Consider the following 144,179-nt stretch of genomic DNA (forward strand, 5'->3'; position numbering starts at 1 on the left):
CTAAGAACCTTGGCGTGACCCTGGACAACACCCTGTCATTCTCCACTAACATCAAGGTGGTGACCTGATCCTGTAGGTTCATGCTCTACAACATTCGCAGAGTATGACCCTGCCTCACACAGGAAGCAGCGCAGGTCCTAATCCAGGCACTTGTCATCTCCCGTCTGGATTACTGCAACTCGCTGTTGACTGGGCTCCCTGCCTGTGCCATTAAACCCCTACAACTCATCCAGAACGCCGCAGCCCGTCTGGTGTTCAACCTTCCCAAGTTCTCTCACGTCACCCCGCTCCTCCGCTCTCTCCACTGGCTCCCAGTTGAAGCTCGAAACCGCTACAAGACCATGGTGCTTGCCTACGGAGCCGTGAGGGGAACGGCACCTCCGTACCTTCAGGCTCTGATCAGTCCCTACACCCAAACAAGGGCACTGCGCTCATCCACCTCTGGCCTGCTGGCCCCCCTACCTCTGAGGAAGCACAGTTCCCGATCAGCCCAGTCAAAACTGTTCGCTGCTCTGGCACCCCTATGGTGGAACAAGCTCCCTCACGACGCCAGGACAGCGGAGTCAATCACCACCTTCCGGAGACACCTGAAACCCCACCTCTTTAAGGAATACCTAGGATAGGATAAAGTAATCCTTCTAACCCCCCCCCCAAAAGATTTAGATGCACTATTGTAAAATGGTTGTTCCACTGGATATCATAAGGTGAATGCACCAATTTGTAAGTCGCTCTGGATAAGAGCGTCTGCTAAATGACTTAAATGTAAATGTATATACTACACACACAACCCGAACCATATGAAACAAATACCTCTCTGCCACGTCCTGACCAAATATATAATACAAATACTCCCTCTACTGGTCAGGACGTGACATTAACTCTTTAGTCATATCACAGTTTACCTATTTGCTTATGGTTTTGCCTAGTGACCTGCTTTTTAAATTATATGAACAAAAAATATTTAATTTTATTTGGAACGGCAAGCCAGATAAAATTAAAAGGGCCTATTTATATAACGAATATGAATTCGGAGGGCAGAAATGATTAAATATTAAAGCATTAAACCTCACTAAAGGCATCAATCATACCAAAGTTATACTTCAATCCAAACTGGTTTTCTAGCAAATTGGTACGAATGTCTCATCCTATGTTGAAGAAGGGCCTTTTTCCCTTTATTCAGATTACACCTGCCCACTTTCGGTTGTCTGAAAAGGAAATAAACTCCAAAATATAGGACTGGTGGAGTGATGTCACACACGCAGCTAACACAGACATATGGAAATGTCTGCTCTACCCAAAATTACAATCAATTAATTGCAGCATTACCACAAAAATGGAAGAGGCAAGTAGAAGGGGAAAAAAGTAAGGAACTTGTATGTCGGCCCTGTATTAAAGAACATAAATGGTTAAAGAAAAGTGTGATAAATAAAAACATATACCAATTTCATTTAAGGACCAAAAAACTGACAGCTGTGCCATATAAATTGCAAAATAGTTGGGAAGAGATTTTCGATGTACCCATTCCATGGCACATGGTTTATGAATTGATAAGCAAAACAACGCCGGATTCAAAACATCACATTTTTCTATTTAAATTACTATACAAAATTCTTGCAACTAATAGAATGTTATATATATGGGGGATACAATTTTCCCAGCTCTGCAGATTCTGCTGTGAAGAGACAGAATCATTAGATCATTTATTTTGGTATTGTCCATATGTAGCTCGTTTTTGGTCACAGATCCAGGAATGGCTGAAGAATTACAACATTTGCCTAGAACTAACGCTGCAGATAACAATACTGGGTGATTTGAAAAGCCATAGTCAATCAATCAATAATATAATAATTATTTTAGCAAAAATGTTTGTAAATTAAAAATCATCTGTAGAAGCTATGAGAATAGAAAGGTTCAATTGTTTTGTGAAGCATCACAGCACAGTTGAAAAATATATGGCAAATAGAAACCTGAAATGGATGATGTTGAGAGATAGATGGGAGGGGTTGAATGGAGCTGAAGGGTGGGACTAATAACAAGATAAACAATGTAAAACATACGGGGTCTGTAAAATGTATATAGGTTCAGAACTTTTGTGATATAGCACAGTTACATATAGAAATCAAACTGGATGGAGATCAGAAATAGAGGAAGGACAAAAAAAAAATATAACTATTGTAAAATAGATTTTGTCTGTAAAATGTGTATAAGATGTATAAACTGAAGGTAAACGCCAAAGTGTTTATTAGTTTACTGGGGGATCGGTGGTGGGGTTTGCGGGGAAAAATAATAAAGGTATATTCTTTAAAAAAGTATGTCTATATAGGTATGTGTATGTATATATGTGTATGGATATATATATTTACCCCCAAAAATAAATGGGGGATTGGAAATGATGCAGACAATTACATTGATGGAAGCAATATTCTTTCCGCAATATTAAGCTGATCCACCCCTAAAAAATAAAAAAATGTAAATAAAAAAATAAATTGTGGGGTATGAAATAATTTTTACATAACAAATTTTTGCTATCGTTCTTTTTTTTACATCCGTTATTAGACAGTGGCAACGACGATGATTATGAACATGGTCTTTTGCCTGCTAATGCAGTGAAGAAAACGATATGACAACAATAACGTCTAATGTAACTGGCCCCTCTAACAGTACAACTGGCCCAGCTTGCCCCCCCCCCCCCCCAGGTGAAATGGTCTAGAACCGCCACTGGATGGTAGACAGTGTGTAGGGCATCATGTGGGTGAGCGGTTTGCTGATGTCAACATTGTGAACAGCCTGCCCCATGGTGGCGGTGGGGTTATGGTATGGGCAGGCATCAACTACAGACAACAAACACATTTTATAGATGGTAATTTGAATACACAGAGATGCCATGATGAGATCCTGAGGCCCATTGTCGTGCCATTCATCCGCCGCCATCACCTCATGTTTCAGCATGATAATGCGTGGCTCAATGTCGCAAGGATCTGAACACAATTCCTGGAAGCTGAAAATGTCCCAGTTCTACCATGGCCTGCATACTCACCAGACATGTCCCCCATTGAGCATGTTTGGGATGCTCTGGAATGATGTGTACGACAGCGTGTTCCAGTTCCCACCAATATCCAGCAACTTCACACAGCCATTGAAGAGGAGTGGGACAACATTCCACAGGCCACAATCAACAGCCTGATCAACTCTATGTGAAGGAGATGTGTCGAATGGTGGTCACACCAGATACTGACTGGTTTTCCACGTCCCTTTTTTACGGTATCTGTGACCAATCAGATGCATATCTATATTCCCAGTTATGTGAAATCCATAGATTAGGGCCTAATGAATTTATTTCAATTGACTGATTTCCTTATATGAACTGTAACTCTTTAAAATCTTTGAATTTGTTGCATGTTGCGTTTATATTTTTGTTCAGTGTATATCTTGTGTAAATTCATCTGGTGTAGATTTGGATTACTTGTTGCTATTTGGGTTGTTAATTAGATTTGCTTTGATATTTCTTGATTTATTTTTGTATTATTTGTTTGACATTTTACTGCACTGTTATGACCTAGTAACATAATACATTTCACTGCACCCGCTATAAGATCTGCTAAACTGTATACGTAACCAACAATCTAAACCATAGATATCTGGCTGGAATCCAATAGGAATTACACATCAGTTTGCCAGCCAGCGTAAAGTTTCTTGGGGGCCTGATGTGGCCTGTACACTATGAGTTTCAGGCCACTGTTTTTATTGTCAGGCAAAGGCGCTAATTAAACCCTGCAAGGCAAAGTCCATTTTACAACGCTCCCAATGAATCTCAGGGAATCGATTTTATATTTTAATAGTTTGGAAAAGTTACAATTTGACAGAGTCCACAAAAGTTGAAAGCTTACATGGTCCTTTCTGAAAGTGTAGTGTTTCCTTTCTCTCTCTGGGAAGTTACCTGCAGTGCCTTCAGAAAGTATTCACACACCTTAACATTTTCCAAATATTTTGTGTAACAGCCTGAATTCGAAATGGATTAAATAGAGATTTTTTTTGTCACAGAAAATACAAAAAATAAAATAAAAACAGGATTCCCCTGAGCTCAATTTCAAGTCTCATAGCAAAGGGTCAAAGGGTCTGAATACTTGTGTAAATAAGGTATTGTAATGTTTTTTAAATTGTTTTACTGCCTTCATTTTGCTGGACCCCAGGAAGAGTAGCTGCTGCCTTGACAGGAACTAATGGGGATCCATAATAAACCCCAGGAAGAGTAGCTGCTGCCTTGGCAGGAACTAATGGGGATCCATAATAAACCCCAGGAAGAGTAGCTGCTGCCTTGGCAGGAACTAATGGGGATCCATAATAAACCCAAGGAAGAGTAGCTGATCCATAATAAACCCCAGGAAGAGTAGCTGCTGCCTTGACAGGAACTAATGGGGATCCATAATAAATCCCAGGAAGAGTAGCTGCTGCCTTGACAGGAACTAATGGGGATCCATAATAAACCCCAGGAAGAGTAGCTGCTGCCTTGGCAGGAACTAATGGGGATCCATAATAAACCCCAGGAAGAGTAGCTGCTGCCTTGGCAGGAACTAATGGGGATCCATAATAAACCCCAGGAAGAGTAGCTGCTGCCTTGGCAGGAACTAATGGGGATCCATAATAAACCCCAGGAAGAGTAGCTGCTGCCTTGGCAGGAACTAATGGGGATCCATAATAAACCCCAGGAAGAGTAGCTGCTGCCTTGGCAGGAACTAATGGGGATCCATAATAAACCCAAGGAAGAGTAGCTGATCCATAATAAACCCCAGGAAGAGTAGCTGCTGCCTTGACAGGAACTAATGGGGATCCATAATAAATCCCAGGAAGAGTAGCTGCTGCCTTGACAGGAACTAATGGGGATCCATAATAAACCCCAGGAAGAGTAGCTGCTGCCTTGGCAGGAACTAACGGGGATCCATAATAAACCCCAGGAAGAGTAGCTGCTGCCTTGGCAGGAACTAATGGGGATCCATAATAAATCCCAGGAAGAGTAGCTGCTGCCTTGACAGGAACTAATGGGGATCCATAATAAACCCCAGGAAGAGTAGCTGCTGCCTTGGCAGGAACTAACGGGGATCCATAATAAACCCCAGGAAGAGTAGCTGCTGCCTTGGCAGGAACTAATGGGGATCCATAATAAACCCAAGGAAGAGTAGCTGATCCATAATAAACCCCAGGAAGAGTAGCTGCTGCCTTGACAGGAACTAATGGGGATCCATAATAAATCCCAGGAAGAGTAGCTGCTGCCTTGACAGGAACTAATGGGGATCCATAATAAACCCCAGGAAGAGTAGCTGCTGCCTTGGCAGGAACTAACGGGGATCCATAATAAACCCCAGGAAGAGTAGCTGCTGCCTTGGCAGGAACTAATGGGGATCCATAATAAACCCCAGGAAGAGTAGCTGCTGCCTTGGCAGGAACTAATGGGGATCCATAATAAACCCCAGGAAGAGTAGCTGCTGCCTTGGCAGGAACTAATGGGGATCCATAATAAACCCAAGGAAGAGTAGCTGCTGCCTTGGCAGGAACTAACGGGGATCTATAATAAACCCCAGGAAGAGTAGCTGCTGCCTTGGCAGGAACTAATGGGGATCCATAATAAACCCAAGGAAGAGTAGCTGCTGCCTTGGCAGGAACTAATGGGGATCCATAATAAACCCAAGGAAGAGTAGCTGCTGCCTTGGCAGGAACTAATGGGGATCCATAATAAATACAAATACTAATGTAGTGAATCTGTTATTCGAAGCGTTTGTATAGGCTAATAGCAGTAAGGCCATATACAACTTTTCATCAAATAATTGTACATACATTTGAAGAAAGACTGCCACTTACAGTGCCTTGCGAAAGTATTCGGCCCCCTTGAACTTTTCGACCTTTTGCCACATTTCAGGCTTCAAACATAAAGATATAAAACTGTAATTTGTTGTGAAGAATCAACAACAAGTGGGACACAATCATGAAGTGGAACGAAATTTATTGGATATTTCAAACTTTTTTAACAAATAAAAAACTGAAAAATTGGGCGTGCAAAATTAGGTCGATTTAATACACCTGTCAGCAACTGGTGGTCATTCACTGTTCACATAATGCTGCAGCAAAAGTGTGTTTTCCGGACCAATATGGGGGGAGGGAAATAAGTTAATCACTGTCACACTCTTAAAAACTAACTATGATGTTAAAGGCTTCACCAAGAAGAGATTAAAAAAAAAATCTATGTTTATTTGTCACACGCCGAATACTAGTGTAGTAGACCTCACAGTGAAATGCTGAATACAACAGGTGTAGTAGACCTCACAGTGAAATGCTGAATACAACAGGTGTAGTAGACCTCACAGTGACATGCTGAATACAACAGGTGTAGTAGACCTCACAGTGAAATGCTGAATACAACAGGTGTAGTAGACCTTACAGTGAAATGCTGAATACAACAGGCGTAGTAGACCTCACAGTGAAATGCTGAATACAACAGGTGTAGTAGACCTCACAGTGAAATGCTGAATACAACAGGTGTAGTAGACCTCACAGTGAAATGCTGAATACAACAGGCGTAGTAGACCTCACAGTGAAATGCTGAATACAACAGGTGTAGTAGACCTAACAGTGAAATGCTGAATACAACAGGTGTAGTAGACCTCACAGTGAAATGCTGAATACAACAGGTGTAGTAGACCTTACAGTGAAATGCTAAATACAACAGGTGTAGACCTCACAGTGAAATGCTTAATACAACATGTGTAGACCTTACAGTGAAATGCTGAATACAACAACCTAGGATCAAGGGAGATACTAAAGTGTTTTAGTACTATATCTCTTGACATAATGATGAAAATAATCATGGCCTCCAAACCCTCAAGCTGCATACTGGACCCTATTCCAACTAAACTACTGAAAGAGCTGCTTCCTGTGCTTGGCCCTCCTATGTTGAACATAATAAACGGCTCTCTATCCACCGGATGTGTACCAAGCTCACTAAAAGTGGCAGTAATAAAGCCTCTCTTGAAAAAGCCGAATCTTGACCCAGAAATTATAAAAAACTATCGGCCTATATCGAATCTTCCATTCCTCTCAAAAATTTTAGAAAAAGTTGTTGCGCAGCAACTCACTGCCTTCCTGAAGACAAACAATGTATACGAAACGCTTCAGTCTGGTTTTAGACCCCATCATAGCACTGAGACTGCACTTGTGAAGGTGGTAAATGACCTTTTAATGACGTCAGACCGAGGCTCTGCATCTGTCCTCATGCTCCTAGATCTTAGTGCCGCTTTTGATACCATCGATCACCACATTCTTTTGGAGAGATTGGAAACCCAAATTGGTCTACATGGACAAGTTCTGGCCTGGTTTAGATCTTATCTGTCGGAAAGATATCAGTTTGTCTCTGTGAATGGTTCGTCCTCTGACAAATCAATTGTAAATTTCGGTGTTCCTCAAGGTTCCGTTCTAGGACCACTATTGTTTTCACTATATATTTTACCTCTTGGGGATGTCATTCGAAAACATAATGTTAAATTTCACTGCTATGCGGACGACACACAGCTGTACATTTCAATGAAACATGGTGAAGCCCCAAAATTGCCCTCGCTAGAAGCCTGTGTTTCAGACATAAGGAAGTGGATGGCTGCAAATTTTCTACTTTTAAACTCGGACAAAACAGAGATGCTTGTCCTAGGTCCCAAGAAACAAAGAGATCTTCTGTTGAATCTGACAATTAATCTGGATGGTTGTACAGTCGTCTCAAATAAAACTGTGAAGGACCTCGGCGTTACTCTGGACCCTGATCTCTCTTTTGAAGAACATATCAAGACTGCTTCAAGGACAGCTTTTTTTCCATCTACGTAACATTGCAAAAATCAGAAACTTTCTGTCCAAAAATGACGCAGAAAAATTAATCCATGCTTTTGTTACTTCTAGGCTCGACTACTGCAATGCTCTACTTTCCGGCTACCCGGATAAAGCACTAAACAAACTTCAGTTAGTGCTAAATACGGCTGCTAGAATCCTGACTAGAACCAAAAAATTTGATCATATTACTCCAGTGCTAGCCTCCCTACACTGGCTTCCTGTTAAGGCAAGGGCTGATTTCAAGGTTTTACTGCTAACCTACAAAGCATTACATGGGCTTGCTCCTACCTATCTTTCCGATTTGGTCCTGCCGTACATACCTACACGTACGCTACGGTCACAAGACGCAGGCCTCCTAATTGTCCCTAGAATTTCTAAGCAAACGGCTGGAGGTAGGGCTTTCTCCTATAGAGCTCCATTTTTATGGAATGGTCTGCCTACCCATGTGAGAGACGCAGACTCAGTCTCAACCTTTAAGTCTTTACTGAAGACTTATCTCTTCAGTAGGTCCTATGATTAAGTATAGTCTGGCCCAGGAGTGTGAAGGTGAACGGAAAGGCTGGAGCAACGAACCGCCCTTGCTGTCTCTGCCTTGTCGGTTCCCCTCTTCCCACTGGGATTCTCTGCCTCTAACCCTTTTACAGGGGCTGAGTCACTGACTTACTGGTGTTCTTCCATGCCGTCCATGGGAGGGGTGCGTCACTTGAGTAGGTTGAGCCACTGACGTGGTCTTCCTGTCTGGGTTGGCGCCCCCCCCTTGGGTTGTGCCGTGGCGGACATCTTTGTGGGCTATACTCGGCCTTGTCTTCGGACGGTAAGTTGGTGGTTGTAGATATCCCTCTAGTGGTGTGGGGGCTGTGCTTTGGCAAAGTGGGTGGGGTTATATCCTGCCTGTTTGGCCCTGTCCGGGGGTATCATCGGATGGGGCCACAGTGTCTTCTGATCCCTCCTGTCTCAGCCTCCAGTATTTATGCTGCAGTAGTTTATGTGTCGGGGGGCTAGGGTCAGTCTGTTACATCTGGAGTATTCTCTTGTCTTATCCGGTGTCCTGTGTGAATGTAAATATGCTCTCTCTAATTCTCTCTTTCTCTCTTTCTTTCTTTCTCTCGGAGGACCTGAGCCCTAGGACCATGCCTCAGGACTACCTGGCATGATGACTCCTTGCTGTCCCCAGTCCACCTGGCCATGCTGCTGCTCCAGTTTCAACTGTTCTGCCTGCGGCTACGGAACCCTGACCTGTTCACCGGACGTGCTTGTTGCACCCTCGACAATTACTATGATTATTATTATTTGACCATGCTGGTCATTTACGAACATTTTAACATCTTGACCATGTTCTGTTATAATATCCACCCGGCACAGCCAGAAGAGGACTGGCCACCCCTCATAGCCTGGTTCCTCTCTAGGTTTCTTCCTAGGTTTTTGGCCTTTCTCAGGAGTTTTTCCTAGGGAGTTTTTCCCAGCCACCGTGCTTCTTTCACATGCATTGCTTGCTGTTTGGGGTTTTAGGCTGGGTTTCTGTACAGCACTTTGAGATTTCAGCTGATGTACGAAGGGCTATATAAATACATTTGATTTGATTTGATTTGAACAGGTGTAGTAGACCTCACAGTGAAATGCTGAATACAACAGGTGTAGTAGACCTCACAGTGAAATGCTGAATACAACAGGTGTAGTAGACCTTACAGTGAAATGCTGAATACAACAGGTGTAGTAGACCTTACAGTGAAATGCTGAATACAACAGGTGTAGTAGACCTTACAGTGAAATGCTGAATACAACAGGTGTAGTAGATCTCAGTGAAATGCTGAATACAACAGGTGTAGTAGACCTCACAGTGAAATGCTGAATACAACAGGTGTAGTAGACCTTACAGTGAAATGCTGAATACAACAGGCGTAGTAGACCTCACAGTGAAATGCTGAATACAACAGGTGTAGTAGACCTCACAGTGAAATGCTGAATACAACAGGTGTAGTAGACCTCACAGTGAAATGCTGAATACAACAGGCGTAGTAGACCTCACAGTGAAATGCTGAATACAACAGGTGTAGTAGACCTCACAGTGAAATGCTGAATACAACAGGTGTAGTAGACCTCACAGTGAAATGCTGAATACAACAGGTGTAGTAGACCTTACAGTGAAATGCTAAATACAACAGGTGTAGACCTCACAGTGAAATGCTTAATACAACATGTGTAGACCTTACAGTGAAATGCTGAATACAACAGGTGTAGTAGACCTTACAGTGAAATGCTGAATACAACAGGTGTAGTAGACCTCACAGTGAAATGCCGAATACAACAGGTGTAGTAGACCTTACAGTGAAATGCTGAATACAACAGGTGTAGTAGACCTTACAGTGAAATGCTGAATACAACAGGTGTAGTAGACCTCACAGTGAAATGCTGAATACAACAGGTGTAGTAGACCTCACAGTGAAATGCTGAATACAACAGGTGTAGTAGACCTCACAGTGAAATGCTGAATACAACAGGTGTAGTAGATCTCAGTAAAATGCTGAATACAACAGGTGTAGTAGACCTCACAGTGAAATGCTGAATACAACAGGTGTAGTAGACCTCACAGTGAAATGCTGAATACAACAGGTGTAGTAGACCTCACAGTGAAATGCTGAATACAACAGGTGTAGTAGACCTTACAGTGAAATGCTGAATACAACAGGCGTAGTAGACCTCACAGTGAAATGCTGAATACAACAGGTGTAGTAGACCTCACAGTGAAATGCTGAATACAACAGGTGTAGTAGACCTCACAGTGAAATGCTGAATACAACAGGCGTAGTAGACCTCACAGTGAAATGCTGAATACAACAGGTGTAGTAGACCTCACAGTGAAATGCTGAATACAACAGGTGTAGTAGACCTCACAGTGAAATGCTGAATACAACAGGTGTAGTAGACCTTACAGTGAAATGCTAAATACAACAGGTGTAGACCTCACAGTGAAATGCTTAATACAACATGTGTAGACCTTACAGTGAAATGCTGAATACAACAGGTGTAGTAGACCTTACAGTGAAATGCTGAATACAACAGGTGTAGTAGACCTTACAGTGAAATGCCGAATACAACAGGTGTAGTAGACCTTACAGTGAAATGCTGAATACAACAGGTGTAGTAGACCTTACAGTGAAATGCTGAATACAACAGGTGTAGTAGACCTCACAGTGAAATGCTGAATACAACAGGTGTAGTAGACCTCACAGTGAAATGCTGAATACAACAGGTGTAGTAGACCTCACAGTGAAATGCTGAATACAACAGGTGTAGTAGACCTCACAGTGAAATGCTGAACACAACAGGTGTAGTAGACCTCACAGTGAAATGCTGAATACAACAGGTGTAGTAGACCTCACAGTGAAATGCTGAATACAACAGGTGTAGTAGACCTCACAGTGAAATGCTGAATACAACAGGTGTAGTAGATCTCAGTGAAATGCTGAATACAACAGGTGTAGTAGACCTCACAGTGAAATGCTGAATACAACAGGTGTAGTAGACCTCACAGTGAAATGCTGAATACAACAGGTGTAGTAGACCTCACAGTGAAATGCTGAATACAACAGGTGTAGTAGACCTCACAGTGAAATGCTGAATACAACAGGTGTAGTAGACCTCACAGTGAAATGCTGAATACAACAGGTGTAGTAGACCTTACAGTGAAATGCTGAATACAACAGGCGTAGTAGACCTCACAGTGAAATGCTGAATACAACAGGTGTAGTAGACCTCACAGTGAAATGCTGAATACAACAGGTGTAGTAGACCTCACAGTGAAATGCTGAATACAACAGGCGTAGTAGACCTCAGAGTGAAATGCTGAATACAACAGGTGTAGTAGACCTCACAGTGAAATGCTGAATACAACAGGTGTAGTAGACCTCACAGTGAAATGCTGAATACAACAGGTGTAGTAGACCTTACAGTGAAATGCTAAATACAACAGGTGTAGACCTCACAGTGAAATGCTTAATACAACATGTGTAGACCTTACAGTGAAATGCTGAATACAACAGGTGTAGTAGACCTTACAGTGAAATGCTGAATACAACAGGTGTAGTAGACCTTACAGTGAAATGCCGAATACAACAGGTGTAGTAGACCTTACAGTGAAATGCTGAATACAACAGGTGTAGTAGACCTTACAGTGAAATGCTGAATACAACAGGTGTAGTAGACCTCACAGTGAAATGCTGAATACAACAGGTGTAGTAGACCTCACAGTGAAATGCTGAATACAACAGGTGTAGTAGACCTCACAGTGAAATGCTGAATACAACAGGTGTAGTAGACCTCACAGTGAAATGCTGAACACAACAGGTGTAGTAGACCTCACAGTGAAATGCTGAATACAACAGGTGTAGTAGACCTCACAGTGAAATGCTGAATACAACAGGTGTAGTAGATCTCAGTGAAATGCTGAATACAACAGGTGTAGTAGACCTCACAGTGAAATGCTGAATACAACAGGTGTAGTAGACCTCACAGTGAAATGCTGAATACAACAGGTGTAGTAGACCTCACAGTGAAATGCTGAATACAACAGGTGTAGTAGACCTCACAGTGAAATGCTGAATACAACAGGTGTAGTAGACCTCACAGTGAAATGCTGAATACAACAGGTGTAGTAGACCTCACAGTGAAATGCTTACTTACAAGCCCTTAACCAACAATGCAGTTTAAAAAATATATATACTGTAAGTGTTAAGAAAGTACTTACTAAATAAAAAATAAATAATAATAAATAACAAAATTGAAAAATAACTAATAATTAAGAAGCAACAATAAAATAACAGTAACGAGGCTCTACACAGGTAATATAATGTATATATATACAGACTATATATAGGGGGTACCGGTACAGAGTCAACGTGGAGGCTATATACAGGGGTACTGGTACAGAGTCAATGTGGAGGCTATATACAGGGGGGGTACCGGTACAGAGTCAATGTGGAGGCTATATACAGGGGGGTACCGGTACAGAGTCAATGTGGAGGCTATATACAGGGGGTACCGGTACAGAGTCAATGTGGAGGCTATATACAGGGGGTACCGGTACAGAGTCAATGTGGAGGCTATATACAGGGGGGTACCGGTACAGAGTCAATGTGGAGGCTATATACAGGGGGGTACCGGTACAGAGTCAATGTGGAGGCTATATACAGGGGGGTACCGGTACAGAGTCAATGTGGAGGCTATATACAGGGGGGTACCGGTACAGAGTCAATGTGGAGGCTATATACAGGGGGTACCGGTACAGAGTCAATGTGGAGGCTATATACAGCGGGGTACCGGTACAGAGTCAATGTGGAGGCTATATACAGGGGGTACCGGTACAGAGTCAATGTGGAGGCTATATACAGGGGGGTGCCGGTACAGAGTCAATGTGGAGGCTATATACAGGGGGTACCGGTACAGAGTCAATGTGGAGGCTATATACAGGGGGTACCAGTACAGAGTCAATGTGGAGGCTATATACAGGGGGTACCGGTACAGAGTCAATGTGGAGGCTATATACAGGGTGTTACGGTACAGAGTCAATGTGGAGGCTATATACAGGGGGTACCAGTACAGAGTCAATGTGGAGGCTATATACAGGGGGTACCGGTACAGAGTCAATGTGGAGACTATATACAGGGGGTACTGGTACAGAGTCAATGTGGAGGCTATATACAGGGGGTACCGGTACAGAGTCAATGTGGAGGCTATATACAGGGGGTACCGGTACAGAGTCAATGTGGAGACTATATACAGGGGGTACCGGTACAGAGTCAATGTGGAGACTATATACAGGGTATTACGGTACAGAGTCAATGTGGAGGCTATATACAGGGGGTACCAGTACAGAGTCAATGTGGAGGCTATATACAGGGTATTACGGTACAGAGTCAATGTGGAGGCTATATACAGGGGGTACCGGTACAGAGTCAATGTGGAGGCTATATACAGGGGGTACCGGTACAGAGTCAATGTGGAGGCTATATACAGGGGGTACCGGTACAGAGTCAATGTGGAGGCTATATACAGGGTGTTACTGTACAGAGTCAATGTGGAGACTATATACAGGGGGTACCGGTCAGTCGAGGTAATTTAGCTAATATGTACAGTCGTAGCCAAAAGTTTTGAAAATGACACAAATATTAATTTTCACAAAGTTTGCTGCTTCAGTGTCTTTAGATATTTTTGTCAGATGTAACTATGGAATACTGAAGTATAATTACAAGCATTTCATAAGTGTCAAAGGCTTTTATTGACAATTACATGAAGTTGATGCAGAGTCAATATTTGCAGTGTTGACCCTTCTTTTTCAAGACCTCTGCAATCCGCCCTGGCATGCTGTCAATTAACTTCTGGGCCACATCCTGACTGATGGCAGCCCATTCTTGCATAATCAATGCTTGGAGTTTGTCAGAATTTGTGGGTTTTTGTTTGTCCACCCGCCTCTTGAGGATTGACCACAAGTTCTCAATGGGATTTAGGTCTGGGGAGTTTCCTGGCCATGGACCCAAAATATCAATGTTTTGTTCCCCGAGCCACTTAGTTATCACTATTGCCTTATGGCAAGGTGCTCCATCATGCTGGAAAAGGCATTGTTCTTCACCAAACTGTTCCTGGATGGTTGGGAGAAGTTGCTCTCGGAGGATGTGTTGATACCATTCTTTATTCATGGCTGTGTTCTTAGGCAAAATTGTGAGTGAGCCCACTCCCTTGGCTGAGAAGCAACCCCACACATGAATGGTCTCAGGATGCTTTACTGTTGGCATGACACAGGACTGATGGTAGCGCTCACCTTGTCTTCTTCGGACAAGCTTTTTTCCGGATGCCCCAAACAATCGGAAAGGGGATTCATCAGATAAAATGACTTTACCCCAGTCCTCAGCAGTCCAATCCCTGTACCTTTTTCAGAATATCAGTCTGTCCCTGATGTTTTTCCTGGAGAGAAGTGGTTTCTTTGCTGCCCTTCTTGACACCAGGCCATCCTCCAAAAGTCTTCGCCTCACTGTGCGTGCAGATGCACTCACACCTGCCTGCTGCCATTCCTGAGCAAGCTTTGTACTGGTGGTGCCCCCCGATCCCGCAGCTGAATCAACTTTAGGAGATGGTCCTGGCGCTTGCTGGACTTTCTTGGGCGCCCCCTGAAGCCTTCTTCACAACAATTGAACCGCTGTCCTTGAAGTTCTTGATGATCCGATAAATGGTTGATTTAGGTGCAATCTTACTGGCAGCAATATCCTTGCCCGTGAAGCCCTTTTTGTGCAAAGCAATGATGACGGCACGTGTTTCCTTGCAGGTAACAATGGATGACAGAGGAAGAACAATGATTCCAAGCACCACCCTCCTTTTGAAGCTTCCAGTCTGTTATTTGAACTCAATCAGCATGACAGAGTGATCTCCAGCCTTGTCCTCGTCAACACTCACACCTGTGTTAACGAGAGAATCACTGACATGATGTCAGCTGGTCCTTTTGTGGCAGGGCTGAAATGCAGTGGAAATGTTTTTTGGGGATTCAGTTCATTTGCATGGCAAAGAGGGACTTTGCAATTAATTGCAATTCATCTGATCACTCTTCATAACATTCTGGAGTATATGCAAATTGCCATCATACAAACTGAGGCAGCAGACTTTGTGAAAATGTATATATGTGTCATTCTCAATGCTTTTGGCCACAACTGTACATGTAGGTAGCGGTAAAGTGACTATTTACAGATCATAAAGAGAGGGTTCACATAACTTTTCCAACCTGCACTGTGAATGTTTACACGGTGTGTTCAATAAAGGCATGAAAAATTATAATTGTTTGTGTGTTAAGAGTTTAAGGAGACTGTTTGTCTGTTGTGACTTAGATGAAGATCAGATCACATTTTATGAACAATTTATGCAGAAATCCAGGTAATTCTAAAGGGTTTGCATACTTTTTCTTCCCACTGTATATAAAATCTATGACAAAAATGTAGGCTATTAATGAGCATATTTAATACATTACTTAAAATCGACCTAAACTACATTATCAAATGTATCTCTATTTTATGTCATCTTTGATTATTTTAAAATCCATTGTGTCCTCTGTCGTTGTTTCGTTTTTAAATTGGCAAATAAATGAAATTAAAATTAAAATCACAACACATTTAGGCTAAGGTTTATAGAAACAACAAAAACAGCATGCAGCCTCTGCCTTCCTGCGGTTAGCAGGAAGTTGGCAGGCCTAATTTGAGAGAAATTCCTTGCTGTTGTCTTTCAAATTAAGTCATGGCTAGATGGCTTGCCTAGGGGCATAGAGCTGCCCTTTGAGTGGAGGCTTCACGCCAAAGATACACAACCAGTCTGCTGAGGGCGTATAGTGGTCAGAGACACACCAGAGAAGCAAATCACGTCTTGAATGGCTAACTCCACTCGCCAGCTGGCCATAGAAATTAGCCGTGGGTCTGTCTCTGTGACTACCGAAAACTTCAGAACAAAGTTGACAACAAATACAAAGTTGCCAATGTCTTTGCATTTGATACAAACAAACAATGTATACAAATATGCTTCAAATGAAAACAGAGATGACTGCATTAAAATATAAACAGTAGGCTGTAGGCCTATTTCAATCTTATTGACATACATTTCATGTAAAATACATTGAGTTCTATTTTGTCACTTCTATAGGCTACTATCTGTAATTTGTCTCAATTACAGACAGCTCAGCAGGTCACTGACCAAAGGAAGCAAGGCCTTGGGCCCTCCTCCACAGAACAGCCGGTCTTGGGCCCTCCTCCACAGAACAGCCGGTCTTGGGCCCTCCTCCACAGAACAGCCGGTCTTGGGCCCTCCTCCACAGCTCAGCCGGTCTTGGGCCCTCCTCCACAGCTCAGCCGGTCTTGGGCCCTCCTCCACAGAACAGCCGGTCTTGGGCCCTCCTCCACATAACAGCCGGTCTTGGGCCCTCCTCCACAGAACAGCCGGTCGCTGACCAAAGGAAGCAAGGTCTTGGGCCCTCCTCCACAGCTCAGCCGGTCGCTGACCAAAGGAAGCAAGGTCTTGGGCCCTCCTCCACAGAACAGCCGGTCTTGGGCCCTCCTCCATCTCTGTGAGGATTCCGACGCCGTCCACTGCTACTGGTCCATGTGCACCATGAGGACGGGCTCATAATAATGGCTTTAACGGAGTGAATGGAACGGCATCAAACATGGAAACCACGGAAACCAATGTGTTTGATGTATTTGATACCTTTCCACTCATTCCACTCCAGCCATAACCACGAGCCCGTCTTCCCCAATTAAGGTGCCACCAACCTCCTGTAATGTGCGATGTCCTCCCAACATAGGTAGGCCCATTCTGTTCCCCCCTCTTCCTTCCCCATCAGATTCCATCACGACCACCATCGTCGTGGGCAGCTCAATGGTGAGAGATTTTGGTCTGCCTGCGACCTGGGTCCCACCAAAGTCCACTGTCACCCAGGTGCCCGTGTCCAACACATCAACCCATTCCTGCCCACAGTTCTAGCAAATTACTCTAATATTGGCACCATTGTCACTTACGTTGGATTTAAAACCTCTCTAGGGTAGGGGGCAGTATTTTCACATCCGGATAAAAAATGTACCCGATTTAATCTGGTTATTACTACTGCCCAGAAACTAGAATATGCATATAATTGTTTGATTTGGATAGAAAACACCCTAAAGTTTCTAAAACTGTTTGAATGGTGTCTGTGAGTATAACAGAACTCATATGGCAGGCAAAAACCTGAGAAGATTCTGTACAGGAAGTGCCCTCTCTGACCATTTCTTGGCCTTCTACACTCTCTTTATTGAAAACAGAGGATCTCTGCTGTAACGTGACACTTTGTAAGGCTCCCATAGGCTCTCAGAAGGCGCCAGAACGTTGAATGATGACTCTGCTGTCCCAGGCTGAAAAACAGTAGCGCATTTGGTAAGTGATCGATCTGAGAACAATGAGACGGGCGCGCGCATGCACGAGACGACTCCATTTTCAACTTTGAGTCTTTGAACGAAAACAGGGTTTCCCGGTCGGAATATTATCACTATTTTACGAGAAAAATCGCATAAAAATTGATTTTAAACAGCGTTTGACATGCTTCGAAGTACGGTAATGGAATATTTAGAATTTTTTGTCACGATACGCGTCCGCGCGTCACCGTTCGGATAGTGTCTTGAACGCAAGAACAAAACAGAGGATATTTGAACATAACTATGGATTATTTTGAACCAAAACAACATTTGTGGATGAAGTAGAAGTCCTGGGAGTGCATTCTGACGAAGAACAGCAAAGGTAATCCAATTTTTCTTATAGTAAATCTGAGTTTGGTGAGTACCAAACTTGGTGGGTGTCAAAATATCTACTCAGAATATTGCAAAATGTGCTTTCACCGAAAAGCTATTTTAAAATCGGACACCGCGATTGCATAAAGGAGTTCTGTATCTATAATTCTTAAAATAATTGTTATGTTTTTTGTGAACGTTTATCGTGAGTAATTTAGTAAATTCACCGGAAGTTTGCGGGGGGTATGCTAGTTCTGAACGTCACATGCTAATGTAAAAAGCTGGTTTTTGATATAAATATGAACTTGATTGAACAAAACATGCATGTATTGTATAACATAATGTCCTAGGAGTGTCATCTGATGAAGATCATCAAAGGTTAGTGCTGCATTTAGCTGTGGTTTTGGTTTTTGTGACATTATATACTAGCTTGATAAATGGGTGTCTGATTATTTCTGGCCGGGTACTCTGCTGACATAATCTAATGTTTTGCTTTCGTTGTAAAGCCTTTTTGAAATCGGACAGTGTGGTTAGATTAACGAGAGTCTTGTCTTTAAAATGGTGTAAAATAGTCATATGTTTGAGAAATTGAAGTAATAGCATTTCTAAGGTATTTGAATATCGCGCCACTCGATTCCACTGGCTGTTGAGTAGGTGGGACGATTTCGTCCCACATACCCTAGAGAGGTTTTAACGACGTTTGCTTTTGGCAATCTGAGGAAACGAAGAAGGACTACAACAGCCTTGTTTGCACAGGGAAGAGAACAGTCACTAGACCCCTGCCGTAGTATAGAAGGGGTTCGCAACATTACAGCCGCTGCCCTAAACAAATTCCTGAAGAAACTCTGCAAAGACAAGAATGTCTCCTTTTGTAACACTTTTGACTTGCTGTGGGAGCAACCAACATTCTTCCAATATATGGTATTCACTCTAACCACAGAGGATTATCTCCATCAACATAGAGAATTGTTTTAGAGACTGACAGTCTGGGTTTGGTAGTGCTCCAGTCCTCCCTGTCATAATAACCACAGAAGACATGGAAATGGTATTATATCCCAGATAAATAGAAGAGTATTGAACGCAAGTAAGCTGATCTATGTTCCTTTAACTGTGAGCTCTGAGGGTCTTGTCTGCAATAAGTAACCGAATCTATGCTCCTATAGATCTATGCTCCTATAGATCACCACCACCTCGGCTACCACCCACCATCACCACCTCGGCTACCAATCCCACCACCACCACCTCGGCTACCAATCCCACCACCACCTCGGCTACCAATCCCACCACCACCTCAGCTACCAATCCCACCATCACCTCAGCTACCAATCCCACCACCACCTCGGCTACCAATCCCACCACCACCTCAGCTACCAATCCCACCACCACCTCGGTTACCAATCCCACCACCACCTCAGCTACCAATCCCACCATCACCTCGGCTACCAATCCCACCATCACCTCAACTACCAATCCCACCATCACCTCGGCTACCAATCCCACCACCACCTCAGCTACCAATCCCACCACCACCTCGGTTACCAATCCCACCACCACCTCAGCTACCAATCCCACCATCACCTCAACTACCAATCCCACCATCACCTCGGCTACCAATCCCACCACCACCTCAGCTACCAATCCCACCACCACCTCGGTTACCAATCCCACCATCACCTCAGCTACCAATCCTACCACCACCTCAGCTACCAATCCCACCACCACCTCAGCTACCAATCCCACCACCACCTCGGTTACCAATCCCACCATCACCTCAGCTACCAATCCCACCACCACCTCGGCTACCAATCCCACCACCACCTCGGCTACCAATCCCACCATCACCTCGGCTACCAATCCCACCATCACCACCTCGGCTACCAATCCCACCATCACCACCTCAGCTACCAATCCCACCATCACCTCAGCTACCAATCCCACCACCACCACCTCAGCTACCAATCCCACCACCACCTCGGCTACCAATCCCACCACCACCTCGGCTACCAATCCCACCATCACCTCGGCTACCAATCCCACCATCACCACCTCGGCTACCACCCACCATCACCACCTCGGCTACCAATCCCACCACCACCACCTCGGCTACCAATCCCACCACCACCTCGGCTACCAATCCCACCACCACCTCAGCTACCAATCCCACCATCACCTCAGCTACCAATCCCACCACCACCTCGGCTACCAATCCCACCACCACCTCAGCTACCAATCCCACCACCACCTCGGTTACCAATCCCACCACCACCTCAGCTACCAATCCCACCATCACCTCGGCTACCAATCCCACCATCACCTCAACTACCAATCCCACCATCACCTCGGCTACCAATCCCACCACCACCTCAGCTACCAATCCCACCACCACCTCGGTTACCAATCCCACCACCACCTCAGCTACCAATCCCACCATCACCTCAACTACCAATCCCACCATCACCTCGGCTACCACCCACCATCACCACCTCAGCTACCAATCCCACCATCACCTCAGCTACCAATCCCACCACCACCTCGGCTACCAATCCCACCACCACCTCAGCTACCAATCCCACCACCACCTCGGTTACCAATCCCACCACCACCTCAGCTACCAATCCCACCATCACCTCGGCTACCAATCCCACCATCACCTCAACTACCAATCCCACCATCACCTCGGCTACCAATCCCACCACCACCTCAGCTACCAATCCCACCACCACCTCGGTTACCAATCCCACCACCACCTCAGCTACCAATCCCACCATCACCTCAACTACCAATCCCACCATCACCTCGGCTACCAATCCCACCACCACCTCAGCTACCAATCCCACCACCACCTCGGCTACCAATCCCACCACCACCTCGGCTACCAATCCCACCATCACCTCGGCTACCAATCCCACCATCACCACCTCGGCTACCAATCCCACCATCACCACCTCAGCTACCAATCCCACCATCACCTCAGCTATCAATCCCACCACCACCACCTCAGCTACCAATCCCACCACCACCTCGGCTACCAATCCCACCACCACCTCGGCTACCAATCCCACCATCACCTCGGCTACCAATCCCACCATCACCACCTCGGCTACCACCCACCATCACCACCTCGGCTACCAATCCCACCACCACCACCTCGGCTACCAATCCCACCACCACCTCGGCTACCAATCCCACCACCACCTCAGCTACCAATCCCACCATCACCTCAGCTACCAATCCCACCACCACCTCGGCTACCAATCCCACCACCACCTCAGCTACCAATCCCACCACCACCTCGGTTACCAATCCCACCACCACCTCAGCTACCAATCCCACCATCACCTCGGCTACCAATCCCACCATCACCTCAACTACCAATCCCACCATCACCTCGGCTACCAATCCCACCACCACCTCAGCTACCAATCCCACCACCACCTCGGTTACCAATCCCACCACCACCTCAGCTACCAATCCCACCATCACCTCAACTACCAATCCCACCATCACCTCGGCTACCAATCCCACCACCACCTCAGCTACCAATCCCACCACCACCTCGGTTACCAATCCCACCATCACCTCAGCTACCAATCCCACCACCACCTCAGCTACCAATCCCACCACCACCTCAGCTACCAATCCCACCACCACCTCGGTTACCAATCCCACCATCACCTCAGCTACCAATCCCACCACCACCTCGGCTACCAATCCCACCACCACCTCGGCTACCAATCCCACCATCACCTCGGCTACCAATCCCACCATCACCACCTCGGCTACCAATCCCACCATCACCACCTCAGCTACCAATCCCACCATCACCTCAGCTACCAATCCCACCACCACCACCTCAGCTACCAATCCCACCATCACCTCGGCTACCAATCCCACCATCAACACCTCAGCTACCAATCCCACCACTACCTCGGCTACCAATCCCACCACCACCTCGGCTACCAATCCCATCACCACCTCGGCTACCAATCCCACCATCACCTCGGCTACCAATCCCACCATCACCACCTCGGCTACCAATCCCACCATCACCACCTCGGCTACCAATCCCACCACCACCTCAGCTACCAATCCCACCATCACCTCGGCTACCAATCCCACCATCACCTCGGCTACCAATCCCACCATCACCTCGGCTACCAATCCCACCACCACCTCGGCTACCAATCCCACCACCACCTCGGCTACCAATCCCACCACCACCTCAGCTACCAATCCCACCATCACCACCTCGGCTACCAATCCCATCATCACCTCAGCTACCAATCCCACCACCACCTCGGCTACCAATCCCACCACCACCTCGGCTACCAATCCCACCACCACCACCTCGGCTACCAATCCCACCACCACCTCGGCTACCAATCCCACCATCACCGCGGCTACCAATCCCACCACCACCTCAGCTACCAATCCCACCATCACCTCCACTACCAATCCCACCACTACCTCGGCTACCAATCCCACCACCACCACCTCGGCTACCAATCCCACCACCACCTCGGCTACCAATCCCACCACCACCTCGGCTACCAATCCCACCACCACCTCAGCTACCAATCCCATCACCACCTCAGCTACCAATCCCATCACCACCTCGGCTACCAATCCCACCACCACCTCAGCTACCAATCCCACCACCACCACCTCAGCTACCAATCCCACCACCACCTCAGCTACCAACCCCACCACCACCACCTCAGCTACCAATCCCACCACCACCTCGGCTTCCCTGTAGCTCAGTTGGTAGAGCATGGTGTTTGCAACACCAGGGTTGTGGGTTTGATTCCCACGGGGGGCCAGCACAGAAAAAAATGTATGAAATTGTATGAAATGTATGCATTCACTACTGTAAGTCGCTCTGGATAAGAGCGTCTGCTAAATTACTAAAATGTAAATGTAAAAAATGGCTACCAATCCCACCACCACCTCAGCTACCAATCCCACCACCACCTTAGCTACCAATCCCACCACCACCTCAGCTACCAATCCCACCATCACCACCTCAGCTACCAATCTCACCACCACCTCAGCTATCAATCCCACCACCACCTCAGCTACCAATCCCACCATCACCACCTCAGCTACCAATCTCACCACCACCTCAGCTACCAATCCCACCACCACCTCGGCTACCAATCCCACCACCACCTCGGCTACCAATCCCACCACCACCACCTCAGCTACCAATCCCACCACCTCAGCTACCAATCCCACCACCACCTCAGCTACCAATCACACCACCACCACCTCAGCTACCAATCCCACCACCACCTCAGCTACCAATCCCACCACCACCGCGGCTACCAATCCCACCACCACCACATCAGCTCCCACCACCACCACATCGGCTACCAATCCCGCTACCAATCCCACCATCACCTTGGCTACCAATCCCACCACTACCTCGGCTACCAATCCCACCACCACCACCTCAGCTACCAATCCCACCACCTCGGCTACCAATCTCACCACCACCTCGGCTACCAATCCCACCATCACCTCGGCTACCAATCCCACCATCACCGCGGCTACCAATCCCACCACCTCGGCTACCAATCCCACCACCACCTCGGCTACCAATCCCACCACCACCTCAGCTAGCAATCCCACCATCACCTCAGCTACCAATCCCACCATCACCTCGGCTACCTGGGTTCCCTCAGATGACAGGACAGCTCTTCTCCCTACAGCTGGTACCACCACAGCACCAATAAGTCTGCTACCATGCACTGATCAGTAGAGGCTCCTCAGAGGAAGAAGGGGAGGACCATCCTTTTTAGATGAAACTAAACTATATATATTCACCGAATAATTGATTAATATCACATTGTTTTATAATGAAGGTCTACAGTAGCCTCAACAGCACTCTGTAGGGTAGAACCATGGTGTAGCCAGAGGACAGCTAGCTTCTGTCCTCCTCTGGGTACATTGACTTCAATACAAAACCTAGGAGGCTCTTGGTTCTCACCCCCTTCCATAGAATTACACAGTAATTATGACAACTTCCGGAGGATGTCCCCCAACCTATCAGAGCTCTTGCAGCATGAATTGACATGTTGTCAACCCAATCAAAGGATCAGTGTATGAATCTAGAACTGAAAGCATAAGCTACAGCTAGCTAGCACTGCAGTGCATAAAATGTGATGAATAGTTGACTCAAAGAGAGAGAAAGACAGTAGTTGAACAGTTAACAAATGAATTTCTTAAAAAATTAAGTAGAAGCCAGAGAGCAAGCAAATGCAGCTAGCTGCAGATGATATTTGAGCTAGCTGGCAATGGCTATCCAACACTGGAACTCTTCCAAGCCAAGGCGAGCTTTTGGTTTTACTAATTTATTGCCACCGGGGCCCGCCGGTGTAACTGCTAAACTGCTTGCTGACTGTACACTGTACTGCATGATTGTACCAGGTAATAACTAACTAACTAACTAACTAATGCGTTAGTTCTAGTATTTTTTTTATTACATGATTCTTATTTACAATGACGGCCTACACCGGCCAAACCCACACGACGTTGGGCCAATTGTGCGCCGCCCTATGGGACTGGTTGTGATACAAGCTGGATTTGAACCAGGGTGTCTGTAGTGATGCCTCTAGCACTGAGATGCAGTGCCTAGACTACTGCGCCACTCGGGAGCCAACGTAGTAGCTATGTTGACTGTGACGTTAGCTATTATGGTGATAATTGTATACTCAGATATGTCACCTTCATGTGATGAAGCGCAATGATTTTTGGCGCCTGAACAGGTAAAATATTTTAAGACATTTAATGACTCGGATTTTGCCCATTGTCACGTCTTGACCATAGTAAGAGGTTGTTTTCTATGGTAGAGTAGGTCAGGGCGTGACAGGGGGTGTTTGGTTATGTTTTGTATTTCTATGTTCAGTTTCTAGTTTTGTATTTCTATGTTGGTTTTGTTTGGTATGATCTCCAATTAGAGGCAGCCGGTCATCGTTGTCTCTAATTGGAGGTCATATTTAAGCTGATGTTTGTCCCAACTACATTTACATTTTAGTCATTTTAGCAGACGCTCTTATCCAGAGCGACTTACAGTAGTCAATGCATACATTTCATTTCATATCATGCATTTTTTTTTTTGTGGGTGATTATTTGTGAGTAGTGTTTGTTTCTCCGCTGCGTCACGGTTTGTTGTTTTCAGTTAATTGATGTATTGCATAGTTTCACGGATTAAATAAATATGTGGAACGAAACACACGCTGCACTTTGGTCCGATCCTTTCGACAGCTGTGACACCCATTTTTTTGGTCAGACATAAGAGGATGAATATTACATATCATGTAAATATCAATGTAAATATCATGTAAGGATATCTATTGAAATTATCATTTTAAAAAATATATATGGATAAATAGATGATCAGGTAATCCCTACGGAAGGATAGGATACATTTCTGCCTGTGTATAAAGGCTTAGCTATGTCAGAATGTTGACACACACCTGTTTCCAGAGTTAGAATAGGCTACAAATACGTCAGCGTATCAGGTGCATGTCTTGAACGTAACTCACCCCCCAGATATCTCCCTGGACTCGTACCTTAGCCGGGAGATTTCTGAGGTCTTGATTGGTATACATGTAGAAACTGTCCCATTACGGAGAATATCCTAGCTCCTTGTAGGAAATGAATGACATGCGTATCTGGAGCATTTCTACTCCTTACATCTAATAAAATGTCAGATATCAGGAAAATATCTAGATAAAGATATGTCCTGTTATTGACCCTTTTCGCTCCAATGGTGTTCCAGTCCCTTTGGCTGTTCAGGGTGATCCAACCAATCCGCTGCTTCCATGGCTGATGAAGGCCTATCCTGAAAACGGTCACCTGACACCTGAACACAAGTACTTACATTTTTTGTTTTGTTTTACTCAGTAGTGCCAGGATGACTGTGGAGTCCTTCAGCAGGCCTAACAGGAAGGTTGTGGTGTCTACTGAAACGGACGGACGTGCACATAAGCAGGTTGTCACCCATCATGACTGTCTGTTGTGTCTTTCACAATCTCTGTGAAATGAGAGGCCTATGAAGGGGGACTGGCTTTCGATGCTCGGCAACCCATGCAACGTCCAGAAGCTGGGTCTGACGCGAGACCTAAAGCTGAAAGGGATGCCATTAAGAGACTGCTTGCTGAAGGCATCCAGGATGATGAGAGAGCAAACCTGGATTTAGGGCCCAGGGTCAGGGGGTTGCTGTGTGGCTCAGGGTCGGGGGTTGCTGTGTGGCCCAGGGTGGGGGTTGCTGTGTGGCTCAGGGTCGGGGGTTGCTGTGTGGCCCAGGGTGGGGGTTGCTGTGTGGCCCAGGGTCGGGGGTTGCTGTGTGGCCCAGGGTCGGGGGTTGCTGTGTGGCCCAGGGTGGGGGTTGCTGTGTGGCTCAGGGTCGGGGGTTGCTGTGTGGCTCAGGGTCGGGGGTTGCTGTGTGGCCCAGGGTGGGGGGTTGCTGTGTGGCCCAGGGTCGGGGGTTGCTGTGTGGCCCAGGGTGGGGGTTGCTGTGTGGCCCAGGGTGGGGGTTGCTGTGTGGCCCAGGGTCGGGGGTTGCTGTGTGGCTCAGGGTCGGGGGTTGCTGTGGAGGCCAGCTGTAAAACTACTTTACAAACAGTGTAATGTCTTTCCACCCCAAATGAGATGGGGGGGCATCAGGAGGCCAGCTATAAAACTTGTTTCAGAGCATTAGACCAGGTTTAGATATAAGAGTTATCCTTGTTTCAGAGCTTTAGACCAGGTTTAGATATTAGAGTTATCCTTGTTTCAGAGCATTAAACCATTATCCTCTATACATTTGTTTTAAGGCGTTCAATATTTATTTTATATATTCCTAAAATGAGTTGTCAATCCGTCTTGTCCTAGTGCTTTCTCTAATGATATTTTACTAATGTCAAGTTCTTTCACGCTGATTTCAGAGTCACAGGTCTCTTTAAATGCTAACTTTATATTGGGGATATGTGGTTTTATACTTTCAAGAAAGTGAAACGATTCCTCAAAAGAGCAAATAATATAAATGTAATATATAAACTGATGAATACAGTTTGGTGTAAAATAATTTCTACTTCTTCAGAGATGAATCTAGGATCTGTATATTCAACATCATGTGAATTCTCGCCTGTCTCTTCTAAACTACTGAAGTAACACGAGTTTCTCTATCCATCTAGCTCCAAATCTTACATAGGCACCTTGTTCTTTTTTAAGCTATAAATCATCTGACTTGGACGGTAAACTGTTAAATTACATATTACTGTCCTATTTTTAGTATTCACTAATGTCCTGCACCAACTTCACTAACGTCCTGCACCAACTTCACTAATGTCCTTCACTAATGTCCTTCACTAATGTCCAAACTTCACCTCTTTTGCCTATTCTTGGTTTTATGCTGAACAAAAAATATAAATGCTAACATGCAACAATTTCAAAGATGTACAGTTCATATAAGGAAATCAGTCTATTTAAATAAATAAATGTATTATAAATCTATGTATTTCACATGACTGGGAATACAGATATGCATCTGTTCGTCACAGATAGCTTAAAAACAAACTTAGGTGTGTGGATCAGAAAACCAGTCAGTATCTGGTGTGATTCACATAGAGTTGATCAGGCTGTTAATTGTGGCCTGTGGAATATTGTCCCACTCCCCTCCAATGGCTGTGTGAAGTTGCTGGATATTGGCGGGAACTGGAACACACTGTTGTACATGTTGATCCAGAGCATCCCAAACATGCTCAATGGATGACATGTCTGGTGAGTATGCAGGCCATGGAAGAACTGGGACATTTTCAGCTTCCAGCAATTGTGTACAGATCCTTGCGACATGGGGCTGTGCATTATCATGCTGAAACATGAGGTGATGGCGGTGGATGAATGGCACGACAATGGGCCTCAGGATCTCGTCACGGTATCTCTGTGCATTCAAATTGACATCGATAAAATGCAATTGTCTTCATTGTCCGTAGCTTATGCCATACCATAACCACACCACCACCATGGGCACTCTGTTCACAACACTGACATCAGCAAACCGCTCACCCACACGACACCATACACGCTGTCTGCCATCTGTCCGGTACAGTTGAAACCAGGATTCATCCGTGAAGAGCACACTTCTCCAGCGTGCCAGTGACCATCGAAGGTGAGCATTTACCCACTGAAGTCGGTTACGACGTCAAACTGCAGTCAGATCAAGACCCTGGTGAGGACAACGAGCACGCAGATGAGCTTCTCTGAGACGGTTTCTGACAGTTTGTGCAGAAATTCTTTGGTTGTGCAAACCCACAGTTTCATCAGCTGTCCAGGTGGCTGGTCTCAGACGATCCTGCAGGTGAAGAAGCCGGATGTGGAGGTCCTGGGCTTGCGTGGTTACACGTGGTCTGCAGTTATGAGGCCGGTTGGACGTACTGCCAAATTCTCTAAAACGAAGTTGGAGGTGGCTTATGGTAGAGAAATGAACATTCAATTATCTGGCAATAGCTCTGATGGACATTCCTGCAGTCAGCATGTCAATTGCACGCTCCTTCAAAACTTGAAACATTTGTGTCATTGTGTTGTGTGACAAAACTGCACATTTTAGAGTGGCCTTTAATTGTCCCCAGCTCAAGGTACACCTGTGTAATGACCATGCTGTTTAATCAGCTTCTTGATATGCCACACCTGTCAGGTGGATGGATTATCTCGGCAAATGAAAAATGCTCAACTCCAAATGTGGAAACAAAATTTGAGAGAAATATGCTTTTTGTGTGTATGGAACATTTCTGGGACCTTTTATTTCAGCCCCATGAAATATAGGACCAACACTTTACATGTTGTGTTTACATTTTTGTTCAGTATACCAACCTGTGTTGAAAATTCCCTAACTTTAAATGTAAAGTATTCCCATCTACTACTATAGCTATATTTGTATCTTTCTTAATGTTCAGCATTAAATCTTTAATAGCGTTTCCATAATCCTCATAATTCAAAAGGTCTGCATTGAAGTCTCTTATTTTTAGTCCTAACTTCTGGTTTCAAGACAAGCTGTATCAGACAATGATCTGTCAAAGGAACACTATTGATACATCAGACACATAAACTCAGCAACAAAAAAAAAGAAACGTCCCGTTTTCAGGACCCTGTCTTTCAAGTACAGGGTTTTCAGGTACAGGATGGCAACAACAACTGCCCGAGTTACACCAGGAACGCACAATCCCTCCATCAGTGCTCAGACTGTCTGCAATAGGCTGAGAGAGGCTGGACTGAGGGCTTGTAGGCCTGTTGTAAGGCAGGTCCTCACCAGACATCAGCGGCAACAACGTCGCCTGTGGGCACAAACCCACCGTCGCTGGACCAGACAGGACTGGCAAAAAGTGCTCTTCACTGACGAATCGCGGTTTTGTCTCACCAGGGGTGATGGTCGGATTTGCGTTTATCGTTGAAGGAATGTGCGTTACACCGAGCCCTGTACTCTGAAGTGGGATTGATTTGGAGGTGGAGGGTCCATCGTGGTTTGGGGCGATGTGTCACAGCATCATCGGACTGAGCTTGTTGTCATTGCAGGCAATCTCAATGCTGTGCGTTACAGGGAAGACATCCTCCTCCCTCATGTGGTACCCTTCCTGCAGGCTAATCCTGACATGACCCTTCAGCATGGCAATGCCACCAGCCATACTGCTCGTTCTGTGCGTGATTTCCTGCAAGACAGGAATGTCAGTGTTCTGCCATGGCTAGCGAAGAGCCCGGATCTCAAAGTTAGGGCCATTCCCCCCAGAAATGTCCGGGAACTTGCAGGTGCCTTGGTGGAAGAGTGGGGTAACATCTCACAGCAAGAACTGTCAAATCTGGCCACACCAGAAACTGACTGTTACTTTTGATTTTGACCCCCCTGTCACGCCCTGGCCAGTATAAGGGGTTATTTGTTATTGTAGTTTGGTCAGGACGTGGCAGGGGTGTGTTTGTTTTGTGTTGTCAGGGGTTTTGGGTAGTGTTCTATGTTTTGTATTTCTATGTTCTATTTTCTAGTTATTCTATTTCTATGTTTAGTTTCTTGTTTTGACCTTCAATTGGAGGCAGCTGTTCCTCGTTGCCTCTAATTGAAGGTCCTATTTAGTAGGTGTGTTTCCCTATGGGTTTTGTGGGTAGTTGTTCCTTGTTTAGCTGTGTGCCTGACAGGACTGTTTTCGTCGGTCTTTTTGTTCAGTGTTCATTTATTTAAATAAAGAAGAAAATGAGCATTCACATCCCCGCTGCATTTTGGTCCAATCCTTACGATGCCCCTTTGTTCAGGGACACATTATTCCATTTCTGTTAGTCACATGTCTGTGGAACTTGTTCAGTTTATGTCTCAGTTGTTGAATCTTGTTATTTTTCATACAAATATTTACATGTTAAGTTTGCTGAAAATTAACGCAATTGACAGTGAGAGGACGTTTCTTTTTTTGCTGAGTTTATCTTATAATTTTAGGTGTTGCTAACCAGAAATCTGTTCTGGAGTTGCAGACCATTAGGTGCAAATTGTCTAATAACTGGATTCCTGTCCCTTCAAACATCTATAAGAGCATTTGAATTAGTCAAATCAAGTATTAAATGCTTATTACTATATTTTAAAGGACTCCTATCAAGCCATTCGTCAGGTGCCAAATTAAAAATCCCCACCAATCAAAATAAACTCTGTATGATAAAGATCTGTCACGGCTGTCTGAAGAATGGGACCAAAAGCGCAGCGTGTGTATCATTCCACATTTTATTTAAACTGTGAAATTATGCAATACATACTAATAAACAAAACAACAAACTGTGACGAAGCGTTACAACATACACTAACTCAAAATACAATCTCCCACAAACCCAGGTGGGAAAAACAACTACTTAAATATGATCCCCAATTAGAGACAACGATGACCAGCTGCCTCTAATTGGAGATCATCCCAAAAAACAACAACATAGAAATACAGAAACTAAAACCAACATAGAAAACTTAAACTAGTCAAAACCCTCTGTCACGCCCTGACCTACTCTACCATAGAAAATAAAAGCTTTCTATGGTCAGGACGTGACAAGATCCTTATTTTCAGAAATAACATCAGTCACTTTCAATAACAACAGTTTGTTTGGGTTTACTATTTATTGTTTCCATAAATATTCAACAAAATTAAAAAGAATCCTTCAACAGTTAATACAACAGCCAACCAATCAGCTTTGAATGTAACTATCTTCCCAGTGATTCGGTTGAAACCTATGGCCACATCTCCAGACCGGTTAGAGGCTGTCACGTCCTGACCAGTAATAGGGGTTATTTGTTATTGTAGTTTGGGCAGGACGTGGCAGGGGGTATTTGTTTTATATGGTTCGGGCTGGTTGTGTTAGTTGTAGGGTGTTTGATTTATTATTCCGGGTTTTGGGCACTGTTCTATGTTTATGTATTTCTATGTTCAGTCTAGTTATTTGTATTTCTATGTTTAGTTAATTGGGGGTTGAACCCTAAATTGGATGCAGGTGTTTTCTCGTTGCCTCTGATTGAGGGTTCTATAAATAGGTATGTGTTTGTTTTAGTATTTGTGGGAGATTGTGCTAGGTATAGCTTTGTTGCCTTACCGGCCTGTTATTAGTCATTGTGTTTTGTTTCACCTTCTTGTCCGTTTAAATAAAAGAAGATGAGTGCACATTTCCCCGCTGCGTCTTGGTTCACTTTAACCTACGACAGCCGTGACAGAGTCATGACTGAACAGGGCTTTGTCTCCCCACTGGTTTGGCCAGAAGGTGGGATCAGCGTCACACGAATGAGTTTCCTGTATATGAAGTGCAATGGGCTTTTTTTTGCTCTTTTCAAAATAGAAAAATAGCTTTCAGCTTCACATTGTCTTTTAAACCCCTTTGCGTTCAATAAAATAAAATATATAGACTTGTTTTTAACGAGACCATCAAGTAAAATCTGCTGTTGAAGTTCTCAGCGGTATATAAACTACAAAACCCAGTTCTCAGCGGTATATAAACTACAAAACCCAGTAGTAGTCTTTAGGAGTAGGGTCGTCCCTCAATTATCAAATATCACCCCACACTCTTATCCATTACTGTCACGTCCTGACCAGTAAAGAGGTTATTTGTTATTGTAGTTTGGTCAGGACGTGGTTTGTTTAATGTGTTTCGGGTTTTGTTGGGCAATGTTCTATGTTAGTCTATTTCTATGTCTGTGTCTAGTTATTCTATTTCTATGCTTAGTTTATTGGGTTGACCTTCAATTGGAGGCAGCTGTTCCTCGTTGCCTATAATTGAAGTTCCTATTTAGTAGGGGTGTTTTTTCATGGGTTTTTGTGGGTAGTTGTTCCTGGTATAGTGTTGTGCCTTACAGGACTGTTAGCGACATTGTTTGTTATTTTGTTTTTCTGTGTTCACGTTTTCGTCTCAATAAATAAGAAGCTGAGTTTACACATTCCCGCTGCGCCTTGGTCCCATCTTTACGACGAGCTTGACAGTTACAAATTCAGATGAGAAATCAGGCCTGGGCCAAAGCAAAGAAAACTAACTCTGTAGCGGACTCGCAATCTTCCAGACTATTAAGAAACAGATGTACAATAAGAAAGATAAATCAAGCTAGTTTTTTAAGCTCTATCTGGCTCTGCTGGTGGTCCTTCTAAATGTTGGAAAACATTAAATGCACTGAAGAGGACAAATTCCTCTTTTCCCCTGCCTAAGCAAGTTCTGTCTAACTCTGGCATCATAACTGAGAACAATGGGACAAGTGATGCTTTTAAAAATCGTTCATTTTATTTGAGATAAACTGTGGTTTAATTGACCACGGGTCAGGCAATCTGGTTAACTATGATTCTTAACTTAATTAATGAAGTTACACGTGAAGGGAGTTTCTGTCAGATTGTAAATGAACTAAAAGGGAATCTTACAGACAGAGAGGTCCATCCCACAATGACGAGTCATAAAATCTGTCCCCTGTGATAAAAACGTATTGCTGAATGGTAGACTGTGTCCAAGGGTTTCAAAACAGAGGTTGCCCCATGCAAGTAAACAATTTAACCAAAATTCAATAAAGGGAGAAGCGTTGTTTGAACAATCTTACTCCTATTCTCAATACAGAGGTATGATTTATTTCACATATTGGATGACTTTCCTCCATATTCACCCAGTTCAATGTAACAGTGATGGTTTAGGATACTGTCATTCATATTCACCCAGTTCAATGTAACAGTGATGGGTTTAGGATACTGTCCTTCACCCAGTTCAATGTAACAGTGATGGGTTTAGGATACTGTCATTCATATTCACCCAGTTCAATGTAACAGTGATGGGTTTAGGATACTGTCATTCACCCAGTTCAATGTAACAGTGATGGGTTTAGGATACTGTCATTCATATTCACCCAGTTCAATGTAACAGTGATGGGTTTAGGATACTGTCCTTCACCCAGTTCAATGTAACAGTGATGGGTTTAGGATACTGTCCTTCACCCAGTTCAATGTAACAGTGATGGGTTTAGGATACTGTCATTCACCCAGTTCAATGTAACAGTGGTGGGTTTAGGTTACTGTCCTTCACCCAGTTCAATGTAACAGTGATGGGTTTAGGATACTGTCCTTCACCCAGTTCAATGTAACAGTGATGGGTTTAGGATACTGTCCTTCATATTCACCCAGTTCAATGTAACAGTGATGGGTTTAGGATACTGTCATTCATATTCACCCAGTTCAATGTAACAGTGATGGGTTTAGGATACTGTCCTCCACCCAGTTCAATGTAACAGTGATGGGTTTAGGTTACTGTCCTTCACCCAGTTCAATGTAACAGTGATGGGTTTAGGTTACTGTCCTCCATATTCACCCAGTTCAATGTAACAGTGATGGGTTTAGGATACTGCGATTCATATTCACCCAGTTCAATGTAACAGTGATGGTTTAGGTTACTGTCCTCCATATTCACCCAGTTCAACGTAACAGTGATGGGTTTAGGATACTGTCATTCATATTCACCCAGTTCAATGTAACAGTAATAGGTTTAGGCTTCTACGTGATACTCTAATGATCCCTATACCCATCATGAGGTTGCTACAACCCAGCCTATGAATGGAAGTTTACAACGTAGTTGCACACAGGTCGAGAGAAACATTTTTATTTTTTTAAATCAAGGTGACAGACAGTGACATATTCAATACTGCCTTGCACACTCTGGCCTGCATCTAGCTGATCTAGGGTGTAATCTTTAGACAGTTGCAATTGAGAGTTTCTATTGGACAAAATTCAGGTATGTTTATCCCCGTTTTGTTCCGTTTGCTTACGTTTAAGGAACGTTTTTTTTCAACAGAATCAGCGGAATGAATACACCCCTGATCAAACGCAAACACAGTTCACTTTCATAGCAGCCACATATAAACATCATGATCCCTTTCATAGCAGCCTCATACAAACAGCATGATCCCTTTCATAGCAGCCACATATAAACATCATGATCACTTTCATAGCAGCCACATACAAACAGCATGATCACTTTCATAGCAGCCTCATACAAACAGCATGATCACTTTTATAGCAGCCACATGCAAACAGCATGATCCCTTTCATAGCAGCCACGTACAAACAGCATGATCCCTTTCATAGCAGCCACATACAAACAGCATGATCCCTTTCATAGCAGCCACATACAAACAGCATGATCCCTTTCATAGCAGCCACATACAAACAGCATGATCACTGTCATAGCAGCCACGTACAAACAGCATGATCCCTTTCATAGCAGCCACATACAAACAGCATGATCCCTTTCATAGCAGCCACATACAAACAGCATGATCCCTTTCATAGCAGCCACGTACAAACAGCACGATCCCTTTCATAGCAGCCACATACAAACAGCATGATCACTGTCATAGCAGCCACGTACAAACAGCACGATCCCTTTCATAGCAGCCACATACAAACAGCATGATCACTGTCATAGCAGCCATGTACAAACAGCACGATCCCTTTCATAGCAGCCACATACAAACAGCATGATCACTGTCATAGCAGCCATGTACAAACAGCATGATCCCTTTCATAGCAGCCACATACAAACAGCATGATCCCTTTCATAGCAGCCACATACAAACAGCATGATCCCTTTCATAGCAGCCACATACAAACAGCATGATCACTGTCATAGCAGCCACGTACAAACAGCATGATCCCTTTCATAGCAGCCATGTACAAACAGCATGATCCCTTTCATAGCAGCCACATACAAACAGCATGATCCCTTTCATAGCAGCCACGTACAAACAGCACGATCCCTTTCATAGCAGCCACATACAAACAGCATGATCCCTTTCATAGCAGCCTCATACAAACAGCATGATCCCTTTCATAGCAGCCACATACAAACAGCATGATCCCTTTCATAGCAGCCACATACAAACAGCATGATCCCTTTCATAGCAGCCACATACAAACAGCATGATCCCTTTCATAGCAGCCACATACAAACAGCATGATCCCTTTCATAGCAGCCACATACAAACAGCATGATCACTGTCATAGCAGCCACATACAAACAGCATGATCACTGTCATAGCAGCCACATACAAACAGCATGATCACTGTCATAGCAGCCACATACAAACAGCATGATCCCTTTCATAGCAGCCACATACAAACAGCACGATCCCTTTCATAGCAGCCACATACAAACAGCATGATCCCTTTCATAGCAGCCACATACAAACAGCATGATCCCTTTCATAGCAGCCACATACAAACAGCATGATCACTGTCATAGCAGCCACATACAAACAGCATGATCACTGTCATAGCAGCCACATACAAACAGCATGATCACTGTCATAGCAGCCACATACAAACAGCATGATCCCTTTCATAGCAGCCACATACAAACAGCACGATCCCTTTCATAGCAGCCTCATACAAACAGCATGATCACTGTCATAGCAGCCACATACAAACAGCATGATCACTGTCATAGCAGCCACATACAAACAGCATGATCACTGTCATAGCAGCCACATACAAACAGCATGATCCCTTTCATAGCAGCCACATACAAACAGCACGATCCCTTTCATAGCAGCCACATACAAACAGCATGATCCCTTTCATAGCAGCCTCATACAAACAGCACGATCCCTTTCATAGCAGCCTCATACAAACAGCATGATCACTGTCATAGCAGCCTCATACAAACAGCACGATCCCTTTCATAGCAGCCACGTACAAACAGCACGATCCCTTTCATAGCAGCCACATACAAACAGCATGATCACTTTCATAGCAGCCACGTACAAACAGCATGATCCCTTTCATAGCAGCCTCATACAAACAGCATGATCCCTTTCATAGCAGCCACATACAAACAGCATGATCCCTTTCATAGCAGCCTCATACAAACAGCATGATCCCTTTCATAGCAGCCACGTACAAACAGCACGATCCCTTTCATAGCAGCCACGTACAAACAGCATGATCCCTTTCATAGCAGCCACATACAAACAGCATGATCCCTTTCATAGCAGCCACATACAAACAGCATGATCACTGTCATAGCAGCCACATACAAACAGCATGATCCCTTTCATAGCAGCCTCATACAAACAGCATGATCCCTTTTCTCGTTGGATAATTCATTCTTGCATCTACGCGATCTCCTATTCTCACATTTTCCTTTTCTCTTCACTTTGTTTGACCAGGCAAAAAAATAATAATCCAAGCCAAGCCTTCATATCATAACTGTTAACTGCTACACACAGCCTACATCGTTGTCCCCATATTAGCTAAAGTAACTTCATAGTCAACATAGCTAATAGAACTAATGCGTTAGTAAACCCGCTACAATCATGCAGTACAGTGTACAGTCAGCAAACAGTTTAGCAGTTACACCGGCGGGCCCCCGGTGGCAATAAATTAATAAAACCAGAAGCTCACCTTGACTTGGAAGAGTTCCAGTGTTGGATAGCTATAGCCAGCTAGCTAACATAGCATCCCTTTCTGTTTGAGACGGGTGTTTGAGTAGGCTAAATTAGCCAGCTGCCTTTGCTCGCTAAGTAAGAGAGAGAAAAATGAAATATAGCTAGCTCTCTCTCTCTCTCTTGCTTCTCCTTCATTTTGGAAGAAATTAATTTGTTCAAAACTGTTCAACTATTGTCTCTCTGTCTCTTTGAGCCAACTACTCACCACATTCTAGCTGTAGCTTATGTTTCATTACTAGATAGAGAAAGGGGAGCCCACCAAGGAAGAGACAGCAATGGGGGTTCATCGTTCCAGTGCCTTGCCGTTCACCTTCGCACCCCTGGGACAGACTACTCTCAATCATAGGACCTACTGAAGAGATGAGTCTTCAATAAAGACTTAAAGGTCGAGACCTGTGGCTCAGTTGGTAGAGCATGGTGTGTGCAACGCCAGGATTGTGGGTTTGATTCCCACAGGGGGGCCAGTACAAAAACAAATGCATGAAATGAAATGTATGCATTCACTACTGTAGGTCGCTCTTATCCAGAGCGTCTGCTAAATGACGTAAATGTAAAAAATGAGTCTGCGTCTCTCACATGGGTAGGCAGACCATTCCATAAAAATGGAGCTCTATAGGAGAAAGCCCTGCCTTAAGCTGTTAGCTTAGAAATTCTAGGGACAATTAGGAGGCCTGCGTCTGGTGACCGTAGCATACGTATGTACAGCAGGACCAAATCGGAGAGATAGATAGGAGCAATGCTTTGTAGGTTAGCAGTAAAACCTTGAAATCAGTCCTAGCCTTAACAGGAAGCCAGTGTAGGGAGGCTAGCACTGGAGTAATATGATAAATTGTTTTGGTTCTAGTCAGGATTCTAGCAGCTGTGTTTAGCACTAACTGAAGTGTATTTATTGCTTTATCCAGGTAGCCGAAGAGTAGAGCATTGCAGTAGTCTAATCTAGAAGTGACAAAAGCATGGATGAATTTTTCTGCATGTTTTTTTGGACAAGTTTATGATTTTTGTTCAACGTTACGAAGATGGAAAAAAGCGCTGTCCTTGAAACAGCCTTGATATGTTCGTCAAAAGAGAGATCAGGGTCCAGAGTTTTATTTATTTAACTAGGCAAGTCAGTTAAGAACAAATTCTTATTTTCAATGACGGCCTAGGAACAGTGGGTTAACTGCCTTGTTCAGGGGCAGAACAGCAGATTTGTACCTTGTCGGCTCGGGGATTTGAACTTGCAAACCTATCGGTTACTAGTCCAACGCTCTAACCACTAGGCTACGCTGCCAAGTAATGCTGAGGTCCATCACAGTTTTATTTGAGACGACTGTACAACCATCAAGGTTAATTGTCAGATCAAACAGCACATCTCTTTGTTTCTTGGGTCCTAGAACTAGCATCTCTTTTTTGTCCGAGTTTTAAAAGTAAAACATTTACCGTGATCAACTTCCTCATGTTTGACATGGTTAGATTATCGATTTCAACTAGTTTCGTGGTGGTAAAAATAAATAATACATTACTTGCCTTACTTAAACTTCTGTTTTATGTAACCACAACAAAATCTAAATTCAGTGTCCCGGATTTAATTAATATGTTACGTCTAGTCTATGAGACCAGACTGGCCACTAAGGTCCTGTAGCCTATCAACAATCAGCAGACAGAGGTCTCCGGCGCCAGAGTCTCGTCTCTCACACACACACACTCAGCTGAATAGCGGGACTGTTCTCTTTCTCAAGCGGAGTCTCATAAGCTCTGTGTTTCCCGATTCTCCGCGCATGTGGACGTTTTCTCTCTGTCTCGAACACTTGATCCAGAAATCCCCAACCACGCGCACACCAAAAAAGCCCCGCTCAACCGACGGGACAGAAGCAGTAGCAATGTTCGGCTTTAGGACACAGTTCCCGGGACTGCTGCTGCTGCTCGCTGGGCTGCCGGTGGGAGAAGGACGGGGACGGGAGAGGGTGTATTACGTGGGAATCCAAGAGATAAACTGGGACTACGCTCCGACTGGCAGGAACCTCATCAACGGGAAACAAATAGCGGACGATGAGTGAGTTCAGTTTCACATGCTGTTGTTTTGTTTACATTTTTGTTGTTGTTGTTGTGTTATTTGTTTACTTTTGGCTTATGATGTGAAGATATCCTACATTTATGAACACGAATACAGTGTGAAGAAAGTTCATTGCTATTTTTCATGTCACCATAACACATGGAGAGTTTGACCAATGTTTTTTTGCAGCGTTCATCCGGATAGCGAGCATCTGGTTTTGGGTCCAGGGGTGTTGGCAGATTGATAAGGGCCTCTCTTTCTTTCTGCTAATGATGGCAACTATTTAAAAAAAAAATACAGATTGTAACTGAAATGGCGCCTCTTGTCTCAGAAAAATGTCTGTAATGTTTATCTAATATATATATATATATATATATGTCGGTTTCCCCCGAAACCCCATTTAACATGTTATTGTATTATAATGTTGAAATGAAGTGCTTGGTAACAACCAAAACACTAATGTCAACTGAGCTGAAGGAGAGAAAACATGAACTTTGCAGGAGTATTGAAACTCATCATCCTGGGACGTTTTGAAACATTACATTTGTGTTGTAACACCACTTACTCACCTTGCCAGGAAATGGGAGCACAACAGGAAATGGTTGTTTTGTCTCTCTCTAGCCTCTAAACACTATGATGGTGTTTGCTCTCTCTAGCCTCTAAACACTATGATGGTGTTTCCTCTCTCTAGCCTCTAAACACTATGATGGTGTTTCCTCTCTAGCCTCTAAACACTATGATGGTGTTTCCTCTATAGCCTCTAAACACTATGATGGTGTTTCCTCTCTCTAGCCTCTAAACACTATGATGGTGTTTCCTCTATAGCCTCTAAACACTATGATGGTGTTTACTCTATAGCCTCTAAACACTATGATGGTGTTTCCTCTATAGCCTCTAAACACTATGATGGTGTTTCCTCTATAGCCTCTAAACACTATGATGGTGTTTCCTCTCTCTCTATAGCCTCTAAACACTATGATGGTGTTTCCTCTCTCTAGCCTCTAAACACTATGATGGTGTTTCCTCTCTCTCTATAGCCTCTAAACACTATGATGGTGTTTGCTCTCTCAAGCCTCTAAACACTATGATGGTGTTTCCTCTCTCTGTAGCCTCTAAACACTATGATGGTGTTTCCTCTCTATAGCCTCTAAACACTATGATGGTGTTTCCTCTCTCTCTCTAGCCTCTAAACACTATGATGGTGTTTCCTCTCTCTCTCTAGCCTCTAAACACTATGATGGTGTTTCCTCTCTAGCCTCTAAACACTATGATGGTGTTTCCTCTCTCTCTATAGCCTCTAAACACTATGATGGTGTTTCCTCTATAGCCTCTAAACACTATGATGGTGTTTCCTCCCTCTATAGCCTCTAAACACTATGATGGTGTTTCCTCTCTATAGCCTCTAAACACTATGATGGTGTTTCCTCTCTAGCCTCTAAACACTATGATGGTGTTTCCTCTCTAGACTCTAAACACTATGATGGTGTTTCCTCTCTAGCCTGTAAACACTATGATGGTGTTTCCTCTCTCTCTCTAGCCTCTAAACACTATGATGGTGTTTCCTCTATAGCCTCTAAACACTATGATGGTGTTTCCTCTCTCTAGCCTCTAAACACTATGATGGTGTTTCCTCTCTCTAGCCTCTAAACACTATGATGGTGTTTCCTCTCTCTCTAGCCTCTAAACACTATGATGGTGTTTCCTCTCTCTAGCCTCTAAACACTATGATGGTGTTTCCTCTCTCTAGCCTCTAAACACTATGATGGTGTTTCCTCTCTCTCTAGCCTCTAAACACTATGATGGTGTTTCCTCTCTAGCCTCTAAACACTATGATGGTGTTTCCTCTCTCTCTCTAGCCTCTAAACACTATGATGGTGTTTCCTCTCTCTAGCCTCTAAACACTATGATGGTGTTTCCTCTATAGCCTCTAAACACTATGATGGTGTTTCCTCTATAGCCTCTAAACACTATGATGGTGTTTCCTCTATAGCCTCTAAACACTATGATGGTGTTCCCTCTCTATAGCCTCTAAACACTATGATGGTGTTTAGAGTCCAACACTCCAATATCATTTACAAATGAAGCATTTCTGTTTAGTGAGTACTCCAGATCAGAGGCAGTAGGGATGACCAGGGATGTTCTCTGTTTAGTGAGTCCTCCAGATCAGAGGCAGTAGTGATGACCAGGGATGTTCTCTGTTTAGTGAGTCCTCCAGATCAGAGGCAGTAGTGATGACCAGGGATGTTCTCTGTTTAGTGAGTCCTCCAGATCAGAGGCAGTAGGGATGACCAGGGATGTTCTCTGTTTAGTGAGTCCTCCAGATCAGAGGCAGTAGGGATGACCAGGGATGTTCTCTGTTTAGTGAGTCCTCCAGATCAGAGGCAGTAGTGATGACCAGGGATGTTCTCTGTTTAGTGAGTCCTCCAGATCAGAGGCAGTAGGAATGACCAGGGATTTTCTCTTTAAATGCATAAATTGGACCATTTTCCTGTCCTGCTAAGCATTCAAAATGTAACGAGTACTTTTGGGTGTCAGGGAAAATTTAAGGAGTAAAAAGTACATTATTTTATTGAGGAATGTTGTGAAGTAAAAGTTGTCAAAAATATAAATAGTAAAGTACAGATTCTCCCAAAAACTACTTAAGTAGTTCTTTAAAGTATTTTTTACTTAAGTACTTTACACCACTGCCTCTATATAATGTGTTATATTGTGTAGCCTACTGGTCATAGTTAAGACCTCATCATAACCTGCTAATGACCACCTGACTACAGATTGTTACCTACACTCTCAGAAAAAAGGGTTCTTCAGGTGTCCCCATAGAATTGTATTTTATGTATTTCACCTTTATTTAACCAGGTAGGCTAGTTGAGAACAAGTCCTTTATTTAACCAGGTAGGCTAGTTGAGAACAAGTCCTTTATTTAACCAGGTAGGCCAGTTGAGAACAAGTTCTCCTTTACAACTGCGACCTGGCCAAGATAAAGCAAAGCAGTTATACAACATACAACAACAACAGAGTTACACATGGAATAAACAAAACATACAGTCAATAACACAATAGAACATCTGTATACAGTGTGCGCAGATGAAGTAAGGAGGTAAGGCAATAAATAGGCCAATGGTGGCAAAGTAATTACAATTTTAGCAAATTTACACTGGAGTGATAGATGTGCAGATGAGGACGTGCAGGTAAGAGCATAGAAGAGCCCTTTTTTGGATCCAGAGAGAAGAGTTTTTGGTTCCACGTAGAATCCTTTTCGTTCCACGTAGAATCCTTTTGGTTTCCACGTAGAATCCTTTTAGTTCCACGTAGAATCCTTTTCGTTCCACGTAGAATCCTTTTGGTTTCCACGTAGAATCCTTTTGGTTTCCACGTAGAATCCTTTTGGTTTCCACGTAGAATCCTTTTGGTTTCCACGTAGAATCCTTTTGGTTTCCACGTAGAATCCTTTTGGTTTCCACGTAGAATCCTTTTGGTTTCCACGTAGAATCCTTTTGGTTTCCACGTAGAATCCTTTTGGTTTCCACGTAGAATCCTTTTAGTTCCACGTAGAATCCGTTTGGTTCCACGTAGAATCCTTTTGGTTTCCACGTAGAATCCTTTTAGTTCCACGTAGAATCCTTTTAGTTCCACGAAGAATCCTTTTAGTTCCACGTAGAATCCTTTTAGTTCCACGAAGAATCCTTTTAGTTCCACGTAGAATCCGTTTGGTTCCACGTAGAATCCTTTTAGTTCCACGTAGAATCCTTTTAGTTCCACGTAGAATCCTTTTAGTTCCACGTAGAATCCTTTTAGTTCCACGTAGAATCCTCTGTGGAAGGTGCGCTACACAGAACCCAAAAGGTTTCTACTTGGAACCAAACAGGGTTCTTCAAAGGGTTCTCCTATGGGGATAGTTGAAATAACCATTTTAGGTTCTAGATAGCAACTTTTTTGTCTAAGAGTGTACTGTAAAAAGTATTGCAGAGGATAAAGTTGGATATTGAAAACTTTGTTCATTACATCTATGTGTTTCCATAGTCACCGATTTTAAAGTTAATCTGCAACATATTCTTACGTTTAAAATAGATCAAGCAAAAACAAATCTACAGCACCATTTTTCACGCATCCTCATACAGTAATTGTTTCATAATTCACCCACTGATATTACATGCATAGAAGTACTGGGAGTATATGAAAGGCCCCTTGTTTTATTTGATTAATGATTAATAAAAGTGGTGTGATGGGGTAGATCCTCATCAAGGACCTCCGAGCACAGAAGGTGATCTGGAGAGTAGTGGTCCTCTTGAAGAGTGGTCTGATGGGTGGGTCTGTCAGGGCCTGTCTCCCCAGTGGGTGGTCCTGTCAGGGCCTGGCTCCCCAGTGGGTGGTCCTGTCAGGGCCTGTCTCCCCAGTGGGTGGTCCTGTCAGGGCCTGGCTCCCCAGTGGGTGGTCCTGTCAGGGCCTGGCTCCCCAGTGGGTGGGCCTGTCAGGGCCTGGCTCCCCAGTGGGTGGGCCTGTCAGGGCCTTGCTCCCCAGTGGGTGGGCCTGTCAGGGCCTTGCTCCCCAGTGGGTGGGCCTGTCAGGGCCTTGCTCCCCAGTGGGTGGGCCTGTCAGGGCCTGGCTCCCCAGTGGGTGGGCCTGTCAGGGCCTTACTCCCCAGTGGGTGGGCTTGTCAGGTCTCCAGGTCTACGTCCCTGATGCAAACAGCGCGTGATGACAATTGTGCATCACAAATAGCCTACTAACCAACACTTTGGACTAAACTTTTTCAATACCTAGATTGTATACCCATTGTTGTCTTAGTTAGCATTTACTTGTAGATATCATCAGTTGAAACGTCTACCTGCTACCGATATCATTCTTCTGTGAGCTGCTCCACACCAAAACCAGCTGAGAGCTGCAGCTGTCTGCAGATGATATTCCGCTGAAACTCGGCTGTGTGCATCTGAATGTCTGAATATTTCTGTAGGCTACTTTGTGCTTGATTTTTCTATTGTACTACATAACTGATAAGTCGTATACCTCTGCAACACTACGTTGATACGTGTCAGTAGGGATTAAGAAGGGAGTCTAAGCAATGCCCACTGAAGAAAAAGTGGGTATATGGTTTATACCTGCTTATACCCTAACACTACACAGAAAAGTGCTCTCTCCTACATGAGTACGCTGGTATTACGGTTGCTGTCCTTTCAGAATCCTTTACTTAACTAGGCAAGACCGGACTGGACCGAGACACTCAATATGTCGTCTCGAGACCAGACTGGACCGAGACACTCAATATGTCGTCTCGAGAACGGACTGGACCGAGACACTCAATATGTCGTCTCGAGAACGGACTGGACCGAGACACTCAATATGTCGTCTCGAGACCGGACTGGACCGAGACACTCAATATGTCGTCTCGAGAACGGACTGGACCGAGACACTCAATATGTCGTCTCGAGAACGGACTGGACCGAGACACTCAATATGTCGTCTCGAGACCAGACTGGACCGAGACACTCAATATGTCGTCTCGAGAACGGACTGGACCGAGACACTCAATATGTCGTCTCGAGAACGGACTGGACCGAGACACTCAATATGTCGTCTCGAGAACGGACTGGACCGAGACACTCAATATGTCGTCTCGAGAACGGACTGGACCGAGACACTCAATATGTCGTCTCGAGAACGGACTGGACCGAGACACTCAATATGTCGTCTCGAGACCGGACTGGAGTACAACACTGATCCTAATACATGTTGTAATATTCAATCAACTTTTTATAACACACTGCTCCATAATCCTGGACGTTGTCCCGTACAGAGGTTCACCCAATGGAGGACAGCTTGGCAGTCTTATGTGTCTGTCATATCATTCCTGCAACACCGTGTTATAAATGGGTGTAATTGGCAAATCTCTTCTTTCTTCTCTGCAACTGCACATGTGTGAGTTTGAGTGAGCGACAGGGAGAGAAAAGGGAGAAACTTTACATGACTCAACAAGGAAGGACTTTACAGGACTCACCGAGGAAGGACTTTACAGGACTCACCGAGGAAGGACTTTACAGGACTCACCGAGGAAGGACTTTACAGGACTCACCGAGGAAGGACTTTACAGGACTCACCGAGGAAGGACTTTACAGGACTCACCGAGGAAGGACTTTACAGGACTCACCGAGGAAGGACTTTACAGGACTCACCGAGGAAGGACTTTACAGGACTCACCGAGGAAGGACTTTACATGACAAATCAAGGTCTGTTGAATCAGGATACAAGAACAAAAAGGCGAGTTAAAATTGGATTTGATTTGGATTTGATTTGCTTTACAACCTTGTATTAGTAGAAGTGGTGCTATTTCAATTAGCTATATTATTAGTTTATTAGTTTTGTTATGTTAAAGCCTTATTCTAATTCATTAAATGCATTTTTTTCCTCATCAATCTACACACTACCGCATAACGGCAAAGCGAAAACAGGTCTTTAGAGTTTTTTGCAAATGTAAAAAATAAATAAAATAAAAAAATACCTTATTTACTTAAGTATTCAGACCCTTTGCTATGAGACTTGAAATTGAGCTCTGGTGCATCCTGTTTCCATTGATCATCCTTGAGATGTTTCTACAACTTGATTAGAGTCCACCTGTTGTAAATTCAATTGATTGGACATGATTTGGAAAGGCACACACCTGTCTATATAAGGTCCCACAGTTGGCAGTGCATGTCAGAGTAAAAACCAAGCCATGAGGTTGAAGGAATTGTCCGTAGAGCTCCGAGACAGGATTGTGTCGAGGCACAGATCTGGGGAAGGGTACCAAAAAATGTCTGCAGCATTGAAGGTCCCGAAGAACACAGTGGCCTCCATCATTCTTAAATGGAAGATGTTTGGAACCACCAAGACTCTTCCTAGAGCTGGCCACCCAACCAAACTGAGCAATCAGGGGAGAAGGGCCTTGGTCAGGGAGGTGACCAAGGACCTGATGGTCACTCTGACAGACCTCCAGAGTTCCTCTGTGGAGATGGGAGAACCTTCCAGAAGGACACCCATCTCTGCAGCACTCCACCAAGCAGGCCTTTATGGTAGAGAGACCAGACGGAGGCCACTCCTCAGTAAAAGGCACATGACAGTGGGCTTGGAGTTTGCCAAAATTCACCTAAGGACTCTGACTATGAGAAACAATATTCTCTGGTCTGATGAAACCAAGATTGAACTCTTTTGGCCTGAATGCCAAGCGTCATGTCTGGAAGAAACCTGGCACCATCCCTATGGTGAAGCGTGGTGGTGGCAGCATCATGCTTTGGGGACCTTTTTCAACGGCAGGGACTGGGAGACTAGTCAGGATTGAGGCCAAGAAGAATGGAGCAAAGTACAGAGAGATCCTTGATGAAAACCTGCTCCAGAGCGCTCAGGACCTCAGACTGGGGCGAAGGTTCACCTTCCAACAGGACAACGACCCTAAGCACACAGCAAGACAACGCAGGAGTGACTTCAGGGCAAGTCTCTGAATGTCCAGTGTGCAGTGCGATGGCGATTGTGTCATATGTGGATCTGTTGGGGTGGTATGCATATTGTATCAGGTAAGGTGGTGATATGATCCTTAACTAGGCTGTCATGATGAGATGAAATACTGTATGTCCGTAAACCAGCCAGCACATGCTCTGAGGATTCTGGCTTGAGATGTCTTGCGATGGTCGACACGCTTAAATGTCTTGCTCATATAGGCCACAGAGAATAAGAGGTCACAGTCTTCATGAGTGGCGGTGTCCCGTGTCGGTGGCTCTGTGTTTTCCTTGAAAAGGACAAAGAAGATGTTTAGCTTACCCGGAAGCGAGGCTTCAGTGTCCGTGAGGGTCAAAATGAAGGCATGATCTGATTTGCAGAACGGAAGATGAGGCCTTGTAGCCACGCAGGGAAGGGGGAGTAGAGTGCTCGATGCGTGAGTAGCACAGGAGAGATCTTCAGTAACGGTTTCTTCAGATTTTCTTTATTAAAGTCCCCGGCCTCAGGACATATATGGTTTCCAGTTTTGCACAAAGTCCAGTGTTTTGCCTTGAGAGCCATCACGGTGAGGTAATGTGGCCGGCGTTTGATAGTGAGGTATTCAGATCGAGAGAACAAAAGGACTTGAGTTCATGTACGTTATCACAACCACACCATGAGTTGTTAATCGTGAAACATTCACCTCCGCCTTTCTTTTTCCTGGAAAGTTCTTTCTGTCAGCCTGATGGACGGAGAACCCCGCTGACTGAATGGAAAGTATATCTGGAGAGAGGCATGATTCCCGTAAAACAGAGTATGTTACAGTCCCTGATGTCTCTCTGGAAGGAGATCCTCGCCCTGAGCTCGTCTACTTTATTATCCAGAGACTGAACATTAGTGAGTAATATACTTGGAAGCGGTGGATGGTGTACACGCCTCCTGAGTCAGACTAGAAGTCCACTCCAAATACCTCTTCTCCGCCAGTGGTGTTTTGTGTTTTGGAGCAGAATTTGGAATAAGTTCAGTTGCCCGGGGGGTACAAACAAAGGATCCCATTCAGGAAAGTTGTATATCCTGGTCTTAATGATGGCAAGTTACCACCTCACTGATATCAAAAAGTTCTTTCAGGCTGTATGTTAGAACAAACAAAACAATTCTGTGCTAAAAATGTAATAAATAACACAAAATACTGAACGTTGTTTAGGAGCTAGAAGCAGAGCTGCCATATCTGTCGGCGCCATCTTACTAAGTGTTTGTCCCCCTGTGGGCTTGAGGGTGTCTGGTTCTTGTCTAGTTCTGGTATTAAGGTCACCACAGACTAGCTCTCTGTAACCTAGAGGGCTAACAGTGGGCCCGTCTTCTCTATACCATGTTTCTTGTAGGACGACAATGTCTGTATTTCCAATTTCTTTGATGAAGTCTGGGTTCCTGCTCTTTAGGCCAAAGGCAGATGACCTCAGATCTTGTCTATTCCAGGATGAAATAGTAAAAGCTTTGTGTTCCAAAGTGTCTAGTGTTGTTTTTGTGTGGTTCAGGCCTCGGATCATCACAGTAGGTGTGAGCAGAGCATGTTGAGCATCTGATACATTAGGTTGCAGGATAGGGCTTGTGTGTGTGTGTAATAGTGGGGGTTGGGCATGTTGCTCTGCTCACGCCCTGGGCATATGTCCTGCTGTCATGTTGAGGTCCTGATATTGGGGGGGCCTTTATAGAGTGTGGCCAGGGTTTGCTTGGGGTGGTCTGGGTGTAGGGTTGTGTCTAGTGATGCTGTGGTCTGGGTGTAGGTCCTCTCTTGGCATGGGTTCTCTCAGTGCAGGTCCTTCACAAGGGGGTCTCGCTGGTCTGGGCGGGGTGTCCGTCTCTCTCGCTTTCTCCCTCCCTTACTCTCTCCCTCTCGCTTTCTCCCTCTCGCTTTCTCCCTCTCGCTTTCTCCCTCTCGCTCTCTCTCTCTCTCGCTTTCTCCCTCCCTTTCTCTCTCCCTCCCTTTCTCTCTCTCTCCCTCTCGCTCTCTCTCTCTCTCGCTCTCTCTCTCTCTCGCTCTCTCTCCCTCTCGCTTTCTCCCTCTCGCTTTCTCCCTCTCGCTTTCTCCCTCTCGCTTTCTCCCTCTCACTCTCTCCCTCTCGCTCTCTCCCTCTCGCTTTCTCTCTCTCTCGCTTTCTCCCTCCCTTTCTCTCTCCCTCTCGCTTTCTCCCTCTCGCTTTCTCCCTCTCGCTCTCTCTCTCGCTTTCTCCCTCCCTTACTCTCTCCCTCTCGCTTTCTCCCTCTCTCTCTCTCTCTCTCTCTCTCTCTCTCTCTCTCACTCTCTCGCTTTCTCTCTCTCTCTCTCTCTCTCTTGCTTTCTCTCTCTCCCTTTTTCTCTCTGTTTTTGTCTCCATCTCTCTGACTCTCTCTTTCTCCCCCTCTCTCCCCAGGCATGCGTCATTGTTCCTCCAGAGTGGTCCCCAGCGTATTGGCAGTGTGTATAAGAAGGCTGTGTACAGGCAGTACACGGATGCGTCCTACCTCATCGAGGCCCCCCGGCCCGGCTGGCTGGGCTACCTGGGGCCTGTTCTGCGGGCAGAGGTTGATGATGTCATCATTGTGCACTTGAAGAACTTCGCCTCCAGAAACTACTCCATGCATCCTCACGGGGTCTTCTACGAGAAGGACTCAGAGGGTAGGACGGACACACACACACACACACACACACACACACACAGGGTGCGCACGCACGCACATACACACACACGCATGCAAATACACACACGCACGCAAATACACACACGACAGACAGGACACACACACACACACACACACACAGCTGTGCCCACAACAAAAGTGATTTCCATAATGAAACACAGACCACCTTCCAATTCACTTTCTCTCCATCTCCATCCATAGTCGCTCTCTTCTCTCCGTTCCTCTGAAAGTTCTCTTGACCCTTGACCCTATTGTTGAGCCTATCATATTCTGTTTATCACAGAGTGTAGTCAGACAGACAGACAGATAGACAGGTCTCTCATACAGCAGAGAATGTAGTCAGACAGACAGACAGACAGATAGACAGATAGACAGGTCTCTCATACAGCAGAGAATGTAGTCAGACAGACAGACTTGGCAAGTCTCTCATACGGCAGAGAATGTGGCAAAGTTCCAGTGTCTAGGTTATTTGCTATGTGTAATGAATACATTGGAAATATTACTTTGACAATAGTGACCAATGAGGACCAGTAGAGATCTAAGACTGATGACCTAGCTAATGCAACAAAGCAGATATGAAACTGCACTCTCTCGTTCTCTTGTTGTTTCCCTTCCACTTCCCATCCTCTCTAACAGGAAAGGCTTATTTAGAGAACCTGGTCGTAGGCTTACACAACAACTCTTTATGTGGGAGAGAATGGTATTGGTCGGAGAGGTAGAACAGAGTACAATAGAATGCTATCACAACCACATTCTGGAATGGAATCAAGGAACCAAACACTTGTCTGACTTGCTGGCCAAGATATCTAGTTTAGATGTCTGTAATATCTCATCTAGTTTAGACATTCATAATATCTCCATCTAGTTTAGACATTCATAATATCTCCATCTAGTTTAAACATTCATAATATCTCTGTCTAGTTTAAACATTCATAATATCTCTGTCTAGTTTAGACATTCATAATATCTCATCTAGTTTAGATGTCTGTAATATCTCATCTAGTTTAGACATTCATAATATCTCCATCTAGTTTAGACATTCATAATATCTCATCTAGTTTAGACATTCATAATATCTCCATCTAGTTTAGACATTCATAATATCTCATCTAGTTTAGACATTCATAATATCTCCATCTAGTTTAGACATTCATAATATCTCCATCTAGTTTAGACATTCATAATATCTCCATCTAGTTTAGACATTCATAATATCTCCATCTAGTTTAGACATTCATAATATCTCCATCTAGTTTAGACATTCATAATATCTCCATCTAGTTTAGACATTCATAATATCTCCATCTAGTTTAGACATTCATAATATCTCCATCTAGTTTAGACATTCATAATATCTCATCTAGTTTAGACATTCATAATATCTCCATCTAGTTTAGACATTCATAATATCCCATCTAGTTTAGACATTCATAATATCTCATCTAGTTTAGACATTCATAATATCTCCATCTAGTTTAATGTCTCTAATATCTCCGTCTAGTTTAATGTCTCTAATATCTCCGTCTAGTTTAATGTCTCTAATATCTCCGTCTAGTTTAATGTCTCTAATATCTCCGTCTAGTTTAATGTCTCTAACATCTCCATCTAGTTTAATGTCTCTAACATCTCCGTCTAGTTTAATGTCTCTAACATCTCCGTCTAGTTTAATGTCTCTAACATCTCCGTCTAGTTTAATGTCTCTAACATCTCCGTCTAGTTTAATGTCTCTAATATCTCCGTCTAGTTTAATGTCTCTAATATCTCCGTCTAGTTTAATGTCTCTAATATCTCCATCTAGTTTAATGTCGCTAATATCTCCATCTAGTTTAATGTCTCTTATATCTCCATCTAGTTTAATGTCTCTAAAATCTCCATCTAGTTTAAACATTCATAATATCTCCGTCTTCATAATATCTCTGTCTAGTTTAGACATTCATAATATCTCCGTCTTCATAATATCTCCGTCTAGTTTAGACATTCATATCTCATCTAGTTTAAACATTCATAATATCTCATCTAGTTTAAACATTCATAATATCTCCGTCTAGTTTAGACATTCATAATATCTCATCTAGTTTAGACATTCATAATATCTCCATCTAGTTTAGACATTCATAATATCTCCGTCTAGTTTAGATGTCTCTAACATCTCCGTCTAGTTTAGATGTCTCTAACATCTCCGTCTAGTTTAATGTCTCTAATATCTCCGTCTAGTTTAATGTCTCTAATATCTCCGTCTAGTTTAATGTCTCTAATATCTCCATCTAGTTTAGACATTCATAATATCTCGTCTAGTTTAGACATTCATAATATCTCATCTAGTTTAGACATTCATAATATCTCATCTAGTTTAGACATTCATAATATCTCCGTCTAGTTTAGACATTCATAATATCTCCGTCTAGTTTAATGTCTCTAATATCTCCGTCTAGTTTAATGTCTCTAATATCTCCGTCTAGTTTAATGTCACTAACATCTCCGTCTAGTTTAATGTCTCTAATATCTCCATCTAGTTTAATGTCTCTAACATCTCCGTCTAGTTTAATGTCTCTAATATCTCCATCTAGTTTAAACATTCATAATATCTCCGTCTAGTTTAGACATTCATAATATCTCATCTAGTTTAGACATTCATAATATCTCCGTCTTCATAATATCTCCGTCTAGTTTAGACATTCATAATATCTCATCTAGTTTAAACATTCATAATATCTCATCTAGTTTAAACATTCATAATATCTCCGTCTAGTTTAGACATTCATAATATCTCATCTATTTTAAACATTCATAATATCTCCATCTAGTTTAGACATTCATAATATCTCCATCTAGTTTAGACATTCATAATATCTCCATCTAGTTTAATGTCTCTAATATCTCCGTCTAGTTTAATGTCTCTAATATCTCCATCTAGTTTAATGTCTCTAATATCTCATCTAGTTTAGACATTCATAATATCTCATCTAGTTTAAACATTCATAATATCTCCGTCTAGTTTAGACATTCATAATATCTCATCTAGTTTAGACATTCATAATATCTCCATCTAGTTTAGACATTCATAATATCTCCGTCTAGTTTAGATGTCTCTAACATCTCCGTCTAGTTTAATGTCTCTAATATCTCCGTCTAGTTTAATGTCTCTAATATCTCCGTCTAGTTTAATGTCTCTAATATCTCCATCTAGTTTAGACATTCATAATATCTCGTCTAGTTTAGACATTCATAATATCTCATCTAGTTTAGACATTCATAATATCTCATCTAGTTTAGACATTCATAATATCTCCGTCTAGTTTAGACATTCATAATATCTCCGTCTAGTTTAATGTCTCTAATATCTCCGTCTAGTTTAATGTCTCTAATATCTCCGTCTAGTTTAATGTCACTAACATCTCCGTCTAGTTTAATGTCTCTAATATCTCCATCTAGTTTAATGTCTCTAACATCTCCGTCTAGTTTAATGTCTCTAATATCTCCATCTAGTTTAAACATTCATAATATCTCCGTCTAGTTTAGACATTCATAATATCTCATCTAGTTTAGACATTCATAATATCTCCGTCTTCATAATATCTCCGTCTAGTTTAGACATTCATAATATCTCATCTAGTTTAAACATTCATAATATCTCATCTAGTTTAAACATTCATAATATCTCCGTCTAGTTTAGACATTCATAATATCTCATCTATTTTAAACATTCATAATATCTCCATCTAGTTTAGACATTCATAATATCTCCATCTAGTTTAGACATTCATAATATCTCCATCTAGTTTAATGTCTCTAATCTCTCCGTCTAGTTTAATGTCTCTAATATCTCCATCTAGTTTAATGTCTCTAATATCTCATCTAGTTTAGACATTCATAATATCTCATCTAGTTTAGACATTCATAATATCTCCGTCTAGTTTAATGTCTCTAATATCTCCGTCTAGTTTAGACATTCATAATATCTCATCTAGTTTAGACATTCATAATATCTCCGTCTAGTTTAAACATTCATAATATCTCCGTCTTCATAATATCTCCGTCTAGTTTAGACATTCATAATATCTCCATCTAGTTTAAACATTCATAATATCTCCATCTAGTTTAGACATTCATAACATCTCATCTAGTTTAGACATTCATAATATCTCCATCTAGTTCAGATGTCTTTAATATCTCCATCTAGTTTAAACATTCATAATATCTCCATTGTGCTGTATTGTTGGCCAGGGTCTGTAGTGAGGACATTTGAATAGAACAGAACAAAACAGATCACAATATAACCAGACCATCAGTAGCCGCAGACTCACACCAGGGTCCAGTTCCTTCTTGTTTTCTTTCTCTCTGTTTCCAGCTGCTTTGTCTGTTGTTGGTTGGACATCTACAACAGAAAAACAACTGGTGCTGGTCTATAATATCCTTCCTGGTAACACTGCTGTCTCCTCCCCACCTTATTGCCTTTTTGGAATGTTGGTTTGGCTGTATTCTTTGTTTGTCTATCGAGAGCTGCTATTTTCATGCCAGACTGGATCACATAACATGAAGACAGACAACACAATAGAAACAGCCTTAGAAAGACAATCAGACAGATCTAACAGATTTTGTTTTGTAGGATAGTGTGTTCTTACAAAGAGGAAAGAGAAGAGAGATGTTTTAAAGGCTGTCATTACATACAGTCAGAAGACACTGCATTTGACCCGTCTGCCTCTGGATTACACACCGTCTCATCCAAGCAGGTCCAGTCCGTTTCTGCTCTTTAAAGAATGGGGTTCTCCGGGATTCACCAACATTCTTCTGTTCCGTGGTGTCCTGGCCTGCCCCTCTGTCTCTCTCTCTCTCTCTCTTTCTGTCTCTGTCTCTGTCTCTCTGTCTCTCTCTCTCTCTCTCTCTCTCTCTCTCTCTCTCTCTCTGTCTCTCTCTGTCTCTCTCTGTCTCTGTCTGTCTCTGTCTGTCTCTGTCTGTCTCTGTCTGTCTCTGTCTGTCTCTCTCTCTCTCTCTGTCTCTCTCTCTCTCTGTCTCTCTCTCTCTCTGTCTCTCTCTCTCTCTCTGTCTCTCTCTCTGTCTCTCTCTCTCTCTCTCTCTCTCTCTCTCTCTCTCTCTCTCTCTCTCTCTCTCTCTCTCTCTCTGTCTCTGTCTCTGTCTCTGTCTCTGTCTCTGTCTCTCTCTGTCTCTGTCTCTGTCTCTGTCTCTGTCTCTGTCTCTCTCTGTCTCTGTCTCTCTCTGTCTCTGTCTCTGTCTCTCTCTGTCTCTGTCTCTCTCTGTCTCTGTCTTTCTCTCTCTCTCTCTCTCTCTCTCTCTCTCAATTCAATTCAATTCAATTCAATTCGCTTTATTGGCATGACGTAACAATGTACATATTGCCAAAGCTTACTTTGGATATTTACAATATAAAAATAAATAAAAATGAGAATCAAAAATTGTCAACGGGACAACAGTAACAACAATAACCAACGGTCAATATAACCATACATTCAACAATAACAATAATCATACAGTTGAGGACATGTGCAGGTTTATTGGTCTGTCAGACACTGTCCCTCAACTTATGGCAGGCAGCAATGGAGTGCGCTGCCAACCCACAGCTCTCTGCGTCCTCCCCCAACAGGATGGGTAGCCTATCCTCATCAGAGAGGTCTTTGAAACCTTGAATAAGGGTTTCAAATTTGGGGAAATGACACTCTCTAATTGTTTTATATTTTTGACATTTTGTCAGGAAATGCAGCTCCGTCTCAGGTTCTGCTGTTGTGCAGTGGTTGCACAGCCTTTCCTCTACAGGGAGCCAGGTTTTCCTGTGTCTACCCTTCTCAATGGCAAGGCTGTGCTCACTGAGCCTGTACTTTGTCAAGGTTTTTCTAAGGTTTTGATCAGTAACCATGGTCAAATATTTAGCCATAGTGTACTGTCGATTTAGGGCCAGATAGCACTGCATTTTGCTTTGTGTTTGTGCTTGTGTTTCCCAATAAGCAATGTAGTTTTGTTTTGACTGTGTTGTAATTTGGTTTATTCTGATTGATTGGATGTTCTGGTCCTGAGGCTTCAGTGTGTTAGTAGAACAGGTTTGTGAACTCAGCCCCAGGACCAGCTGGATGAGGGGACTCTTTTCTTTGCTCAGCTCTTGGCATTGCAGGGCTTGGTAATGATATGAGAGGGGGTCACTGTATTTTAGATGTTTCCAAAACTTAATTGCTCTTTTTTGAGTTTTTATTATTAGTGGATATTGGCCTAATATTGTGGATATTGGCCTGTCTCTGTCTCTGTCTCTCTCTCTCTCTCTCTCTCTCTCTCTCTCTCTCTCTCTGTGTTTTTTAGTGGATATTGGCCTGTCTCTCTCTCTCTCTCTCTCTCTGTCTCTGTCTCTGTCTCTGTCTCTCTCTCTCTCTCTCTCTCTCTCTCTCTGTCTCTCTCTCTGTCTCTCTCTCTGTCTCTCTCTCTGTCTCTCTCTCTCTCTCTGTCTCTGTCTCTGTCTCTCTCTGTCTCTGTCTCTCTCTCTCTGTCTCTCTCTCTCTGTCTCTCTCTCTGTCTCTGTCTCTGTCTCTGTCTCTCTCTCTCTGTCTCTGTCTCTGTCTCTCTCTCTCTCTCTCTCAATTTAAATGTAAGGTCTTTATTGGCATCGGGAAAGATATGTTTACATTGCCAACGCAAGTGAAATAGATAATAAACAGTAAACATCACAAAAGAATAAAGACATTTCAAATGTCATAACAAATCCAATTGTATTTGTCACATACACATGGTTAGCAGATGTTAATGCGAGTGTAGTGAAATGCTTGTGCTCCTAGTTCCGACCGTGCAGTAATATCTAACAAGTAAACTAACAATTTCACAGCAACTACCTTATACACACAAGTGTAAAGGAATGAATAAGAATATGTACATAAAAATATATGAATGAGTGATGGCCGAACGGCATAGGCAAGATGCAGTAGATGGTATAGAGTACAGTATATACATATGGGATGAGTAATGCAGGGTATGTAAACATTATATAAAGTGGCATTGTTTAAAGTGGCTAGTGATACATTACATCAAGATGGCAAGATGCAGTAGATGGTATAGAGTACAGTATATACATATGGGATGAGTTATGTAGGGTATGTAAATATTATATAAAGTGGCATTGTTTAAAGTGACTAGTGATACATTTATTACATCCAATGTTTAATTATTAAAGTGGCTAGAGATTGAGTCAGTATGTTGGCAGCAGCCACTCTATGTTAGTGATGGCTGTTTAACAGTCTGGTGGTCTTGAGATAGAAGCTGTTTTTCAGTCTCTCGGTCCCAGCTTTGATGCACCTGTACTGACCTCGCCTTCTGGATGATAGTGGGGTGAACAGGCAGTGGCTCGGGTGGTTGATGTCCTTGATGATCTTTTTGGCCTTCCTGTGACATCGGGTGGTGTATGTGCCCTGGAGGGCAGGTAGTTTGCCCCCGGTGATGCGTTCTGCAGACCTCACTACCCTCTGGAAAGCCTTGCTGTTGTGGGCAGTGCAGCTGCCGTACCAGGCGGTGATACAGCCCGACAGGATGCTCTCGATTGTGCATCTGTAAAAGTTTGAGTGTTTTCGGTGACAAGCCAAATTTCTTCAGCCTCCTGAGGTTGAAGAGGTGCTGTTTCACCTTCTTCACCACACTGTCCGTGTGGGTGGACCATTTCAGTTTGTCCGTGTTGTGTACACTGAGGAACTTAACTTTCCACCTTCTCCACTACTGTCCCGTCGATGTGGATAGGGGGCTGCTCCCTCTGCTGTTTCCTGAAGTCCACGATCATCTCCTTTGTTTTGTTGATGTTGAGTGTGAGGTTATATTCAGGTAAGGTGGAGGTGATATGGTCCTTGACTAGCCTCTCAAAGCACTTCATGATGACGGAAGTGAGTGCTATGGGGCGATAGTCATTTAGCTCAGTTATCTTCACTTTCTTGGGAACAGGAACAATGGTGGCCCTCTTGAAGCATGTGGGAACAGCAGACTGGGATAGGGATTGATTGAATATGTCTGTAAACACACCAGCCAGCTTGTCTGAGCATGCTCTGAGGACACGGCCTGGGATGCCGTCTGGGCCTGCAGCCTTGCGAGGGTTAACACGTTTAAATGTATTATGTCTATATACAGTGTTGTATCTCTCTAACCCCCCCCCCACCCCTTCTCTGTCTCTATCGCTAAATTCAATTTGTATTTTAAGTTTAAGGTGCTTTATTGGCATGGGAAACAAATGTTAACATTGCCAAACTAAGTGAAGTAGATAATAAACAAAAGTGAAATAAACAATAAAATAACAGTAAACATTACACTCACAGAAGTTCCAAATGAATAAAGACATTTCAAATGTCATATTATGTCTATATACAGTGTTGTAACGATGTACAAATAGTTAAAGTACAAAAGGGAAAATAAATAAACATAAATATGGATTGTATTTACAATGGTGTTTGTTCTTCACTGGTTGACCTTTTCTTGTGGCAACAGGTCACAAATCTTGCTGCTGTGATGTCACATTGTGGTATTTCACCCAGTAGATATGTGAGTTTATCAATATTGGATTTGTTTTCTAATTCTTTGTGGATCTCTGTAATCTGAGGTAAATATGTGTCTCTAATATGGACATACATTTTGGCAGGAGGTTAGGAAGTGCAGCTCAGTTTCCACCTCATTTTGTGGCCAGTGTGCACATAGCCTGTCTTCTCTTGAGAGCCAGGTCTGCCTATGGAGGCCTTTCTCAATAGCAAGGCTATGCTCACTGAGTCTGTACATGGTCAAAGCTTTCCTTAAGTTTGGGTCAGTCACAGTGGTCAGGTATTCTGCCACTCTCTGTTTTTCCCTCTCCCTCTCAGTTCAGTTCAATTCAATTCAGTTCAAGGGGCTTTATTGGCATGGGAAACATATGTTCAAATCAAATCAAATGTATTTATATAGCCCTTCGTACATCAGCTGAAATCTCAAAGTGCTGTACAGAAACCCAGCCTAAAACCCCAAACAGCAAGCAATGCATGTGAAAGAAGCACGGTGGCTAGGAAAAACTCCCTCGGAAAAACTCTCTAGAAAGGCAAAACCCTAGGAAGAAACCTAGAGAGGAACCAGGCTATGAGGGGTGGCCAGTCCTCTTCTGGCTGTACCGGGTGGATATTATAACAGAACATGGTCAAGATGTTAAAATGTTCATAAATGACCAGCATGGTCAAATAATAATAATCATAGTAGTTGTCGAGGGTGCAACAAGCACGTCCGGTGAACAGGTCAGGGTTCCATAGCCGCAGGCAGAACAGTTGAAACTGGAGCAGCAGCACGGTCAGGTGGACTGGGGACAGCAAGGAGTCATCATGCCAGGTAGTCCTGAGGCATGGTCCTAGGGCTCAGGTCCTCCGAGAGAAAGATAGAAAGAGAGAAAAAGAGAATTAGAGAGAGCATATTTAAATTCACACAGGACACCGGATATGACAAGAGAATACTCCAGATGTAACAGACTGACCCTAGCCCCCCGACACATAAACTACTGCAGCATAAATACTGGAGGCTGAGACAGGAGGGATCAGAAGACACTGTGGCCCCATTCGATGATACCCCCGGAAAGGGCCAAACAGGCAGGATATAACCCCACCCACTTTGCCAAAGCACAGCCCCCACACCACTAGAGGGATGTCTACAACCACCAACTTACCGTCCTAAGACAAGGCCGAATATAGCCCACAAAGATCTCCGCCATGGCACAACCCAAGGGGGGGCGCCAACCCAGACAGGAAGACCACGTCAGTGACTCAACCCACTCAAGTGACGCACCCCTCCCATGGACGGCATGGAAGAACACTAGTAAGCCAGTTACTCAGCCCCTGTAATAGGGTTACAGGCAGAGAATCCCAGTGGAAAGAGGGGAACCGGCAAGGCAGAGACAGCAAGGGCGGTTCGTTGCTCCAGCCTTTCCGTTCACCTTCACACTCCTGGGCCAGACTATACTTAATCATAGGACCTACTGAAGAGATAAGTCTTCAGTAAAGACTTAAAGGTTGAGACTGAGTCTGCGTCTCTCACATGGGTAGGCAGACCATTCCATAAAAATGGAGCTCTATAGGAGAAAGCCCTACCTCCAGCCGTTTGCTTAGAAATTCTAGGGACAATTAGGAGGCCTGCGTCTTGTGACCATAGCGTACGTATAGGTATGTACGGCAGGACCAAATCGGAAAGATAGGTAGGAGCAAGCCCATGTAATGCTTTGTAGGTTAGCAGTAAAACCTTGAAATCAGCCCTTGCCTTAACAGGAAGCCAGTGTAGGGAGGCTAGCACTGGAGTAATATGATCAAATTTTTTGGTTCTAGTCAGGATTCTAGCAGCCGTATTTAGCACTAACTGAAGTTTGTTTAGTGCTTTATCCGGGTAGCCGGAAAGTAGAGCATTGCAGTAGTCCAGCCTAGAAGTAACAAAAGCATGGATTAATTTTTCTGCGTCATTTTTGGACAGAAAGTTTCAGATTATTGCAATGTTACGTAGATGGAAAAAGCTGTCCTTGAAACAGTCTTGATATGTTCTTCAAAAGAGAGATCAGGGTCCAGAGTAACGCCGAGGTCCTTCACAGTTTTATTTGAGACGACTGTACAACCATCCAGATTAATTGTCAGATTCATCAGAAGATCTCTTTGTTTCTTGGGACCTAGAACAAGCATCTCTGTTTTGTCCGAGTTTAAAAGTAGAAAGTTTGCAGCCATCCACTTCCTTATGTCTGAAACACAGGCTTCTAGCGAGGGCAGTTTTGGGGCTTCACCATGTTTCATTGAAATGAACAGCTGTGTGTCGTCCGCATAGCAGTGAAATTTAACATTATGTTTTCGAATGACATCCCCAAGAGGTAAAATATATAGTGAAAACAATAGTGGTCCTAAAACGGAACATTGAGGAACACCGAAATTTACAATTGATTTGTCAGAGGACAAACCATTCACAGAGACAAACTGATATCTTTCCGACAGATAAGATCTAAACCAGGCCAGAACTTGTCCGTGTAGACCAATTTGGGTTTCCAATTTCTCCAAAAGAATGTGGTGATCGATGGTATCAAAAGCAGCACTAAGGTCTAGGAGCACGAGGACAGATGCAGAGCCTCGGTCTGACGTCATTAAAAGGTCATTTACCACCTTCACAAGTGCAGTCTCAGTGCTATGATGGGGTCTAAAACCAGACTGAAGCGTTTCCTATACATTGTTTGTCTTCAGGAAGGCAGTGAGTTGCTGCGCAACAGCTTTTTCAAAAAATGTTGAGAGGAATGGAAGATTCGATATAGGCCGATAGTTTTTTTATATTTTCTGGGTCAAGATTCGGCTTTTTCAAGAGAGGCTTTATTACTGCCACTTTTAGTGAGCTTGGTACACATCCGGTGGATAGAGAGCCGTTTATTATGTTCCACATAGGAGGGCCGAGCACAGAAAGCAGCTCTTTCAGTAGTTTAGTTGGAATAGGGTCCAGTATGCATCTTGAGGGTTTGGAGGCCATGATTATTTTCATCATTGTGTCAAGAGATATAGTACTAAAACACTTTAGTATCTCCCTTGATCCTAGGTCCTGGCAGAGTTGTGCAGACTCAGGACAATGGAGCTTTGGAGGAATACGCAGATTTAAAGAGGAGTCCGTAATTTGCTTTGTAATGATTATGATCTTTTCCTCAAAGAAGTTAATAAATGTATTACTGCTGAAGTGAAAGCCATCCTCCATTTGCTTTGGCAATGTTAACATTTCCAAAGCAAGTGAGGTAGATAATATAAAAAAGTTAAATAAACAATAAAAAATAACAGTAAACATTACACTCACAGAAGTTCCAAAAGAATAAAGACATTTCAAATGTCATATTATGTCTATATACAGTGTTGTAACGATGTGAAAATGGTTAAAGTACAAAAGAGACAATAAATAAACATAAATATGGGTTGTATTTACAATGGTGTTTGTTCTTCACTGGTTGACCTTTTCTTGTGGCAACAGGTCACAAATCTTGCTGCTGTGATGTCACACTGTGGTATTTCACCCAGTAGATATGGGAGTTTATCAAAATTGGGTTTATTTTTACATTTTTTTCTGGATCTGTGTAATCTGAGGGAAATATGTGTCTCTAATATGGTCATACATTTGGCAGGAGGTTAGGAAGTGAAGCTCAGTTTCCACCTCATTTTTTGGGCAGTGTGCACATAGCCTGTCTTCTCTTGAGAGTCAGGTTTGCCTACAGCAACCTTTTTCAATAGCAAGGCTATGCTCACTGAGTCTGTACATAGTCAAAGCTTTCCTTAAGTTTGGGTCATTCACAGTGGTCAGGTATTCTGCCACTCTCTGTTTAGGGCAAAACAGCATTCTAGTTTGCTCTGTTTTCTTGTTAATTCTTTCCAATTTGTCAAGTAATTATCTTTTGGTTTTCTTATGATTTGGTTGGGTCTCTCACTCTGTTTCTCTCTGTTTCTCTCTCTGTTTCTCTCTCTCTGTTTCTTTCTCTCTCTCTCTGTTTCTCTCTATATCTCTGTCTCTCTGTGTGTGTGTGTGTGTGTGTGTGTGTGTGTGTGTGTGGTGTGTGTGTGTGTGTGCATTTCCAGTACAGTGTGTAGGAACAAGAATTGATAACAGTGACTGAAGACAGTGACTTCACTGTGTCAGCTGACTACAGACCCAAAGGTTACTGCTTCTCCATCTGTGTTTATAGGGCACACACACACACACACACACACACACACACACACACACGTGGAGGTTGGAGTTTGAATGGAGATAAGCCAGGCAGGGACGGATGTCATCAGGTCATAACTGTTAATTGGAGATAAGATTATATTTGATTATATGAAAATAGCAGACGAACACACAACACTGTTCATACTTCAGACAAACACTCCACCATTATACCAGTCAGGTATACAAATATTACAACATTACAAATAGAATCAGAGAAAGTTAGCACCAGTTCTCTAACTATACTGTAGATATGTGTTTCTCCATCTCTCCACCAGGGGTGCTGTTTCCAGGAGCCAGCAATACCTAACTCTGGCTATAATACTATATTAATAATAATACTACTGTTATACTGCATCTTTCCACCAGGGGCGCTGTATCCAGGGGACCATTTATACTTACCACTGGATAGTATAATATAAATATTATAATACTGCTGTTGTTCTATTTCCACTAGGGGGCGCTGTATCCAGGAGCCATCTATATATACCACTGGCTATATAATAATATAATACTGTATCTCTCCACTAGGGGGCGCTGTATCCAGGAGCCATCTATATATACCACTGGCTATATAATAATATAATACTGTATCTCTCCACTAGGGGGCGCCAGCTATATATACCACTGGCTATATAATAATATAATACTGTATCTCTCCACTAGGGGGCGCTGTATCCAGGAGCCAGCTATATATACCACTGGCTATATAATAATATAATACTGTGTCTCTCCACCAGGGGCGCTGTATCCAGACGGTACATCAGACAGACTGAAACAGGATGACAGCGTAGGCCCCGGGGCCAGCTATACGTATCGCTGGGAGGTGCGTCCTGAGTTCTCCCCTACAGAGGGAGACGCAGCCTGTCTCACCTGGGTCTACCACTCACATGTAGAGGCTCCTAGAGATATCACTTCTGGACTCATAGGAGCTCTGCTCACCTGCAAGAAAGGTTTGTGTTCCTTTACCTCAACACTATAATAACCCTCAATACTCACCTGAGAGAAAGGTTTGTGGGACGGTGTGTGTGTGTGTGTTAATCTGCGAACTGCCTATGAACCCTTTATAAAGCGTAAATTAATTTATTATTAAATTAAATTAATACACATTAATGTAAAGTGTTGCTCATCATACGTTAATCTGTATTGAGACAAAGACGTTGTTCTGATGTTGAATGTAAATCTGGTGTTGTCTTAACCAGGTATCCTGACAGAGGAGGGTCGTGTGGACGTAGACAGAGACGTAGTTCTGATGTTCAACGTGGTGGACGAGTCTATGAGCTGGTACCAGGAACACAACATCCAGACGTTCTGTTCTGACCCTGCCTCCGTTGACCCCGCTGACCCCGACTTCCAGGAGTCCAACATGATGCATGGTGGGTAATCAAGTCTTGCCTGCTAGAACAAACCCTAAAAACAACTCCATTTCTTTCTCCCTCTCCTTCACCCCCCATCTCTCCCACAAGTCCTCTTTGTTATGTGAATTAAGTTATAAATGTTCTTAAACCGAACTTCAATTATACTACTCAATGTGTAAGATTCTGGTTGAATGAAGCAGACGGAGAGCCAGCTTACAATTGGTCAGAACGTTTATTTACGAGAGCTCTGAAATCCTTACAATGTACAAAGCCTTTTATATTAACACACACACACACACACACACAGCAGTAAAGAACTCCACCCCGCTTTAGGCGGCTGTATTTTTCCACAGTACACATACATTCCTTATCAACCTTGCCACCTGTCTTCTAATCTCCTGCCAACTAGCCGTTCCCAGGCCGTTGTTTCTCTCCCTAACTTTTTTAAATTTAATTTATATATATATATATTTTTTTTATTTAAGTCAGTTAAGAACACATTTTTATGTTCAATGATGGCCTAGGAACAGTGGGTTAACTGCCTTGTTCAGTGACAGAATTTTTACCTTGTCAGCTCGGGGATTCGATCTTGCAACCTTTTGGTTAGAATGGAGGGGCGGCAGGTAGCCTAGTGGTTAGAATGGAGGGGCGGCAGGTAGCCTAGTGGTTAGAATGGAGGGGCGGCAGGTAGCCTAGTGGTTAGAATGGAGGGGCGGCAGGTAGCCTAGTGGTTAGAATGGAGGGGCGGCAGGTAGCCTAGTGGTTAGAGTGGAGGGGAGGCAGGTAGCCTAGTGGTTAGAGTGGAGGGGAGGCAGGTAGCCTAGTGGTTAGAGTGGAGGGGCGGCAGGTAGCCTAGTGGTTAGAGTGGAGGGGCGGCAGGTAGCCTAGTGGTTAGACCGTTGGAGTTGTAACCACATTATATTACCTCTACTACCTGGTACCCCTACCTACATTATGTTACCTCAACTACCTGGTACCCCTACCTACATTATATTACCTCTACTACCTGGTACCCCTACCTACATTATATTACATACAACTACCTAGTACCCCTACCTACATTATATTACCTACAACTACCTGGTAGTTGGGGTACCAGGTAGGGGTACCAGGTATTAGAGGTAATATAATGTAGGTAGGGGTACCAGGTAGTTGTAGGTAATATAATGTAGGTAAGGGTACCAGGTAGTTGAGGTAATATAATGTAGGTAGGGGTACCAGGTAGTAGAGGTAATATAATGTAGGTAGGGGTACCAGGTAGTTGAGGTAATATAATGTAGGTAGGGGTACCAGGTAGTTGTAGGTAATATAATGTAGGTAGGGGTACCAGGTAGTAGAGGTAATATAATGTAGGTAATGGTACCAGGTAGTAGAGGTAATATAATGTAGGTAATGGTACCAGGTAGTTGTAGGTAATATAATGTAGGTAGGGGTACCAGGTAGTTGTAGGTAGGGGTACCAGGTAGTAGAGGTAATATAATGTAGGTAGGGGTACCAGGTAGTAGAGGTAATATAATGTAGGTAATGGTACCAGGTAGTTGTAGGTAATATAATGTAGGTAGGGGTACCAGGTAGTTGTAGGTAATATAATGTAGGTAGTGGTACCAGGTAGTTGTAGGTAATATAATGTAGGTAATGGTACCAGGTAGTAGAGGTAATATAATGTAGGTAATGGTACCAGGTAGTAGAGGTAATATAATGTAGGTAGGGGTACCAGGTAGTAGAGGTAATATAATGTAGGTAGGGGTACCAGGTAGTTGAGGTAATATAATGTAGGTAGGGGTACCAGGTAGTAGAGGTAATATAATGTAGGTAGGGGTACCAGGTAGTAGAGGTAGTATAATGTAGGTAGGGGTACCAGGTAGTAGAGGTAATATAATGTAGGTAGGGGTACCAGGTAGTTGAGGTAATATAATGTAGGTAGGGGTACCAGGTAGTAGAGGTAATATAATGTAGGTAGGGGTACCAGGTAGTAGAGGTAGTATAATGTAGGTAGGGGTACCAGGTAGTTGTAGGTAATATAATGTAGGTAGGGGTACCAGGTAGTTGAGGTAATATAATGTAGGTAGGGGTACCAGGTAGTTGTAGGTAATATAATGTAGGTAGGGGTACCAGGTAGTTGTAGGTAATATAATGTAGGTAGGGGTACCAGGTAGTAGAGGTAATATAATGTAGGTAGGGGTACCAGGTAGTTGTAGGTAATATAATGTAGGTAGGGGTACCAGGTAGTAGAGGTAATATAATGTAGGTAGGGGTACCAGGTAGTTCAGGTGATATAAATGTAGGTAGGGGTACCAGGTAGTAGAGGTAATATAATGTAGGTAGGGGTACCAGGTAGTTGTAGGTAATATAATGTAGGTAGGGGTACCAGGTAGTAGAGGTAATAGAGGTAATATAATGTAGGTAGGGGTACCAGGTAGGGGTACCAGGTAGTTGAAGTAATATAATGTAGGTAGGGGTACCAGGTAGTAGAGGTAATATAATGTAGGTAGGGGTACCAGGTAGTAGAGGTAATATAATGTAGGTAGGGGTACCAGGTAGTAGAGGTAATATAATGTAGGTAGGGGTACCAGGTAGTAGAGGTAATATAATGTAGGTAGGGGTACCAGGTAGTTGTAGGTAATATAATGTAGGTAGGGGTACCAGGTAGTTGTAGGTAATATAATGTAGGTAGGGGTACCAGGTAGTAGAGGTAATATAATGTAGGTAGGGGTACCAGGTAGTTGTAGGTAATATAATGTAGGTAGGGGTACCAGGTAGTTGAGGTAATATAATGTAGGTAGGGGTACCAGGTAGTTGTAGGTAATATAATGTAGGTAGGGGTACCAGGTAGTTGTAGGTAATATAATGTAGGTAGGGGTACCAGGTAGTAGAGGTAATATAATGTAGGTAGGGGTACCAGGTAGTTGTAGGTAATATAATGTAGGTAGGGGTACCAGGTAGTTGTAGGTAATATAATGTAGGTAGGGGTACCAGGTAATAGAGGTAATATAATGTAGGTAGGGGTACCAGGTAATAGAGGTAATATAATGTAGGTAGGGGTACCAGGTAGTTGTAGGTAATATAATGTAGGTAGGGGTACCAGGTAGTAGAGGTAATATAATGTAGGTAGGGGTACCAGGTAGTTGTAGGTAATATAATGTAGGTAGTGGTACCAGGTAGTAGAGGTAATATAATGTAGGTAGGGGTACCAGGTAGTTGTAGGTAATATAATGTAGGTAGGGGTACCAGGTAGTAGAGGTAATATAATGTAGGTAGGGGTACCAGGTAGTTGTAGGGGTACCAGGTAGTAGAGGTAGTATAATGTAGGTAGGGGTACCAGGTAGTAGAGGTAATATAATGTAGGTAGGGGTACCAGGTAGTAGAGGTAATATAATGTAGGTAGGGGTACCAGGTAGTAGAGGTAATATAATGTAGGTAGGGGTACCAGGTAGTAGAGGTAATATAATGTAGGTAGGGGTACCAGGTAGTAGAGGTAATATAATGTAGGTAGGGGTACCAGGTAGTAGAGGTAATATAATGTAGGTAGGGGTACCAGGTAGTAGAGGTAATATAATGTAGGTAGGGGTACCAGGTAGTGGGGTACCAGGTAGTAGAGGTAGTATAATGTAGGTAGGGGTACCAGGTAGTGGGGTACCAGGTAGTTGAGGTAATATAATGTAGGTAGGGGTACCAGGTAGTTGTAGGTAATATAATGTAGGTAGGGGTACCAGGTAGTTGAGGTAGGGGTACCAGGTAGTAGAGGTAATATAATGTAGGTAGGGGTTCCAGGTAGTTGTAGGTAATATAATGTAGGTAGGGGTACCAGGTAGTTGAGGTAATATAATGTAGGTAGGGGTACCAGGTAGTAGAGGTAATATAATGTAGGTAGGGGGTACCAGGTAGTAGAGGTAATATAATGTAGGTAGGGGTACCAGGTAGTGGGGTACCAGGTAGTTGTAGGTAATATAATGTAGGTAGGGGTACCAGGTAGTTGAGGTAATATAATGTAGGTAGGGGTACCAGGTAGTGGGGTACCAGGTAGTTGTAGGTAATATAATGTAGGTAGTGGTACCAGGTAGTTGTAGGTAATATAATGTAGGTAGGGGTACCAGGTAGTTGTAGGTAATATAATGTAGGTAGGGGTACCAGGTAGTGGGGTACCAGGTAGTTGTAGGTATTATAATGTAGGTAGGGGTACCAGGTAGTAGAGGTAATATAATGTAGGTAGGGGGTACCAGGTAGTGGAGGTAATATAATGTAGGTAGGGGTACCAGGTAGTTGAGGTAATATAATGTAGGTAGGGGTACCAGGTAGTTGAGGTAATATAATGTAGGTAGGGGTACCAGGTAGTTGTAGGTAATATAATGTAGGTAGGGGTACCAGGTAGTAGAGGTAATATAATGTAGGTAGGGGTACCAGATAGTTGAGGTAATATAATGTAGGTAGGGGTACCAGGTAGTAGAGGTAATATAATGTAGGTAGGGGTACCAGGTAGTTGAGGTAATATAATGTAGGTAGGGGTACCAGGTAGTTGAGGTAATATAATGTAGGTAGGGGTACCAGGTAGTAGAGGTAATATAATGTAGGTAGGGGTAACAGGTAGTTGTAGGTAATATAATGTAGGTAGTGGTACCAGGTAGTAGAGGTAATATAATGTAGGTAGGGGTACCAGGTAGTTGTAGGTAATATAATGTAGGTAGGGGTACCAGGTAATAGAGGTAATATAATGTAGGTAGGGGTACCAGGTAGTTGTAGGTAATATAATGTAGGTAGTGGTACCAGGTAGTTGTAGGTAATATAATGTAGGTAGGGGTACCAGGTAGTTGTAGGTAGGGGTACCAGGTAGTTGTAGGTAATATAATGTAGGTAGGGGTACCAGGTAGTTGTAGGTAATATAATGTAGGTAGAGGTACCAGGTAGTTGTAGGTAATATAATGTAGGTAGGGGTACCAGGTAATAGAGGTAATATAATGTAGGTAGGGGTACCAGGTAGTTGTAGGTAATATAATGTAGGTAGTGGTACCAGGTAGTAGAGGTAATATAATGTAGGTAGGGGTAACAGGTAGTAGAGGTAATATAATGTAGGTAGGGGTACCAGGTAGTTGTAGGTAATATAATGTAGGTAGGGGTACCAGGTAGTAGAGGTAATATAATGTAGGTAGGGGTACCAGGTAGTTGTAGGTAATATAATGTAGGTAGGGGGAAAGTGTAAGTAAGTGTGTGCATAGAGTCAGTGTAAAAAAGGGTCAATGCAGGTAGTCCGGGTAACCATTTGATTAGCTATTTAGCAGTCTTGTTTAGCAGTCAGTCTTGTTTAGCGGCCTTGTTTAGCGGCCTTGTTTAGCGGCCTTGTTTAACGGCCTTGTTTAGCGGCCTTGTTTAGCGGCCTTGTTTAGCAGTCAGTCTTGTTTAACGGCCTTGTTTAACGGACTTGTTTAGCAGTCTTGTTTAGCAGTCTTGTTTAGCAGTCTTGTTTAGCAGTCTTGTTTAGCAGTCTTATGGCTTGGGGGTAGAATCCGTTCAGTGTCCTGTTGGCTCCAGACTTGGTGGACTGGTACCGCTTGCTGTCTGTGAGAAAGAGAGAGAGTTAACAGAGCTGTCTGTGAGAGAGAGAGAGAGAGAGAGAGAATTAACAGAGCTGTCTGTGAGAGAGAGAGTTAACAGAGCTGTCAGAGAGAGAGAGAGAGAGAGTTAACAGAGCTGTCTGTGAGAGAGAGAGAGTTAACAGAGCTGTCTGTGAGAGAGAGAGAGTTAAGAGCTGTCTGTGAGAGAGAGAGAGTTAAGAGCTGTCTGTGAGAGAGAGAGAGAGTTAACAGAGCAGTCTGTGAGAGAGAGAGAGAGAGTTAACAGAGCTGTCTGTGAGAGAGAGAGAGAGAATTAACAGAGCTGTCTGTGAGAGAGAGAGAGAGTTAACAGAGCTGTCTGAGAGAGAGAGAGAGAGAGAGAGAGTTAACAGAGCAGTCTGTGAGAGAGAGAGAGAGAGTTAACAGAGCAGTCTGTGAGAGAGAGAGAGAGTTAACAGAGCTGTCTGTGAGAGAGAGAGTTAACCTGTTTGGTATAGGGGGCAGTATTGAGAATTTTGGAAAAAATATGTTCCCATTTTTAACTGCCTCCTACACCAACTCAGAAGCTAGAATATGCATATTATTGTTCAGGTTTGGATAGAAAACACTCTGAATTTTCTAAAACTGTTTGAATGGTGTCTGTGAGTATAACAGAACTCCTATGGCAGGCAAAAACCTGACAAGGTTTCAAGCAGGAAGTACCCTGTCTGACAAGGAGTCGTGCGTCTTACCTCTTTTTATTGAAAAGTAAGGATCTTAGCTGTAACGTGACAATTCCCAGGGCTCCAATAGGCTCTCAGAGCCCGCGAAATAACTGAAGGTTTACGAGGGAACCTCAGGTTGAAATATATTATCGCCTTTTGTAAGTGGATGCTCGGAGGACCTTTCAATGATGCGCGTGCATGAGTCGCTTCTGAGGAGAAATTTTATTCGGCTGTTTAGGCTCAATGCATACTCCCGGTCGGAATATTATCACTTCTCTACGACATAAATGGCATAAAAATTGGTTTTAAACAGCGGTTGACATGCTTCGAAGTACGGTAATGGAATATTTAGACATTTTTGACACGCCAATGCGCCATGCGCGACACCGCGAAGAAGCATTCTAGAACTCACGAACAAAACGTCGCTGTTTGGATATAACGATGGATTATTTGGGACCAAACCAACATTTGTTATTGAAGTAGAAGTCCTGGCAGTGTATTCTGATGAAGAACAAGCAAGGTAAGAACATCTTTCTTATAGGAAATGTGATTTTGGTGGATGCTGACCTGGGTGGGTATCTAAATAGCTAGCCCTGTAATGCCGGGCTATGTACTTAGATTATTGCAAAATGTGCTTCATCCGAAAAGCTATTTTAAAATTGGACATATCGAGTGCATAGAGGGGTAATGTATCTATAATTCTTAAAATAATTGTTATGCTTTTTGTGAACGTTTATCGTGAGTAATTTAGCAAACTGTTAGTAAATTCACCGGAAGTTTGCGGTGGTTATGCTTTTTCTGAACGTCACATGCTAATGTAAAAAGCTGGTTTTTGATATAAATATGAACTTGATTGAACAGACATGCATGTATTGTATAACACAATGTCCTAGGTGTGTCATCTGATGAAGATTATAAAAGGTTAGTGCTGCATTTAGCTGTGGTTTGGGTTTATGTGACATGATATGCTAGCTTGAAAAATGGGTGTCTGATTTTTTCTGGCTGGGTACTCTGCTGACATAATCTAATGTTTTGCTTTCGTTGTAAAGCCTTTTTGAAATCGGACAGTGGGGTTAGATTAACGAGATTCTTGTCTTTAAATAGCTGTGAAATAGTCATATGTTTGAGAAATTGAAGTTATAGCATTTCTAACGATTCAAAAATCGCGCCACTGGATTTCAGTGGCTGTTACGTAGGTGGGACGAGTTCGTCCCACATGTACTAGAGAGGTTAACAGAGCTGTCTGTGAGAGAGAGAGAGTTAACAGAGCTGTCTGTGAGAGAGAGAGAGAGAGTTAACAGAGCTGTCTGTGAGAGAGAGAGAGAGTTAACAGAGCTGTCTGTGAGAGAGAGAGAGAGAATTAACAGAGCTGTCTGTGAGAGAGAGAGAGAGTTAACAGAGCTGTCTGAGAGAGAGAGAGAGAGAGAGTTAACAGAGCAGTCTGTGAGAGAGAGAGAGAGAGTTAACAGAGCAGTCTGTGAGAGAGAGAGAGAGTTAACAGAGCTGTCTGTGAGAGAGAGAGAGAGTTAACAGAGCTGTCTGTGAGAGAGAGAGAGAGTTAACAGAGCTGTCTGAGAGAGAGAGAGTTAACAGAGCTGTCTGTGAGAGAGAGAGCGTTAACAGAGCTGTCTGTGAGAGAGAGAGAGAGAGAGTTAACAGAGCTGTCTGTGAGAGAGAGAGCGTTAACAGAGCTGTCTGTGAGAGAGAGAGAGCGTTAACAGAACTGTCTGTGAGAGAGAGAGTTAACAGAGCTGTCTGTGAGAGAGAGAGAGAGTTAACAGAGCTGTCTGTGAGAGAGAGAGCGTTAACAGAGCTGTCTGTGAGAGAGAGTTAACAGAGCTGTCTGTGAGAGAGAGAGTGAGTTAACAGAGCTGTCTGTGACAGAGGTTTTAAGAGAGCTGTGTGTGTGAGAGAGAGAGTTAACAGAGCTGTCTTTGAGAGAGAGGTTTTAACAGAGCTGTGTGTGAGAGAGAGGTTTTAACAGAGCTGTCTGTGAGAGAGAGGTTTTAAGAGAGCTGTGTGTGCGTAGGTTAAATCTGTTCAGTCTACTGAGGGTGTAGAGGTGCTCCAACTCCCTAATGGCATTTCTCCAGCAAACATTTACACACCTGTGTCTGATTCAGGCAATTAGTGAGAGAAGCCAATTAGCCAACCTGTTCTAACAAGAAAACATTCAATTAAAGACAATCAAGTGGTGGAAGTGAAATGGTGGAAAAGATATGAAGATATCACTACTAGATGACAGACTCATAACCACACGGCAAGACTGGGGGTTTTAGTCTGTTCACATTGTCCCACCCCCCCTTGTCAGTGCTGGGAACTATGTCAGTTATGGGCAACACCATTGTCTGTGTCTTTCCATCTTCTTGTTGTCCTCTTGCCAGGACTTTTACACGATATACTTTGTGACTGGTAATAAAAGGAGATAAGTTCTCAGATCTTCTAATCTGTCATTTTATAAACTGAATGTTCTGACTAGCGGGCTGAATACCCTGACAGAATGTCTCCTCTCGTTTCCTCCCATATCCTGAATGGATTATCGGTAACAGATGGTGTGCAGACTCTAATGCAGTAGAAGCTTTAACCCATTGTTCGCCCGTCTTGAAATAGCTGATGGTCCATTGCCGACCCTTCTGCCTCCCAGGAGAGTTTTCAGCTGTTATCGTGACTACTGTATACATTCCACCTCAGGACAACAACAGCAACAAGCTTGCAATTAACAAACTGTACGAGGCTATAAACAAGCAGGAAGTCATGCACCCGGAGGCTGCTTTTCTTGTTGCCGCCGATTTTTAATTTTATTTATTCCGTGATGCCTAACTTTTATCATCACGTCTCCTACACCTCTAGGGGTGATAAAGTTATAGTCCTAGACCACTGTTACTCTACCCACAAGCAAGCATTTAAGACCCTCCCTCGTCCCCCTTTTGGCAAATAAGATCATGCCTCTATACTCCTGCTTCCTGTTTACAAAACAGAAGCTCAAACGGGTAGTACCCGCGATGTGCTCTGTAGAGAAATGGTCCTCCGAATCGGGGGCTATGTTGCAGGACTGCTTTGCTAGCGCTGCCTGGAATATGTTTTCGGGACTCAGCCGATAGCGTTGACGAGCTAACCTCCATCTCGGGCTTCATCAAGAAATGCATCGCCCAACGTTGTCCCCACAGTGAAGGTTCTGCTCTTCCCCAATCAAAAGCCCTGGATTAACACTGAGCTACGTGCTAAGCTAAAGGACAGAGCTACTGCACACAGGGCACAGCTACCCTCGAGGCTACGGCTGAGGACACGTACAAGAAGTCCCACTACTACGTCCGCAGAGCAATCAAACAGGCAAAAGGACAATATATGGCAACAAGGTGGAATCCTATGACACCGGAGCCGACGCTCAACATATGTGACACGGGCTACAATTACGGATTACATAGGTAGACCTAGCCGTGATATATCCAACGATGCAATGCATTGTATGCATACCCTGACAAAAACAACACTGGGCCATGCACGAGGCCCCCCGCCGTTCCAGAGGACTAGGTGATCTCGCTCTACGAAGCCGACGTGAGTAAGGTTTTGAATGTGGTCAACACTCGCCAGACGTTATTCCAGGGCTCGTTCTCAGAGCATGCACAGACCAGCTTGGCAGTCATCTTTACATCCTTTACAACCTCTCCTTGTCCTAGTCTGTAATCATTCCTGTTTCCCAAGAACTCTAAGGCTACCTGCCACAATGACTACCTCCCTGTAGCACTAACATCTGTAATCATGAAGTGAATTGAAAGGCTGGTTATGGCACACATCATCTCCGTCATGCCAGAAACCCTAGACCCGCTCCAACAGATCTACAGACGATGCAATCTCAATTCCACTCCACACTGCCCCTTTCCCACCTGGAAAAAAAGGCACACCTATGTGAGAATGCGCTTCATCGACTACAGCTCAGCGTTCAACACCATAGCGCCCTCAAAGCTCATCACTAAGCTAAGGACTCTGGGACTAAACACCTTCCTCTGCAACTGGATCCTGGACTTCCTGACGGGCCACCCCCCAGGTGGTGAGTGTTGCCTGACCCTCAACACAGGGCCTCTTGTACTCCCTGTTTACCCACGGCTGTGTGGCCACACATGACTCCAACTCCATCATCAAGTTTGCTGATTACACAACGGTGGTAGGCCTGATCACCAACGGTGATGAGACAGCCTACAGGGAAGAGGTCAGAGACCTGGCAATGTGGTGCCAGGATAAACTCCTCTCACTCAACGTCTGCAAGACCAAGGAGCTGATTGTGGATTACAGGAAATGGGGGGGGGGGGGTGCACATCCCCATCCACATTGACGTGGTCACAGGTGAGAGGGCCAAGAGCTTCAAGTTCCTCTGTGTCCACATCACTGAGGACTTAACATGGTCCTCTCATACCAGAACAGTCGTAAAGAAGGCATGGCAAGGCCTCTTCTTCCTCAGGAAGCTGAAATGATTTGGAATGGCCCCTCAGATCCTCATGAACTTTTACACTTGCACCATTGAGAGCATCCTGACTGGTTGTATCACCGTCTGGTATGGCAACTGCACTGCCCAAGACCCTACAGAGGGTGGTGAAGACAGCAGCCATCCAGGACGTACATGCCAGGCGGTGTCTGAGAAAGGCACGAAAAAATTTGCGAAAGACTCCAGCCACCAAAGTCATGGACTGTTCTCCATGCTCCCGTCTGGCAGGCGGTACCGATGCTTCTTGGCTCAGACAAACAGACTACTAAACAGCTTTTGTCTTCTGGCCATAAGACTGTTAGATGCTCTCCTTGTCTCACAGACTATCCACGCTGACTCTATGCCCATCCACACGTCTCCATCCACTCAGACACAACCAACGCTGCTACTACAATGATTATTGATTAGATTTAGTACTCCATTACACTGCTGTTCAATGATTATTGATTCGATTTAGTACTCCATTACACTGCTACTACAATGATTATTGATTACCATTACTACAACATGTATCTATTTATCCTGCTACTGGTCACTGTTACTCCTGTTTACATGTACAGTGGCAAGAAAAAGTATGTGAACCCTTTGGAATTACCTGGATTTCTGTATAAATTGGTCATCAAATTTGATCTAATCTTCATCTAAGTCACAACAATAGACAAACATAGTTTAAGCTTAATCTAATAACACACACGCAATTATACAGTTTGTCTTTTATTGAACACACGGTGTAAACATTCACAGTGCAGGGTGGGAAAAGTATGTGAACCTTTGAATTTAACCTCTTTGGACTAGGGGGCGGTATTTTCACGTCCGTATGTAAAGCGTGCACAAAGTAAACTGCCTGCTACTCAGGCCCAGAAGCTAGGATATGCATATAATTGGTAGATTTGGATAGAAAACACTCTAAAGTTCACAGTTTATGTCTGTGAGTATAACAGAACCTATTTGGCAGGCGAAACCCCAAGGACAAACCATCCAGGATTTTTTTTGTTGTTGAGGAGACTGTTTTCAATTGGTTTTCTATGTGAATCTAGATTTCTGAGGCATCTGGTTGCAGTTCATATGGCTTCCACTAGATGTCAACAGTCTTTAGAAATTGGTTGATGTTTTTTCTTTTGAGAAATGAAGAAGTAGCCATTTCCTTTCTGGGTGTATAGCCAAGTGGACTGTTTTGTTTGGGGCGCGTGACCTGAAGCTCCACGTTCATTTTATCCGCTATTGAACGCAGTTTATCCCGTCTCAAATTTTATTGATTATTTACGTTTTAAAATACCTAAAGTTGGATTAGGAAAGTTGTTTGAAATGTTTTGACAAAGATTACAGGTAACTTTAGATAATTTGTAGTCGTGTTGCGCGAGTTGGAACCGGTGTTTTTCTGAATCAAACGGACAAATAAATGGACATTTGAGATATAACGACGGAATTAATCGAACAAAAGGACCATTTGTGATGTTTATGGGACATAATGGAGTGCCAACAGAAGAAGCTCTTCAAAGGTAAGGCATGAATTATATCGTTATTTCTGAGTTTTGTGTCGCGCCTGGCGGGTTGAAATATGATTGTCATGTGTTTGTTTGTTTGGGGTGCTGTCCTCAGATATTCGCATGGTTTGCTTTCGCCGTAAAGCCTTTTTAAAATCTGACATGGTGGCTGGATTAACAAGAAGTTAAGCTTTAATTTGGTGTATTGCACTTGTGATTGTATGAAAGTTAAATATTTCAAATAATAATAAAAAAAATCACGCTCTGCAATTTTACCGGATGTGGTCGAAACGTTCCGCTAGCGGAACCCCCAGCCGTAACAGGTTTTAATAACTGGTTGACCCTCCTTTGGCAGCAATAACCTCAACCAAACGTTTTCTGTAGTTGCGGATCAGACCTGCACAATGGTCAGGAGGAATTTTGGACCATTCCTCCTTATAAACTGTTTCAGTTCAGCAATATTCTTGGGTTGTCTGATGTGAACCGCTCTCGAGGTCATGCCAGAGCATCTCAAATCGGGTTGAGGTCAGGACTCTGACTGGGCCACTCCAGAAGGCTAAAGCCACTCCAGAAGGCGTATTTTCTTCTGTTGAAGCCATTCTGTTGTTGATTTACTTCTGTGTTTTGGGTTGTTGTCCTGTTGCATCACCCAACTTCTGTTGAGCTTCAATTGGAGGACAGTTAGGGAGGAGGTCAGAGACCTGGCCGTGTGGTTCCAGGACAACAACCTCTCCCTCAACGTGATCAAGACAAAGGAGATGATTGTGGACTACAGGAAAAAGAGGACCGAGCACGCCCCCATTCTCATCGACGGGGCTGTAGTGGAGCAGGTTGAGAGCTTCAAGTTCCTTGGTGTCCACATCACCAACAAACTAACATTGTCCAAGCAACACCAAGACAGTCGTGAAGAGGGCACGACAAAAACCTATTCCCCCTCAGGAGACTGAAAATATTTGGCATGGGTCCTCAGATCCTCAAAAGGTTCTCTACAGCTGCACCATCAAGAGCATCGTGACTGGTTGCATCACTGCCTGGTATGGCAACTGCTCGGCCTCCAACCGCAAGGCACTACAGAGGATAGTGCGTATGGCCCAGTACATCACTGAGGCCAAGCTTCCTGCCATCCAGGACCTCTATACCAGGCGGTGTCAGAGGAAGGCCCTAAAAATTGTCAAAGACTCCAGCCACGCTAGTCATAGACTGTTCTCTCTGCTACCGCATGGCAAATGGTACCGGAGCGCCAAGTCTAGGTCCAAGAGGCTTCTAAACAGCTTCTACCCCCAAGCCATAAGACTCCTGATCATCTAATCATATGGCTACCCAGACTATTTGCACCCCCCCTCCTTTCTACACTGCTGCTACTCTCTGTTATTATCTATGAATAGTCACTTTAATAACTCTACCTACATGTACATATTACCTCAATTACCTCGACTAACCGGCACATTGACTCTGTACCCGTACCCCCTGTATATAGTCTCCACATTGACTCTGTACCGGTACCCCCTGTATATAGCCTCCACATTGACTCTGTACCGGTACCCCCTGTATATAGCCTCCACATTGATTCTGTACTGGTACCCCCTGTATATAGTCTCCACATTGACTCTGTACCGGTACCCCCTGTATATAGTCTCCACATTGACTCTGTACCGGTACCCCCTGTATATAGCCTCCACATTGACTCTGTACCGGTTCCTCCTGTATATAGCCTCCACATTGACTCTGTACCGGTACCCCCTGTATATAGCCTCCACATTGACTCTGTACCGGTACCCCCTGTATATAGCCTCCACATTGACTCTGTACCGGTACCCCCCTGTATATAGCCTCCACATTGACTCTGTACCGGTACCCCCTGTATATAGCCTCCACATTGACTCTGTACCGGTACCCCCTGTATATAGCCTCCACATTGACTCTGTACCGGTACCCCCTGTATATAGCCTCCACATTGACTCTGTACCGGTACCCCCTGTATATAGCCTCCACATTGACTCTGTACCGGTCCCCCCTGTATATAGCCTCCACATTGACTCTGTACCGGTACCCCCTGTATATAGCCTCCACATTGACTCTGTACCGGTACCCCCTGTATATAGCCCCACTATTGTTATTTCACTGCTGCTCTTTAATTACTTGTTACTTTTTATTTCTTATTCTTATTTGCATATTTGAATAATTTTTGTTTGTTATTTTTAGATGTAGTTTTCTTAACTTTTTTTAAAAAAAAGTAATTTTTTTTTTAAATGCATTGTTGGTTAGGGGCTTGTAAAGTAAGCATTTCACTGTAATGTCTACACCTGTTGTATTCGGCATTTCACTGTAATGTCTACACCTGTTGTATTCGGCATTTCACTGTAATGTCTACACCTGTTGTATTCAGCATTTCACTGTAAGGTCTACTACACCTGTTGTATTCAGCATTTCACTGTGAGGTCTACTACACCTGTTGTATTCAGCATTTCACTGTAAGGTCTACTACACCTGTTGTATTCGGCATTTCACTGTAAGGTCTACTACACCTGTTGTATTCGGCATTTCACTGTAAGGTCTACTACACCTGTTGTATTTGGCATTTCACTGTGAGGTCTACTACACCTGTTGTATTCAGCATTTCACTGTGAGGTCTACTACACCTGTTGTATTCAGCATTTCACTGTAAGGTCTACTACACCTGTTGTATTCGGCATTTCACTGTAAGGTCTACTACACCTGTTGTATTCGGCATTTCACTGTAAGGTCTACACCGGTTGTATTCGGCGCATGTGACTAATAAAATTTGATTTGATATAGACTTACATTCTCCTGCAAAATGTCTTGATAAACTTTGGAATTCATTTTTCCATCGATGATAGCAAGCTGTCCAGGCCCTGAGGCCTGAAAACAGCCAACACCATAATGCTCCCTCCACCATACTTTACAGTGTGGATGAGGTTTTGATGTTGGTGTGCTGTGCCTTTTTTTCTCCACACATAGTGTTGTGTGTTCCTTCCAATCAACTCAACTGTAGTTTCATCTCTCCACAGAATATTTTGCCAGTAGCGCTGTGGAACATCCAGGTGCTCTTTTGCAAACTTCAGACGTGCAGTAATGTTTTTTTTTGGACAGCAGTGGCTTCTTCCGTGGTGTCCTCCCATGAACACCATTCTTGCGTAGTGTTTTACGTATCGTAGACTCGTCAACAGAGATTACAGAGATTTCTGTAAATCTTTAGCTGACACTAGGATTCTTATTAACCTCATTGAGCATTCTGCGCTGTGCTCTTGCAGTCATCTTTGCAGGACGGCCACTTCTAGGGAGAGTAGCAACAATGCTGAACTGTCTCCATTTATAGACAATGTGTCTTACCGTGGACTGATGAACATCAAGGCTTTTAGAGATACTTTTGTAACCCTTTCCAGCTTTATGCAAGTCAACAATTCTTAGTCTTCGGTCTTCTGCGGTCTCGTTTTGGTCGAGGCATGGTTCACATCAGGCAATGCTTCTTGTGAAAAGCAAACTCACATTTTGTGAGTGTTTTTTATAGGGCAGGGCAGCTCTAACCAACATCACCAATCGCATTGATTGGACTCCAGGTTAGCTGACTCCTGACTCCAATTAGCTTTTGGAGAAGTCATTAGCCTTGGGGTTCACATACTTTTTCCAACGTACACTGTGAATGTTTAAATGATGTATTCAATATAGACAAGAAAAATACAATAATTTGTGTGTTATTAGTTTAAGCAGACTATGTTTGTCTATTGTTGTGTCTTAGATGAAGATCAGGTCGAATTTCATGACCAATTTATGCAGAAATCCAGGAAATTCCCAAGGGTTCACATACTTTTTCTTGCCACTATACAACCACTCCAGGACCCCTGGACATTGAATAAGGTACTGACCTGTCTATACAACTACTCCAGGACCCCTGGACATTGAATAAGGTACTGACCCGTCTATACAACCACTCCAGTACCCCTGGACATTGAATAAGGTACTGACCTGTATATACAACCACTCCAGGACCCCTGGACATTGAATAAGGTACTGACCTGTCTATACAACCACTCCAAGACCCCTGGACATTGAATAAGATACTGACCCATCTATACAACCACTCCAGGACCCCTGGACATTGAATAAGGTACTGACCCGTCTATACAACCACTCCAGTACATTGAATAAGGTACTGACCCGTCTATACAACCACTCCAGGACCCCTGGACATTGAATAAGGTACTGACCTGTCTATACAACCACTCCAGGACCCCTGGACATTGAATAAGGTACTGACCTGTCTATACAACCACTCCAGTACATTGAATAAAGTACTGACCCGTCTATACAACCACTCCAGGACCCCTGGACATTGAATAAGGTACTGACCCGTCTATACAACCACTCCAGTACATTGAATAAGGTACTGACCTCTATATACAACCACTCCAGGACCCCTGGACATTGAATAAGGTACTGACCCGTCTATACAACCACTCCAGTACATTGAATAAGGTACTGACCTGTATATACAACCACTCCAGTACATTGAATAAGGTACTGACCTGTCTATCCAACCACTCCAGGACCCCTGGACATTGAATAAGGTACTGACCTGTCTATACAACCACTCCAGGACATTGAATAAGGTACTGACCTGTCTATACAACCACTCCAGGACCCCTGGACATTGAATAAGGTACTGACCTGTCTATCCAACCACTCCAGGACCCCTGGACATTGAATAAGGTACTGACCTGTCTATACAACCACTCCAGTACATTGAATAAGGTACTGACCTGTATATACAACCAGTCCAGGACCCCTGGACATTGAATAAGGTACTGACCTGTCTATACAACCACTCCAGGACCCCTGGACATTGAATAAGGTACTGACCTGTCTATACAACCACTCCAAGACCCCTGGACATTGAATAAGATACTGACCCATCTATACAACCACTCCAGGACCCCTGGACATTGAATAAGGTACTGACCCGTCTATACAACCACTCCAGTACATTGAATAAGGTACTGACCCGTCTATACAACCACTCCAGGACCCCTGGACATTGAATAAGGTACTGACCTGTCTATACAACCACTCCAGGACCCCTGGACATTGAATAAGGTACTGACCTGTCTATACAACCACTCCAGTACATTGAATAAAGTACTGACCCGTCTATACAACCACTCCAGGACCCCTGGACATTGAATAAGGTACTGACCCGTCTATACAACCACTCCAGTACATTGAATAAGGTACTGACCTCTATATACAACCACTCCAGGACCCCTGGACATTGAATAAGGTACTGACCCGTCTATCCAACCACTCCAGGACCCCTGGACATTGAATAAGGTACTGACCTGTCTATACAACCACTCCAGTACATTGAATAAGGTACTGACCCGTCTATCCAACCACTCCAGTACATTGAATAAGGTACTGACCTGTCTATACAACCACTCCAGGACCCCTGGACATTGAATAAGGTACTGACCCGTCTATACAACCACTCCAGGACCCCTGGACATTGAATAAGGTACTGACCCGTCTATACAACCACTCCAGTACATTGAATAAGGTACTGACCTCTATATACAACCACTCCAGGACCCCTGGACATTGAATAAGGTACTGACCCGTCTATACAACCACTCCAGGACCCCTGGACATTGAATAAGGTACTGACCCGTCTATACAACCACTCCAGGACCCCTGGACATTGAATAAGGTACTGACCTGTCTATACAACCACTCCAGTACATTGAATAAGGTACTGACCCGTCTATCCAACCACTCCAGTACATTGAATAAGGTACTGACCTGTATATACAACCACTCCAGGACCCCTGGACATTGAATAAGGTACTGACCCGTCTATACAACCACTCCAGGACCCCTGGACATTGAATAAGGTACTGACCTGTCTATACAACCACTCCAGGACCCCTGGACATTGAATAAGGTACTGACCTGTCTATACAACCACTCCAGTACATTGAATAAGGTACTGACCCGTACATACAACCACTCCAGTACATTGAATAAGGTACTGACCTGTACATACAACCACTCCAGTACATTGAATAAGGTACTGACCTGTCTATACAACCACTCCAGGACCCCTGGACATTGAATAAGGTACTGACCCATCTATATAACCACTCCAGGACCCCTGGACATTGAATAAGGTACTGACCTGTATATACAACCAGTCCAGGACCCCTGGACATTGAATAAGGTACTGACCTGTCTATACAACCACTCCAAGACCCCTGGACATTGAATAAGATACTGACCCATCTATACAACCACTCCAGGACCCCTGGACATTGAATAAGGTACTGACCTGTCTATACAACCACTCCAGTACATTGAATAAAGTACTGACCCGTCTATACAACCACTCCAGGACCCCTGGACATTGAATAAGGTACTGACCTGTATATATAACCACTCCAGGACCCCTGGACATTGAATAAGGTACTGACCTGTATATACAACCACTCCAGTACATTGAATAAGGTACTGACCTCTATATACAACCACTCCAGGACCCCTGGACATTGAATAAGGTACTGACCCATCTATCCAACCACTCCAGGACCCCTGGACATTGAATAAGGTACTGACCCGTCTATACAACCACTCCAGGACCCCTGGACATTGAATAAGGTACTGACCTGTATATACAACCACTCCAGGACCCCTGGACATTGAATAAGGTACTGACCTGTATATACAACCAGTCCAGGACCCCTGGACATTGAATAAGGTACTGACCTGTCTATACAACCACTCCAAGACCCCTGGACATTGAATAAGATACTGACCCATCTATACAACCACTCCAGGACCCCTGGACATTGAATAAGGTACTGACCTGTCTATACAACCACTCCAGTACATTGAATAAGATACTGACCCATCTATACAACCACTCCAGGACCCCTGGACATTGAATAAGGTATTGACCCATCTATACAACCACTCCAGGACCCCTGGACATTGAATAAGGTACTGACCCGTCTATACAACCACTCCAGGACCCCTGGACATTGAATAAGGTACTGACCTGTCTATACAACCACTCCAGTACATTGAATAAGGTACTGACCCGTCTATACAACCACTCCAGGACCCCTGGACATTGAATAAGGTACTGACCTGTATATACAACCACTCCAGTACATTGAATAAGGTACTGACCCGTCTATCCAACCACTCCAGTACATTGAATAAGGTACTGACCTGTATATACAACCACTCCAGGACCCCTGGACATTGAATAAGGTACTGACCTGTCTATACAACCACTCCAGGACCCCTGGACATTGAATAAGGTACTGACCCGTCTATCCAACCACTCCAGGACCCCTGGACATTGAATAAGGTACTGACCTGTCTATACAACCACTCCAGTACATTGAATAAGGTACTGACCCGTACATACAACCACTCCAGTACATTGAATAAGGTACTGACCTGTACATACAACCACTCCAGTACATTGAATAAGGTACTGACCTGTCTATACAACCACTCCAGGACCCCTGGACATTGAATAAGGTACTGACCCATCTATATAACCACTCCAGGACCCCTGGACATTGAATAAGGTACTGACCTGTATATACAACCAGTCCAGGACCCCTGGACATTGAATAAGGTACTGACCTGTCTATACAACCACTCCAAGACCCCTGGACATTGAATAAGATACTGACCCATCTATACAACCACTCCAGGACCCCTGGACATTGAATAAGGTACTGACCTGTCTATACAACCACTCCAGTACATTGAATAAGGTACTGACCTGTATATACAACCACTCCAGGACCCCTGGACATTGAATAAGGTACTGACCTGTCTATCCAACCACTCCAGTACATTGAATAAGGTACTGACCTGTATATCCAACCACTCCAGTACATTGAATAAGGTACTGACCTGTACATACAACCACTCCAGTACATTGAATAAGGTACTGACCTGTCTATACAACCACTCCAGTACATTGAATAAGGTACTGACCTCTATATACAACCACTCCAGGACCCCTGGACATTGAATAAGGTACTGACCCGTCTATACAACCACTCCAGGACCCCTGGACATTGAATAAGGTACTGACCCATCTATACAACCACTCCAGGATCCCTGGACATTGAATAAGGTACTGACCTGTATATACAACCACTCCAGGACCCCTGGACATTGAATAAGGTACTGACCTGTATATACAACCAGTCCAGGACCCCTGGACATTGAATAAGGTACTGACCTGTCTATACAACCACTCCAAGACCCCTGGACATTGAATAAGATACTGACCCATCTATACAACCACTCCAGGACCCCTGGACATTGAATAAGGTACTGACCTGTCTATACAACCACTCCAGTACATTGAATAAGATACTGACCCATCTATACAACCACTCCAGGACCCCTGGACATTGAATAAGGTATTGACCCATCTATACAACCACTCCAGGACCCCTGGACATTGAATAAGGTACTGACCCGTCTATACAACCACTCCAGGACCCCTGGACATTGAATAAGGTACTGACCCGTCTATACAACCACTCCAGGACCCCTGGACATTGAATAAGGTACTGACCTGTATATACAACCACTCCAGGACCCCTGGACATTGAATAAGGTACTGACCTGTCTATCCAACCACTCCAGGACCCCTGGACATTGAATAAGGTACTGACCTGTCTATACAACCACTCCAGTACATTGAATAAGGTACTGACCTGTATATACAACCACTCCAGTACATTGAATAAGGTACTGACCTGTCTATACAACCACTCCAGTACATTGAATAAGGTACTGACCTCTATATACAACCACTCCAGGACCCCTGGACATTGAATAAGGTACTGACCTGTCTATACAACCACTCCAGTACATTGAATAATGTACTGACCTGTATAACCAACCACTCCAGGACCCCTGGACATTGAATAAGGTACTGACCCGTCTATACAACCACTCCAGGACCCCTGGACGTTGAATAAGGTACTGACCTGTCTATACAACCACTCCAGGACCCCTGGACATTGAATAAGGTACTGACCTGTATATCCAACCACTCCAGGACCCCTGGACATTGAATAAGGTACTGACCTGTCTATACAACCACTCCAGTACATTGAATAAGGTACTGACCTGTATATACAACCACTCCAGTACATTGAATAAGGTACTGACCTGTCTATACAACCACTCCAGTACATTGAATAAGGTACTGACCTGTATATATAACCACTCCAGTACATTGAATAAGGTACTGACCTGTCTATACAACCACTCCAGTACATTGAATAATGTACTGACCTGTATAACCAACCACTCCAGGACCCCTGGACATTGAATAAGGTACTGACCCGTCTATACAACCACTCCAGGACCCCTGGACATTGAATAAGGTACTGACCCGTCTATACAACCACTCCAGTACATTGAATAAGGTACTGACCTGTCTATACAACCACTCCAGGACCCCTGGACATTGAATAAGATACTGGTACTGACTTGTATATACTTTAACTCTCATCGTAGTTCTATGGTGTTTTTTTATTTATTTATATATATCTTCTATTTTCTACTATTATTATTATTGTTATTATTACTGCATTGTTGGGAAAGAGGTCTCAAGGTAAGAATGTCGCTGTACTGTTTTACACCTGTTGTATCCTGTTCACGTGTGTCACGTCCTGACCAGTGAAAGGGTCATTTTGCCATAGTAGAATGGTCAGGGCGTGGCAGGGGGGGTTGTTTTGGGTGTTTTGGGGTTTGTTGTTTCTAGGGGAATTTGTTCTAGTTTTCTATTCATTTCTATTCTATTCATTCATTCGATTCATTTTCCATGTTTGGCCGAGTATGGTTTCCAATCAGAGGCAGGTCTCTTTCGTTGTCTCTGATTGGAAGCCATACTTAGGCAGCCTGTTTTCCTTTGGGTTTTTGTGGGTGGTTGTTTTCCATATTAGTCTTTGTACCTTACGGAACTGTTGGTCGTTGTTATTTGTTCTGTTTAAGTGTTCTCCTGTAATAAATTAAGAATGAGCACTATCCACACCGCGCCTTGGTCTGTTCACTACGACGCCTGGGACTACGTGGTGAACTTGAAACTATCTGTATCTCTTCTCTCCTCCTCATCTCCTCCTCCTCCTCCTCCTCCTCTCCTCTTCATCCTCTCCTCCTCCTCATCCTCCTCTCCTCTCCTCCTCCTCTCTCCATCCCTCTCCTCCTCCTCCTCCTCCTCCTCCTCCTCTCCTCCTCCCCTCCTCCTCATCCACCTCTCCTCCTCCTCTCCTCTCCTCCTCTAATCTCTTCCTCCTCTCCTTTCCTCAGCCATAAATGGGTATATGTATGGTAACCTGCTTCACATGGAGCTGTGCCAGGGTCGCACGGTGGCATGGCACCTGTTTGGGATGGGCAACGAGGTGGACATACACTCCGCCTACTTCCAGGGCAACACCCTATTGGACCGCGGTCACCGTGCCGACACACTCAGCCTGTTCCCGGCAACCTTCGTCACCGCGGCGATGGTTCCCTTGGCGACCGGGAAATGGCTGCTGAGCTGTCAGGTCAACGACCATCTACAGGGTGAGACCCCTGACCTCTGACCCCTAACCTCTAGACCTAGTTAGATGTGACAGTAGGTTCCAACCAGGAAGCTTTCCTTCCCAGGGGTAATTCAGTTCGCTATGTGGTTCTTAATGACAAGCTGTATAACTCTGGCCTGCTCTCACTCCGTCCTGTCCTTTCCTTTGTGTGTGTGTGTGTGTGTGTGTGTGTGTGTGTGTGTGTGTGTGTATCAGCTGGTATGCAGGCGCTATATGAGGTGGTATCCTGTGATAATGATGTCAGCCCCTCAGCAGCCCCCCCTGCTGGCCCAGTCAGGAAGTACTACCTGGCAGCAGAGATCGTCACCTGGGACTATGCTCCTACCGGAATGGACACACACACCAACCTCTCCCTCACACTGCCTGACAGGTAACACACACACACACACACCAGCCTCTCCCTCACACTGCCTGACAGGTAACACACACACACACACACACACACACACACACACACACACCAACCTCTCCGTCACACTGCCTGACAGGTAACACACACACACACACCAACCTCTCCATCACACTGCCTGACAGGTAACACACACACACATACACACACACACACACACACACACACACACACACACACACACACACACACACACACCAACCTCTCTCTCACACTGCCCGACAGGTAACACACACACACACACACCAACCTCTCCCTCACACTGCCTGACAGGTAACACACACACACACACACACACACACACACACACACACAGACACACACACACACACACACCAGCCTCTCCCTCACACTGCCCTACAGGTAACACACACACACACACACCAGCCTCTCCCTCACACTGCCCTACAGGTAACACACACACACACACACCAGCCTCTCCCTCACACTGCCCGACAGGTAACACACACACACACACACACACACACACACACACACACACACACACACACACACACACACACACACACACACACACACACACACACACACCAACCTCTCCCTCACACTGCTGACAGGTAACACACACACACACACACACACACACACACACACACACACACACACACACCAACCTCTCCCTCACACTGCCCGACAGGTAACACACACACACACACCAACCTCTCCCTCACACTGCCCGACAGGTAACACACACACACACACCAATCTCTCACTCACACTCCTCTGTCTCATCCTCATCTCTGTCTCGTCCCCCTCTCCTCTCTGTCTCGTCCCCCTCTCTTCTCTGTCTCGTCCCCCTCTCTTCTCTGTCTCGTCCCCCTCTCTTCTCTGTCTCGTCCTCCTCTCTTCTCTGTCTCGTCCCCCTCTCTTCTCTGTCTCGTCCCCCTCTCTTCTCTGTCTCGTCCCCCTCTCTTCTCTGTCTCGTCCCCCTCTCTTCTCTGTCTCGTCCCCCTCTCTTCTCTGTCTCGTCCCCCTCTCTTCTGTCTCATCCCCCTCTCTTCTCTGTCTCGTCCCCCTCTCCTCTCTGTCTCGTCCCCCTCTCTTCTGTCTCATCCCCCTCTCTTCTCTGTCTCGTCCCCCTCTCTTCTGTCTCATCCCTCTCTCCTCTCTGTCTCATCCTCTTCTACTTTTCTCTTTCCCCTCCTCCCCCTCCTCCTCCTCCTCCTCCTCCTCCTCCCAGTCCCTCTGAGGTGTTCTTCGGTAGTGGCGATGGCAGGATAGGCGGTCGCTATATGAAGGCGGTGTATCGGGGCTACACAGACGACACCTTCACTACCAGACAACCTCTCACCCCTGAAACACAACACCTGGGAATACTGGGTAAGAGCCTGCTGTCACTTCCCCCCCTCTCTCTCTCTGTTTCTCTGTGACTCTCTCTCATCTCATTGGGGCCCTTTTGTAGCTCAGTTGGTTGAGCATGGTGCTTATAACACCAGGGTAGTGGGTTCGATTTCCGGGACCACCCATACTTAAAATGTATGCACACATGACCGATAACTGCTTTCGATAAAAGTTTCAGCTAAATGGCAGAAATTCTCTCTCATCCCTGTCTCTCTTTAGGCCCGGTGCTGAGGGCTGAGGTAGGGGACATCCTCCAGGTGGTGTTTCTGAACAAGGCAGACAGGAACTACAGCATCCAGCCTCACGGCCTCCACTTCGACAAACAATACCAGGGAACCAGTTACCAAGACGGTGAGAAACACACACACACACACACACACACACACACACACACACACACACACACACACACACACACACACACACGTTCACTAGTGCAAGGCGTACATCAGTTATGATACCTTGTTCTTCTGACTGGCTGTGCTGTGTGTGTGCGTTATTTAATGTTTCCCCAGGTGTAGAGAAGCCAGGCTCGGCTGTGTCTCCAGGCTCCAGGTTCACCTATACCTGGCAGGTGTTGGATGGTCCCTCCCTCTCTGACCCTCCCTGTTTGTCCTACCTGTACTACTCTGGCTCCTCCCCTGTAGAGGACACCAACGCTGGCCTCACCGGACCACTACTGGTCTGTAGGCCTGGAACACTGGGGGACCACGGCAAGCAGGTACATGACAGTCCACACATACACACACACACACACACACACAAATAACTTTTTGGGGGGGAAATTAGATCGGCAGTTACTCACTAGAAATTTGACTTCCTGGACCTGGATCCTTCGTTTGGGCTACCCCATCTATCCCAGGTGATACTCCAAAACGTTGCTACCTGAGAAGGATGAGTCAGATCTTGGTCTTGCATTGGATATTATTAGTTGACATTCAGTCCTTTGGACAATAAAATAGATGAGCTCAGGGCGAGGATGTCCTTCCAAAGAGACATAACATGTATGTTACCATGTATGTTACCATGTATGTTACCATGTATGGTGACATACATGGTAACATACATGACATAGTTACAAGCGCACACACACATCACAGTATTGCTCTTATCATATCTATGTGTGTGTGTGTGCGTGCGTGTGTGTGCGTGTGTGTGTGTGTATATACGTGTGTGTGTGTGTGTGTGTGTGTGTGTGTGTGTGTGTGTGTGTGTGTGTATATGTGTGTGTGTGTGGTGCAGAGGAAGGTGGATAGGGAGTTATTCCTGCTGTTCTCTGTGATGGATGAGAATCTGAGCTGGTACCTTCAGAGGAACATAGAGACCTACGGATCAGACCAGTCAGACCCAGACAACGAAGACTTTCAGGAGAGCAACAATATGCACGGTATGAAACACGCACACCTGCATGTCCGCTTCTTCACCCGTCAAGTTGTAGGACCTGTCTACTAATAGTGCAGAACTGTCTTTTCCATTAGTTAGCACCCCGTTCAGCTATTTTATTATCGTTGCCGTCAACTTTTTACTATTTTCTATATCTCCTCTGAGAAGAGTAGTTGATATTCTCTCCTCTTCTCCTCTCTCCTCTCTCTTCTCTCTCCCCTCCTCTCCCCTCTTCTGTCCCCTCCTCTCCCCTCCTCACTCTCGTCTGTCCTCTCTCCCCTCCTCTCTCTCCTCTCCTCTCTCTCCTGTCTCTCCTCTCTCTCCTGTCTCTCCTCTCTCTCCTCTCTCCTCCTCGCACCCGTCCTCTTCTCTCTCCCCTCCTCTCCTCTCCTCTCTTTCCTCTCTCTTCCCTTCTCCTCTCTCCCCTCCACTCTCTCCCCCCTCCTCTCCTCTCTCACACCCTCTCCTCTCCCCTCTCCCACCTCCTCTCCCCTCCTCTCCTCTCTCTCCTCCTCTCCCCTCCTCTCCCCTCTCTCCTCCTCTCTTCTCTCCTCCTCCTCTCCCCTCCTCTTCTCTCCTCCTCTCTCTTCTCTTCTCTCTCCCCTCCTCTCTCCCCTCCTCTCTCCCCTCCTCTACTCTCCTCCTCTTTCTTCTCTTCTCTCTCCCCTCCTCTCTCCCCTCCTCTCTCCCCTCCTCTTCTCTCCTCCTCTCTCTTCTCTTCTCTCTCCCCTCTTCTCCCCTCCTCTTCTCTCTCCTCCTCTCCTCTCCTCTCTCCCTTCTCTCTCCTATCTCACAGTGGTCTAGTTGTTGATATAATTTCTCCCTCCTCTCTCTCCTCCTCTCCCTCCTTCTCTCTCAGCGGTGAACGGCTTCATGTACGGGAACCTTCCTGGCCTGGATATGTGTTCCGGGGACAGGGTTTTTTGGTACACCTTTGGGCTGGGTACGGAGGTGGATATCCATGGGGTGTACTGGGAGGGGAACACCTTCCAGAGACACGGTACTACCAGAGATACACTCAGCCTGTTCCCCCACACCACCGCTGCTGTCAGCATGCTGCCACACACACCTGGTACGTACACACACACACACACACACACACACACACACACACACACACACACACACACACGGCAGTGTCCACGCCAGACTGTCAGAGAGTTCCTGTTGTTTTTAAATGGATGACCTCACAGCCCACATCTTGTGATCTCTTACCTTTAAGAACACTTGACCAAAGGAAGTAGGAACGTCTAAATTGGAGATTTGAACGTAAACCAAAGTGACACTATATTGCTGCTCCTGGTTTACTAGAGAGAGCGTGTCCCCTCAGGCCTGGAGGGAAGCTAAAGTCATTCTGCTACCCAAGAATAGTAAAGCCCCCTTTACTGGCTCAAATAGCCGACCAATCAGCCTGTTACCAACCCTTAGTAAACTTCTGGGGGAAAAAAATGGTGTTTGACCAGATACAATGCTATTTTACAGTGAACAAATTGACAATGGACTTTCAGCACACTTATAGGGAAGGACATTCAACAAGCACAGCACTTAAACAAATCTTCCATCTTTACTAATGTCATACCACTGGCTTTGAGTAAAACCAGTGTGTTTATGAATGCTGATGACTCAACACTATACACGTCAGCTGCTACAGCGACTGAAATGACTGAAACACAATGGGGGGGGGGGCAGGTAGCCTAGTGGTTAGAGTGGAGGGGACCCTGGTAGCCTAGTGGTTAGAGCGGAGGGGCGGCAGGTAGCCTAGTGGTTAGAGTGGAGGGGACCCAGGTAGCCTAGTGGTTAGAGCGGAGGGGCGGCAGGTAGCCTAGTGGTTAGAGTGGAGGGGCGGCAGGTAGCCTAGTGGTTAGAGTGGAGGGGACCCAGGTAGCCTAGTGGTTAGAGCGGAGGGGCGGCAGGTAGCCTAGTGGTTAGAGTGGAGGGGCGGCAGGTAGCCTAGTGGTTAGAGTGGAGGGGAGGCAGGTAGCCTAGTGGTTAGAGTGGAGGGGCGGCAGGTAGCCTAGTGGTTAGAGTGGAGGGGCGGCAGGTAGCCTAGTGGTTAGAGTGGAGGGGCGGCAGGTAGCCTAGTGGTTAGAGTGGAGGGGCGGCAGGTAGCCTAGTGGTTAGAGTGGAGGGGCGGCAGGTAGCCTAGTGGTTAGAGTGGAGGGGAGGCAGGTAGCCTAGTGGTTAGAGTGGAGGGGCGGCAGGTAGCCTAGTGGTTAGAGTGGAGGGGAGACAGGTAGCCTAGTGGTTAGAGTGGAGGGGAGGCAGGTAGCCTAGTGGTTAGAGTTTAGGGGCGGCAGGTAGCCTAGTGGTTAGAGTGGAGGGGCGGCAGGTAGCCTAGTGGTTAGAGTGGAGGGGCGGCAGGTAGCCTAGTGGTTAGAGGGGAGGGGCGGCAGGTAGCCTAGTGGTTAGAGTGGAGGGGCGGCAGGTAGCCTAGTGGTTAGAGCGGAGGGGCGGCAGGTAGCCTAGTGGTTAGAGTGGAGGGGCGGCAGGTAGCCTAGTGGTTAGAGTGGAGGGGAGGCAGGTAGCCTAGTGGTTAGAGCGTTGGACTAGTAACCGAAAGGTTGCTAGATCGAATCCCCGACTGACAAAGTAAAAATCTGTCGTTCTGCCCCTGAACAAGGCAGTTAACCCACTGTTCCTAGGCCGTCATTGTAAATAAGAATTTGTTCTTAACTGACTTGCCTGGTTAAATAAAGGTAAAATAAATCAAAATAAACTGAGTAAGACAGACAGCTGTCATGTATATCCAGAAGTGACTTCATGTTTCAGATTTAGACTCTGTGATGCTGCTGTCAGAGGGGAACACTGTTGTCTACATGGACATTATTAATTTGTTTTTCACAACTCTTACCCCTGACCTCTACCCCTGACCTCTACCCCTGACCTCTTATGCCTGACCTCTACCCCTGACCTCTACCCCTGACCTCTACCCCTGACCTCTTACCCCTGACCTCTTACCCCTGACCTCTTACCCCTGACCTCTACCCCTGACCTCTTACCCCTGACATCTAACCCCTGACATCTAAACCCCTGTGTCTCTAGGTGTATTTGAGGTGAGCTGCAGAGTGACTGACCACTATAATGGAGGGATGAGACAGCAGTACTCTGTGAAGCCCTGCTCCGAGAGCAACGTGAAACACTCTCGCTCTCCTGCCTCGTCCGTGATTCGCTACTTCATCAGCGCAGAGGAAGTGGAGTGGGACTACTCACCTAACCGGGTCTGGGAACTAGAGAAACATCACGCTACAGAGGAGGACAGGTAAGAGAGGGGAAGGAGGGAGAGTGTTTCTGTGTGTCAAATCCAAATCACATTTTATTGGTCACATAAACAGGATTTAGCAGATGTTATTGTGAGTGTAGCGAAATGCTTGTGTGTGTGTGTGTGAGTGTATGTATATATGTGTGTGTGTATGTATATATGTGTGTGTGTGTGTGTGTGTTTGTGTGTGTTTGTGTCATTCATTCATTCATTAATTCATTCATAATATTGTGTGTGTGTGTCCCAGTCCAGGCAGTGTATTCGTGGGCAGGGGAGAGAATCGTATTGGTCCACGCTATAAGAAGGCGGTGTATAGACAGTACACTGATGACACCTTCAGGACACAGACGGTACTGCAGCCTGAACAACTGCACCTCGGCATTCTGGGTAGGGTAGTGGGTCCCAATAATATCTCCTTCCTCCTGATGTTTGCACTTGTTCACTACTTTCAACAAATGTAAAAGCATTGGATTGGTGGAAGACATGGGCTATAGTGAGTTTCTATATACCAGTAATTTCCTTTCAAATCCATGAAGCCAGAAGAGGACTGGCCACCCCTCATAGCCTGGTTCCTCTCTAGGTTTCTTCCTAGGTTTTGACCTTTCTAGGGGAGTTTTTCCTAGCCACCCCTCATAGCCTGGTTCCTCTCTAGGTTTCTTCCTAGGTTTTGACCTTTCTAGGGGAGTTTTTCCTAGCCACCCCTCATAGCCTGGTTCCTCTCTAGGTTTCTTCCTAGGTTTTGACCTTTCTAGGGGAGTTTTTCCTAGCCACCGTGCTTCTACACCTGCATTGCTTGCTGTTTGGGGTTTTAGGCTGGGTTTCTGTACAGCACTTTGTGATATCAGCTGATGTAAGAAGGGCTTTATAAATACATTTGATTTGATTTGATGAAGGGAAGTAGCGGTGAAGAAGGCGGGATTAGTGAGATGCATACTGTCTCTTTAAAACAGTCACTGAATAAATAAACCTGGCCATTCTGGCAGCTGATCAAATCCCAGCTAGCACATTTGGTTCCTTGGAAGTTGTGGGAACGTATGTTTTTGGTTTCACGTTGGTAGTTTAAAACTGAACGTTTTTAAAACGTTAGAACTTTTTTCCTTTTCCCGGGAACGTTTATTTTTAGGTTCTGAGAACGTTTTTACTCTGTTTCCTCCCAGTTTTCCTGGGAGTTATTATTTACGCTCTGAGAACAGACATTTCTAGGTTATTTGGAGGGTTTTTGAATAGCTTCCTTGAAGGCGAACACATGGGTTTGTTTTCATCATGTCCGAGGGATTTCTAGGTCAGTGAGATTTTTCAACGCGTAATTGTCCACGAAGAGGGCGGGGCTGGGATCCGCGCTCCCAAACAAAACCCCATATGACGGCTTCCGGTGTATTGAATAAAAAAATTAACGAAATCCTGTTAATTTAAATGAAAATAAAGTGAAACTAAATGTAGTCCTGGTTTGAGGCATTTAGCTAACATCTATGTAATACTGATTATACTATACGGCTCTATGTAATACTGATTATACTATACGGCTCTATGTAATACTGATTATACTATACGGCTCTATGCTATACGGCTCTATGCTGTACTGATTATACTATACGGCTCTATGTAATAGTGATTATACTATACGGCTCTATGTAATACTGATTATACTATACGGCTCTATGCTATACGGCTCTATGTAATACTGATCATACTATACGGCTCTATGTAATACTGATTATACTATACGGCTCTATGTAATACTGATTATACTATACGGCTCTATGTAATACTGATTATACTATACGGCTCTATGTAATAGTGATTATACTATACGGCTCTATGTAATACTGATTATACTATACGGCTCTATGCTATACGGCTCTATGCTGTACTGATTATACTATACGGCTCTATGTAATAGTGATTATACTATACGGCTCTATGTAATACTGATTATACTATACGGCTCTATGCTATACGGCTCTATGTAATACTGATCATACTATACGGCTCTATGCTATACGGCTCTATGTAATACTGATTATACTATACGGCTCTATGTAATAGTGATTATACTATACGGCTCTATGTAATACTGATTATACTATACGGCTCTATGCTATACGGCTCTATGTAATACTGATTATACTATACGGCTCTATGTAATACTGATTATACTATACGGCTCTATGTAATAGTGATTATACTATACGGCTCTATGTAATACTGATTATACTATACGGCTCTATGCTATACGGCTCTATGCTGTACTGATTATACTATACGGCTCTATGTAATAGTGATTATACTATACGGCTCTATGTAATACTGATTATACTATACGGCTCTATGCTATACAGCTCTATGCTATACGGCTCTATGCTATACGGCTCTATGTAATACTGATTATACTATACGGCTCTATGTAATAGTGATTATACTATACGGCTCTATGTAATACTGATTATACTATACGGCTCTATGCTATACGGCTCTATGTAATACTGATCATACTATACGGCTCTATGCTATACTGATCATACTATACGGCTCTATGTTATACTGATTATACTATACGGCTCTATGCTATACGGCTCTATGTAATACTGATTATACTATACGGCTCTATGCTATACGGCTCTATGTAATACTGATTATACTATAAGGCTCTATGCTATACGGCTCTATGCTATACAGCTCTATGCTATACAGCTCTATGCTATACGGCTCTATGTAATACTGATTATACTATACGGCTCTATGTAATACTGATTATACTATACGGCTCTATGTAATACTGACTATACTATACGGCTCTATGTAATACTGATCATACTATACGGCTCTATGTTATACTGATTATACTATACGGCTCTATGCTATACGGCTCTATGTAATACTGATTATACTATAAGGCTCTATGTAATACTGATTATACTATACGGCTCTATGCTATACGGCTCTATGTAATACTGATTATACTATACGGCTCTATACTATATGGCTCCATGTAATACTGATTATACTATAAGGCTCTATGTAATACTGATTATACTATACGGCTCTATGCTATACGGCTCTATGCTATACAGCTCTATGCTATACGGCTCTATGCTATACGGCTCTATGTAATACTGATTATACTATACGGCTCTATGCTATACGGCTCTATGTAATACTGATTATACTATACGGCTCTATGCTATACTGATTATACTATACGGCTCTATGTAATAGTGATTATACTATACGGCTCTATGTAATACTGATTATACTATACGGCTCTATGCTATACGGCTCTATGCTATACAGCTCTATGCTATACGGCTCTATGCTATACGGCTCTATGTAATACTGATTATACTATACGGCTCTATGCTATACGGCTCTATGCTATACGGCTCTATGTAATACTGATTATACTATACGGCTCTATGCTATAGTGATTATACTATACGGCTCTATGTAATACTGATTATACTATACGGCTCTATGCTATACTGATCATACTATACGGCTCTATGCTATACGGCTCTATGTAATACTGATCATACTATACGGCTCTATACTATACGGCTCTATGCAATACTGATTATACTATACGGCTCTATGTTAATCTGATTATACTATACGGCTCTATGTAATACTGATTATACTATACGGCTCTATGATATAAGGCTCTATGCTATACTGATTATACTATACAGCTCTATGCTATACGGCTCTATGCTATACTGATTATACTATACAGCTCTATGCTATACGGCTCTATGCTATACTGATTATACTATATGGCTCTATGCTATACGACTCTATGCTATACTGATTATACTATACAGCTCTATGCTATACGGCTCTATGTAATACTGATTATACTATACGGCTCTATGTAATACTGATTATACTATACGGCTCTATGCTATACTGATCATACTATATGGCTCTATGCTATACGGCTCTATGTAATACTGATCATACTATACGGCTCTATGCTATACGGCTCTATGTAATACTGATTATACTATACAGCTCTATACTATACGGCTCTATGTAATACTGATTATACTATACAGCTCTATGCTATACGGCTCTATGTAATACTGATTATACTATACGGCTCTATGTAATACTGATTATGCTATACAGCTCTATGTAATACTGATCATACTATACGGCTCTATGCTATACGGCTCTATGCTGTACTGATTATACTATACGGCTCTATACTATACGGCTCTATGCTATACAGCTCTATGTAATACTGATTATACTATACGGCTCTATGTAATACTGATTATACTATACGGCCCTATGCTATACGGCTCTATGCTATACTGATCATACTATACGGCTCTATGCTATACGGCTCTATGCTATACTGATTATACTATACGGCTCTATGCTATACGGCTCTATGCTATAGTGATTATACTATACGGCTCTATGCTATACGGCTCTATGTAATACTGATTATACTATACGGCTCTATACTATACGGCTCTATGCTATACTGATTATACTATACGGCTCTATGTAATACTGATTATACTATACGGCTCTATGCTATACTGTTTATACTATACGGCTCTATGTAATACTGATTATACTATACGGCTCTATGCTATACGGCTCTATACTATACGGCTCTATGCTATACTGATTATACTATACGGCTCTATGTAATACTGATTATACTATACGGCTCTATGTAGTACTGATTATACTATACGGCTCTATGTAGTACTGATTATACTATATAGCTCTATGCTATACTGATTATACTATACGGCTCTATGTAATACTGATTATACTATACGGCTCTATGCTATACGGCTCTATGTAATACTGATTATACTATACGGCTCTATACTATACGGCTCTATGCTATACTGATTATACTATACGGCTCTATGCTATACTGATTATACTATACGTCTCTATGTAATACTGATTATACTATACGGCTCTATACTATACGGCTCTATGTAATACTGATTATACTATACGGCTCTATGCTATACGGCTCTATGCTATACTGATTATACTATACGGCTCTATGTAATACTGATTATACTATAAGGCTCTATGTAATACTGATTATACTATACGGCTCTATGTAATACTGATTATACTATACGGCTCTATGCTATACTGATCATACTATACGGCTCTATGCTATACGGCTCTATGTAATACTGATCATACTATACGGCTCTATACTATACGGCTCTATGCTATACTGATTATGCTATACGGCTCTATGCTATACTGATTATACTATACGTCTCTATGTAATACTGATTATACTATACGGCTCTATACTATACGGCTCTATGTAATACTGATTATACTATACGGCTCTATGCTATACGGCTCTATGCTATACTGATTATACTATACGGCTCTATGTAATACTGATTATACTATAAGGCTCTATGTAATACTGATTATACTATACGGCTCTATGTAATACTGATTATACTATACGGCTCTATGCTATACTGATCATACTATACGGCTCTATGCTATACGGCTCTATGTAATACTGATCATACTATACGGCTCTATACTATACGGCTCTATGCTATACTGATTATGCTATACGGCTCTATGTTAATCTGATTATACTATACGGCTCTATGTAATACTGATTATACTATACGGCTCTATGCTATACGGCTCTATGTAATACTGATCATACTATACGGCTCTATGCTATACGGCTCTATGTAATACTGATTATATTATACGGCTCTATGTAATACTGATTATACTATACGGCTCTATGTAATACTGATTATACTATACGGCTCTATGTAATACTGATCATACTATATGGCTCTATGCTATACGGCTCTATGCTATACGGCTCTATGTAATACTGATCATACTATACGGCTCTATGCTATACGGCTCTATGTAATACTGATTATACTATACGGCTCTATGCTATACGGCTCTATGCTATACTGATTATACTATACGGCTCTATGTAATACTGATTATACTATACAGCTCTATACTATACGGCTCTATGTAATACTGATCATGCTATGCGTTTTTGGTGCATGGTTCCCTCTAAACTGCCACTGCAGATGGAATATCAGCACAGAGAGAAACACGAGATGGAACTTCACTCATCTTTCTAGAGTCATCCCCTTTAATTAGTTAACACTATGGGCGTTTCCCTCTGCTGTCGGGGGAATCAACGCAATATTAGGGAGTCATCCCCTTTAATTAGTTAACACTATGGGCGTTTCCCTCCGCTATCGGGGGAATCAACGCAATATTAGGGAGTCATCCCCTTTAATTAGTTAACACTATGGGCGTTTCGCTCTGCTGTCGGGGGAATCAACGCAATATTAGGGAGTCATCCCCTTTAATTAGTTAACACTATGGGCGTTTCCCTCCGCTGTCGGGGGAATCAACGCAATATTAGGGAGTCATCCCCTTTAATTAGTTAACACTATGGGCGTTTCCCTCCGCTGTCGGGGGAATCAACGCAATATTAGGGAGTCATCCCCTTTAATTAGTTAACACTATGGGCGTTTCCCTCCGCTGTCGGGGGAATCAACGCAATATTAGGGAGTCATCCCCTTTAATTAGTTAACACTATGGGCGTTTCGCTCCGCTGTCGGGGGAATCAACGCAATATTAGCCCGTTTCAATGTAACATACCGAAACAAAATGAACTACGCGAAGCTAACTGCGCCAGAGATTTTCTTGTAGGCAGAGCACATTGGAGTAGGATTATGTTGCATTAAAAAGTGACTCTATATGAGCTGCAGTAGGGCCTATGTGCAAATAGACCATTGCAATATATGGATCTGTGCCATTCACTTTGAACTGGGCTGTTTAAAGACTGAGTGGTCGTGCTTAATGCGCTTGGTTTGAGATCAAAGCGAGAGCTGCATGTAGCCGCCTGTGTACATTTTGTTCATATTATTTGCTAGTTAATGATTTATTAGCCCAGTTATAGATCATTTGTAGTCAGCAGTGGGGGAGGGATTACTTCCTACAAGAGAACAAAACATGTACATTTCTAGACATCTTTGAAAAAGCAAGTCAGGTAAAGAGCATTTTTTTTATGTCTTAAAGGGCCAGTGTTGTATTTTGAGACGTATTGAATAAGCGAAGTAGCCAATAGGCAGAAAGTAGCATTTGTCTGATTCTATGTAATAATGGTATGGGAATAACAATGCATTTTATTTTGTAAAGTGGTTTCTTGCATCAAACAACACATTTTCAGTCACCACCTTGTCTGAAGGACAAGTTGATCAACAGGTTAATGTCGAGCCTGCATGTTTTCTTCAAGTCTCATGGAATGTAGGTCCTACATTGAACACCACACATCGGCTGCTACTGTAGGCTGAATGATAGAACAGCTATTTCCATGTTAAAATATTATGGGACGCATTTTTCTCCATTGTTTTTGAGGGTAGGCCACTCTGGTAGGCCTACATTATGATCAAATAGCCACAGTAGCCTACTTGGCCACTGTTAAAACCGTAAATTATGGGGGGGGGGGGGGGGGGTACAGCCTCAGTGGGGTACAGCCTCAGTGGGGTTCAGCCTCAGTGGGGTTCAGCCTCAGTGGGGTTCAGCCTCAGTGGGGTACAGCCTCAGTGGGGTACAGCCTCAGTGGGGTTCAGCCTCAGTGGGGTACAGCCTCAGTGGGGTACAGCCTCAGTGGGGTTCAGCCTCAGTGTTCACAGTAAACGTGTGCCGGAAGTTGCACAGAATTTTCACAAGGTTCAAGTTTGCGCTCAGCAGACCTGAAATTTGTTTAGTGGCAAAAAAAATTAATAATATATGGAACATTGTTTGTGTGTAGATATGGTTGTCCTTGTTCGATACAGCTGGATGTTTTTCAGGGATTTTCCTATCAGCGTATCCATTGATAAATGTACAAGGTGATACATTTTTTCCAGTCTCTGAAACATCCCGGTGTGGATGTTGTTTTTCTGAGCTGGCCTTGTCCCTCCCCTAAGACGGGCAGAAATTAAAAGGAGACAGACACTAACAACACAAATTCTTCTTAGTAAAATTGAAAGAACTGACCAGACTGCAATGGTTTCAAAGGATTCATCTCATCAACATGAATTTGACGATGGTGCATTATTTTAACGTGTTTTATTAGCTACATGGTGACATTCAACAAACATGTTTACTACACCTGGAATATAGTGAAGAGAATTCATAACAAAGAGTTGGATTTAGCTAGAAGCTTAGCTACAGCCGATACCAGCATCAAAAGGGCAGATGACAAATAAGATGGCTAACGTAGTAAGTTATTTTTCCTGCAAGCCACCTAGCTAGCTAGCTAACTTTAGTTTATCTTACTGAAACGCATATTGTGTATTGCAGGCTAACGTGCTACTGCGTTACATTGGGGGAAATTAAATTATATTTCTGTTTGCTAATGTTAACTTAGGTAGCAATTTAGGTAGCTCGTCTAGCTAGCTAGCTAAGTTAGCTAAACAACTACCGTTAGCCGAATCTATGATTTTAAAAAGAGAAGAGGTTTTACAATCGGAGTTCTATTGTATCTCTGTTGTAAAACCTCTGATCTTTCTAGTCATAGATAAGCCTACTAAACAGCAAGCTACAACGCTAACATTAGGCTATAACTAGAACTGAAAATAGATTTCTGATTCAAATAATATTACTACACAGATCATAGACATAAACGTTAGCTAGCGAGCCAGTAATCTAATGTGTCATAGCTAAACTCTTACCCGTATACATGGATGAACACCTCAAGGCAGACTGGAACCATTTAACTCTGTTTTGTTTGTAGCTACATCAAGTCATTCCGGTTCACACTGAACGTGGCGTGTGCAGAAAGTAGCCTATCATAACTTTTTTTCAACTGATCTGTAGATAGCGCCTGCTAAATTTAGGGCATCAATGTTGTTGAGAAAAGTAGCAAAACTTTTGTTTTTACGGAATCATGGCTCTCTCCAGATATATCGTCTCCGTCCATTCAGCCAGCGGGCTTTTCCGTCCATCGCGAGGACAAGAAGAAAGAACTCTCCAGGAAAAAGAAAAGCCGGAGGGGTTTGTTTTATGACTAACAACTCATGGTGTGATTGTAATAACGTACAGGAAGTCCTTTTGTTCTCCCGATCTAAATACCTCACCATCAAATGCCGACCGCAGTACCTCCCGAGAGAGAATTTTCTTTGGTCATCGTCACTGCCATGTACAGTATATTCACTCCAAGCCGATACGGCAACGGCTCTCAAGGAACTACACTGGACGATGTGAAAATGGGAAACTGCATATCCCGAGGCCGCATTTATTGTAGCTGGGGACTTTAATAAAGGAAATTTGAGGAAAACGCTACCGAAATTCTCTCATCACGTCTCCTGTGCTACATGTGCAAGACGAACTCTGGTTGATTGCTATTCTCCCTTCCGGGACAGCTAGAAGGCCCTCCCCCGCCCTCCCTTCGGCAAATCAGATCATGCCTCCATTCTTCTCCCCACCTATAGGCTGGGACTTAAACAGGAAGCACCCGTGGTAAGAACTGTTCAACATTAGTCTGACCAATTGGGATCTATACAGAGATACAATTAGCAGCTACCATGCTACACAATGTATATAAGAGAAACTAGCATGCTAGGCTAGCAGGCCACAGGGTGTGGGTTGGCATACAGTGAACAGGCAATAGCTGGAGGCTAGAACGCTAGACTAGGCTAGTAGGGCTCAGGCTTATAGGCCAGAATAGCAACATTAGCACCATGGTTATAGGCTAGTGGGTTAGCATGCTATGGCTAACAATGCTAATAAGTGAACAGCAGCCATCTTGGTAGAGGCTAGGGCCCGAATGAAGAAGTGGCCGGGTGTTATGACATCACCGGTCAGCCATTTTAGGTGAGTAACAAGAAGGCCTAGCTGGTAGCCATCTTGGGCTACATAACAACAATGAAAGGACTACTCATCGTGGCTTTGTACTGTACCCAGAACTATGCCAAGCAGGTAGATAAACCGGTTATATTACATGAGATTGCAGACAATCCTGACATATGACAACTAATGAAGCATGTATGAGCCTATACTAGCAATAGCTATAAATAGCAATAGCAGCCTATAACGTGTATACAGATTAAATGAACCCGGTAGTAAAAAGTACAATGACGCACTAAACACCAGTCAGGGAGTCCAGAAGAAGGGTTGTCCGTGTTGAAAGGGTGTGAGTTGAGGTGTAGGAGTTTCTAGGGGTCGTCTCAACACGCCCTCCTGGAGACAGGAACAGACTCCAACCCCAGGCTAGGCCACCGATTCGCTGACCAGGTCAGCTGACTCTGTTCCCTGGCAACAAAGGTTTAAAGTGTCATTCTGCAGCAGGACAATAGACGGGTCGGTTTGTTTAGCAACAATAAATACGGTATAGCCTATAGACGGTTGTATATTTTGTCCCCAAATGTTTATTGAAAACATAAATACATTTGCACAATGAGCACTTGTTGCCTGTCAAATACATCGTTACCGTTGTTGGTTAGCTAGCTAGCGAATTTTAGCCCATATTAGCATTAATACGACATCAGTCAAAACTCCTCAAAACAAGACATGGTACACAATAACAGGACACAAACGAGCTTAAAAGATCCACCTACAATTACCTCAGTGGTCAGTTTCTTGTCATTGCCATTTAGAATCATTGGTAGCCTACCTCAGCTGTAAGAAGTCACAAAGTCTCTTAAGTCCCAGAGCCAGAGAGAGGGTTTGAGAAAGGGTTTTTGGCGTAGTGCTCATGGGCAATAGTAAGGGTTTTCTCTAAACGTTCTCTAAACGTTGCTAAAGTTTTCTTGTGGTTTTCATGGAAAGTTTTCTTCATGTTCTGAGAACGGATTGTATGTTTTTTTTTTAAATGACATTCTTAGAACGCTCTTTGAACGTTACAGAAGTTTTCTTGTGGTTTTAGTGGAAGGTTTTATTAACGTTATCGGAAAAATTTGAGAACATGACTTTAAATAGAATCATGAGGAAACCTGTAGGAAACGTTACGCTGAAATACTGAAATTCCCACAGAGAAGAACGTTGTTTCTTAATGTTCTCTGAACTATTTGAGAACATTCCCAATGTCAAACCAGTTGGAGAACGTTCCTACAACATTACCAAAATGTTAATTAAATGCAGCCAAACGTTCTGTTAAAGGAATTAAATACAACGAAAATAGCGGGGTTTTTTTTTTTGTCTAGTTCCTTAAATGTGCTGAGAATGTTCCAAAGCCAAGAGACTATCCTGCACCGTTCCCAGAAAGTTGTGGAAAGGTTGTAGGCAAAATAAAAGTAGGACAACCACGCACTCACCAAGCTCTAAGAAACATATGGTTCTCAGAACGTTATGCGCTAGCTGGGATTGATACGGTTATTGATGTGTTTGTGTGTCGTTCCTACAGGTCCTATAATCAGGGTGGAGGTGGGAGAGGAGGTTTTGATCACCTTTAAGAACAGAGCCAGCCGTCCGTACTCTATACACGCTCACGGAGTGGTCACAACCGACACACACACACCTGTCCAGCCAGGTAAAACACACACACAAACACACTGTCGGCCATACTCTATAGAAACACACAGAGTGGACATCACAGACACACCTGTCCAACCGACAACGGTCCATGTTAGTGTGTGTGTATGCTCCTCCCCTTTTATCTCCTCTCTCCTCTCCTCTCTCCTCTTCTCTCCTCTCTCCTTTCCTCTCCTCTCCTCCTCTCCTCTTCTATCCTCCTCTCTCCTTTCCTCCTCTCCTCTCTCCTCTTCTCCTCCTCTCCCCCCCCTCCCCTCTCCCTTTATCCCCCTCTCTTCCTCTGTCATCTCCCCTCTCCTCCCCTCTCCCCCTCTACCCCCTCTCCCCCTCTCCTTTTCCCCTCTCCTCCTCTCCCGCTGTACCTCCTCTCCTTCTCTTTTTTTCCCTCTCCCCCTCTCATCTCCCCTCTCCTCCCCTCTCCCCCTCTACCCCCTCTCCCCCTCTCCTTTTCCCCTCTCCCCCTCTCCTCCTCTCCATCTCTCTCCTCTCCTTTTCCTCTCTACCTCCTCTCCTCCTCTCCTTTTCCCCTCTCCTCCTCTCCCCCTGTACCTCCTCTCCTTTTCCCCTCTCCTCCTCTCCCCCTGTACCTCCTCTCCTTTTCCCCTCTCCTCCTCTCCCCCTGTACCTCCTCTCCTTTTCCCCTCTCCTCCTCTCCCCCTGTACCTCCTCTCCTTTTCCCCTCTCCTCCTCTCCCCCTGTACCTCCTCTCCTTTTCCCCTCTCCTCCTCTCCCCCTGTACCTCCTCTCCTTTTCCCCTCTCCTCCTCTCCCCCTGTACCTCCTCTCCTTCTCTTCTTTTTCCCTCTCCCCCTCTCCTCTCCTCTCCTTTTCCCCTCTCCCCCTCTCCTCCTCTCCTCCTCTCCTTTTCCCCTCTACCTCCTCTCCTCCTCTCCTTTTCCCCTCTCCCCCTCTCCCCCTGTACCTCCTCTCCTTTTCCCCTCTCCCCTCTCCTCCTCTCCTCCTCTCCTCCTCTCCTCCTCTCCCCCTCTACCTCCTCTCCTTCTCTCCTTTTCCCCTCTCCATCTCTCCATCTCTCTCCTCTCCTCTCCTCTATTCTCTCATCCCCAGGTTATATGACAGAGTTCAGGTGGGAGGTCCCAGAGAGCTCTGGTCCAGGAGTCTCTGATCCTAACTGTATCACCTACGCGTACTACTCTACTGTTGACTTCGTCAAGGTGTGTGTGTTTACCTTTAGAACTCCTGAGAATGTGTGTGTCTACCTGTATCCAGTAAGCCTCTCTGTCTGTCCTTCAGGACGTGTTCAGTGGTCTCTTGGGCCCCCTGGTGGTCTGCAGACAGGGAGTACTGCAGCGTGGAGCTGAGGGGGGGACAAGGAAGAGGAGGGACGTGGAGAGGGAGTTTGCTCTGCTCTTCATGGTGTTTGATGAGAATGAGTCATGGTACCTGGAAGACAACATCAGAACTTACCTCCACACTGACCCCAGTAACTTCACCATGGACGACAACTTTATAGAGAGCAACATGATGCACGGTGAGGAGGGGAGGGAGAGGAAGGTGTAGGAGGGGGGAGAGGAGAGGTAGGGAGAGGAGGAGGAGGGGGAGAGGTAGGGAGAGGAGGAGGGGCAGAGGTAGGGAGAGGAGGAGGGGGAGAGGGAGGGAGAGGAGGAGGAGGAGGGGGGAGAGGAGAGGTAGGGAGAGGAGGAGGAGGAGGGGGAGAGGTTGTAAGAAGAGGGATGGAGGAGGAGAGGTAGGGAGAGGAGGAGAGGAGGGGGAGGGAGAAGAGAGTTAGAGAGGGGAGGCGGGAGGGAGGGAGAAGAAGGACCAAGCTTATAGAGAAGAGAGTGAGTGTGTCCCAATAATCTCACCTTCCTCCCTAAATTTGCACTTCCCTTCATGGATTTGAAAGGAAATTACAGTATTTGGAAACTCTTTCTAGCCCATTCCTACACTTTTCCAATGCTTTTTAGATTTGTGCAGAGTAGTGAGAGGGCACACTTCAGGAGGAAAGATACATAGTATTATTGGGAGAGATCATGTTGACTGATGCAGCACTGACACCTGTAACATATTAATATACAGACAGAAGCTGAACGAGAGAGATCATGTTGACTGCAATGGTATTAAGGAGTATTATTGTGTGTGTGTGTGTGTGTGTGTGTGTGTGTGTGTGTGTAGGTATAAATGGTAAGCTGTATGGAAACCTCCATGGTCTAACCATGTCTAATGGCCAGACAGTGGACTGGTATCTACTGGGGATGGGCAACGAGGTCGACATACACACCGTCCACTTCCACGCTGAGACCTTCACATATAAAGTAAGACACTCCTCCTTCTCTTCTCCTCCTTCTCTTCTCCTCCTTCTTCTCCTTTTCTTCCTCTCCTCGTTCGTCTTATTATTATTATTATTATTATTATTATTATTATTATCATTATTATTATTATTATTATTATTATTATTAATATTATTATTATCATTATTATCATTATTATTATTATTATTATTATTATTATTATTATTATTCTCCTCATCTTTCTTCTTCTTCTTCTTCTTCATCATAATCATTATCACTGGAGTCAGTTTTCCAGTACATTGCCTTAATTCTGTTCCCTCCTCAGTTTTATAAAGAAACTGAAAGGCAATATTTCAACCAAATGGCTTGTGACAAATAGATATTATACGTGTATATATACTGTACACTGAACAAAAATATAAACGCAACATGCAGCAATTTCAAAGATTTTCATTTCATTAGGCCCTTATCTATGGATTTCACATGACTGGGAATACAGATATGCATCTGTTGATCACAGATAGTAGGGGAGTGGATCAGAGAACCAGTCAGTGTCTGGTGTGACCACCATTTGCCTCATGCAGCGTGACACATCTCCTTCACATAGAGTTGATCAGACTGTTGATTGTGGCCTGTGGAATGTTGTCCCACTCCCCTCCAATGGCTGTGTGAAGTTGCTGGATATTGGCGGGAACTGGAACACGCTGTCGTACAAATCGATCCAGAGCATTCCAAACATGCTCAATGGGTGACATGTCTGGTGAGCGATGTTCCCTCTAAGCTCCTCCAGGAGACACACAGAAGAAGCCCCACATAGAGAAGCATGAGATTGACCTTCACTCAGCTTTCTAGAGTCACCAACCGGTCGACGATCTCCAAGGCATTCCTAGTCGATCGCCGAACATTTCTGTAAAAAACCCAACTATAAAGCCTTGTGTTCCTATTGTTTTGTATTTGTCTCGGCCTGTTTGCGGGTAGATGCACCCGATTCAACGGCCCTGCGCGCCGGGTAGTAGGCCAACTGTTGCCATTTTGAACCATTTCCTGTGTCTGAAGGTACAATCTCTGCTGGTGGGCCCAAATCAAGTGCACTATAGGCCACCGCTGGCCAATCGGATGGCTCAGATGACCGCGTCTGCGGTCATAGAAGAAATCTACAGAAAAGTTAATGTGAGATTTCAAAACGTGTAAAACCACGACTAGAGACGGTCAACGAATACAGAAAAGAGCTGCTGTTTGTATGAGTGAGTTTCAGTTCTTACTGTCAACACTTTGTATTCAACACTTTTATAAGCCCTTCCTATTTCCACTCAGTGCTACAACAAGTACTGCAACAGTAATGAATGAGGAAAGGAAAGTGTATCTGTAGGCTTGCGTTGTTGTTATTATTAGCTGCTTGGGTCTTTTCTAATATCGAGGAATATTTTCACATTCTCTGTTCATATAATGCAGTGCGGCTGGCGTTTCACCATCAGCTGGAAGACGGTGTTCCTTTTTTGTTCAGTGGAGGAAAGGGAGACCAGAGAGGGCTTGTTGAGGCAGACCCTCAGTCTGCTGCTGCTCTCTCCCTCCGCTGAGACTGACCATCAGATGCAGGCACCAACAGCCCAGTTAAATACACAATAAATAACTATTTAAATGTCACTCAACTGAGCCTCACAACTAATACAACAACAGGTCTATTACCGGTGTGATCATGTAGCCTACCTCAAATGTTGAAATATTATATACTGAACAAAAAATATAAACGCAACATACAACAATTTCAAAGAGTTTACTGAGTTAAAGTTCATATAAGGAAATCAGTCAATTAAAATAAATAAATTAGCCTCTAATCTATGGATACCACATGACTGGGCTGGGGCGTAGTCATGGGTGGGACTGGGAGGGTATAGGCCCACCCACTGGGGAGCCAGGCCCAGCCAATCAGAATGAGTTTTTCCCCACAAAAAGGCTTTTTTACAGACAGAAATACTCCTCAGTTTCATCAGCTGTCCTGGTGACTGGTCTCAGACCATCCCGCAGGTGAAGAAGCCGGATGTGGAGGTCCTGGGCTGGCGTGGTTACACGTGGTCTGATGTTGTGAGGCCGGTTGGACGTACTGCCAAATTCTCTAAAACGACATTGGAGGCGGCTTATGGTAGAGAAATGAACATTCAATTATCTGGCAACAGCTCTGGTGGACATTCCTGCAGTCAGTATGCCAATTGCACTCTCCCTCAACTACAGACATCTGTGGCGTTGTGTTGTGTGACAAAACTGCACCTTTAAGAGTGTCCTTTTATTGTCCCCAGCACAAGGTGCATCTGTGTAATGATCATGCTGTTTAATGCTGTTTCTTGATATGCCACACCTATCAGGTGGATGGATTATCTTGGTAAAGGAGAAATTCTCACTAACAGGGATTTAAATCAATTAGTGCACACAATTTGAGAGAAATAAGCTTTTTGTGTGAATGGAACATTTCTGGGATCTTTTATTTCAGATCATGAAACACAGGACCAACACTTTACATGTTGCGTTTATATTGTTGTTCAGTATAGATGCACACACTGTACCAGTCAAAAGTTTGGACACACCTACTCATTTAGGGGTTTTTCTTTATTTTTTACTATTTTCTACATTGTAGAATAATAGTGAAGACATCAAAACTATGAAATAACACATATGTAATCATGTAGTAACCATAAAAAGTGTTAAACAAATCAAAATATATTTTAGATTCTTCAAAGAAGCCACCCTTTGAGCCTTGATGACAGCTTCACTCTTGGCAAATATACCGTGCGTTATAGGGAAATAATGCACACTCTAGAATGCCCTTTAAGCCAATCAGAAAGGAGTATTCAACAATGCCATGGTATAAATATATATGATAATACAGTAAGTCTATGTATTAACATGATCCTCAGACGGACAGCGTGGATGTGTTTGAACTGTTACCAAGTCCTCCCCTCTCTCTCCCCTGGTGTGTGTGTGTGTGTGTGTGTGTGTGTGTGTGTGTGTGTGTGTGTGTGTGTGTGTGTGTGTGTGTGTCAGACGGACAGTGTGCACCGTGCGGATGTGTTCGACCTGTTTCCGGGGACGTTTCAGACGGTCGAGATGACTGCAGGGAACCCTGGGACTTGGCTGTTGCACTGCCACGTCGCCGACCACATCCACGCTGGAATGGAGACTACCTTCACCATCACAGGTAACCACGGAGACCACCTTCAGCATCATAGGACCCAAACCCAGACCTAACTTCCTGAAACACAGACTGTGTGTGTGTCGGTGTGTGTCGGTGTTGGTGAGACAGAGTGAGAGAGAGAGAGTGACAGACAGAGAGAGAGAGACAGTGACAGACAGTGACAGACAGAGAGAGAGAGACAGTGACAGACAGAGAGAGAGAGACAGTGACAGAGAGAGAGAGAGAGTGACAGACAGACACAGAGAGAGAGAGTGACAGACAGACACAGAGAGAGAGAGTGACAGACAGACACAGAGAGAGTGACAGACAGACACAGAGAGAGAGAGTGACAGAGAGAGAGAGAGAGAGAGAGAGAGAGACAGAGTGACAGACAGACAGAGTGACAGACAGACAGAGTGACAGACAGACAGAGTGACAGAGTGACAGACAGACAGACAGAGTGACAGACAGACAGACAGAGTGACAGACAGACAGAGAGAGTGACAGACAGACAGAGAGAGTGACAGACAGACAGAGAGAGTGACAGACAGACAGAGAGAGTGACAGACAGAGAGTGACAGACAGAGAGTGACAGACAGAGAGAGACAGTTATGATGTCAACATTGTCTAACGTCAAGTCTCTTGTTTATCTTTTATTCCAGAGAAAACATCACATGGTGAGTAGACATGAATAAACATGAACCAGATTAGAATGACTAGACATGAATAAACATGAACCAGATTAGAATGACTAGAAATGAATAAACATGAACCAGATTAGAATGACTAGACATGAATAAACATGAACCACATTAGAATGACTAGACATGAATAAACATGAACCACATTAGAATGACATTGTTTCTCCCCTTCTCCTATAGCACCTGGTATTGGAGGTTCCATCTCCACTCTGCTACTGCCACTGCTACTGGCCGTTCTCCACTAGACTACCGTGTGTGTGTGTGTGTGTGTGTGTGTGTGTGTGTGTGTGTGTGTGTGTTCATAATGCATTATCAGTCAATGTAATCAGCTATCAAACCAATCAGTCCTACAATGGATCAAATGATAATGATTGACAGTTCAATATTACACAGCTTCACCATCCAATCATCTGTGTTACAGCTTTATCATAGAATCAGGAAGTAGAATCCTAGAATGGACGTGAACCTTCTTATGATGGCGCTAAAGGTCAGCCATGTTGGTCAGGGAGTTGATCAACCATGGTTTGCCTGCGCCGTTATAATTTATTGTATAAAGCAATGAATTTGAAGAATTTGCCTGCACTGTATACAGTGCATTCGGTAAGTATTCAGACCCCTTGACTTTTTCCCAAAACATTTTAAAATGTTTGCAGCCTTATTCTTAAATTGATTCAATTGCTTTTTTCCCCTCATCAATCTATACACAATGCCTCATGACATCACAATGCCTCATGACATCACAATGCCTCATGACATCACAATGCCTCATAATGACATCACAATGCCTCATAATGACATCACAATGCCTCATAATGACATCACTATGCCTCATAATGACAAAGCAATATCAAGTTTTTATGAATGTTTGCAAATGTATATAAAAAAAATACGTACATTTCACATTTATACATTTACAAGAGTATTCAGACCCTTTACTCAGTACTTTTTTGAAGCACCTTTGGCAGCAATTACAGCCTTGAGTCTTCTTGGGCATGACGCTACAAGCTTGGCACACCTGTATTTGGGGAGTTTCTCCCATTCTTCTCTGCAGATGCTCTCAAGCTCTGTCAGGTTGGATGGGGAGCGTTCCTTCACAGCTATTTTCAGGTCTCTCCAGAGCTGTTCGATCGGGTTCAAGTCTGGGCTCTGGCTGGGCCACTCAAGGACATTCAGAGACTTGTCCCGAAGCCACTCCTGCGTTGTCTTGGCTATATGCTTAGGGTCGTTGTCCTGTTGGAAGGTAAACCTTCGTCCCAGTCTGGAGCAGATTTTCATCAAGAATCTCTCTGTACATTTCTTCGTTAATCTTTCCCTCGATCCTGACTAGTCTCCCAGTCCCTGTTGCTGAAAAACATCCCCGCAGCATAATGCTGCCTCCATCATGCTTCACCGTAGGGATGGTGCCAGGTTTCCTCCAGACATGAAGCTTGCCATTCAGGCCAAAGAGTTCAATCTTGGTTGCATCAGACCAGAGAATGTTGTTTCTTTAGTCCTTCAGCTGCCTTTTGGCAAACTCCAACTCTGTCTGGCCACTCTATCATAAAGGCTTGATTGGTGGATTGCTGCAGAGATGGTTGTCCTTCTGGAAGGTTCTGCCATCTCCACAGAGGAAGTCTGGAGCTCTGTCAGAGTGACCATCAGGTTCTTGGTCACCTCCCTGACCAAGGCTCTTGTCCCCCGATTGCTCAGTTTGGCCAGGTGGCCAGCTCTAAGAAGAGTCTTGGTGGTTCCAAACTTCTTCCATTTAAGAATGATGGAGGCCACTGTGTTCTTGGGGACTTCAATGCTGCAGACATTTTTTGGTACCCTTCCCCAGATCTGTGCCTCGACACAATCCTGTCTCGGAGCTCTACGGACAATTCCTTCAACCTCATGGCTTGGTTTTTGCTCTGCCATGCGCTGTCAACTGTGGGACCTTATATAGACAGGTGTGTGCCTTTCCAAATCATGTCCAATCAATTGAATTTACCACAGGTGGACTCCAATCAAGTTGTAGAAACATCTCAAGGATGATCAATGGAAACAGGATGGATCTGAGCTAAATTTCGAGTCTCATAGTAAAGGGTCTGAATACTTCTGTAATTAATATATATATGTTTTTTATTTGTAATAAATTAGCAAACATTTCTAAAAACCTGTTTTCGTTTTTTGTTTTGTCATGGGGTATTTTATCAGTTTTAGAATAGGGCTGTAATAGAAAATACAATTGGAAAGGGGAAGGGGTCTTAATACTTTCTGAATACACTGCATGTGTTAGCGCGCTAGCTAACCAGTTGTAGAGTAATGATTCCATTAACTTTATGTGTTAGCGCGCTAGCTAATCAGTTGTACAGTAATGATTCCATTAACTGCATTTGTTAGCGCGCTAGCTAACCAGTTGTACAGTAATGATTCCATTAACTGTATGTGTTAGCGCGCTAGCTAACCAGTTGTAGAGTAATGATTCCATTAACTGTATGTGTTAGCTCGCTAGCTAACCAGTTGTAGAGTAATGACTCCATTAACTGTATGTGTTAGCGCGCTAGCTAATCAGTTGTAGAGTAATGACTCCATTAACTGTATGTGTTAGCTCGCTAGCTAACCAGTTGTACAGTAATGATTCCATTAACTGCATTTGTTAGCTCGCTAGCTAACCAGTTGTAGAGTAATGACTCCATTAACTGTATGTGTTAGCTCGCTAGCTACTCAGTTGTAGAGTAATGACTCCATTAACTGTATGTGTTAGCTCGCTAGCTAACCAGTTGTAGAGTAATGACTCCATTAACTGTATGTGTTAGCTCGCTAGCTAACCAGTTGTAGAGTAATGACTCCATTAACTGTATGTGTTAGCTCGCTAGCTAACCAGTTGTAGAGTAATGACTCCATTAACTGTATGTGTTAGCGCGCTAGCTAATCAGTTGTAGAGGAATGATTCCATTAACTGTATGTGTTAGCTCGCTAGCTAATCAGTTGTAGAGTAATGACTCCATTAACTGTATGTGTTAGCTCACTAGCTAACCAGTTGTAGAGTAATGACTCCATTAACTGTATGTGTTAGCTCGCTAGCTAACCAGTTGTAGAGTAATGACTCCATTAACTGTATGTGTTAGCGCGCTAGCTAATCAGTTGTAGAGTAATGATTCCATTAACTGTATGTGTTAGCGCGCTAGCTACTCAGTTGTAGAGTAATGATTCCATTAACTGTATGTGTTAGCGCGCTAGCTAATCAGTTGTAGAGTAATGACTCCATTAACTGTATGTGTTAGCGCGCTAGCTAACCAGTTGTAGAGGAATGATTCCATTAACTGTATGTGTTAGCGCGCTAGCTAATCAGTTGTAGAGTAATGACTCCATTAACTGTATGTGTTAGCGCGCTAGCTAATCAGTTGTAGAGTAATGACTCCATTAACTGTATGTGTTAGCGCGCTAGCTAATCAGTTGTAGAGGAATGATTCCATTAACTGTATGTGTTAGCGCGCTAGCTAATCAGTTGTAGAGTAATGACTCCATTAACTGTATGTGTTAGCTCGCTAGCTAACCAGTTGTAGAGTAATGACTCCATTAACTGTATGTGTTAGCGCGCTAGCTAATCAGTTGATGATCGTACTTAGACAAGTATTGTATCATATGCCACTAACAGATTTCCAAGAAAACAACAATTAAGACATTTATGGTCTCTTTACATATTGGTATAAAACCTGTAAACTGTTTTAGGCTGACAATAATTCTATTACACAATTTCTGATATATCACATGCCTTACTGTTATTTTCCTGCATAATTAAAATCAAGATTATGCCTCTACTGCCATTCATTACAATTACAACAACTTTGGATTTCTCCCTGACCAACATGGCTGCCATTCATTACAATTACAACAACTTTGGATTTCTCCCTGACCAACATGGCTGCCATTCATTACAATTACAACTACTTTGGATTTCTCCCTGACCAACATGGCTGCCATTTATTACAATTACAACTACTTTGGATTTCTCCCTGACCAACATGGCTGCCATTTTCACCGCGTTCTGGAACTTTGAGGGCTTATGAAATCGCCCCTCTGGTGATTGAATAGAATCTCTGTGGTTTTATTCCCCAAGTCGTCATTTTAACTGTTCAATAGTCTGCTTCAGAACCTGTCTACTGTATACTGTCCAAACTTGAATATATACTGCTGCACTGTTTGATTGATTGCACTCGTTGTCCGTTGTAACGAGGAAGAAATAGAATGTAAAATGACTACTGTACCAAATATATTTTGTTTAAGTCTGTGAACAATAAAACTGCTTTGATAACGTACAATAATGTTTCAATGTTGAGCGTGTATTAAATGTGTGTTGTTTATAAAACGGGTGTTAAACACCCGACTGTAATATAACCCCCAAGACTACAGGTAGTAACCATGGTAACCCTAACCAAGACTATCGGTGGTAACCATGGTAACCATAACCTGCTAGACTACAGGTCGTAACCATGGTAACCCTAACCAAGATTAGCGGTGGTAACCATGGTCAACATAACCTGCTAGACTACAGGTCGTAACCACGGTAACCCTAACCCCAAGACTACAGGTGGTAACCATGGTAACCATAACCCTAATTTACTAGACTACCTGTAGAAACGCTGAGCCGTTGTTGCCTCTTGACTTTTCCACTTCACAATAACAGCACTTACAGTCGACCGGGGGGCAGCTCTAGCAGGGCAGAAATTTGACAAACTGACTTGTTGGCAAGGTGGCATCCTATAATGGTGCCATGTTGAAAGTCACTGAGCTCTTCAGTAAGGCCCATTCTACTGCCAATGTTTGTCTATGGAGATTGCATGGCTGTGTATTGATGAAAGCATCATTACATCACCTTTAGTGCTGATCTCACTGACTGACTGAGGTCCTAGGAAGGTCGTCTGCTTTGTAGGAGCAGCAGAGATATCTAGGCTACAGCTGAGGTGGAAAACAGTCTGTTAGATTCCGTTATTAGAACGGTCGATGACAGGAAAGACCTTTAAACAAAAACACTGATGCGGGTCCTTTTATTTACAGAATATAGAACTCTGTATCAGTGCGATTGGTCTAGAGACTCTAGAGTGATGTGTAGCCTGTTATAAGGCCACATTGGTCTAGAGACTCTAGAGTGATGTGTAGCCTGCTATAAGGCCACATTGGTCTAGAGACTCTAGAGTGATGTGTAGCCTGCTATAAGGCCACATTGGTCTAGAGACTAGAGTGATGTGTAGCCTGTTATAAGGCCACATTGGTCTACAGACTCTAGAGTGATGTGTAGCCTGTTATAAGGCCACATTGGTCTAGAGACTCTAGAGTGATGTGTAGCCTGCTATAAGGCCACATTGGTCTAGAGACTAGAGTGATGTGTAGCCTGTTATAAGGCCACATTGGTCTACAGACTCTAGAGTGATGTGTAGCCTGTTATAAGGCCACATTGGTCTAGAGACTCTAGAGTGATGTGTAGCCTGTTATAAGGCCACATTGGTCTCTAGAGTGTTGTGTAGCCTGTTATAAGGCCACATTGGTCTAGACTCGAGTGATGTGCAGCCTGTTATAAGGCCACATTGGTCTCTAGAGTGTTGTGTAGCCTGTTATAAGGCCACATTGGTATAGAGTGATGTGTAGCCTGCTATGTGTAGCCTGATGTGCAGCCTGTTATAAGGCCACATTGGTCTACAGACTCTAGAGTGATGTGTAGCCTGTTATAAGGCCACATTGGTCTAGAGTGATGTGTAGCCTGCTATAAGGCCACATTGGTCTAGAGTGATGTGTAGCCTGTTATAAGGCCACATTGGTCTAGAGACTCTAGAGTGATGTGTAGCCTGTTATAAGGCCACATTGGTCTAGAGACTCTAGAGTGATGTGCAGCCTGCTATAAGGCCACATTGGTATAGAGTGATGTGTAGCCTGTTATAAGGCCACATTGGTCTTTAGAGTGTTGTGTTGCCTGCTATAAGGCCACATTGGTCTACAGACTCTAGAGTGATGTGCAGCCTGCTGTAAGGTCACATTGGTCTAGAGACTCTAGAGTGATGTGTAGCCTGCTATAAGGTCACATTGGTCTTTAGAGTGATGTGTAGCCTGTTATAAGGCCACATTGGTCTAGAGACTCTAGAGTGATGTGTAGCCTGCTATAAGGCCACATTGGTCTACAGACTCTAGAGTGATGTGTAGCCTGCTGTAAGGTCACATTGGCCTAGAGTGATGAGTAGCCTGCTGTAAGGCCACATTGGTCTAGAGTGATGAGTAGCCTGCTATAAGGCCACATTGGTCTAGAGACTCTAGAGTGATGTGTAGCCTGCTATAAGGCCACATTGGTCTAGACTCTAGAGTGATGTGTAGCCTGTTATAAGGCCACATTGGTCTAGAGTGATGTGTAGCCTGCTATAAGGCCACATTGGTCTAGACTCTAGAGTGATGTGTAGCCTGCTGTAAGTTAGCAGGGTCTCTAACATAACCAGGTCAGGGTCTGTCCGGGGGCCAGGGTTGACTGACCGGTCCTAAATATGACTGAGAGATGTTAGACCCTCTCAGGTTTAATGCTGGCATCGCCAGAGAGAGGCCAAGAGACCCTGGGGCCGGTGGTCTGAGTCTAGTCTGGCAGCCTGCCTGCCTGCCAGAGAGAGAGAAAGAGAGAGAGAGAGGGGGGAGTTCTGGGTAACTCAGGGGATGTACTATATACTGTGTTTATGATATATTGTCGTGAATCATAATAACATTGGGGTGGTAATATTTTATTAATACTATTGTTAGTGTAGCCTGCTATCATTCCACTAGGTGTAACATGTGTTAAAGACATGGACAATACTTTCTAAGACTTGAGCTGTGCCAGATTGTCTCCCTGAAAAAAAAATGGAAACAATAGAATAGTCCCAAAAGAGCAAACTCCCTGTTAAATCAGGGCCAGATTTGATTCATAAAGTTGTATATGGTGTTTGGGCTGTAAAGGATTGGTACACCTACTGTAATATACATATGGTATCAAAGCAAGTACTGTGTAATGACACACGGTAAAATACCGTAAAATTGATTGTATTGTACTGTAAAAAATGTCAACGCTACCATAATAGCAATGAATGAATGAAATTAAATGAGTAGGAGGGGTTTGTATTTCACAGTATTTTACTGTAATTATATGGGATTGGTGACAGCATGTTGGCTGCTAGGTAAAGTGTTTACACATTATAGCATATTCATTAATATTTGGTGTTTTATATCACTTGGATAACTAGAAACCTTCACAAAGTCTTCCAAACTGCCAGCGACTACACGGTAAAACAGACTAAAAGGACATAGCTAAATCACTTAAGGTTTAAGACTTGCTGCCACTCCAATCTGTCCCCCTGTACATTTGAAATTGATGGGGCACTATATACCAACATAGGAGTTAAAATGGCATTCTCACTCAACGGGTGTAACAAATATAGCCTCTCGCTCGCCTCAAAATATGTTTTAACGAGCCAGAAACAACAATACCATGCACCCAATAGTGATCAAAATGCTATTGGTGCTTCAAAGATACAGTACGGTACTGTATTCTTGGGGGTTGGAATTACAGTACCATTCAAAATACAGCAATTATTTTCCCACCAAAAACATTTTCTCACAATGGACAATCATTTACAGTATGCTGCAATAAAACGTTTTGAGTATTTTACTGTTGATAATACAAAAGATTACTGCATAATTTACCGTTTTCAGTTACAGGGTAGGCCTACCCACGTTACACCTGACCTATGAACCGGTTCATAGAGTAACTGAAGGACACATTCTATTACACTGTGATTGAATAAAATGTATTATATTGTATATTCCTCATATGTAAAGTCATTGTACCATAGGAAATGTATTGGTGAGTAAAGTCATTGTACCATAGGAAATGTATTGGTGAGTAAAGTCATTGTACCATAGGAAATTCTTTGGTGAGTAAAGTCATGCTTAAAGAGCCAGTAGTTCATCTGATGTCACAACAATAGGAAACAGAGTTAACCTACTATGGTCACGGAGGATTAGGTTGTTTTTAACTGAAATATGATATTCAGAATTTTACTTGTCACCGAGTTGCCTGTAAGCTACTGTCAAATTCACAGTAACCCCTTTACAGTGTTGTGTGGGGGTGATAGACAAACACAGAGACAGAAAGAGAGAGTGTGGGGACAGAGAGAGAGACACAGAGAGAGAGAGAGATAGCAGAGAGACAAACACAGAGACAGAGAGACAGAGAGAGAGGGGGCAGAGACAGACACAGAGAGAGACACAGAGAGGGGGCAGAGAGAGAGACAGAGAGAGAGAGAGAGTGAGGGAAGAGAGAGAGACAGAGAGAGGCAGAGAGACAGAGAGAGAGACAGAGAGGGGACAGAGAGAGAGAGAGAGACAGAGAGAGAGTGTGAGAGAGAGATAGCAGAGAGAGAGAGACAGAGAGAGGCAGAGACACAGAGACAGAGAGAGAGAGAGAGAGAGAGAGAGAGAGAGGCAGAGAGAGAGACAGAGAGGGGGCAGAGAGACAGAGAGGGGACAGAGAGGGGGCAGAGAGACAGAGAGAGGGCAGAGAGAGAGACAGACAGAGACAGACAGAGACAGACAGAGACAGACAGAGACAGACAGAGACAGACAGAGACAGAGAGAGACAGAGAGAGACAGAGAGAGACCGAGAGAGAGAGATAGCAGAGAGACAGAGACAGAGAGAGAGAGACAGAGAGAGGCAGAGAGTCAGACACAGGGAGAGGGAGGCAGAGAGACAGACAGAGAGAGAGACAGAGAGACAGAGAGAGGGAGAGGGAGACAGAGAGGCAGAGAGACAGAGATAGAGAGAGAGTATTCATTTCTATGCTTAATTTTCTGCATTCTCAAGAACTTTTGGCCTGTTGTCCGTCAATAATCCAAATTCATAACCTTGTTGTTGAGTTGTTTTTGAACTGTAGTAGCCTATAGCCAAACCTTTTTGTTGATTTTTTATTTTTTTTACCTAAACCTTGTTGACCAGTTTGTTTTTCAGCTCATATCTTGGGTTTTGTAATAGCTCAGACACACCGGTAGGATTGTCAGATTAACACAGCAAAGGCCTAGAAGTCGTCAGTCTTGTTTAAAATATTCCAAAACCAGTAGGCGTTAGTAGAGTTATTTGGCAATGCATGTCTGTGTGTGTGTTTCCTTATTCGCAAACTGGGGTACGCATAATGCCGTCGGGGGTACGCGTAATGAAAATGTGATTCACATTTAAAAAATAATATATATTTATTCTTTACATGTTTTTTCTTCACATTTTTCAAACTGTCCATTTATATTTTCCAACGGGGTGATATATTTGGGTGATGTTTTATTCTGGCCTGAGTATCCTCGTTTCACTGCCAGAAATAAAATTAAACCATCTAGTGTTCAGCGAAATAACAACACAATGTCAAATACAGGAAGTCTAGTCAAATAATTAACATCCAATCACATTAACCCTTACTCTCTCTCGGAATTACACTAACGGTCTGAATGTAGCCAAACGTAGCTGCTGCTCATGTTGGTATCTGTACTGATGGCGCAAAAGCCATGACAGGGAGACATAGTGGAGTGGTAACGCGCCTGCAAGCAGTTGCTCCCGACGCCACTTGGGTCCACTGCAGCATCCACCGAGAGGCCAAGGGAATGCCTGACAGCTTGAAAGACGTTTTGGACACTACAGTGAAAATGGTTAACTTTTTTAAAGCAAGGCCCCTGAACTCTCGTGTATTTTCTGCACTATGTAACGATATGGGCAGCGACCATGTAACGCTTTTACAACATACAGAAGTGCGCTGGTTATCAAGGGGCAAAGTATTGACACGTTTTTTTTAAATTGAGAGACGAGCTTAAAGTTTTCTTTACTGTCCATAATTTTTACTTGTCTGACCGCTTGCATGATTGATGCATGACTGGACTACCGACGTTATCTGCCCGAGGGAGTTATCCAACTGGCCCTTCCGTCGCGACGTAACCTGAACGCCCATATGCGGCCCGCTAATCGTCAGCTGTCTTATCGGCTGCTATCTGAATAGGTCTATCGGACAACTTTCTTGGGCCACTATAACTAACTATTTTGTGACAGCAACCGACCTCACTACTCACTGGACCCTTATGATCACTTGGCTAAGCATGCCTCTCCTTAATGTCAATATGCCTTGTCCATTGCTGTTCTGGTTAGTGTTTATTGGCTTATTTCACTGTAGAGACTCTAGCCCTGCTCATTATACCTTATCCAACCTCTCAGTTCCTCCACCCACACATGCTATGACATCTTCAGGTTTCAATGATGTTTATAGAGACAATATCTCTCTCATCATCACTCAATGCCTAGGTTTACCTCCACTGTATTCACATCCTACCATACCTTTGTCTGTACATTATACCTTGAAGCTTTTTTATCGCCCCCAGAAACCTGCTTCTTTTACTCTCTGTTCTGGGCATCATAGATGAGCAATTCTCATAGCTTTTAGCCGTACCCTTATCCTACTCCTCCTCTGTTCCTCTGGTGATGTAGAGGTGAATTCAGGCACTGCAGTGCTTAGCTCCACACCTACTCCCCAGGCGCTCTCTTTAGATGACTTCTGTAACCGTAATAGCCTTGGTTTCATGCATGCATGCAACATTAGAAGCCTTCTCCCTAAGTTTGTTTAATTCACTGCTTTAGCACACTCTGCCAACCCGGATGTCCTAGCCGTGTCTGAATCCTGGCTTACGGAGTCCACCAAAAACTCTGAAATCTTCATGCCTAACTACAACATTTTCAGACAAGATAGAACGGCCAAAGGGGGCGGTGTTGCAATCCACTGCAGAGATAGCCTGCAGAGTTCTGTCCTACTTTCCATGTCTGTACCCAAACAATTTGAACTTCTACTTTTAAAAATCCATCTCTCTAAAAACAAGTCTCTCACCGTTGCCGCCTGCTATAGACCACCCTCTGCCCCCAGCTGTGCTCTGGACACCATATGTTAACTGATTGCCCCCCATCTATCTTCAGAGCTCGTGCTGCTAGGTGACCTAAACTGGGACATGCTTAACACCCCAGCCATCCTACAATCTAAGCTTGATGCCCTCAATCTCACACAAATGATCAATGAACCTACCAGGTACAACCCCAAAGCCTTAAACACTGGCACCTTCATAGATATCATCCTAACCAACTTGCCCTTTAAATACACCTCTGCTGTTTTCAACCAAGATCTCACCGATCACTGCCTCATTGCCTGCATCCGTAATGGGTCAGCGGTCAAACGACCTCCACTCATCACTGTCAAACGCTCCCTGAAACTTTTCAGCGAGCAAGCCTTTCTAATCGACCTGGCCGGGTATCCTGGAAGAATATTGACCTCATCCCGTCAGTAGAAGATGCCTGGTTATTTTTTTAAATGCCTTCCTCACCATCTTAAATAAGCATGACCCATTCAAGAAATTTAGAACCAGGAACAGATATAGCCCTTGGTTCACTCCAGACCTGACTGCCCTTAACCAACACAAAAACATCCTCTGGCGTTCTGCATTAGCATCGAACAGCCCCCATGATATACAACTTTTCAGGGAAGTTAGAAACCAATATACACAGGCAGATAGAAAAGCCAAGGCTAGCTTTTTCAAGCAGAAATTTGCTTCCTGCAACACAAACTCAAATAAGTTCTGGGACACTGTAAAGTCCATGGAGAATAAGAACACCTCCTCCCAGCTGCCCACTGCACTGAGGATAGGAAACTCTGTCACCTCTGATAAATCCACTATAATTGAGAATTTCAATAAGCATTTTTCTATGGCTGCAAAAGACAATCTGGACCCTTTCTTTCTAAAATGATCTGCCGAAATTGTTGCACCTCTCTTTCGTGTCATCTGAGACTCCAAAAGATTGGAAAGCAGCTGCTGTCATCCCCCTCTTCAAAGGAGGGGACACTCTTGACCCAAACTGCTACAGACCTATATCTATCCTACCCTGCCTTTCTAAGGTCTTCGAAAGCCAAGTCAACAAACAGATTACCGACCATTTCGAATCCCACCGCACCTTCTCCGCTATGCAATCTGGTTTCAGAGCTGGTCATGGGTGCACCTCAGCCACACTCAAGGTCCTAAACGATATCGTAACCGCCATCGATAAGAAACAATACTGTGCTGCCGTATTCATTGACCTGGCCAAGGCTTTCGACTCTGTCAATCACCACATTCTCATCGGCAGACTAAATAGCCTGTAAAATAAAAATAAAATAAAAATGATGATGAGTTTCTCACATGACTGGCAAGTTTGAGCAAAACACCGTCATTGTATGATTTTTTTGTGTGCAAATGAACTCAAGTTTGCGGACAATGTCAAATGTGATATAGCAAAGCACCTGAGTGAGTTGGGTGCGCAATTACGCAGGTACTTTCCCCAAAACGGACGACACAAACAACTGGATTCATTATCCCTTTCATGCCCTGCATCCAGTCCACTTACCGATATCGGAACAAGAGAGCCTCATCGAAATTACAACAAGCGGTTCTGTGAAAATTGAAGCCACTGCCAGGTTTCTGGATAAGGCTGCCCTCAGAGTATCCTGCCTTGGCAAATCGCGCTATTAAGACACTGATGCCCTTTGCAACCACGTACCTATGTGAGAGTGGATTCTCGGCCCTCACTAGCATGAAAACTAAATACAGGCACAGACTGTGTGTGGAAAATGATTTAAGACTGAGACTCTCTCCAATGCAACCCAACATTGCAGAGTTATGTGCATCCTTTCAAACACACCCTTCTCATTAACCTGTGGTGAGTTATTCACAATTGACTCTGAACAAATAAGGTTTTATATATAAGATAGATAAATAAAGAGCTAAATTATTGATTATTATTTGTTCCCTGGTCCTATAAGAGCTCTTTGTCACTTCCTACGAGCAAAAAAAAAGAGTGAGCTGACCCTGGTGCTAGAGGGGATATGCAGCAGGAGGTTGAAGGTTTGAAGGGGTACGGGACTATGAAAAGTTTGGGAACCACTGGCCTAGTCAATGTTAGCTAGCTAGCTAGCTGGACTAATGTTGCTGTTGTTGTATAAAGCCCTTGTTGATACTTGCCAATATGGACACAGTTAGATAACTAGATAGATCAATTACAAAGAAACAATTTATTTCACTCTCCATAATTGCATACAGCCCATAGGTACATTTAGATACATAGCTAAATGGTTAGCATAATTCGCTAGCTAGCTAGCTGTTGTGCTAGCTAGGTAAAATAGACGCTGCATTGACTCTCAGCAGCCAACTACAAGTAGCTGCTTCATGGAAACGAATCTATTGTGATTTAATGATAATGTTAGCTACAGTCGCTACGTAGCTAGCTTGGTGAAGCATTTAGTGTTGTGTGCATTGTGCTGTCCTTATCAGCCAATTGGTTTTATATGAATTGTGTGTGACTGCCTGGCTCAGTTAGCAAGCTAGTTAACTAATAAGCTAGTGCGCATTATCAAACCTAACAAAAAAATCCTTCTTCAAGCACAAAACTCCTTAGTCCTAGTCAGTTGCAGAACTGAATGCATTAGACTGAGATGTGTCTTTTGCATTTAACCCAACCCCTCTGAATCAGAGAGGTGATGGGGGATGCCTTAATCGGCGCCCGGGGAGCTGTTGTTTTGCGGGGTTAACTGCTTCGCTCAAGGGCAGAATGGCAAATCTTTCCACCTTGCCAGTTCTGGGATTCGAAACCAGCGACCTTTCGGTTCCTTGCCCAACGCTCTTAACCACTAGGCTACCAGCTGCCTACTAGGCTACTACTAGACTACTAGGCTACTAGGCTACTAGACTACTAGGCTACTAGGCTACTAGACTACTAGGCTACTAGACTACTAGGCTACTAGGATACTAGGCTACTAGGCTACTAGACTACTAGGCTACTAGGCTACTAGGATACTAGACTACTAGGCTACTAGGCTACTAGGCTACTAGGCTACTAGGCTACTAGGCTACTAGGCTACTAGGATACTAGGATACTAGGCTACTAGACTACTAGGCTACTAGGCTACTAGGATACTAGGATACTAGGCTACTAGACTACTAGACTACTAGGATACTAGGATACTAGGCTACTAGGATACTAGGATACTAGGATACTAGACTACTAGGCTACTAGACTACTAGGCTACTAGGATACTAGGCTACTAGGCTACTAGGCTACTAGGCTACTTGGCTACTAGGCTACTAGGCTACTAGGCTACTAGGATACTAGGCTACTAGGCTACTAGGCTACTAGGCTACTAGGATACTAGGCTACTAGACTACTAGGCTACTAGACTACTAGGCTACTAGGATACTAGGCTACTAGGCTACTTGGCTACTAGGCTACTAGGCTACTAGGCTACTAGACTACTAGGCTACTAGGCTACTAGGATACTAGGCTACTAGGCTACTAGACTACTAGGCTACTAGGATACTAGACTACTAGGATACTAGACTACCAGGCTACTAGGATACTAGACTACTAGACTACTAGGATACTAGGCTACTAGGCTACTAGGATACTAGGCTACTAGGCTACTAGGCTACTAGGCTACTAGGATACTAGGCTACTAGGCTACTAGGATACTAGGCTACTAGGCTACTAGGATACTAGGATACTAGGCTACTAGGCTACTAGACTACTAGGCTACTAGGATACTAGGCTACTAGGCAACTAGGATACTAGGCAACTAGGCAACTAGGCTACTAGGCTACTAGACTACTAGGATACTAGACTACTAGACTACTAGGATACTAGGCTACTAGGCTACTAGACTACTAGGCTACTAGACTACTAGTATACTAGACTACTAGACTACTAGGATACTAGACTACTAGGATACTAGGCTACTAGGCTACTAGGCTACTAGACTACTAGGATACTAGGCTACTAGGCTACTAGGCTACTAGACTACTAGGATACTAGGCTACTAGGCTACTAGGCTACTAGACTACTAGGCTACTAGGCTACTAGGATACAAAAAAATGTATGAAATGTATGCATTCACTACTGTAAGTCGCTCTGGATAAGAGTGTCTGCTAAATGACTAAAATGTAAAACATGTAAATACTAGGATACTAAGCTACTAGGCTACTACGCTATTAGGTTACTAGGCTACTAGGCTACTAGACTACTAGGATACTAGACTACTAGGATACTAGGCTACTAGACTACTAGGATACTAGACTACTAGGATACTAGACTACTAGACTACTAGGATACTAGACTACTAGGCTACTAGGCTACTAGACTACTAGGCTACTAGACTACTAGGATACTAGGCTACTAGGCTACTAGGCTACTAGACTACTAGGATACTAGGCTACTAGGCTACTAGGCTACTAGGCTACTAGACTACTAGGATACTAGAATATTAGGCTACTAAGCTATACTTGCTCTAGAAAACAAAGATGTATTATGATGAACAGGGCTGACTAGACTGGAACCATTCTGATGAACAGGGCTGACTAGACTGGAACCATTCTGATGAACAGGGCTGACTAGACTGGGACCATTCTGATGAACAGGGCTGACTAGACTGGAGCCAATCTGATGAACAGGGCTGACTAGACTGGGACCATTCTGATGAACAGGGCTGACTAGACTGGAACCATTCTGACTAGACAGGGCTGACTAGACTGGAACCATTCTGATGAACAGGGCTGACTAGACTGGAACCATTCTGACTAGACAGGGCTGACTAGACTGGAACCATTCTGATGAACAGGGCTGACTAGACTGGAACCATTCTGACTAGACAGGGCTGACTAGACTGGAGCCAATCTGATGAACAGGGCTGACTAGACTGGGACCATTCTGATGAGCAGGGCTGACTAGACTGGAACCATTCTGATGAACAGGGCTGACTAGACTGGAACCATTCTGATAAACAGGGCTGACTAGACTGGAACCATTCTGATGAACAGGGCTGACTAGACTGGAACCATTCTGATGAACAGGGCTGACTAGACTGGAACCATTCTGACTAGACAGGGCTGACTAGACTGGAACCATTCTGATGAGCAGGGCTGACTAGACTGGAACCATTCTGATGAACAGGGCTGACTAGACTGGAACCATTCTGACTAGACAGGGCTGACTAGACTGGAACCATTCTGATGAGCAGGGCTGACTAGACTGGAACCATTCTGATGAACAGGGCTGACTAGACTGGAACCATTCTGATGAACAGGGCTGACTAGACTGGGACCATTCTGATGAACAGGGCTGACTAGACTGGAGCCAATCTGATGAACAGGGCTGACTAGACTGGAACCATTCTGATAAACAGGGCTGACTAGACTGGAACCATTCTGATGAACAGGGCTGACTAGACAGGGCTGACTAGACTGGAACCATTCTGATGAACAGGGCTGACTAGACTGGGACCATTCTGACTAAACTGGAACCATTCTGATGAACAGGGCTGACTAGACTGGGACCATTCTGATAAACAGGGCTGACTAGACTGGGACCATTCTGATGAACAGGGCTGACTAGACTGGGACGATTCTGATAAACAGGGCTGACTAGACTGGAACCATTCTGATGAACAGGGCTGACTAGACAGGGACCATTCTGATGAGCAGGGCTGACTAGACTGGGACCATTCTGACTAAACTGGAACCATTCTGATGAACAGGGCTGACTAGACTGGACCATTCTGATAAACAGGGCTGACTAGACTGGGACCATTCTGATAAACAGGGCTGACTAGACTGGGACGATTCTGATAAACAGGGCTGACTAGACTGGAACCATTCTGATGAACAGGGCTGACTAGACTGGGACGATTCTGATAAACAGGGCTGACTAGACAGGGCTGACTAGACTGGAACCATTCTGATGAACAGGGCTGACTAGACAGGGACCATTCTGATGAACAGGGCTGACTAGACTGGGACCATTCTGATAAACAGGGCTGACTAGACTGGAACCATTCTGATGAGCAGGGCTGACTAGACTGGAACCATTCTGATAAACAGGGCTGACTAGACTGGAGCCATTCTGATGAACAGGGCTGACTAGACTGGGACGATTCTGATAAACAGGGCTGACTAGACAGGGCTGACTAGACTGGAGCCAATCTGATGAACAAATAAAATGAAATTACTTTAATATTATAAACATCCGGTTCCAAATCACTTAATCTATCTATCTTAATCAAAAGCTCACTTAATCAAAACCTAATCTTTGTCATTAGGACAGGCCTATATTATTTCCTCCTCCTTGCTTCCTTCTCTGTCTCTCTCTATCTCCGTGGACGACTGTGAGTGGGTGTTCTGATTGGCTGTAGCAGTGTTCTAGCGGCACCTCCGGCAGCCAATAGGAAGACAAGAGCGCGTATAAAGGCTTTCTCCATGCAGATGTTGGTTATTGAAGGAAAGAAAGAGAAAGAGAAAGAAAGAAAGAGAAAGAAAGAAAGAACATATAAAGACAAGAAGAATTGAAGAATTCTGAAAAACTCTGAACTTCTGTCTCGGCTGTCTGTGTCTGGAACTCACAGGTATGCAATTTATCTGGAATATTTTAGTCATACCTGCCTTCACCCAGGGTACTTTTATTACAAACGTGCTGTGCGAAATTGATTGCAATAGATTTGAATGTTGTAATTAATGTCGTTAGAATAGGCCTATTGTTTTCATGTTGTAATTAGAGTTACCATGTATTTCTCCCACGTTAAGAGTAAGCATTAAAGTTTATCTGTAATTTTAGTGTCGCGGTGAACAACCAGTGATCCCGTTCGTTCGTTCCTCTGTGGTTCAGTAATGTAGAGAGGCAGGGAATCTATAGAATAATCTGGGCAACATTGGAGAAATTGTTTGCGCACTTGTTTATAAACCTGGTGAATCCAGTATCCATTATTAGCTAGTGGTTTAGCCTATCGTTATTCTCTGAAGTGGTTTTGTCTCTTGATCCAGAGTTATGATTAGATGAACTCGGTTTGTTTATCTGGCGTCTGTTTTCTGCGCTACTGTGTTGCGGAAGAGTTGAGCTAGAGAGAGAGAGAGAGAGAGAGAGAGACGGCATCCAAGTCCAGTTCGGACCTGTTAGTCATTCATCATCAGTTTCCGCACCAAGGTACGGAACCAGAAGCGCGTCTCTGATGTTGGAAACATTTCTGTTGTAGCTGGACACCGGTAGAACACGCACCGATACTGTAGATTTCAGTTAAGACGGGGCGAAAATCTGATATCAACTTTGGAGGGGACAATTACATTAAATTTTCTCAAGAGCAATTCCTGAGGGGGACACCAAAAGTAGTGCTGTAACACATAGCCTACATTGTAATATGGTAAATGTATATTGAGGAACCAAAGAAATAAGGTGTTTGCCGTACTCCTAACTACCGGTACCCAAAACTACACAACTAATCACAACAGCAATACCATTGCCTTTAACAAATCTTAGTTCAGTCACCAGTTTAAGTTGAGAGTGGGGGTATCCATGGCATTTTCCAATTCTGTTCCTATTTTACAAGTAAAAAAAATTGAGAACCTTTCATAATGTTGCCAAACAAAGACTCAACAAACTTACCTGAGACTCCCTGTCTCTGCCAGTCTGTCCCTGCATATCTGTCCCCAACTCTGCTGTCTGTGTGCCATCTGTTGCCTGCTCTGCCTAATGACATCATTGTGAAACATTTCCATTAGAATTTCATTTCTTTCTTATGAACATTTTATCAACTAGTCTTTGAGATATTAGGCTACTAGGGTTCTTACTTTGCGTTTTGGTGTACTGGGGGGGTCGCAATCTTTTGAAACTTAAAAACGCGCTATTAAGTGTCTATAATCAGCACAATTGCTTTCATTGCGTATTATTAATATTATTTAAATTACATAGTTATGTTTCAGTGATATATTGGGGGGGACAAATCATATTTTTCCCAGGATGGGGGGGTCGTGTCCCCCCCGTCCCCCCGGGATTTCCGCCCCTGGTCACTGTCACACTGTTACCTAGGTAATAACACCATGGGGTTTATGTGCACGTCCATGTGTCTTATAGCAGAACGGTGGGAGAAGTTGAGAAATAACAGGGAGGGCGAAATGGGGGGGAGGGAATGACTCTCATTCGACCCAGAACAGAGGCAAAGAGAGAGAGAGTTGCATACAAAACACCTTGAAGGTCAAAGGACCACGTGGTCACGTAAGAGTTGTGAGATTTGGTGGTGGGTGGGGGGGGGGTCTGTTGGTTCCTATGGTGATCATCAACATTCAGACTGTTCCTGAACAATATAAAGTTCAATAAAGTAACAGTAATTAATATAACTGTGATCATATGATATTGTATTGAAAACAACCACTACCCAGTGTGGATAACTGCTGAAATAACCTCTCTCTGTTTTCAACAGACCTGTGAACCCTGATCTCCAGAGATACTGGCAGAGGGCCTCACTATATATTCTGTCTAGAACATTTTCTGCTCCCCCCTTCCCTTCCCTTACCCTCCCTTACCCTCGTCTGGTCATGGCTCCGTCCCTGGCCACAGCATTTGCCAGGCGCTGGTGGATGGCTTTAACAGCCATCATAGAGAACTTGTTTTTCTCAGCTGTCCTGCTGGGCTGGGGATCGTTACTCATCATGCTCAAGTCCGAAGGCTACTACTCTTACATGTGCAATGGAGAAGGTAAGAGCACCATCTTTATTCAACCTCTCTTTGACCTGCTCTTTATAATGTTCACCTTCTGATAGTCAGGGGGTAGAGGGGGTAGAGGGGGGAGGGGCATTAGCTATCTAGGAGGGAGACCCCAGGAACATTAGGTGTCTAGGAGGGAGACCCCAGGAACATTAGGTGTCTAGGAGGGAGACCCCAGGAACATTAGGTGTCTAGGAAGGAGACCCCAGGAACATTAGGTGTCTAGGAGACCCCAGGAACATTAGCTGTCTAGGAGACCCCAGGAACATTAGGTGTCTAGGAGGGAGACCCCAGGAACATTAGGTGTCTAGGAGGGAGACCCCAGGAACATTAGGTGTCTAGGAGGGAGACCCCAGGAACATTAGGTGTCTAGGAAGGAGACCCCAGGAACATTAGGTGTCTAGGAGGGAGACCCCAGGAACATTAACTGTCTAGCAGGGAGGACCCCAGGAACATTAGGTGTCTAGGAGGGAGACCCCAGGAACATTAGGTGTCTAGGAGGGAGACCCCAGGAACATTAACTGTCAAGCAGGGAGGACCCCAGGAACATTAGGTGTCTAGGAGGGAGACCCCAGGAACATTAGCTGTCTAGGAGGGAGACCCCAGGAACATTAACTGTCTAGGAGGGAGACCACAGGAACATTAGGTGTCTAGGAGGGAGACCCCAGGAACATTAGGTGTCTAGGAGGGAGACCCCAGGAACATTAGGTGTCTAGGAGGGAGACCCCAGGAACATTAGGTGTCTAGGAGGGAGACCCCAGGAACATTAGGTGTCTAGGAGGGAGACCCCAGGAACATTAGGTGTCTAGGAGACCCCAGGAACATTAGCTGTCTAGGAGGGAGACCCCAGGAACATTAGGTGTCTAGGAGGGAGACCCCAGGAACATTAGGTGTCTAGGAGGACCCCAGGAACATTAACTGTGTAGGAGACCCCAGGAACATTAGCTGTCTAGGAGGGAGACCCCAGGAACATTAGGTGTCTAGGAGGGAGACCCCAGGAACATTAGGTGTCTAGGAGGGAGACCCCAGGAACATTAGGTGTCTAGGAGGGAGACCCCAGGAACATTAGGTGTCTAGGAGGGAGCACCCCAGGAACATTAGGTGTCTAGGAGGGAGACCCCAGGAACATTAGGTGTCTAGGAGACCCCAGGAACATTAGCTGTCTAGGAGACCCCAGGAACATTAGGTGTCTAGGAGGGAGACCCCAGGAACATTAGGTGTCTAGGAGGGAGACCCCAGGAACATTAGGTGTCTAGGAGGGAGACCCCAGGAACATTAGGTGTCTAGGAGGGAGACCCCAGGAACATTAGGTGTCTAGGAGGGAGGACCCCAGGCACATTAGGTGTCTAGGAGGGAGGACCCCAGGAACATTAGGTGTCTAGGAGGGAGGACCCAGGAACATTAGGTGTCTAGGAAGGAGACCCCAGGAACATTAGGTGTCTAGGAGGGAGACCCCAGGAACATTAACTGTCTAGGAGACCCCAGGAACATTAGGTGTCTAGGAGGGAGACCCCAGGAACATTAGGTGTCTAGGAGGGAGACCCCAGGAACATTAGGTGTCTAGGAGGGAGACCCCATGAACATTAGGTGTCTAGGAGGGAGACCCCAGGAACATTAGGTGTCTAGGAGGGAGACCCCAGGAACATTAGGTGTCTAGGAGACCCCAGGAACATTAGCTGTCTAGGAGGGAGACCCCAGGAACATTAGGTGTCTAGGAGGGAGACCCCAGGAACATTAGGTGTCTAGGAGGACCCCAGGAACATTAACTGTGTAGGAGACCCCAGGAACATTAGCTGTCTAGGAGGGAGACCCCAAGAACATTAGGTGTCTAGGAGGGAGACCCCAGGAACATTAGCTGTCTAGGAGGGAGACCCCAGGAACATTAGGTGTCTAGGAGGGAGACCCCAGGAACATTAGGTGTCTAGGAGGGAGACCCCAGGAACATTAACTGTCTAGGAGACCCCAGGAACATTAGGTGTCTAGGAGGGAGACCCCAGGAACATTAGGTGTCTAGGAGGGAGACCCCAGGAACATTAGGTGTCTAGGAGGGAGACCCCAGGAACATTAGCTGTCTAGGAGGGAGACCCCAGGAACATTAACTGTCTAGGAGGGAGACCCCAGGAACATTAGGTGTCTAGGAGGGAGACCCCAGGAACATTAGGTGTCTAGTAGGGAGACCCCAGGAACATTAGGTGTCTAGGAGGGAGGACCCCAGGAACATTAGGTGTCTAGGAGGGAGACCCCAGGAACATTAGGTGTCTAGGAGGGAGACCCCAGGAACATTAGGTGTCTAGGAGGGAGACCCCAGGAACATTAACTGTCTAGGAGGGAGGACCCCAGGAACATTAGGTGTCTAGGAGGGAGACCCCAGGAACATTAGGTGTCTAGGAGGGAGACCCCAGGAACATTAACTGTCAAGCAGGGAGGACCCCAGGAACATTAGGTGTCTAGGAGGGAGACCCCAGGAACATTAGCTGTCTAGGAGGGAGACCCCAGGAACATTAACTGTCTAGGAGGGAGACCACAGGAACATTAGGTGTCTAGGAGGGAGACCCCAGGAACATTAGGTGTCTAGGAGGGAGACCCCAGGAACATTAGGTGTCTAGGAGGGAGACCCCAGGAACATTAGGTGTCTAGGAGGGAGACCCCAGGAACATTAGGTGTCTAGGAGGGAGACCCCAGGAACATTAGGTGTCTAGGAGACCCCAGGAACATTAGGTGTCTAGGAGGGAGACCCCAGGAACATTAGGTGTCTAGGAGGGAGACCCCAGGAACATTAGGTGTCTAGGAGGACCCCAGGAACATTAACTGTGTAGGAGACCCCAGGAACATTAGCTGTCTAGGAGGGAGACCCCAGGAACATTAGGTGTCTAGGAGGGAGACCCCAGGAACATTAGGTGTCTAGGAGGGAGACCCCAGGAACATTAGGTGTCTAGGAGGGAGACCCCAGGAACATTAGGTGTCTAGGAGGGAGACCCCAGGAACATTAGGTGTCTAGGAGGGAGCACCCCAGGAACATTAGGTGTCTAGGAGGGAGACCCCAGGAACATTAGGTGTCTAGGATGGAGACCCCAGGAACATTAGCTGTCTAGGAGACCCCAGGAACATTAGGTGTCTAGGAGGGAGACCCCAGGAACATTAGGTGTCTAGGAGGGAGACCCCAGGAACATTAGGTGTCTAGGAGGGAGACCCCAGGAACATTAGGTGTCTAGGAGGGAGACCCCAGGAACATTAGGTGTCTAGGAGGGAGGACCCCAGGCACATTAGGTGTCTAGGAGGGAGGACCCCAGGAACATTAGGTGTCTAGGAGGGAGGACCCCAGGAACATTAGGTGTCTAGGAGGGAGGACCCCAGGAACATTAGGTGTCTAGGAGGGAGGACCCCAGGAACATTAGGTGTCTAGGAGGGAGGACCCAGGAACATTAGGTGTCTAGGAAGGAGACCCCAGGAACATTAGGTGTCTAGGAGGGAGACCCCAGGAACATTAACTGTCTAGGAGACCCCAGGAACATTAGGTGTCTAGGAGGGAGACCCCAGGAACATTAGGTGTCTAGGAGGGAGACCCCAGGAACATTAGGTGTCTAGGAGGGAGACCCCATGAACATTAGGTGTCTAGGAGGGAGACCCCAGGAACATTAGGTGTCTAGGAGGGAGACCCCAGGAACATTAGGTGTCTAGGAGACCCCAGGAACATTAGCTGTCTAGGAGGGAGACCCCAGGAACATTAGGTGTCTAGGAGGGAGACCCCAGGAACATTAGGTGTCTAGGAGGACCCCAGGAACATTAACTGTGTAGGAGACCCCAGGAACATTAGCTGTCTAGGAGGGAGACCCCAAGAACATTAGGTGTCTAGGAGGGAGACCCCAGGAACATTAGCTGTCTAGGAGGGAGACCCCAGGAACATTAGGTGTCTAGGAGGGAGACCCCAGGAACATTAGGTGTCTAGGAGGGAGACCCCAGGAACATTAACTGTCTAGGAGACCCCAGGAACATTAGGTGTCTAGGAGGGAGACCCCAGGAACATTAGGTGTCTAGGAGGGAGACCCCAGGAACATTAGGTGTCTAGGAGGGAGACCCCAGGAACATTAGCTGTCTAGGAGGGAGACCCCAGGAACATTAACTGTCTAGGAGGGAGACCCCAGGAACATTAGGTGTCTAGGAGGGAGGACCCCAGGAACATTAGGTGTCTAGGAGGGAGACCCCAGGAACATTAGGTGTCTAGGAGGGAGACCCCAGGAACATTAGGTGTCTAGTAGGGAGACCCCAGGAACATTAGGTGTCTAGGAGGGAGGACCCCAGGAACATTAGGTGTCTAGGAGGGAGACCCCAGGAACATTAGGTGTCTAGGAGGGAGACCCCAGGAACATTAGGTGTCTAGGAGGGAGACCCCAGGAACATTAACTGTCTAGGAGGGAGGACCCCAGGAACATTAGGTGTCTAGGAGGGAGACCCCAGGAACATTAGGTGTCTAGGAGGGAGGACCCCAGGAACATTAGGTGTCTAGGAGGGATACCCCAGGAACATTAGGTATCTAAGAGGGAGACCCCAGGAACATTAGCTGTCTAGGAGGGAGACCCCAGGAACATTAACTGTCAAGGAGGGAGACCCCAGGAACATTAGGTGTTTAGGAGGGAGATCCCAGGAACATTAGGTGTCTAGGAGGACCCCAGGAACATTAGGTGTCTAGGAGGGAGACCCCAGGAACATTAGGTGTCTAGGAGGGAGACCCCAGGAACATTAGCTGTCAAGGAGGGAGACCCCAGGAACATTAACTGTCAAGGAGGGAGACCCCAGGAACATTAGGTGTCTAGGAGGGAGACCCCAGGAACATTAGGTGTCTAGGAGGGAGGCCCCAGGAACATTAACTGTCTAGGAGGGAGACCCCAGGAACATTAGGTATCTACGAGGGAGACCCCAGGAACATTAACTGTCTAGGAGGGAGACCCCAGGAACATTAGGTGTCTAGGAGGGAGGACCCCAGGAACATTAGGTGTCTAGGAGGGAGACCCCAGGAACATTAGGTGTCTAGGAGGGAGACCCAAGGAACATTAGGTGTCTAGGAGGGAGACCCCAGGAACATTAACTGTCTAGGAGGGAGGACCCCAGGAACATTAGGTGTCTAGGAGGGAAACCCCAGGAACATTAGGTGTCTAGGAGGGAGGACCCCAGGAACATTAGGTGTCTAGGAGGGAGACCCCAGGAACATTCGGTATCTAGGAGGGAGACCCCAGGAACATTAGCTGTCTAGGAGGGAGACCCCAGGAACATTAACTGTCAAGGAGGGAGACCCCAGGAACATTGGGTGTCTAGGAGGGAGATCCCAGGAACATTAGGTGTCTAGGAGGACCCCAGGAACATTAGGTGTCTAGGAGGGAGACCCCAGGAACATTAGGTGTCTAGGAGGGAGACCCCAGGAACATTAGGTGTCTAGGAGGGAGACCCCATGAACATTAGCTGTCTAGGAGGGAGACCCCAGGAACATTAGGTGTCTAGGAGGGAGGACCCCAGGAACATTAGGGGTCTAGGAGACCCCAGGAACATTAGGTGTCTAGGAGGGAGACCCCAGGAACATTAGGTGTCTAGGAGGGAGACCCCAGGAACATTAGGTGTCTAGGAGGGAGACCCCATGAACATTAGGTGTCTAGGAGGGAGCCCCCAGGAACATTAACTGTCTAGGAGACCCCAGGAACATTAGGTGTCTAGGAGGGAGACCCCAGGACATTAGGTGTCTAGGAGGGAGACCCCAGGAACATTAAATGTCTAGCAGGGAGGACCCCAGGAACATTAGGTGTCTAGGAGGGAGACCCCAGGAACATTAGGTGTCTAGGAGTGAGACCCCAGGAACATTAACTGTCTAGCAGGGAGGACCCCAGGAACATTAGGTGTCTAGGAGGGAGACCCCAGGAACATTAGCTGTCTAGGAGGGAGACCCCAGGAACATTAACTGTCTAGGAGGGAGACCACAGGAACATTAGGTGTCTAGGAGGGAGACCCCAGGAACATTAGGTGTCTAGGAGGGAGACCCCAGGAACATTAGGTGTCTAGGAGGGAGACCCCAGGAACATTAGGTGTCTAGGAGACCCCAGGAACATTAGCTGTCTATGAGGGAGACCCCAGGAACATTAGGTGTCTAGGAGGGAGACCCCAGGAACATTAGGTGTCTAGGAGGACCCCAGGAACATTAACTGTGTAGGAGACCCCAGGAACATTAGCTGTCTAGGAGGGAGACCCCAGGAACATTAGGTGTCTAGGAGGGAGACCCCAGGAACATTAGCTGTCTAGGAGGGAGACCCCAGGAACATTAGGTGTCTAGGAGGGAGACCCCAGGAACATTAGGTGTCTAGGAGGGAGAACCCAGGAACATTAACTGTCTAGGAGACCCCAGGAACATTAGGTGTCTAGGAGGGAGACTCCAGGAACATTAGCTGTCTAGGAGGGAGACCCCAGGAACATTAACTGTCTAGGAGGGAGACCCCAGGAACATTAGGTGTCTAGGAGGGAGACCCCAGGAACATTAGGTGTCTAGTAGGGAGACCCCAGGAACATTAGGTGTCTAGGAGGGTGGACCCCAGGAACATTAGGTGTCTAGGAGGGAGACCCCAGGAACATTAGGTGTCTAGGAGGGAGACCCCAGGAACATTAGGTGTCTAGGAGGGAGACCCCAGAAACATTTGGTGTCTAGGAGGGAGGACCCCAGGAACATTAGGTGTCTAGGAGGGAGACCCCAGGAACATTAGGTGTCTAGGAGGGAGGATCCCAGGAACATTAGGTGTCTAGGAGGGAGACCCCAGGAACATTAGGTATCTAGGAGGGAGACCCCAGGAACATTAGCTGTCTAGGAGGGAGACCCCAGGAACATTAACTGTCAAGGAGGGAGACCCCAGGAACATTAGGTGTCTAGGAGTGAGACCCCAGGAACATTAGGTGTCTAGGAGGACCCCAGGAACATTAGGTGTCTAGGAGGGAGACCCCAGGAACATTAGGTGTCTAGGAGGGAGACCCCAGGAACATTAATTGTCTAGGAGGGAGACCCCAGGAACATTAGGTATCTAGGAGGGAGACCCCAGGAACATTAGGTGTCTAGGAGGGAGACCCCAGGAACATTAGGTGTCTAGGAGGGAGGACCCCAGGAACATTAGGTGTCTAGGAGGGAGACCCCAGGAACATTAGGTGTCTAGGAGGGAGACCCCAGGAACATTAGGTGTCTAGGAGGGAGACCCCAGGAACATTAGGTGTCTAGGAGGGAGACCCCAGGAACATTAGGTGTCTAGGAGGGAGACCCCAGGAACATTAGGTGTCTAGGAGGGAGACCCCAGGAACATTAGGTGTCTAGGAGGGAGACCCCAGGAACATTAGGTATCTAGGAGGGAGACCCAAGGAACATTAGGTGTCTAGGAGGGAGGACCCCAGGAACATTAGGTATCTAGGAGGGAGACCCCAGGAACATTAGGTGTCTAGGAGGGAGGACCCCAGGAACATTAGCTGTCTAGGAGGGAGGCCCCAGGAACATTAGGTGTCTAGGAGGGAGGACCCCAGGAACATTAACTGTCTAGGAGGGAGACCCCAGGAACATTAGGTGTCTAGTAGGGAGACCCCAGGAACATTAGGTGTCTAGGAGGGAGACCCCAGGAACATTAGGTGTCGATTAGACCCCAGGAACATTAGGTGTCTAGGAGGGAGACCCCAGGAACATTAACTGTCTAGGAGGGAGACCCCAGGAACATTAGCTGTCTAGGAGGGAGACCCCAGGAACATTAGCTGTCTAGGAGGGAGACCCCAGGAACATTAACTGTCTAGGAGACCCCAGGAACATTAGCTGTCTAGGAGACCCCAGGAACATTAGGTGTCTAGGAGGGAGACCCCAGGAACATTAGTTGTCTAGGAGGGAGACCCCAGGAACATTAACTGTCTAGGAGACCCCAGGAACATTAGCTGTCTAGGAGGGAGACCCCAGGAACATTAGGTGTCTAGGAGGGAGACCCCAGGAACATTAGCTGTCTAGGAGGGAGACTCCAGGAACATTAACTGTCTAGGAGGGAGACCCCAGGAACATTAGGTGTCTAGGAGGGAGACCCCAGGAACATTAGGTGTCTAGGAGGGAGACCCCAGGAACATTAGGTGTCTAGGAGGGAGACCCCAGGAACATTAGTTGTCTAGGAGGGAGGACCCAGGAACATTAGGTGTCTAGGAGTGAGACCCCAGGAACATTAGGTGTCTAGGAGGGAGACCCCAGGAACATTAGGTGTCTAGGAGGGAGGACCCCAGGAACATTAGGTGTCTAGGAGGGAGACCCAAGGAACATTAGGTGTCTAGGAGGGAGGACCCCAGGAACATTAGGTGTCTAGGAGGGAGACCCCAGGAACATTAGGTGTCTAGGAGGGAGACCCCAGGAACATTAGGTGTATAGGAGGGAGACCCCAGGAACATTAACTGTCTAGGAGGGAGACCCCAGGAACATTAGGTGTCTAGGAGGGAGACCCCAGGAACATTAGGTGTCTAGGAGGGAGACCCCAGGAACATTAGGTGTCTAGGAGGGAGACCCCAGGAACATTAGGTGTCTAGGAGGGAGACCCCAGGAACATTAGCTGTCTAGGAGGGAGACCCCTGGAACATTAACTGTCTAGGAGGGAGACCCCAGGAACATTAACTGTCAAGGAGGGAGGACCCCAGGAACATTAGGTGTCTAGGAGGGAGGACCCCAGGAACATTAGGTGTCTAGGAGGGAGGACCGCAGGAACATTAGGTGTCTAGGAGGGAGACCCCAGGAACATTAGCTGTCTAGGAGTGAGACCCCAGGAACATTAGGTGTCTAGGAGACCCCAGGAACATTAGGTGTCTAGGAGGGAGACCCCAGGAACATTAGGTGTCTAGGAGGGAGACCCCAGGAACATTAGGTGTCTAGGAGGACCCCAGGAACATTAACTGTGTAGGAGACCCCAGGAACATTAGCTGTCTAGGAGGGAGACCCCAGGAACATTAGGTGTCTAGGAGGGAGACCCCAGGAACATTAGGTGTCTAGGAGGGAGACCCCAGGAACATTAGGTGTCTAGGAGGGAGACCCCAGGAACATTAGGTGTCTAGGAGGGAGACCCCAGGAACATTAGGTGTCTAGGAGGGAGCACCCCAGGAACATTAGGTGTCTAGGAGGGAGACCCCAGGAACATTAGGTGTCTAGGATGGAGACCCCAGGAACATTAGCTGTCTAGGAGACCCCAGGAACATTAGGTGTCTAGGAGGGAGACCCCAGGAACATTAGGTGTCTAGGAGGGAGACCCCAGGAACATTAGGTGTCTAGGAGGGAGACCCCAGGAACATTAGGTGTCTAGGAGGGAGACCCCAGGAACATTAGGTGTCTAGGAGGGAGGACCCCAGGCACATTAGGTGTCTAGGAGGGAGGACCCCAGGAACATTAGGTGTCTAGGAGGGAGGACCCCAGGAACATTAGGTGTCTAGGAGGGAGGACCCCAGGAACATTAGGTGTCTAGGAGGGAGGACCCCAGGAACATTAGGTGTCTAGGAGGGAGGACCCAGGAACATTAGGTGTCTAGGAAGGAGACCCCAGGAACATTAGGTGTCTAGGAGGGAGACCCCAGGAACATTAACTGTCTAGGAGACCCCAGGAACATTAGGTGTCTAGGAGGGAGACCCCAGGAACATTAGGTGTCTAGGAGGGAGACCCCAGGAACATTAGGTGTCTAGGAGGGAGACCCCATGAACATTAGGTGTCTAGGAGGGAGACCCCAGGAACATTAGGTGTCTAGGAGGGAGACCCCAGGAACATTAGGTGTCTAGGAGACCCCAGGAACATTAGCTGTCTAGGAGGGAGACCCCAGGAACATTAGGTGTCTAGGAGGGAGACCCCAGGAACATTAGGTGTCTAGGAGGACCCCAGGAACATTAACTGTGTAGGAGACCCCAGGAACATTAGCTGTCTAGGAGGGAGACCCCAAGAACATTAGGTGTCTAGGAGGGAGACCCCAGGAACATTAGCTGTCTAGGAGGGAGACCCCAGGAACATTAGGTGTCTAGGAGGGAGACCCCAGGAACATTAGGTGTCTAGGAGGGAGACCCCAGGAACATTAACTGTCTAGGAGACCCCAGGAACATTAGGTGTCTAGGAGGGAGACCCCAGGAACATTAGGTGTCTAGGAGGGAGACCCCAGGAACATTAGGTGTCTAGGAGGGAGACCCCAGGAACATTAGCTGTCTAGGAGGGAGACCCCAGGAACATTAACTGTCTAGGAGGGAGACCCCAGGAACATTAGGTGTCTAGGAGGGAGGACCCCAGGAACATTAGGTGTCTAGGAGGGAGACCCCAGGAACATTAGGTGTCTAGGAGGGAGACCCCAGGAACATTAGGTGTCTAGGAGGGAGACCCCAGGAACATTAGGTGTCTAGGAGGGAGGACCCCAGGAACATTAGGTGTCTAGGAGGGAGACCCCAGGAACATTAGGTGTCTAGGAGGGAGACCCCAGGAACATTAGGTGTCTAGGAGGGAGACCCCAGGAACATTAACTGTCTAGGAGGGAGGACCCCAGGAACATTAGGTGTCTAGGAGGGAGACCCCAGGAACATTAGGTGTCTAGGAGGGAGGACCCCAGGAACATTAGGTGTCTAGGAGGGATACCCCAGGAACATTAGGTATCTAAGAGGGAGACCCCAGGAACATTAGCTGTCTAGGAGGGAGACCCCAGGAACATTAACTGTCAAGGAGGGAGACCCCAGGAACATTAGGTGTTTAGGAGGGAGATCCCAGGAACATTAGGTGTCTAGGAGGACCCCAGGAACATTAGGTGTCTAGGAGGGAGACCCCAGGAACATTAGGTGTCTAGGAGGGAGACCCCAGGAACATTAGCTGTCAAGGAGGGAGACCCCAGGAACATTAACTGTCAAGGAGGGAGACCCCAGGAACATTAGGTGTCTAGGAGGGAGACCCCAGGAACATTAGGTGTCTAGGAGGGAGGCCCCAGGAACATTAACTGTCTAGGAGGGAGACCCCAGGAACATTAGGTATCTACGAGGGAGACCCCAGGAACATTAACTGTCTAGGAGGGAGACCCCAGGAACATTAGGTGTCTAGGAGGGAGGACCCCAGGAACATTAGGTGTCTAGGAGGGAGACCCCAGGAACATTAGGTGTCTAGGAGGGAGACCCAAGGAACATTAGGTGTCTAGGAGGGAGACCCCAGGAACATTAACTGTCTAGGAGGGAGGACCCCAGGAACATTAGGTGTCTAGGAGGGAGACCCCAGGAACATTAGGTGTCTAGGAGGGAGGACCCCAGGAACATTAGGTGTCTAGGAGGGAGACCCCAGGAACATTCGGTATCTAGGAGGGAGACCCCAGGAACATTAGCTGTCTAGGAGGGAGACCCCAGGAACATTAACTGTCAAGGAGGGAGACCCCAGGAACATTGGGTGTCTAGGAGGGAGATCCCAGGAACATTAGGTGTCTAGGAGGACCCCAGGAACATTAGGTGTCTAGGAGGGAGACCCCAGGAACATTAGGTGTCTAGGAGGGAGACCCCAGGAACATTAGGTGTCTAGGAGGGAGACCCCATGAACATTAGCTGTCTAGGAGGGAGACCCCAGGAACATTAGGTGTCTAGGAGGGAGGACCCCAGGAACATTAGGGGTCTAGGAGACCCCAGGAACATTAGGTGTCTAGGAGGGAGACCCCAGGAACATTAGGTGTCTAGGAGGGAGACCCCAGGAACATTAGGTGTCTAGGAGGGAGACCCCATGAACATTAGGTGTCTAGGAGGGAGCCCCCAGGAACATTAACTGTCTAGGAGACCCCAGGAACATTAGGTGTCTAGGAGGGAGACCCCAGGACATTAGGTGTCTAGGAGGGAGACCCCAGGAACATTAAATGTCTAGCAGGGAGGACCCCAGGAACATTAGGTGTCTAGGAGGGAGACCCCAGGAACATTAGGTGTCTAGGAGTGAGACCCCAGGAACATTAACTGTCTAGCAGGGAGGACCCCAGGAACATTAGGTGTCTAGGAGGGAGACCCCAGGAACATTAGCTGTCTAGGAGGGAGACCCCAGGAACATTAACTGTCTAGGAGGGAGACCACAGGAACATTAGGTGTCTAGGAGGGAGACCCCAGGAACATTAGGTGTCTAGGAGGGAGACCCCAGGAACATTAGGTGTCTAGGAGGGAGACCCCAGGAACATTAGGTGTCTAGGAGACCCCAGGAACATTAGCTGTCTATGAGGGAGACCCCAGGAACATTAGGTGTCTAGGAGGGAGACCCCAGGAACATTAGGTGTCTAGGAGGACCCCAGGAACATTAACTGTGTAGGAGACCCCAGGAACATTAGCTGTCTAGGAGGGAGACCCCAGGAACATTAGGTGTCTAGGAGGGAGACCCCAGGAACATTAGCTGTCTAGGAGGGAGACCCCAGGAACATTAGGTGTCTAGGAGGGAGACCCCAGGAACATTAGGTGTCTAGGAGGGAGAACCCAGGAACATTAACTGTCTAGGAGACCCCAGGAACATTAGGTGTCTAGGAGGGAGACTCCAGGAACATTAGCTGTCTAGGAGGGAGACCCCAGGAACATTAACTGTCTAGGAGGGAGACCCCAGGAACATTAGGTGTCTAGGAGGGAGACCCCAGGAACATTAGGTGTCTAGGAGGGAGACCCCAGGAACATTAGGTGTCTAGGAGGGTGGACCCCAGGAACATTAGGTGTCTAGGAGGGAGACCCCAGGAACATTAGGTGTCTAGGAGGGAGACCCCAGGAACATTAGGTGTCTAGGAGGGAGACCCCAGAAACATTTGGTGTCTAGGAGGGAGGACCCCAGGAACATTAGGTGTCTAGGAGGGAGACCCCAGGAACATTAGGTGTCTAGGAGGGAGGATCCCAGGAACATTAGGTGTCTAGGAGGGAGACCCCAGGAACATTAGGTATCTAGGAGGGAGACCCCAGGAACATTAGCTGTCTAGGAGGGAGACCCCAGGAACATTAACTGTCAAGGAGGGAGACCCCAGGAACATTAGGTGTCTAGGAGTGAGACCCCAGGAACATTAGGTGTCTAGGAGGACCCCAGGAACATTAGGTGTCTAGGAGGGAGACCCCAGGAACATTAGGTGTCTAGGAGGGAGACCCCAGGAACATTAATTGTCTAGGAGGGAGACCCCAGGAACATTAGGTATCTAGGAGGGAGACCCCAGGAACATTAGGTGTCTAGGAGGGAGACCCCAGGAACATTAGGTGTCTAGGAGGAGGACCCCAGGAACATTAGGTGTCTAGGAGGGAGACCCCAGGAACATTAGGTGTCTAGGAGGGAGACCCCAGGAACATTAGGTGTCTAGGAGGGAGACCCCAGGAACATTAGGTGTCTAGGAGGGAGACCCCAGGAACATTAGGTGTCTAGGAGGGAGACCCCAGGAACATTAGGTGTCTAGGAGGGAGACCCCAGGAACATTAGGTGTCTAGGAGGGAGACCCCAGGAACATTAGGTGTCTAGGAGGGAGACCCCAGGAACATTAGGTATCTAGGAGGGAGACCCAAGGAACATTAGGTGTCTAGGAGGGAGGACCCCAGGAACATTAGGTATCTAGGAGGGAGACCCCAGGAACATTAGGTGTCTAGGAGGGAGGACCCCAGGAACATTAGCTGTCTAGGAGGGAGGCCCAGGAACATTAGGTGTCTAGGAGGGAGGACCCCAGGAACATTAACTGTCTAGGAGGGAGACCCCAGGAACATTAGGTGTCTAGTAGGGAGACCCCAGGAACATTAGGTGTCTAGGAGGGAGACCCCAGGAACATTAGGTGTCGATTAGACCCCAGGAACATTAGGTGTCTAGGAGGGAGACCCCAGGAACATTAACTGTCTAGGAGGGAGACCCCAGGAACATTAGCTGTCTAGGAGGGAGACCCCAGGAACATTAGCTGTCTAGGAGGGAGACCCCAGGAACATTAACTGTCTAGGAGACCCCAGGAACATTAGCTGTCTAGGAGACCCCAGGAACATTAGGTGTCTAGGAGGGAGACCCCAGGAACATTAGTTGTCTAGGAGGGAGACCCCAGGAACATTAACTGTCTAGGAGACCCCAGGAACATTAGCTGTCTAGGAGGGAGACCCCAGGAACATTAGGTGTCTAGGAGGGAGACCCCAGGAACATTAGCTGTCTAGGAGGGAGACTCCAGGAACATTAACTGTCTAGGAGGGAGACCCCAGGAACATTAGGTGTCTAGGAGGGAGACCCCAGGAACATTAGGTGTCTAGGAGGGAGACCCCAGGAACATTAGGTGTCTAGGAGGGAGACCCCAGGAACATTAGTTGTCTAGGAGGGAGGACCCAGGAACATTAGGTGTCTAGGAGTGAGACCCCAGGAACATTAGGTGTCTAGGAGGGAGACCCCAGGAACATTAGGTGTCTAGGAGGG

The 144,179-nt window shown here is 44.9% G+C and overlaps 2 protein-coding genes across 2 annotated transcripts in view; both read left to right on the plus strand.

The window, feature by feature from the left end:
- The first annotated feature begins 38,732 nt into the window (after positions 1-38,732).
- On the plus strand, positions 38,733-110,827 carry hephl1b (hephaestin-like 1b). The gene is made up of 20 exons (XM_029770406.1): positions 38,733-39,133; positions 48,988-49,232; positions 62,677-62,889; positions 63,139-63,312; positions 85,874-86,128; positions 86,344-86,518; positions 87,759-87,898; positions 88,139-88,270; positions 88,435-88,640; positions 89,162-89,306; positions 90,162-90,374; positions 92,345-92,561; positions 92,809-92,948; positions 103,948-104,073; positions 105,143-105,249; positions 105,329-105,566; positions 106,211-106,350; positions 109,363-109,516; positions 110,155-110,169; positions 110,374-110,827. The coding sequence occupies exons 1-20, from the start codon at positions 38,859-38,861 to the stop codon at positions 110,436-110,438; spliced, it is 3,375 nt and encodes a 1,124-aa protein (XP_029626266.1). The 5' UTR covers positions 38,733-38,858; the 3' UTR covers positions 110,439-110,827.
- Positions 110,828-127,545: 16,718 nt separating this feature from the next.
- Positions 127,546-144,179, plus strand: part of slc43a2a (solute carrier family 43 member 2a) — a 35,397-nt gene continuing 18,763 nt past the window's right edge. Inside the window, exons 1-2 of the mRNA XM_029766752.1 lie at positions 127,546-127,652; positions 129,498-129,772. Coding sequence (XP_029622612.1) covers positions 129,613-129,772 — 160 coding nt within the window. The 5' untranslated portion in view covers positions 127,546-127,652; positions 129,498-129,612. The remainder of the gene's footprint in view (positions 127,653-129,497; positions 129,773-144,179) is intronic.

This window comes from Salmo trutta, chromosome 12 (genome assembly GCF_901001165.1).
Source record: "Salmo trutta chromosome 12, fSalTru1.1, whole genome shotgun sequence".
In the NCBI taxonomy this organism is placed as follows: domain Eukaryota; kingdom Metazoa; phylum Chordata; class Actinopteri; order Salmoniformes; family Salmonidae; genus Salmo; species Salmo trutta.

Bases quoted from the DNA above. Each gene is read 5' to 3' on its own strand.
- hephl1b (XM_029770406.1), top strand. From the start codon at position 38,859: ATGTGGACGTTTTCTCTCTGTCTCGAACACTTGATCCAGAAATCCCCA. The intron at 88,271-88,434 runs GTGAGAAACACA...ATGTTTCCCCAG, and splicing joins GGGAACCAGTTACCAAGACG to GTGTAGAGAAGCCAGGCTCG. The intron at 92,949-103,947 runs GTAGGGTAGTGG...TCGTTCCTACAG, and splicing joins ACTGCACCTCGGCATTCTGG to GTCCTATAATCAGGGTGGAG.